At 32.1% G+C, this 121,598-nt stretch overlaps 7 protein-coding genes across 10 annotated transcripts; 4 read left to right on the top strand and 3 right to left on the bottom strand.

Moving 5' to 3' along the window:
• Positions 1 to 740: 740 nt before the first annotated feature.
• Positions 741 to 28,498, top strand: LOC143068907 (interferon-induced protein 44-like). 2 transcript variants are annotated; one of them, XM_076243271.1, is made up of 9 exons: positions 741 to 1,603; positions 3,470 to 3,614; positions 11,679 to 11,753; positions 13,649 to 13,951; positions 15,815 to 15,882; positions 16,104 to 16,316; positions 16,540 to 16,680; positions 21,295 to 21,472; positions 25,108 to 28,498. In XM_076243271.1, the coding sequence occupies exons 1-9, from the start codon at positions 932 to 934 to the stop codon at positions 25,413 to 25,415; spliced, it is 2,103 nt and encodes a 700-aa protein (XP_076099386.1). In that variant the 5' UTR covers positions 741 to 931; the 3' UTR covers positions 25,416 to 28,498. The 2 variants fall into 2 exon arrangements, with proteins under 2 accessions (XP_076099386.1, XP_076099387.1); XM_076243272.1 differs by lacking the exons at positions 741 to 1,603; positions 3,470 to 3,614; positions 11,679 to 11,753; positions 13,649 to 13,951 and having other exon boundaries at positions 15,421 to 15,882.
• A 7,406-nt stretch (positions 28,499 to 35,904) lies between these two features.
• LOC143068908 (interferon-induced protein 44-like) lies at positions 35,905 to 40,808 on the bottom strand. Its single transcript, XM_076243273.1, has 7 exons — positions 40,743 to 40,808; positions 39,983 to 40,514; positions 39,377 to 39,444; positions 38,732 to 38,944; positions 38,236 to 38,376; positions 37,738 to 37,915; positions 35,905 to 36,434 (listed from the first exon to the last, which is right to left on the bottom strand). Exons 2-7 carry the CDS (start codon positions 40,512 to 40,514, stop codon positions 36,127 to 36,129), a joined length of 1,440 nt encoding a protein of 479 aa, XP_076099388.1. The 5' UTR covers positions 40,743 to 40,808; the 3' UTR covers positions 35,905 to 36,126.
• A 176-nt stretch (positions 40,809 to 40,984) lies between these two features.
• On the top strand, positions 40,985 to 51,377 carry LOC143068909 (uncharacterized). The gene is made up of 5 exons (XM_076243274.1): positions 40,985 to 41,142; positions 41,687 to 43,067; positions 43,831 to 43,905; positions 46,236 to 46,442; positions 51,157 to 51,377. Exons 1-5 carry the CDS (start codon positions 41,041 to 41,043, stop codon positions 51,351 to 51,353), a joined length of 1,962 nt encoding a protein of 653 aa, XP_076099389.1. The 5' UTR covers positions 40,985 to 41,040; the 3' UTR covers positions 51,354 to 51,377.
• Positions 51,378 to 58,297: 6,920 nt separating this feature from the next.
• On the top strand, positions 58,298 to 70,177 carry LOC143068911 (protein STPG4-like). Of its 2 annotated transcripts, XM_076243277.1 has the most exons (9): positions 58,298 to 58,497; positions 58,656 to 58,730; positions 60,030 to 60,199; positions 60,848 to 60,932; positions 61,367 to 61,440; positions 63,725 to 63,779; positions 64,519 to 64,626; positions 65,583 to 65,597; positions 67,675 to 70,177. In XM_076243277.1, exons 1-9 carry the CDS (start codon positions 58,369 to 58,371, stop codon positions 67,786 to 67,788), a joined length of 825 nt encoding a protein of 274 aa, XP_076099392.1. In that variant the 5' UTR covers positions 58,298 to 58,368; the 3' UTR covers positions 67,789 to 70,177. The 2 variants fall into 2 exon arrangements, with proteins under 2 accessions (XP_076099392.1, XP_076099393.1); XM_076243278.1 differs by lacking the exon at positions 65,583 to 65,597 and having other exon boundaries at positions 58,300 to 58,497.
• A 506-nt stretch (positions 70,178 to 70,683) lies between these two features.
• LOC143068910 (tetratricopeptide repeat protein 7B-like) lies at positions 70,684 to 96,666 on the bottom strand. Its single transcript, XM_076243276.1, has 20 exons — positions 96,532 to 96,666; positions 94,506 to 94,654; positions 91,543 to 91,708; positions 91,005 to 91,212; positions 87,035 to 87,113; positions 85,781 to 85,905; positions 85,221 to 85,284; positions 84,580 to 84,717; positions 84,037 to 84,120; positions 82,790 to 82,894; positions 81,804 to 81,976; positions 81,159 to 81,231; positions 80,178 to 80,338; positions 79,298 to 79,414; positions 78,399 to 78,508; positions 77,536 to 77,679; positions 73,598 to 73,695; positions 72,562 to 72,666; positions 71,966 to 72,057; positions 70,684 to 71,162 (listed from the first exon to the last, which is right to left on the bottom strand). Exons 1-20 carry the CDS (start codon positions 96,650 to 96,652, stop codon positions 71,030 to 71,032), a joined length of 2,445 nt encoding a protein of 814 aa, XP_076099391.1. The 5' UTR covers positions 96,653 to 96,666; the 3' UTR covers positions 70,684 to 71,029.
• Positions 96,667 to 100,821: 4,155 nt separating this feature from the next.
• Positions 100,822 to 105,467, bottom strand: LOC143068912 (uncharacterized). 2 transcript variants are annotated; one of them, XR_012976270.1, is made up of 5 exons: positions 105,305 to 105,467; positions 104,127 to 104,291; positions 103,567 to 103,626; positions 103,256 to 103,327; positions 100,822 to 102,664 (listed from the first exon to the last, which is right to left on the bottom strand). XR_012976270.1 is itself a non-coding variant. In XM_076243279.1 (5 exons), the coding sequence occupies exons 1-5, from the start codon at positions 104,977 to 104,979 to the stop codon at positions 101,684 to 101,686; spliced, it is 1,332 nt and encodes a 443-aa protein (XP_076099394.1). In that variant the 5' UTR covers positions 104,980 to 105,059; the 3' UTR covers positions 100,822 to 101,683. The 2 variants fall into 2 exon arrangements, 1 of the variants encoding a protein (XP_076099394.1); XM_076243279.1 differs by lacking the exon at positions 105,305 to 105,467 and adding an exon at positions 104,926 to 105,059.
• A 3,637-nt stretch (positions 105,468 to 109,104) lies between these two features.
• On the top strand, positions 109,105 to 119,822 carry LOC143068913 (ubiquitin-ribosomal protein eS31 fusion protein). Its single transcript, XM_076243280.1, has 5 exons — positions 109,105 to 109,187; positions 110,668 to 110,732; positions 112,891 to 112,945; positions 113,580 to 113,797; positions 119,639 to 119,822. The coding sequence occupies exons 2-5, from the start codon at positions 110,685 to 110,687 to the stop codon at positions 119,792 to 119,794; spliced, it is 477 nt and encodes a 158-aa protein (XP_076099395.1). The 5' UTR covers positions 109,105 to 109,187; positions 110,668 to 110,684; the 3' UTR covers positions 119,795 to 119,822.
• The last annotated feature ends 1,776 nt before the right edge of the window (positions 119,823 to 121,598 follow it).

Here is a 121,598-nt window from a genome sequence, read left to right on the forward strand (position 1 = left end):
AAAGCGAAGTTTTCCCTTGCATTTTATTCCTTCCTATAGCATGTATAGTGTATCTACATATAAGCAAACGTTTGACATTTATTTACTAGAAAATGTTTGAAATATGTTATACATAGCTTATATACCACAAGTTCTTATTAAAAGAACACTAATGTAATCACTACTCACAGATACACACAAACTATAACAATTTATAAAAGAAAATGATTAACATTTAGAAAGTTCTAATTTTTAGAAACATCTGAGGGTCAGACCCTACATCGTCAATTCGAGAGCAATTTTGATGGCCTTTTATCAAACTTGAACGTCAGCGTTAATCAGAAACATCATACAACTTATATACCTTATGTAAAACTACGTTATGAATTACTAGACGTTAATTTAGTCCTGAACATGGATGACATATTTGCCGAGGGACTTTAAGCAAACATCAATTAATCAATAAATCTAAAATAAAATTTACATTTCTTTTTAGTTCTTATGAGCCAAAGCTTTTCTAATCACTGATCGTCCGTCGTCCTCTTTAACCTTTACAAACATCTTCTCCTCTGAAACTACAGGGCAAAGGTTAACCAAACTTAGTAAAAATCATCATTATGGTATCTTATTCAAACATTGGGTCAAATAATCCCGACTGCCAACCGACATGGCCGACATGGCTAAAAATAGGACAAAGGGGTAAAATGCAAGATTCTACTATTTTGAAAACTATTATAAAGAGAGCAAATCTGACAGAACAAATATGTTTAAAATCTTGAACTCTATCCATTGTCCACGGTCTGACGACGTATTTTATGAGTTTTTGTCCTAACATGACAGTTCTGCCTACTATGTTGAAAACTATGAGGTGTCCTACTATAATATAATCTTTCACTTCAAGTAGCAGGCACCGGAGAAGCTTTTACATAAGATATTTATCCAAATAACAACAATGAGTACCAGCACTCGAGAAGCACAGGAAGTTTTACGCTTATTCAAATGTGTCGTTGACACAGGCACCGATGTTTTGTCTGCCTTTGCTGAAGATAAACTTTTATCAACATACAATAGAAATTTTAAACAGTTTCTTGATGACAGGAAACATGAAGTATTTCACCTCTGGCAATCTCAGAAGTTATTGTGTTGTGCATGTCCAGCAGTAGGTTGCAACCTTAAACGAACAGGTCACATGGAAAACTGGATATTCAGAAAGATTTATGATGATACTGGTACTGAAGATAGGGGACATATTATCCGTGATCAGCGGGGAATAAAACAAATGTGTTTACACAAATACGTTTCACTAAAAATTTCGATTAGAGAACTTGATATAAGTGCAATATCTTTCCTGCTAAGAAATCTGGCGACTTTGTCACCAAATGAAACCACTTCACTTGAAACAATAGCAACTCACAGAAGTCAAATTTGTCATGCTTGTTCAACGAACTGCTATTCCATGGTCATATTGAATACTGCATGGACTGACTTAGAGAATGCACTAATAAATATCACAAATCCTTTATATAAAAGTTTCGTCCAAAAATCAATCAAGCATATGCGCACAGTTAATTTAGAGGAGAAAGAAATAACAGAATTGTTGAAAACCGTACAAGAGGTCAATACTGTAAGTATATACACGATATTTTGCTTGATCCATAACTAGAATATTGCAAGATTATATCATATATATATCAGAAAAGTCCCTAATCAAATAGCAAAATCAAAGTTAAAACACATCAAACGAATAGACAACAACTGTCATATTTCTGGCATGGTACAGACATTTTCTTATGTAGAAAAAAGTGGATTAAACCTGGTTTTAAAGTTAGCTAAACCTCTTACTTATATGACAGTCAAAAATAATTCAATTATATTGACAACGATTGGTGAACAATACAAACCGACATAATAGATGAAAATGCCAAAAACAGGGGTACAGCAGTCAACATTGTGTTATAATCTGAATCACTATAAAAACAAACAAATATGTAAACAAACATTGACCATGGCACAATAACATAATGACGAAAAGTACATATGTAAAAAAGAAACACAAAAAGGCTCATAGACAAAGCATACTAGCAAAAATGAAAGATGAGTATACAAATACTATCATAAAACAATAACATCATGACTGAATGTATAAGTACGGAGTCACTTCAAATGGATACCACGAAAAACAGTTCAAACAGTGAAAGTAGTACACTAAAAACACAAAAGACACGAAGTACATATCTAAAGGTACTAACAGTTACTGACAGCTAGTTCAAAGACAATAGCAACTAATAAAAGTAATGAGTCTAATACTAAAATATCAATCAATACACACCCAACGTCTAACTGATTTAGTGTCGTTAACAGTAAGAGAAAGACCTGACCAAGCCAGAATTAGGTATCGACAGGTTGTAGAACCCTGAATATACATATCTGTTTAACAATGATATTTATTTTTGTTTTAGTCTATCGATAACAAAATTAATATTCATAACGATGAAAACAATATTCAAAGAGCTAGTTACAGTTATATTTGGTCTGAGTTGAAGGGATTACGTTTATGCTTAGCAAACGGTAGGGCACTCCGTGGGTCGGGACTTTAAACAAACTAATTTTAACGTGCGATTTATCTTCGACTTTCGCGAGAAGAAAAAATAACGCGAATATAAATCTTTTCAATCATTTAAAAATTCACACTCCCTTGTCTAATAGGCTATTTGCCAATTCCCGTAACTGCCCCTGTTATTAGAGATCTGTAAAAAAAGATTGTCTTCCTTATGAGGGACATTAATTTTTATTTACAATGGAGAGCTAGCTGAAAGAGCAAATCTATTTAGGTGTAATTTGAGTAATTTATAAGGTTTTTAAATCTTTTAATAACATTAATTTGTGGTTTAACTTAAAACTATTGACTTCAGAAATTATTTTTCGTGAAAAATTAGTTAAACCGCCGATACATCACTTTGCATTGGCTAAAGTCAATTTTGTCCGGTATGGAACCAGTCTACGATTGACAAAGGGAAGTAATTTGCTGAAAAAGTGTGTAATAACAGAACCAAATCGGTAATTGGCAAATGGATTATTACATCAAGTAAATGTTCAAATTGCGAAATTAAATCAACGCGAATTGGGCGAGTAAAAGCTATAAAGGCGAAATTAAGTATTCGCAAAGAGCCTGATACATGAATAAATAAACGCTACAAAAATCTTTATACAAACTTGTACATCCACGGAAATTTAATCCGTAAAACAATGTAAATAAAAATAAAATTTCATTGCTAAAAGAACACGATAATGATAATTCACCAAAGAGTAAATCAAGAACGTTTAAATGTCTGATTTATTGTGCTATAAAAGTTGAACCAAAATAGAAGAACGGAATCCTCCCTCATTCTACTTGATACCAAATTATACAGTTGTACTTGCATCAACGTTAAATTAATGATTCTACCAAGAATAAAATCTTTTTTCCTTCTATTCTACCCAAATGAAACAGACACAGAATATTGTCCTCCAAGAAGTAGTGTCATATAATGCCGAGGCAAAGGAAAGGGATGAACAAATTTTGGAACAAATTGGTCAACTAAACAACAATCAAGCATCAAGTAACAAGGAATTAAATGATAAACTGGAAGTGATAGGTATAACATTTTCTTTTAAGTCAATGATAAATTTGATGTAGCCAACAAACAAACATTTGTTCAACTGTATCACGGTAGGTATAGTGTCCGGCTAGGATCGGGGTTTTTCGAGTGATTTGATAGGGCTTTTTCGAGATTGACCCATTTTTTTCGAGCACATATGATCAAAAATGTAAATAAACAGACTTCCTTTCTGACAAGACGTGATATAGAAGCTTGAGTTTGATAAACAATGTTATACAAGTTATGTTAGTATTTGAGATTAAGAGATATTATCATTCTGACATTGTTTTTTGTTGAAAAAAAAGTTAAAATTTAGCCTTCCAATGCTTTAAATTTATTCCAAAAAAGCCATTTTCAAACACATTCCAATGTAAATGTCGAGGGAACGCATAAAGGGAATCTATATATCCTTAGATATATAGACACTTTACAAAAAATATTGTTATTGCATTGAAAACGACATTTCGGGACTATATTCATTTCTTCGTGTCCGGTATTTTTCGATAGCAGTCAGGGCTTTTTCGAGTGCGTCCTTGTTTTATCGAGTGCTTATACACATTTTTATAGCTAAAAACGGTAAGTGTTGGTGTATTTGGGTTTAAAAACTATAAAAACTATAAAAAAGCAAATTTTATAAACAATTGTCGTTCATTTGTATATTATCTTTTTCTCACATCTTATAAATTGCATGTACAGTATATATTCGTGACATCAACAATCTAATGTGAGCATAAAAAATTCGGATTGAAACGTACATATATATATATTGTGTAAGGCGAGATATATGTTTGTGTTTAAAAGAGTATACATCCGAAATATTTCATTATCTATTTATCTTGTATCTTGTATTAGTTATTTTTATTATTAGCTCACCTGGCCCAAAGGGCAAAGTGAGCTTTTCTCATCACTTGGCGTCCGTCGTCCGTCGTTAACTTTTACAAAAATCGTCTCCTCTGAAACTACTGGGCCAAATTAAACCAAACTGGGCCACAATCATCATTGGGGTATCTAGTTTGAAAAATGTGTGGCGTGACCCTGCCAACAAACCAAGATGGCCGCAACGGCTAAAAATAGAACATAGGGGTAAAATGCAGTTTTTGGCTTATAACTCAAAAACCAAAGCATTTAGAGCAAATCTGACGGGGTAAAATTGTTTATCAGGTCAAGATCTATCTGCCCTGAAATTTTGAGATGAATCGGACAACCCGTTGTTGGGTTGCTGTCCCTGAATTTGTAATTTTAAGGAAATTAAGCTGTTTTTGGTTATTATCTTGAATATTATTATAGATAAAGATAAACTGTAACCAGCAATAATGTTCACCAAAGTAAGATTTACAAATAAGTCAACATGACCGAAATGGTCATTTGACCCTTTAGGAGTTATTGCCCTTTATAGTTAATTTTTAACCATTTTTCGTAAATCTTAGTAATCATTTACAAAAATCTTCTCCTCTGAAACTTCTGGGCCAAATTAATCCAAACTTGGCCACAATCATCTTTGGGGTATGTAGTTTTAAAAATGTGTAGCGTGACCCTGTCAACTAACCAAGATGGCCGCCATGGCTAAAAATAGAACATAGGGGGAAAATGCAGTTTTTGGCTTATAACTCAAAAACCAAAGCATTTAGAGCAAATCTGTCGGGGTAAAATTGTTTATTAGGTCTAGATCTATCTGCCCTGAAATTTTGAGATGAATCGGACAATCTCTTGTTGGGTTGCTGCCCCTGAATTTGTAATTTTAAGGAAATTTTGCTGTTTTTGGTTATTATCTTGAATATTATTATAGATAGATATAAACTGTAAACAGCAATAATTTTCGGCAAAGTAAGATTTACAAATAAGTCAACATGACCGAAACGGTCAGTTGGCCCCTTGAGAAGTTATTGCCCTTTATAGTCAATTTTTAAAAAATTTTCGTAAACCTAAGTAATCTTTTACAAAAATCTTCTCCTGAAACTACTGGGCCAAATTAATCCAAACTTGGCCACAATCATCTTTGGGGTATCTAGTTTGAAAAATGTGTGGCGTGACCCTGCCAACCAACCAAGATGGCCGCCATGGCTAAAAATAGAACATAGGGGTAAAATGCAGTTTTGGGCTTATAACTCAAAAACCAAAGCATTAAGAGCAAATCTGACAGGGGTAAAATTGTTTATCAGGACAAGATCTATCTGCCCTGAAATTTTGAGATGAATCGGACATACCGTTGTTGGGTTGCTGCCCCTGAATTTGTAATTTTAAGGAAATTAAGCTGTTTTTGGTTATTATCTTGAATATTATTATAGATAAAGATAAACTGTAACCAGCAATAATGTTCACCAAAGTAAGATTTACAAATAAGTCAAAAATTACCGAAATGGTCAGTTGACCCCTTTAGGAGTTATTGCCCTTTATAGTCAATTTTCAACCATTTTTCGTAAATCTTAGTAATCATTTACAAAAATCTTCTCCTCTGAAACTTCTGGGCCAAATTAATCCAAACTTGGCCACAATCATCTTTGGGGTATGTAGTTTTAAAAATGTGTAGCGTGACCCTGCCAACTAACCAAGATGGCCGCCATGGCTAAAAATAGAACATAGGGGGAAAATGGAGCTTTTGGCTTATAACTCAAAAACCAAAGCATTTAGAGCAAATCTGTCGGGGAAAATTGTTTATCAGGTCTAGATCTATCTGCCCTGAAATGAATCGGACAACCTGTTGTTGGGTTGCTGCCCCTGAATTTGTAATTTTAAGGAAATTTTGCTGATTTTGGTTATTATCTTGAATATTATTATAGATAGATATAAACTGTAAACAGCAATAATTTTCAGCAAAGTAAGATTTACAAATAAGTCAACATGACCGAAACGGTCAGTTGGCCCCTTTAGGAGCTATTGTCCTTTATAGTCAATTTTTAAATTTTTTTCGTAAATCTAAGTGATCTTTTACAAAAATCTTCTCCTGAAACTACTAGGCCAAATTAATCCAAACTTGGCCACAATCATCTTTGGGGTATCTAGTTTGAAAAATGTGTGGCGTGACCCTGCCAACCAACCAAGATGGCCGCCATGGCTAAAAATAGAACATAGGGGTAAAATGCAGTTTTGGGCTTATAACTCAAAAATCAAAGCATTTAGAGCAAATCTGACATGGTAAAATTGTTTATCATGATAAGATCTATCTGCCCTGAAATTTTCAGATGGATCGGACAACCCGTTGTTAGGTTGCTGCCCCTGAATTGGTAATTTTAAGAAAATTTAGCCGTTTTTTGTTATTGTTTTGAATATTATTATGGATAGAGATAAACTGAAAACAGCAATAATGTACCGCAAAGTAAGACCTTAAAATAAGTCAACATGACCCAATTGGTCAATTGACCCCCTAAGGAGTTATTGTCCTTTATAGTCAATGTTTAACAATTTTCATAAAATTTGTAAATTTTTACTAACATTTTCCACTGAAACTACTGGGCCAAGTTCATTATAGATAGAGATAATTGTAAGCAGCAAGAATGTTCAGTAAAGTAAGATGTACAAACACATCACCATCACAAAAACACCATTTTGTCATGAATCCATCTGTGTCATTTGTTTAATATTCACATAGACCAAGGTGAGCGACACAGGCTCTTTAGAGCCTCTAGTTTGAAATGCTACTACTGTGAGGAGGAGTCTCCTTATGCATATGCATTAATTGGTTTAACAGCAACTTAACGCCATGAGACCTTCCTTTAAATAAAAGAAAAGCGCCTAAAAATTGAAATATACGGATATCTATCAAGACATTACAATGTTGTTCCTGATGTCGTTCGAAGCACTGACCAATCTAGCTGGTGATAGCATATAACATACACAATTTGTATTTTCCTATCATTTCTGAAAGATCATATTTAGGCTAATTAACTATTCAATTAATAAATTTTTAATTAAATATGAAATTTTATGTTCAATGGTAACAAAATTGAAGTTGATTAAATGCGTGTGTGTTTTTTTTAATTCTTATCAATGGATTTTTAATTCGGGCGGAGTCATGCCTCTTTTAGTAAAATATATTTTATAACATAGGCTTCACTGCTGTCTGGTTGGTTTCTTACTCCTTTTTAATCTCTGGGGTTCACCACAAGAAATATCATTATCTGTTAAATCAGTTTGCCTGAAATAAAGTTTAAATGAATATGAGTTCCCTGCACTATGTTCTAAACACCGTTTTGTAAAGGATCAAGTAATTTCTAAATGAACACTGGAAAGAAGTTGTAGAACGCTTTTCGAACAAAAAAGTAACATTGAATAGAAAAAAAAGCTTTATTTTGATCAACGTAATGTTTTTGATAACTTTTTAGGAATATATGATATTGTCCTTCACTTGTTTACAGTTATAAACTAGAACAAGTCATTTTTTCAAGTCTAGAAAAACCTTTTTTCTTATTCAAAACTCTGTAAAAAAAACCTGGACCATTTGACCAGTTGCTCACGAAAGACCCGGACAATAACAAAAACTGAATTATTTTGTTAAATACAAGGAAATTGTGTTTCTTTGCTGATCAAAACATGTATATATTCAATATAAGATGGGTAGTAATGTAAAAAAAACTGTTATAATTACGGAACTGCAGTTAATTGAATTCATTGCATGTTTAATCACTCGAAAAAAAGGACTACACTCGGAAAAAAGGACCAAATCACTCGAAAAACAACGATCCTAGCTGGACACAAGACCTACCGTGTGTATATGGAGTATTGAATTATTTTTAAGCGTACTTTTCATTTGACAGGAAATACCTTATTTTGATTTCAATTCTATAATTGATGGTACATATGATTTCTTTTTGACAATTGACAATTATGGTCAACTGAAATTACAATTAATTTCTTTGTAGCAACACGTCCGCCACGGCTATATATCTATGAGTTTATATATCCAAGTTGCTCCAATATAATGTCATATTATGAATTCGTTGATAAAGAGTTGCTGATTACAAATAAGGTATTGACTTAAGGGTTTTTTTCTGATAATGTAGATGAAGTCGTCCTTCATGATTAAGTTGTTCGCTGTGAAATATACTTACCACAGATGGTAGATGATGTGTTCCCTGTTGCTAGCCATATCCGGTCTCTTTCAATCGATTGGCAACACCACATGTGACTAATTACTGAATATTTAATTACCATGAGCAAAGCAATGGATGCTAGTACTGCTTAAACGGGTCACCTGAGTTCACTACAGGGTTATGAAAACGCCATTTGATGCTGCAGATGGTATGTTACTGCTTTGAAAATGGAAAGTTGACAATTGGAAAGTTGAAATCATCAATATTGACAAAGATTGTAGTTTATAGTCTGTGCCAATTACGAGAAAAAGATGAATATATGACTATATAAAGCTGATCTTCTCGTTTCGTCAGTTTTTTATATCTCAAGTTAACTTAGACCTATAAGTATCATGCACTTACATAAATGTGTTTATGCTTCACACAGTAATATTATGAAGTCAAAAACATCCTTATCACTAAATGAAATACGTTACTTGGTTTTATTGTGAGTAACAACTAATACACAGACAGAAATATTTGATGGCTTGCATGTTTATCATTTTCATTGGAATATCTGCATGCTCTGGAAAACAGCGTTTTTTCTTAAGAATGTGACATATATACCGTATATTTTTTTTATTATTAGGTTATTTTGGTTCTAGTTTTATTTTGGTTACTTTGGTGCCTCATATGAAAGTGCCAAAATTAAACACACGAAAATAAAGCAAACACTAAATATTGAAACGCCAAAATCGAGGATTTGTACGTCGATATGACAATGTTAATTGTTCGGGGAAATATCTTATGTTATCATGTTTTCCGTATATTTCCTTTAAGTATATGCATAGTCAAATCTCCAAATAAATATAGGGTATAATTTGACAACACTATATATTTTTTATTTAATTGTCAATTTTCTAAAATTGTTAAGAAATCCCAATATGAATTTCTATTCACATATGTCATAAATATGCCCGGCAATTACTGATTAGACACCGGCCGTTATTGGTGATTGAATATACAAACTCCCTCGAATCAATTATCTTCTGTTAATTAAAATATACTGACAAAGGCATACGGATTAAAATTTAAATTATTGATAGTTATCATTTAAAACATGTAGTTGCAATAGAGATAATTATTAAAATTTATTTCATATGATTTTAAAAAAAAATAATAATCTACAGTGTATTGAAAATCACTGTTCTTTTAGCCTTCAACCCCCGAGATACCGAATAATTTGCATTTGCATTCGTATCTGATTCCTTCATTTAGTTAACTTTGTCGTGTTTCTAGTTTGTGTATGACATTGATATTTAGTCAATATACATAATCGGGTAAATAAGGGCAAATACGGATGAGCTCGCACACTTCTATTGTTCCAAAATAAAACATGTCAATTGGTCGAAGCACCAAAATTACACACACCAAAATAAACGCATGCCTTTTGAGTGAAAACCGCCAAAATGTCCCAGCGCCTGTTAAATTGGAAATTATCGGTCCTGGACCTTTCATCGTGATTTGATGGAAACTGCACCATACGAATATTTGACGACCAGGCAAAAAAAGAAAGTACAGATGGTGTGCTTTCGAATAGTATAAGATTAAGCATTTTGTTTGGTGGGTGCATTAAAAATTAAATTCTAAGGTTAATGTCACTCGTCTAATGCTATGATTTTAATTATAACTCGTCAAGCGTTACGATTTGACCGAAAATCAGTACTCGGCTAGAAGGTTATTAGTCTTAGAACATCTGAAAATTGCTAGTTTGTCCTTCAAAAAACTATTGAATCAGATTTTTTTAAAGTCCATCTGACATCCGATAAGCCAATATTTTAAGCTGACAAAAAGTATTAAAAATCATTTCTGATGATTAATAGCTTTGGTCATCAACTAGAGCTGGAGACAGTTCAATTCAGTTCAATATTTTATTTACGTCTCACCTCCTGTATGAAATTACACAAACCATTTGTAAAAGATACATGTTATATACATTAGTAATTTTATATAAGTCAGACATTCTATTGAAGCGGTCATGGATTGTAATCTCAATATTACAAAGGGTAGAAATAAGAAGTTCTTTATACTATATTGTATCAACTTTTCACAAAATCATATTAGAAAGCAAATAGGGTTAAGAAAAATAAATTTAAAGGTTGACTCGAATATATCTTTTTTGCCTGGGTTTAATTCATCTCTTTAAATTCCCATTGTATTTTTTTATTAAAAGTTTTATGAAAAAAAAGAAAAGAAAATACACCTAATTGGCTTGTTGACGATCTCGTTGGTCTTTAAATGTCTGTATACTTATTTGTCTAACAGTATGTTTTGCGTCAAACCAGCCAAGTGTCAGATATAAAGAAAAGGAAAATAAATTCTTCACTGTTCAGTCAGTGGATGATAGACGTCATGTGAGGGCCAAATGATCACATTGGACCATAGGATGAGATAAAATTAGTAGATTCTTTATATCTTTATAACGTACAGTGTACACTCGATACCTTACGTTCGAGACATTCAAACAAAACTGAAAACCTCTAATAAGATTTGCTAAGACCAGTGAAAAGCAAATGTGTAACTTTAGTTCTTGAAGATTTAATAATGTCATCAATCTAACATTCTTACATTGCGTCATATAAAAATTTCCCAACATAAGTATGTTTCTATTGTTAGAAATAACAAGCGAGATATTTCATACCATTATACTTCACGTCAAAATGCCATATTTTGGTTAACTAATACGAGGGTGTTAATTTACTCTATCACATGGCTGAGCGTGTGACAATTGTTATCCTCTTGTCCAGACCAAAAAAAAATCTATAATTTAAAGGACAATGAATTGAATAATTTACATCAATTAATGATAAAGTTCTACGTTTTGGCTAAGATTTCACCCGTACGTGGTTATGTACGTGAGGTCATAGAAAATCCTTCGCCACGCTTGACAATGTTTTCTCGGGGTACCAATCTGCTCTATCACACTCTCAGCTATGTGTTATTAATACATTGGCTTTCATTTGATTTTAAAATTAGTATTTCAATAATATTTTAGTGGGAATGTTACAACATCGTATCAAGTGTACATCTTTTTCGGTAAAGTGTGATCAGCCTATAAACATACCAGAAGGTGCGTAGTTGCTTCTTACTAAAATACATAATCACAATTTGTAAATCTTTTATGCTTCTTAACCATCACATTGTGCTACCTCTTGTAAAATATAACTTCTTAGAGGACTCCATTGATGAATTTAAAGATGGCTACACTTTTTATTAATTTAAAAAATTCAACATATAAATGTATACTTAGTTATCAAAGGTACCAGGATTATAATTTAGTACGCCAGACGCGCGTTTCGTCTACATAAGACTCATCAGTGATACTCAGATCAAAATAGTTATAAAGCCAAACAAGTACAAATATGAAGAGCATTGAGGACCCAAAACTCCAAAACGTTATACCAAATACGTCTAAGGTAATCTATTCCTGGGATAGGAAATCCTTAGTTATTCGAAAAATTCAAAGTTTTGTAACAAGAAATTTATTAAATAAAGACCATATAATTGATACCGAAGTGCTGACTACTGAGCTGGTGATACCCTCGGGGACCGAAACGTCCACCAGCAGTGACATCAACCCATTGGTGTAGATAGTTATCAAAGGCACCAGGATTATAATTTAGTACGCCATACGCGCGTTTCGTCTACATAAGACACGTCAGTGACGCTCAGATCGATCGAAATAGTTGAGAAACCAAACAAGTACAAAGTTGAAGAGCATTGAGGACCTAAAATTCCAAAACTTTGTGCAACTTTGTGCCAAATACGGCAATGGTAATCTATTCCTTGGATAAGAAAATCCTTAAAATTGGAATTCATAAGATAAAATATTTCTGGTAGATCAATTAACACATAGCCTTTCTTTTTTTAGTTTTCTTCGTATTAAAGCGGTTTTTTTTTTCAAATAATTCAATGTAATCCTTTATCAGTTAAATGAGGTTTAACAATATCTAGAGGCTATATGTCAAGATAATAAGGAATATACCGTAATTTAACTCAAAATTGTCAATATATAGCAGACAATATAAACCATACTTTACGATAAAAATTGGGTTATTTTCATGTAAAATACTGAATATTATAAATAAATTCACAAAATCGCACACTTTTAAATATATTTGTTCCAGATCGTATGAGTATTTTGACCGTGTACTACGCGTACGGTCTGGACCGTATGCGTACTTTTTCAAAATTCTCATACGGTCTGGCTAAGATTAAGAAATTTGTCAAGTTTATCAGAAACAACTGAATATAAAAGATCAACATAACTTAACTTTCAAATTCATATAAAAAAAAAGTTCGATTGTAATTGAAATAAAAACTTTATATTTTAACTATTTAAAAAGTTCACGCTAATTAAATATATTAATCTCTTGAATTTAGAATGTCGATCAGTACTACATTACTTGAATTTTGATTACTGAAACTGAAGATATCGGAGGTAAACATACATTTGTTATGGTGGGGGACAATTGTTTTAGGTGTTTAGTAACTTTTAAAAAAATGCAAATGCAAGGGAATATGCATGAACTGCAAACATAATACGTTACTTGTAGTAGTAAGTGTCACCTAGGGCGAGAGTACCAGAATAGGTTTCAGATAATACAATAAACAAATATTTAATTTCAATTGTTCGTTTGTTTATTTCATCCATCTAATTATAATAATAACAATTTGTTAAACTAAAAATAAAGATTTTGATAAAGTTTTGTTTCAATTTAACCCAGATGATCCAATAACATGTATCGTCAGCTCGTATTGGACCATACGCGTATACTTATACTGTCCGACTGTATGCGTATAGTCGGACCGTACGACTATACGTATACGGTCCGGACCGTACGCGTACGGTCCAAATACTCTTGTACATTTATAAGAAATAAAGTTTGCTTACACTTTAAACCAATTACTTGCTTTATTATTATGTATACATGTTGCACTAATACTTATATTAATATTATGAAGAAGGCGAAGAATGCTTTGTGTTATGGGAACTTAAAACTCCTGAAAATTGGAACGCGGCAGAAGTTGAAGAAGTGTTGACTAAGTATGAGGACAATTGTAAAGATATGCCAGTGAAGATAAAATTCGTAAGAAAAGGATCTTTATTAATAATGACCACAGTCTCTACAAAGGTTTTAAAAGATTCAACAGCTTTTCAAAATGCAGTGAAAGATTTTTTGTCAATGCTTGTTGAGGTTTGCAAAATTGATGTAAACGTTTCCTGTGATGTCGACGTCACGCTACGTATACTGAATAAGGATGAATGTCAGTATATCAATAAACTTCATATTTACCAGGATTAACATTGCGTACGCCAAATGCGGCTTCCTTTTACAAATGAATCATCAATGAAGTTATAAACAAAATATTAAGAAGGCTAAAAAAGGACAAATGCACTAAGTTGAAACAGAAATCATTTTTTTAACGGAAAAGGTAAAACGATGATTTTTTGACAAGTTTGTTATGGTTTTATCTTTCTGTCAATTATGTTTTCATCATGATTGAAACTACGGTAAATGCTGCAAATTGTGTTGCTGTGTGAACATTTCATCAAAATAAATTACGAAGCCGCGGTGGCCAAGTGGTCTAAGTAGTTCCTTCTGCAATTACTAGCCAGTCAACACTGATGTTGTGGGTCCGACTTCCGCTCGTGCGGGTTCATTCGACTCCAAACTTAATTGACTAGGATTGTAATTTTTATCCTCAAAAGTCGGTGGTTTTCTCTGTTGATTCCGGCTCCTTCCACCTATGAAAACTGGCCGACACGAAATAGCTTATAATAGACGGAAAACACAACAAAGAAAATCAATACGGATTGCCAAATACCAACTGACCGTTTCTTGAATTAATCAATGTTCACTATCATAAATTATCCATCGCATAAGCAGACCACCTGTATGCAAAGACTATGACACGTGTTGTAACTGCTGATAAGCTGATAGTGATAAACATAAGTTATCAAGATGTCAAGTTGAATTGTCGACCTCACATATTATTTCGCATAGCTCTAATGTGGTTGTTTTGTGCATTGAATATATCCATGTATACAAGGAACAAAGAGCGTCATCAGGCGCGTGCGTAACATGTTTATTGACGTATGTAAAGTTCATACGATTGATGCAGAGTGTATGTAGTTACTAAGAAATAGAAAGCTGATAGTTATAAATGTGAAATCATTATGTTTGTAGTAAGTAGTTTGACTTCTTCAATATTAAGGAAAAGGCCAATATTTGTTTTCAATGTTGACTGCCATTACATGTGATGAGTACAATAAAGGTATTAACACATCATATGGTATAAGATTTTCTACTTGTTGTCAAGATATCGGATATGTTCCTTACGTCGTAACTATAATCCCCTTCCCTTTCCTGAATGTGACCTACCGAATTAGACTTTTTACCGGATTTGTTATCACATAAGCAACACGACGGGTGCCGCATGTGGAGCAGGATCTGCTTACCCTTCCGGAGCACCTGAGATCACCCCTAGGTTTTTGGTGGTTTTCGTGTTGTTTATTCTTTAGTTTTCTATGTTGTGTCGTGTGTGCTGTTGTTTGTTTGTCTTTTTAATTTTTAGCCATGGCGTTGTCAGTTTGTTTTAGATTTATGAGTTTGACTGTCCCTTTGGTATCTTTCGTCCCTCTCTTATAGAACTTAATAAACATATGTTTAATTATAACAAAATCTTTATATATGTGTGCATTTAAGAATTGCATGCTTCTTTTTGTAACTAGTGTGTAAAAGCGTTGACCGAAGTACACTTTGTATGAAGCGCGAAAACGCTTAATTCTAAAAATGTGCGCACGGTCAACGCTTTTACAAGCCCATGAAGTTACAAAAAGAAGCATTCAATACTTGTAACTGCATTTTAGCTACGATCATGAAATAAGATTTTTATCAAGTTTTTATTGAATTTAACTGATCACCTTATTGTGGGACCTCGTGTCATCATGAATGGTAATTTGTATTGTGTAATGAGAAGTTGATTAAGGAATAATGCGAGTTTGCAATAAATAGCCAATCAGATTCATGTATTATAATGAAATATACATCTAATGTAACTATCATGAGTTAAATTCTCATAATTGTTTACTACAAATATCGTTCTCTCCTTACCTCTCTATCTTAGATGCCGCAGCTGAAATGTCTTTAGGAACTCCATGGAGAGAAATGGACATACCCACATGGGATTATGAGGTAACGTGTTTTGATATTATATGAAAAATATATATAATTGAAACTTCTGAACTCACTGTACAAGAATAAAATTGATACTTATGATATTTTATATTTATATATGCTAAAAAATCTAGCCGGATACGTTTACATTTGAAATTTCCTAATAGCATGTCGAGGTTTAAGGGAAAGAGACATATCAATAAATTTTGTAAAAAGATTGATTTATGATTATTTTACAGTCTCTGAATATATTGAAAAAAGAAATAGAAGAATACGTACCACTTCGAGAGATGTCCGTTTCTGAAGATGCCCTTCCACATATCAATATACTGTTACTTGGTCAAGTAGAGGCTGGAAAATCAAGCTTCTTTAACACTTTGAATTCAATTTTTCACGACAGACTATCAATTCAAGCCAGAGCAGGAAGATCTGATAGGAGTCTAACAAAATCAGTAAGTATTGATTATCTGAAGAAAAAAATATTGTGAGGATTAAGCAAAGCAAAAGAAAAAAGATTTATGTGAGTTCTGGTTGTGAATTGCATGCTCAAATAAAACTATTAAATTTACTTTCTCCAATCGGTAAGTTAAAATAAAATATGAATTTCTATTTGAACATTAATATCTGCTATATATATTATTTTTTTTAAAGAGATACTAACTATGAATATTTCAGTTTAATGTTTATTCCATCATTTCAAATAAACGAATTTTGCGGTTCCGGATTTGTGACAGTCGTGGTTTTGAAGATACTCAGGGAGATGATCTGTTTGATATAAAAGACATTGTAGATGGAAACATAAAGAATAAATACAAGGTAATTTTAAAATTGAGGTTTTCTATTTTACTATATTGAAGAGATGCGAAAGATACCAAACTGATATTTAAACTCATAAGTTGAAAATAAACTGACAACGTCATAGCAACAAAGAAAATTACAAAAAAAAACATCAGGAAAGAAAACACAACATAGAAAACTAACGACTAAGCAATAAGAACCAGACCAAAATCAGATGTTGATGTCAGGTAACTCAGAAGGGTATGCAGAGCCCGTCGTGTTCTTCATGTTAGAACAATACAAGAATAAGACCATGTTGGTAGGTCGCATACGGGGAAAAGGGGTCGAAATTGTGGTAACGACAATTGTAACAGTCAACCAACTCGTGATGGCGTACATAAAATTTTTGAAATGATGATTTCAACTTCACCACTTTGAACTCTTGAATTCACAATTAACGTCTTATAATGCAGATATTGTCTTAAACCATTGTGGTGACGTCAGCCTATTCATTTACCGTGGATTCTTTGTCTCGGTTATTGTATAGAAAGGTACAATATCCAATTTAGCACATATTTACAACTTGAGTAATCCTGTAATTAGTCTACTGATATGTTTTGGCTGACTGGATGTAGCTCATTTACGTAGTTTTGTAAATCTACTCACTATAATATCATTGTAAAAATGGGATTGCAAAGGCCCTTGACTTTAGAATGTAAAGAAGGTAGCTGCTGGTGTAAGTATGTTTATTGATATGAACGAAGCGTTGTTTTACTATACATGTACTCATTTACATGTAAAGATGACAAAATGAATTGACCAAGAGCAGACAATTCTTAAATTGCAGTGAAAGCTTTACATTCTTGAAAACATTTTTTTAATTTCACATAAAACCTAAAACTATCTTAATACAAACAGTTGGATCCCCCTCCCACATCTTTGGTTGAAACACCTTTTAAAAATGGCTGGATCTGCACCTGGTATGTACCCATAGGTAGTCTAGTGAATAGTTTATATGCACGAAATATTTGTCACTGGACATTAGGCAATCAATTATCGACCAATTTATGACTAAATATATCAAATTGCTTTAATATTAATTTCCCTTCAAAAGATTCATGGTTGACTCTTTTTGTGTACAAAGTAATTGCATGAAGGATTACAAATTTAGATTGAGTTGTACTTGTTAATCAAGGTATAAAGCACCATTATTATAACTCTTTATTTAAATGAAAGAAACTTTTTTAATTGTCAAAACAAAATTTAGATCAAAAGATTGATTAGTAGGATGTTAAAAATCTTTTTGAAAACTAATTACAAACTATTTAGTTAAATTTGGAACACATCATTTATTTCAAAATAGCCAGTAGCAATTATTGTTCTAATATCTTGATTACAATACAATGAAATCTTACCCTTATGGTCATTCATGCGTAGTTACTTAGTACACGGAAAAAGTATGTACTATGAAAATTAGAAGGCAAATTCAAGCAATTTGATTGGACGAGAAGTTGTAAGTATGTGCTAATTCTGGAATCAACGCTTCCTAAATCTGTCGCTGAAATGGACTCACGATATTATATTCTTTTGTTTCCTTTGTGTGACTAATTTCATTAAGTTTGAATAGACTAATTTACTGATTTCTGTTCACCAACAGAATTGATTTAAAAACTTACCTTTTATTTTTTGTAATTTCTATATACCTTCACTGGGAGTCGAACCCGTTATTATGTTACGTGTTACTGACATCAACATATCGACGAAACCTCTGGGCTACCAATCGGTTACGATTTAAAAGTCTATTTTATATATATAAATGAATATATGACATACATCGGTACAACATACATACAGGGCTTTACCTTTATATTAACAAAATAGGGATATGTTTAGTATGAATTGGTAGCCACGAGGTTTCATGGTTAAGATAAATGAGATTAAGGTACGTACTTGTCTGTTTAGGTTCGAACCCCTGAATTCTCTTTGTTGTCCCTATTATCTAGTTTTCCAGTTTTTGTTTTATTGTGGATATTTTGTGTAATAACAGCGAGTTTGCTCGTTTATTATCGGATTATTGTTGGCTCTTCCACATGTTTAAAACAAAAATGAATACATTCTATTTGTCCATTTTTTATATGAAGTGATATAATATGATTTCATCTGTTTTACTACATAATTTTACAACTGTTAATTCGCAAATTCCTATGTTTGAAAATCGTAATGTGTCTAGAATAAGACTTTTTGTAAAAAATAAAAAAAACTTTTGAAATGCACTATATGTATGTTCTATGTCGGGTTGTTTTCCCTTTGACACTTACATTCTTCATTTCCATTTTCAATTCTGATAGAAATAAGTTCGAATATATCTTATTTTGTAAAATCATACAATATTCAGATGCCTGATAGTATGAAGATCTTTATGGGCAGACGTGTTGTGTTATAATATACTAGTATTTGTATTTTATAAGCATTTAATTGTGATATTTTATTAATTGTAATGGATCGTTTGACACGATTACATGGTTATTTAAACTCACTTACAATACCTTCTAATTAAGAATAGACTTTAATTTTTAAATAGCATTAACACAATAGTTTAAGTTATAGATACAATGGATAAGCGTTAATTCATGAAAAACAAACCATTCGCCCTCCGGGCTCATGGTTTCTTTTTCAAGAATCAACGCTTATCCATTGTATCTATATCACTTAAACCATTGTTGTGACGTCAGCCTATTCATTTGCCGTGGATTCTTTTTCTAGAATCAACGCTTCCTTAATCTGTCCCTGAAATGGACTCACACTTTATATTCTTCTGTTTAATTTATGTGCCTAATTACATTAAGTTTGAATTGACTAATTTACTGATTTCTGTTCACTTATGGAATTGTTTTAAAAACTTACCTTTCTATATGCCTTCGCTGGGAATCGAACCCGTCCATGAATTCTGTAATGTGCTACTGACATCATCATGTCGACGAAACCTCTGGGATATACCAATCGGGTACAAAATAAATGTCTATTTTATACATATAAATGAATATATGATATACATTGGTACAACAGACACACAGGGCTTGTGCCTTTATATATACATAATAGGCAAACGTATAGTATGGATTGGTAGCCCCGAGATTTCCTGGACTTATCTGTTTAGGTTCGAATCCCTGAATTCTCTATGCTGTCCCTTTTCTCTAGTTCTCCAGTTTTTGTTCTTGTTTTGTATGTGATTGTGGATATTTTGTGTAATAAAAGAGAGTTTAGTCGTTTATGATATGATCGAATTATTGTTGGCTATTCCACACATTTGAAACAAAATGAATACATTCTATTTGTCCATTTTTGTTTTATAAATAAATATAATATGATTTCATCTGTTTGACTACAGAATTTTATAACTGTTAATTCGCAAATATGTATGCTAGAAAATCGTAATGTTCCTAGAATTAGGCTTTTGTTAGAATTTGGACAAATACTTATGATATGCACTATATATATGTTCTTTGTCGGTTTATTTCCCTTTGACACATTCTCCATTTCCATTTTCAATTTTAATAGAAATAAGCTCGAATTCAATAAATCTTATATTGTAATAACAGATAATATAACATTCAGATGCCTTAAAATTTGAAGATCTTTAATGGTTGACGTGTTGTGTTATGAATTAATATATTTGTATTTTTTAACCATTTGATTGTGATATTTATTTATTGTAATGGTTCGTTTAACACGATTACATGGTTATTCAAACTAACTTACAATACCTTCTAATTAAAAATAGGCGTTAATTTTCAAAAGGCATTAACACAAAAGTTTAAGTTATAGATACAATGGATAAGCGTTAATTCTTGAAAAAGAAACCATGAGCCCGGAGGGCGAATGGTTTGTTTTTCATGAATCATCGCTTATCCATTGTATCTATATCACTTAATGTACGTTTTTTGATTGAGTTTAGACTTCCAGATGATATCTTATCGTGTGTTTTTCTATGTTGTGATGTTATACTATTTTTTCAGAAAAGGGAGAAAGTGTGGTGCCATTAAAACATTTAATTCCGCTGCAAATGTTTGCACCTGTCCTAAGTGAGGAATCTGATTTACAGTAGTTGTCGTTTGTTTATGTTATTTATACGTGTTTAGCGTTTCTCGTTTTTTTAAATAGATTAGATCGTTGGTTTTCCCGTTTGAATGGTTTTACACTAGTAATTTTTGGGGGCCTTTGTAGCTTGTTGTTCGGAGTGAGCCAAGGCTCCTTGTTGAAGGCCGTACCTTGACCTCAACTGGTTTACTTTTATAAATTGTTATTTGGATGGAGAGTTGTTTCATTGGCACTCATACCACATCTTCCTTTATCTATAACTGAACATTTAAAAAAAAGATTCATTGATAATTTAAAAAATTCTCGCCAATTGTTTGTCAAAAAAAAGAATCATGAATGCTAACTTTGACCGTGTTTGAAGCATTTTTCGGTAATGCAGATATACAAAATTGGATAGCAAAAATAAAAAATAATTAACAAAACATATTTGAAAGATATGTAGACCTTCTTTGTCTAACTAATCAACATTATTAGAACAGTTTTTATAAGTTTAATATTTGTCATGCTGTATTGAAATGTGATATTGTCAAACACATACCTATATCATAATTATAGTTTGTAGAAAAACTGGATATTGAAAAGGAAAGTCCCTTCTACAGACGAGACCCTAAAATCAACGACAGAATACACTGTGTTGCAATTGTTGTCGACGCCACTAAGGACCCGGATCATCCTATTGCTGAGCATGTGCAGGAACAAATTAGAAAAACCCAAGAACTCATGAATTTAAAAGGTATGTTCTACATTTTCCTGTACACAGTCAGGAATATGACAGTTGTTGTCCTTTCGTTTGATGTGTTTTGTCATTTTATTTTGCCTTTTGATAAGGGACTTTCCAATTAAATTTTCCTCGGAGTTCAGTACTTTCCACTATAAAAATGTGAAAAAAATAAAGGCTTTCATTTTTTTAGGATAATGTATCTGACTGAAATTATTCGACACATGTTGCTAAGAAAGAGATTTTTTAGCTTAATCAGTAATCCTTGTTTATAAGCATGAATTAAATCTTATACAGGTCACATCTATTAAAAGGATACATCTTGACCTAAGCAATCCTTATTTTGAAATTGTCACAGAATTTTATTTTAAGACTTTATGATTTGGATATCCTTGTTAGACAAGCGTTAATTCTACGATAAAAAAATTCTTGCAAAACAGTAATAATATCTAAATAAGAACATGTGTTATTTATATCAACAAGACAACTGTACACTATACACAATATGACATTTTAGTTAGCAACTATAGTGGTCACTGTACAGTCTTCAACAATGTGTAAACCATACTGCTTAGCATGATATAAAAAGGCCCCCAATTGATAAATAAAAAAAAAATCACACGAGAAAATAGTTGTTTAAATTCTGAACAAAACAATAAACGAATAACAAATATTATATGCAACAAAAAACGACAAACACCTATTAACAGACTCTTGACTAGGGACAGTCACACATAAAGAAAGTGGTTGGGTTAAACACGTTTTCGAGTGCCTAACCCTCCCCTACCCTGAGTTGGTCTAATAGTACAATATAAAAAAAACGGTAAAAACAAAAAGAAAAGGGTTTATTTCATCATATCGACACAAAGCACAAAATAAGTAACAAAATCACTCAAAATATAAAGTACAGATGCACTCGCAGTTACTGAAAGCTAGTTCATAACCACTAACAAGTTATGAAAATACTATGTATCTAAGACTCGACTTTATTTTTGACGGGAAAATATATTGATCAAGTTTCATTGTGCAACCTATTTACATATTCAAAAATGAAATGGGAGGATTTATTTTTTTGTTTTTATCTCTGTAGAATCCATACAAGGTTTACCAGGAATCACCAAAAATAATTACAGTTGTTAAGGCTCTAGATGTCTTTGTATGCCAATGGGTTTTATCTTATTAACACATATCAAAACTTCTTAAACTCATATATTTCTGATTTTCAACTGAATTTATTATAAAGTCTTGGCACTTACACCACATCTTCCTATATCTAATTAAAAACAGTGTATGTCCTTTTCAAAATAACTTACAAGAAAAGCTTCAAATGATGTTATCTTTGTATGTACATCACACTACTACGATTGTCTTGTAAAAGAATTATCAATAAATGAGCACTCAGATAATCTCACATACAAAATCATATCATTTGATAAAGCTGAAATTTTAGCGAATCATAATTTCTGCTTGTCTTTAATGCAAATTGCACTGAACAGCAAATTTGAGGACATACATTGTTTGTATTGGATACATAGGCTTCACAGAATTCCGTTCAAACAAAGGAATATTTCTAGCTCATCTAAATGCTCCACCAAGGAATCATCTAAAAGTATGTCCGCAGTGAAAGCGGGTCTTCAGAAATCATGTGAAACTGTTTACTCGCGCAGTGGTATTTACCATTTGTGAATTCTATAAATCTCTAAAGAACTTCTGAGTAACTTTAAATCTTGATCCGTCTTTGAAATTTGTTCTATCAAACTTTTAATTTTTCAACCCTGTATCCTACCATTCCCCGTGTGAACTAGAAAAATCGTCTTAAAAAAAAATCCGCAATGCTTTTCAACATAATGTTCGTATAAGCTATAAATTTATTTCTTTGAGATACCATACGGCATCTTTTGTTAATAGTAACAAAAGGTTAAACATGCTTCACAAAGGCACAAGTCATCAGTATGATGGGTTTTCTTTTTGACAATATAATTGTTGAATTTGGAAGTAGACTTTTTCAACTAGTTGTCGACATTCCCATAAAAAAGAAATTTGCACCTCTCCTTGCCGACTTCGTCTTATTTTCAGATGAGTCGGAGTTCCTTCAGACAATTGTCAAATTTAAGTAGATCAAAGAAGCCAGATCAAATAATTTTACCTTCAGATGTATTGGTCATGCTCTTTCCATTAACAATCAGTCTTTTTTATAGGGTTCCATTGATATATCCTCCAGTACTAAAAATTATAGAAACAACAGAAATGGCTTTCTCTGTTTCATTTTTAGATTTATGACTCGAGTTTGACATAAGAAGTAATCTCAGTACCAAACAAACGAGACGATATAAATTTGAAATTATCAAATCCCCCCACCTGAGTAACTCGAATCATTCAATCACTTTCCGTGTCCGATTTTCTTCCACTCACCTGCATATGGGATATTCATTTCTCAACTCTTTCAGTATTCATGAGCTTGCAGCTGCTACTCAGACTTTATGTTTAACATCACAAGTGTCTGAGCAGAAGGTAGATAAACATCGATATCAAAGAATGTCTCGTCCTTTTTCTTGAAAATAAGTTAATCGGAAAATACCAAGACCTTGTTTTTAAATATTTTGTATCAACTTTACAAATAAAACACGATAGTTTTGATTCTAGGTACTGACATTGTTTATCATCTTAATTGCGTGTCATAGTGTTCGTTATTTGTCTTTGTGAATTATAACTTTTAAGTCTATTGGTAATATCCGTTTGACGTGGCTCATTACTTAAAAATCACATCGTTGTATTATTGTGGTATAGTAAACTTATATTTTTTTGTGTTTCGATTTTGCTAATTTGCTTTGTCAATATGTCTTTCTGATTTTACTTTGTTGAAATAATTGTTTGTTTTTAAAGTGATTAAAATTATAACACAATGTTGACTGTTGTACCCCTAATTTTGACATAAATGTCTGTTTGTTTTGTTCACACATAGCTGTCAATATTATGGAATTTGTATGCGACTGTCACACAAGCGAGAGTTTTAGCTAGTTTTTAAACCAGGTTTAGTCCGCAATTTTTACAAAAGAAAATTCCTTTACCAAGTCAGGAATCGGAGTTCAGAATTTTTCTTTTCTTTTTATTTTTGGAAAATGGAATACTTTACAAAAAAATAAACGCAGTTTACTACCTAGTTAATGAGTGCAATATTATATGCCTACATTCTTTAGTTCTGTGTTATTTCTTTTTCATAGATACGGCCATTATCTGTAAACCTACTGTTTATAAAATTTATATACAATAGGAACACTAAGGGGTTTTTAACCCGCAGGGTACAAATGGCTTCTTTATGAGGAACTTTTGCTTTTCAATGCACTTCGATATCAATATTGGTTAGACATTCCAGCTGTTTCGATTCGTTGGTGGTTCTTGTGAAGACGAAAAGCAAGTCTGTTTCACTTAATCATAAAGCTTGTTGCTTTGATGTCCTTTTATTTACCAGTAAATATTTTCACACAACATTCCGCCTGTAATTATATGGAATTTTTTATTATCCCTTGTTTATAGTCGGTACGTGAGATAATTTTGATTGAGAAATGCATCATATGTCATTTAAAAATACCAATATACACGAAATTATTAAACTTGAACATGATTGTACAATAAAGCATTTTGTTTTTCAGGTGTTCCACAGTTGATTTTGATGAATAAAATTGATGGTCTGTCTGAGTCAATTAAGGGAGGGTTTTCCAGCATTTTCCATAGTCAAGAAGTCAAACGGCGAGTGGAAAAACTAGCAAATTATTTTAGATTACCACCTAACACAGTTCTACCAATGAAGAACTTCGACATAAAACATCATATTAACATAAATTTCCAAATTCTGGCCTTGTACAATCTACGTCAGATGTTACGAGCAGCAGACGATTATCTCCTTAACAACTTGGAAGAAATCGACGAATTTGGACCCTCGAACGAAAAAATCAAGTGATACATTATGAACTATTAAGGATATTTGGTGGAGATAATGTTTGTCAATCTTTTGCAATTTTTTTCTCCAAAAAAAACATCAGATCATTTTCCACTATAAACGATTTATACATACCAATCCTTCCGCATTTTTTACTTATCCCAAGTCAGAAGCTTCTGTGCATTGTTAGTCTTGTATGTTTTCTTTTAGTTAATTTATATGTTTTGGTGTTTAGTGGGACGCCTTCTTTTACTGAACTAGTACACATTTTTTAGTGGCCAGCTGAAGCACTTCCTCCGGTCAGGGATTTTTCCTATGTGCTGAAATTCCATTGGTGACATTTTTACAGTTTTTGATTTGAGCGTCACTGATGAGTCTTTTGTAGACGAAAAGCGCGTCTGGCGTAAATACAAAATTGTAATCCTGGTATCTATGATGAGTTTATTGTCTGCTTTATAGTCATTAGGTTGTCTCTTTGACACATTCCCCATTTTTTTTTCTCAATTTTATTTCATATTCTCATTAAACACAGCATTGAAATCTTAAATATATCTTTCTTTCTATATACATATATCATAATAGTTATCAAAGGCATCATAATGCCAGGACACATTCATGCTGAATGTCATATTGAAAATGTCTGGTGTATATCTTTTCGTTAAACATGTAATACTATATAGCCATGTTGCTGAGAAAAAATGTTTGGCGGATAAGTTGCATTATGCAAAAAAAAATCCACGACGACATTTACAGGAACTACATGAATAAATAGTGTGACGCATATATTGATTTGAATAAAGAAACTAACTGTAAAGGTCGGTTGATAACAAAAATTCATGATAAAGTGATGATTGCAAATTTCAATTTCCCAGTTTAAATGTAGCAAAATCATAGTAAAGAAATAATCATATTTATTTTACTTTACTAGACATTCATCTTATCAATAAAGCATAGGGTTATTAAAACTATGTAAAGTAAGAGTTGTTAAAAATGTATCTCTATTTATTTTTAAACATTTAGTTAAGACATTCCAATTGATATTCTATAGTGTATATTTCTATCTTGTGAATTTATATTATGTTTTACTCAGGTAAAGGTGAAGGTTGGTACGTTTAAACCTACTTCATTTGCTATCACCTGTCTTAAATCAGAAACCTGATGTCCAATAGTTGTTTGTTTATGTTGTTTATAATTGATTCTCGTTTTATATAGATAAGACCGTTGGGTTTTACCGTTTGAATGGTTTAACACTTGTCATTTTTGCTACCTTCAATATTTTGCTGTTCGATCTGAGCCAATGCTCTTTGTTGAAGACGGTGCTTTGACCTATAATGGTTTACTTTTACTAATTGTGACTTGGAAGGAGAGTTGTCTCATTGGCACTCATACTACAACTAATGTTGATTATGTGATAATGTATTTTGTTTTTATCTATTTTTTGTTTACTTTTCAGGCCCACCATTGCTTTGTATTGATTGTTTATATGTAAATAGTGTATTCCTCTTATTCAACATTTTAGAAAACTGTTATAAACTTTTATTTTTACATTGATGCTAATATTTACAGATATATAGTGCAATGGTGCTATTTTGAACAAGGATTTAATTAAGAATATTGAAAATGTATGTTTCGAAAAATTTAAAGAAGAATGGTTTGACAAGATTATGTCAGATTATAAAAATAAATTACGTACGCATAGAATGTTCAAAAATGTATATGGCGTAGAAAATTATTTAAATTTTAATATACCAGGTAGATACAGGAGTGCTTTAGCAAAATTTAGATGTGGTGTAGCACCCATCAGAATTGAAACTGGTCGTTATGAGAATATTGATATTGAAAATAGATTATGTTTTAACTGTACTGATGACGTTGAAGATGAAAAACATAGTATAGGGGCTGTATGGCATGGATCTCTAGAAATTAATGAATCTAAAATATCTGACGAAAAAAAGAATTTTGTAAATTGCAAAAGCAATAAAAAAAAATACTAGATATATAGAAATAAAAGTACTAGTTATCATACACGATATTTCATCAATTGGCGTCTCATTAGTATACTATGTTTTGATCATGTCTGGGACTTGTTGTTAATATAAAAAAAAGATGTGGGATAATTGACATTCAGACAACTATCCACAAAAGACCAAATGAAACAGACATTAACAACTATAGGTCACCGTACGGGCTTCAACAATGAGCAAAGCCCATACCGCATAGTAAGCTATAAAAGATATGACAATGTACAACAATTCAAACGAGAAAACTAACGGCCTTATATGTATAAAAAAATTGAACGAAAAACAAATATGTAACACATAAACAAACGACAACTACTGAATTACAGGCTCCTGACTTGGGACAGGCACATACATAAATAATGTGGCGGGGTTAAACATGTTGCGCGATCCCAACCCTCCCCTAACCTGGGACAGTGGTATAACAGTACAACATAAGAACAAACTATACAAATCAGTCGAAAAAGGCTAAACTCATCAGATGAACAAAAAATTCAAGTGGACGTGGCCGGGTACTTGTACATCCCGACAACAAAAAGACACTAGGAACAGATCTGAGAGTACTCGCAGTATCTGAAAGCTAGTTCTAAGCCACTAACAACTAATAAAAAAATCATGAATCTGAGACTAAACGATCAATCGGTACACACCCAACATCCAATGGATTTAATTAGTGTAAAGACATTATAAACAGTCAAAGAAAAACATGACATTGTGCAATGCCAAGTTACAGGTAATGACAGATTGTAGATCCATGAATGTGTATATGTATATAACATACTAGTAATATTTAGTTTGCTTTTAATTTACTGTTTACCAAATCAATATTTATGCCAATAAAAACAATATTCAATGATATTATTACAGTGTTAAGTTGGTAACCTTTTAGAATAAGTTTATTTAAAGGAGCGATCAGTTTACATGGATCATTTCTATTGTACTCTACCCCTTTTGTACGTTAGTCATGGCGTTGTCATTTTATTTCAGATTTTCTAGTATCTTTCGCTCATCTTTAAGCAAAGTATTTAATTCATATTGACAAATTTGATTTTGCGGTCGTATATTGGTCATGTTAGTACCACATCGTCGTCGAAGACATATGGTTTCCGGACAATAACTTTAGTATAAATAAATAGAAATCTATGAAATTTAAACACAAGGTATATAACCACAAAAGGAAGGTTGGGATTGATTTTGGGGGTTATGGTTCCAATAGTTTGAGAATTAAGGGCCACAAAAGAGGCCCAAAAAAAGCATTTATCTAGTTCCAGACATTAACTTGTAGAACGATGTATGGATCTCTGTAAAATTGTACTACAATGTTAAATACTACAAAAGAAAGCCTTGGATTGAGTTTGTTGGTAATGCTCCAAAGGGGGATTCAAAAATTTCGAAAGGGGGATCCAATTTTGTTAAAGGGGTTCATATACTTTTTTTCAAATTTTTTAAGAGTTTCAAGAAAAAAATCATTAATTGCACAGTATTGGGCGTTAGATTGGTAAAATCTTTGACCACATTTATTTTGTGTCAGAAACCTTTACTATGTCAAAAGTTTTATCACAATCTAAATTAAGATGCGTTTAGTATCAAGCTTGAATACTTTGTCGAAATTTGCCCCAACTGTTCAGTGTTAGACCACTGAGGTCGTATCAGGCTGCGCTCATGATGCATTTCATTTTTAGTTGATATGCAATCTTCTTAATTTTAAGTCAATCATGGTCCACCATGATCAGAAGTTATAAGTGTAAATCTACATTGTATGTTATTTGTGGTACAATAAATGGTGTAGAATGTTATGGAACATCTGTTTAGATAAATATGCCTGTTAAAAAGCAGGGCAAACGTGCAATAGTCAATGTCACCCAAATTTAGTTTGTTATAATAAATGTTTGTTTTTGAAATATTGTTCTTAACATAATTTAATATATTGTGCTGAATTTTTAAGATTATTGTTCCTAACCTTTTAATATGTTGTTTCTAAAATGTTAATTTGTTGTTCCTAAAATGTTAATATGTTGTGCATCTTAATATGTTTAATGCATTGAGGTTATCAATTTAATATATTGTGCTTAACATTTTACAATTTATTTTAATAATGACGTTTTAGTATGATTAGTTTAGAATTAATTGTATAACTTTTATTCATTTTCTATAAAATAAAACTTATTTATCATTTCAATTATTATGTATAATCCCTGACATTTTTTCTAGTGATTATACATAATCCCTGAAAATTATAGTGATTGTTTATAAACTCTAAACTAACCAGTGATTCTACATAATCCCTAAAAATTTTAGGGATTCTTCATAATCAGTGATTATACAAATTCACTGTAACATATACATGTTTATATGTGTTACTCTACAATATTTTGATACCTTTACTTTACATCGCACAAGGTCATGTTTGTCTCTGACTGTTAACGACGTCTTTACACTAAATCTATTGGATATTTCGTATGAACTGATTGATATTTAAGTATCAAGTTATTTTTTAATAACTTTTTTTGAAAGGAAAAGGGTGCCAATGTTAAATGTACGAAAAGTCTAGAGATAATTATTTTTAGTGGCTTATATCTCGACAACAAGCACAAGAACCTTTCACTTTTTTCTGCTTTTTTAGTTCCTTTATTCATATACTATCAATTTTTTATTTTGGAAATCCTTAAAACAAACATTCTTATCGTGCGTACAACGCATGTTGTTTATGCGTTTAACGTTGGATTTATACGATGAGTATTACGACCAAATCTTTCGTAATACAGATGTATTTTAACACTCGTTTTACGTTGTTCTCAGTTGACTAGAAGACTTTGTTCATATGAGTGTAGCGTAATACAAGCGGATTCTAATTTAGTTGTAAATGTTGCTCCCAAGCATGAGTTTTGCGTACACGAACAACACTAATGTAAACACTAACGTGCTAATTTTTCTTGATTTTAATCCGTGGATGAAAAAAGTTAAATAAATCAGTCACGAGTAAATGTTCTTGTTCCTACGGATACAAGTAAGAAGCTTGGCTAGCTGTAAAAACAGGTTTAGTCCACCTTTTTTTACAGGAGAAAATGCCTGTACCAAGTCAGAAATATGACAGATGATATCCATTCGTTTGATGTGTCTGAGCTTTTCATTTTGCCATTTGATGAGGAATTTTCGTTTTGAATTTTCCTCTAAGTTCTGTATTTTTTAATTTTACTTTCTGTCATCTGGTCATGTTGAATTAAAGATAGAACTTTTTTGTCTTGTTTATCAACATATAAATGTTATATATTGTACAGATATTGGTTTTTGGTGTAGTGATTGACAAACAAAACATCATATCTTGTTGATTTCAGATGCAAATTGCATTACGATCGAGGGAATATTCTATTCTTGTAGAATAGAGAACAGAAACTGTGAATGAGTAAAAAAATACTAGACAAATTAGCAGAAAACAAGCCAAGATCACCAATGGGTCTTCAACGTAGCGAGACAATTCTATATTTAAAGGCAGGCTTCAGCTGGCCCCTAAACAATAATGTATACTATTACAGCGAAATGGACACCACACTAAAGTCCAAAACATACAAATGAACCAAACAAAATTTAGGTTTGAGTATAAAAAAGAATAAATCTGAATTTGTATGCCCCACCTACGATAGTAGAAAAGTATTATGTTTTCTGTTCATTGGGTCCGTTAGTCTGGTCGTTCGTTCGTTCGTCCATTTATCCCGCTTCAGTTTAAAGCTTTTGGTCAAGGTAGTTTTTGATGAAGTTGAAGTCCAATCAACTTGAAACATAGTACACATGTTCCCTATACTATGATCCTTCTACTTTTAGGCGAATTTCACGGTCCACTGAACATAGAAAATGATAATGCGAGTGGGCATCCTTGTACTATGGACTTCTTGTTTTCAATTTTTAAAGGGGCTTACTTGTTATATTTGTTATTCTCATCGGATTTTGTCTAACGCTTAGTCCGTTTCTATGTGTGTTACATTTTAATGTTGTGTCGTTGTTCTCCTCTTATATTTAATGCATTTCCCTCAGTTTTAGTTTGTTACCCCGATTTTGTTTTTTGTCCATCGATTTACAAGTTTTGAACAGCGGTATACTACTGTTGCCTTTATATACCTCTAGAACAGTAAAAATGACAGCATCAAACTCGATCCGTGTTTTGTGGATATAAGCATCGTGCATAAATTTCATAACATTAAGTTAAGGAACAAAAACCAATTTTAGGACGGACGGACATACAGACGGAAAAGGGTAAATCTTATTGGAACCTCAGTAACGGCCTGGGGCAAAGAAAAACATATACTAAAATAGACTAGAGGTCTTAAATTTTGAAAGGCACAAAATGCGGCAATATTTTGAGAGATCTCAACCGTGCGTCCATATCTCTTGTCAATGTGGAATAGATAAAAACACAGCAATACGCACAGAAAAATCGCAGATTAAAAGAATTGGTATCAGAAGAAACTAAGCAAAATGACAATTAACAGCATGAATTGATAAAGGACAATTATCAGTTACCAACATGCATTCTCCAGACCTCAACTAAACTGATCGAAAGATTATGTCTTCATCATATGAAAATCACCATACCCCATTTTCCTCATCACGTTTTTTTGTTGGGGATCCTTTTTCCTATTTATTCAATTGAATCGATGTATTCAAATGTTCCGCTTTAATGTCGTTTCCTGAAACAATCGTAATTTGAGAATTGGTGTCGTGATTGACAAACAAAACATCATATCTTGTTTATTTCAGATGCATATTGCCTTACGATCGATGGATTGATCTATTCTGATAGAAGAGAGAATAGAAACTCGGAATGAGTAAAAAAAAGACTCGATTAATGAGCAGTAAACCAGCCAAGATCACCAATGGGTCTTCAACGTAGCGAGAAAATTTCACATTTAAAGGCTTACTTCAGCTGGACCCCACTTTTACAGTGAAACGGACACCACACTAAACTCCGAAACATATAAATGAACCGAAAACGTTTTTAGATAAATAATATATTTAAATGCAGAATATGTTAATGGGACACAGATGATGTCCCCGCTTGCATATAACGTTATAAAGGGACATTACTCAAGAACGGTATAAGTGACGCTACCAAAATTTATACTTGATCCGAGTATTGTTCATTAAGTCTCAATCTGAGTTTTGTGGCTATAAGTTTTGTGCATAAGTTTCATAACATTTGGTTAAGGACACACACAAAACCGGGAATGTTTTGGATCTCAACCGTCCGTCCATATCTCTAGTCAATGTTGAAAAGATAAAAACACAGCAATACGCACAGAAAATCTCAGTTTAAAAGAATTGGTAACAGAAGAAACTAAGCAAAATGACAATTATCAGCATGAATTAACAAAGGCTAATTAGCAGTTACCAACATGCATTCTCCAGACCTCAACTAAACTGATCGAAAGATTATGTCTTCATCATATGAAAATCACTATACATCATTTTCCTCGTCATGTTTTTTTTATTTCATTTTCTTTTTTTCATTCAAATGAATTGATTTATTTAAAATGTGCCGCTAAAATTTCGTTTCATGAAACAATCGTACTTTGCGATTGTCGTACATTGCAGGATGTACAGGTGAATTGATAACGCTACGCTATTTTTGAGGCACAACCTTGAGACGATTAGGGGTTTTCAAGGATAGTGTTTATATCAAAGACAATTGAAATGACATATAAATTATATCTCTATTTCAACATACTCATGTTTGAGTTTACAGATAATACATCACCAACCCTTGAAAGGGCAGCTTTGAGAACTTTTCCAAAACCTCCTTCCTGGCACGAAAGACCACCTTATGCATTATGCAAAGAGGTCTCCGTGTCTGAGATGTGAGATATTCATGGGAAAAGCTAGTCATCGGTCAGTCGTTTAATATCCTCCATAATAGAGTTGATTTGCATCCCCCCTCCTGACCAAAACAAATTTCTTCAATAACCAAATGCAAGCAGCATTGACGGAAATAAAGATTTTTACAGTATGTACTTGATGGTGAATTAATTGCCTTTGATGAGTTTTAACAACAATTGGGTCGATGCTATTGTAAATTGACGTTTCGTTTTAATGGTATCAACTGACTGTAGCTAACTCCAAATGTCATTGATATGTTCAAATATAAAAGAGGGACGAAAGATACAAAAGGGACAGTCAAAAAATTGTTCATATATTCAAAACACTAAGGTATTTTCGTAATCGTTTTTGTCACAACTTTTCGGAATTTTCGCTTACGAATGCTCTTCAACTTTATGTTATTAGGCTTTCCGAATATTTTGGTTCGAGTGCAAAAGACGGAAGAAAGATACCAGAGGGTCAGTCAAACTCATAAATCGAAAATGAAAAAGACAAACAGACAAACTATAGTACACATGCCACAACATAGAAAACTAAAGAATAGGCAACACGAACCCCACTAAAAAATAGGGGTGATATCAGGTGCTCCTGAAGGGTAAGCAGATCCTGCTCAAAATGTGGCACCCGTCTTGTTGCTCATGTTATAACAAATCCGGTAAATAGTCTAATTCGGTCGGTCACATTCATGAAAGGAAAGGAGAATGTAGTTACGACATAAGGAACATATCCGATATCATTTGTTAAACGGTTATACCTTAACGGTCAACCAACTCGGGATGGCGTCCGTAAAATTTACAAACTGATTAGACTGATAAGAAATAATACGCGTGATTAAAAGCATCAATTCGTTCGCCAATCCAGAGTATCGTTCAAAGGTTCATATGAATTTGTATTCCCTGTGACTCATGTATCAAATTTTGTGTTACGATCATGTTTCGTGACTTTTTTACGTTATTTTTTGGGGTATCTTTTGATGATTATTTTCATAAAATAATTAAGAACACAATAATAGATTATTAAAGGTTCAAATATAAATTATGGTTTTAACCAAAGGACGATATAGAGGACAGTAACAAGAAACATTTAATAAATGTTTTAATCATACTGATCGAGCGTCACTGGTGAGTCTTGTGTAGACGAAACGCGAGTCTGGTATATCAAATTATGAGCCTGATACCTTTGATAACTATTTACACCACTGGGTTGATGCAATTGCTGGTGGACGTTTCCCCATTGTCCCCGTTGTAGCAGGAGAAACTAATTTCTCCTCCACCTTTTGTAATATTACGTCGGCGACGTTAGTTGGACATTTTTTTATCCAAAATAATAATAATGTCTTTTGATAGTTTAACGGTACCAAACTTTCATCGTACTAGTATACATTTGATTTCAGATGATTCAAATATATATACATTTTGATGTGGTGATCTCATCCATTTTCATTAATGAACCCTTGGTAAATTCGGACAATCAGACAAAATAACACAAAAAAAATCAACTAAAGACGGGTAAACATGTTGACAGACTGGCGAACATGTAGAAACACTGATGGACATGTAGATATCGTTTGGTTGACATATTGACCGACTGGTAGACCTGTAGACAAACTGGTGGACACATACACAGACTAGTGGACGCGTAAACACACTGGTAAACATGTGAAAGACTACTGAACAGAAAGAAAGTCTAGTGGACACATAGACAGACTAGTTAAAACAAAATTGGTGGGGAAAAATAGACTGGGGTCAAGTAGACAGACTTGTTTAATGTAAATGTACAATAAAATGGCAGCATAAAAAAAATTCACCACTTGTGTATAATTTTCAGACTTATATACATAGTGAAATCTGTACAATGGGGGCAAGATTGGCATGGAGGGGAATGTGACTATACGTAAAATATCTGCGGGGGTAGAATGGCAATGATCCAACATTTCCCCGGGAGAACAATTGGATCATGTCAGTTTTTCCCCCGCTGGCATGGGGACGAATGGCTATATAACACTGGCATTTTCTGATGTAGAAAATGAAACTGGTTTTATAGCTAGCGAAACCTCTTCAAATCTATGTCTATATATAAAGCTTCTCACAAGAAAGATGCGAATGTTACCAAACAGATATTTAAAAGCATTTGTCGAAAACAAACTGATAACATCAAGGCAAAATAAAAAAGAAAGGATTAGACTAGAGTGCAAAAAGTAAAACAACAAAAATACCGAACTGCAAGAAAAAAAACATAACGGAAAGTACCTTATCAAAGGGAAAATCAAAAGCGCAAACACGTCAAATAAAATTTAGCAATGTTCTATACAGTTTCATCAAGTTCGATAACGTTTTACAAAATTAAGAATTTTTTTATGTCTTTTTTCTAAAAGATAGTGTATCAAATCTAGGACCATTTCTATATGCTATTTTTGTAACTTAAAGAAAGGTAAGGGCGTCTTCCCGAAACCATAGTTCAAAAGTTTACACTTGTATTAAAACACTGATCGAAAATTATCATGTATAATAATTATATTTTTAAAGAGATATCATGGTTTGAAAAAAGAATTTTATTCATTGGTCAAAGATTTAAGTATTATGCATAAAGTGAAGTTGCTTCCTCATTTGTAGTAGGTTAAAATATGCATTTGTATTTTTATTTCTATAACATTATGTAGTTTCACATCATATTATTCATTTATGCTTCTTTATAAAGGGTAGTTATAAAAGCCTGCCCTCACTATCCTAGTCAATTTTCCTCACAGTTCACACGGATTGCAAATGATTAAAGTTTCCCCTAAATAAATGATCATAACGAGTACAAAACAGTCCATTACAATCATAAAAGAATTACATGGTATCACTTTATTTTTCGTAATTGGGTTCAAATTTATCACCACAGAATTCGTCCAAGTAGTTAAGGAGATAGTCGTCTGCTGCTCGCAACATCTGACGCAGGTTGTACAAGGCCAGAATGTTGACGTTTGTGTTTATACGTTGTTCAGTGTCAATGTTTTTCATTGGTAGAACTGTGTACGGTGGTAATCTCAAAGAATGTGCCAGTTTTTCCACTCTTTCCTTGACTTCTTGACTATGAAAAATCCTTGACAAATCTCCCCTTACTGACTCAGACAGACCGTCAATCTTATTCATTAAAATCAACTGTGGAACACCTGAAAACAATGCGATTGTATAATTATACATTGAAATTTTGTTGTTTAATAATCTATTAAACATTCCTCGACCTTTAAATGTATCTCAATTACGGACGACAAAAAAATATTTATAAAATGTTATCATGTACTTGTGGGCGGAAGATAACCTACTTTGTTTTGCCTCTACTATACATTAACAGGAAGGATCACTTTTCAAAAAGTTTATTTATTGAAAAAAGAATTAGTATGGGATATATGTAAATCGTGTAACAACATATATCGATAAAGAAAAAGCATAAAGTACATTGTTTCCCTCTACTATGTTTTACCAGGAAGGATCTCTTTTCAGGTAGTTTACTTATAGAAAATCAGATTTGATATGAGATGTATGAAAGAGGTATGAAAATCAAATGACAACATATATTGAAAAAAGTAAAAGCATCCAAACATTATCAAGATTTAAGTACAATGTCTTCGAACGAAAGTATAATCATCCCATTGTAGGTTACAAGAGCGCAATTATTTGTTTACATTTTACCGGCAAGGTACTCAGAATAGAATCCTTTACGGCTTCTGATTGTTTGATACAAGATTGGAATTACATTTAATCGAAAGCTTATCCAAGTAGGTTTAAAAATTGCCGAAAATCATATTCACATTTTACGAAGTATAGAAAATATCTTCCAATCTGCACGTCGGAGCCATTAAAAATATGCCTTTTTCATTAAGCGAAAAAAAGAAGACGATCTTTTTCAACTGCATTTTAAGTCAATTTGAGCCGCATGACCCTATATATTTTTTTGGTTGTAATGCAACACTGGCATTTTTTGTAACAGGAACTGCTACCCGTTTTTCCCTAGTTTGTGTGGTCTTCGAGAAACAAAATACGGAACATTAGTGGTACCCTATGGAAAATGCATTACGAATAATTGCGCTCTTGTAACATATAATTATTTTTTAAATAGTATACGGTTTGCACTTTAAAATTCAATGATCTGATTGTTTTTGAAAATAAAAAGCTTGCCTTGCGACAATTGTCAATAAAAAAATTCTAGTTAAAATAATTAACAGAAATTTTTTGACAGTTTCAAAATATAAATTGATCATGTCAAAAAGTACATATGCAAGTGTTAGGATTGGTGAAAATCACTGTCATAAACCAGGCAAATATCTTTCACAAGTTAGAAACTGCCCAATTGCTCCCTGATTGTACTGGTATAATCTCTTGCTTAGCATTTGTCGATGCCTATCAGTCATTTCAAAGTTTAAAATAAATTGTTTAAAATGAAATCTAAGTTTTATCATTAAGTATTGTGCATACCTTTTTGATTCATGAGTTCCTGTGTTTTCTTAATCTGTTCTTGCACATGCTCAGTCATGGGATAATCCGGGTCATTATTGGCGTCCACAACGATGGCAACGCAGTGTATTCTGTCGTGCATTTTAGGATCTCGTCTGTAGAATGGGCTTTCCTTTGTTATGTGTGATTTATCTACAAACTATTATACTGATCTATGTAAACGTTAGACAAAACATCATATCAATACAGCATAAAAAGAATTAGACTTGCTCGAGTTCTTAGCAAAGTAGAATAGTTCAGCAAAGGAAAGTGTTTGTGGTATCTGAATTCAATTGCAGTAAGGCTCTTACAAAACGTTAAAATTCGGTCTATTTGATTTTAATTCTTGACAAACAATTTATGAGAAAATGTCTTTACGTCCACGATCCTTATATCACACAATTATGTATGTACTAGACGTTAACTTTTAAATCAACTATCAGGTAAAATTAAACCGTAAGCTTCAATCTTAAAAATTACCGTGTATTTGTTCTTTATGTTTCCATCTAATATGGCTTCTACATCAAACAGGTCAACTCCGTGAGCATCTTCAAAACCACGGCAGTCACATATCCGGAACCGCAAAGGTCGTCGATTTGAAATGATAGAATAGACATTGAACTGAAAATATAAATTTACGAAAATAAACTCGTCATAGAGAAGGTTTTTTTTCATTTTTTAAAAGTTTGAAGATTTTTAAATTTAAAAGGCAGTTCAAATTGTTGATTCGTTAGATTAAGGCAACAATAGTTTTTTCGCTGTTCAAATTTGGTTAAACGATTATGGAGAGACAGCTTAAGGTGAAACAATACTAACGGAATCACATGAACTCTAAAACCAGTTCTTGGACAAGGAGTTAAAAAGCTTAATTTTCAATGCATGATTCATGAAAAGAATTTATGAAAAACTATTTTCTGTTTCATTTAATATTTTCTATCTCATCATAAGGTATCTCGTCCAGATTATCAATACTTACAGATTTTGTAAGACTTGTGTCAGAACTTCCTGCTCTGGCCTGAATAGATAGTCTTTCCCGGAAGAGTGAATTTAAAGTGTTAAAGAAGCTTGATTTTCCAGCCCCTACTGGACCAAGTAACAGTATATTGATGTACGGAATGACATCTTCAGAAACGCCCATCTCTTTAAGCGGCCAGTATTCTTCTATATCTTTTTTCAATAAATTTAGCAACTGTAAAACACGAAAAGTGATACAATTTCATCGAATGGCAAATACTTTTACACTTATCAGTTGTTGTTAATTTCTGTGTCATTTAGGTCTCATTGGCAATCATATGACATCTACTTTTTTATGTTTTCTAAACTGAATTGTTTTTTTTATTTTTTTATGTCGGTTCCTTTTGTAGCCGTCTATACGGTATTTGCTTGTTGTAATTGTTGAAGGCTATAAGGCTGTCTTTGTTTGGTTCCATACACTTTATTTCAACTTTGGTAGTTGTCTCACTGGCATTCATATCCCATCTCCTGTTTATATAAATGTGTTTCTATAAAAATACTCGATAAATTTTTTCTATGCAATGAAATAAGACTGACTTCACTTTTTACTATCGAACTTCTTTTTCAATGAAGTGTTATGAGTAAATTTTTAAAAACAAACACTTACATCTGAATTCCATGAAGGCAAGTCCATTTCTCTCCATGGAGTTGCTAAATATGTTTCTTGTGCAACATCTATTAAGATATGAATAAAAATATATGATGAGTTTACATTACTGAAACCTCTTCTCAACTATTTAAGTAAAAGACAACAAAAAAAACTCATGCGTAAGACGTCTAAAATAAGAACCTATGACTGATCTTTTGCATGTTTGTGGTTATCAAACCGACAAAAAACATGATGGAAGGTCTGGTATCATAAAAAAATGGGAATATCAAAGATATAATGCAAATTCTTAAAGATAAAAAAAAACGAAAATCGACGAAATGAAAACCACAGTGTTCTATTAGATCTAGTTATACAGTACTGTAACAAAGGAAACTATCTAAAAGCGAGCAACACGAAACATACATAATATTTACTTGTTTTTACAATAGTTGCTTTAAAAGTTTCGGTTTCTGTTAGAATAACTTTAAAAAATGTAATTCAAAGGTCATTTTTTAACTGGGAAATGTATGTGTGTGTAGGGTTGGGCGTCGTGCCAAATATCACCAACATGAGACGAGAAGACCTTTTTTAAGAATAGAATAGGTGTGTTATTCCTATACTGACCTTCAACAGCATACACAACTACATCTTCGGCGTCAAATTTTCCGCCCGTAATTTCTGTTACCGTATCTGCACTGATCTGATACGTTCCAGGTGACATCACACTGTTCAAGGGGAAGGAATCTGTCCCCTTTGTAACGGCATCCTTAAAAGTTAGCAAATCTGGTCCTTTTCCAAATGTTGGTCCGCAGTCTTTATTCATTGTCAAAGCATACTCCGGTGCTTTGACCGTGAACTTATTCGGCTTTTGCCCCGATTTCCCTTTCAAGAAAAACAGAAAAGCGTCAACATCATACACGGATTCACCAGTTCCTGACATCCAACTGACTCGAGCATATCCACCGTATACGTTCCCATTGACATTGTACACGAGAGTGACTGTTGGTCCTTTGTTGTCACAGTTTGTATGAAATGTAGTTGGATCACATCCATTATCAGCAGCAGAAAATAGAAGTGTATATCTCTTCTTTCCTCCTCCTATCCATTTGTTAATAGTTTCTCTGTCTTGTTCACACAACTGCTTAATTGACGCCATCTGTAATAGTTAAAAAAAAACTATAAATAAAAGGTAATAATGGGACAAATTTATTTTCTTTTTCTTTTCTTGTTTCGTTTTGTTTTTATATTATAAGTAAAGGATATGTGTCACTATTATTTTCCATAACTGATGCTTGTGTATAAATATGATTTCAAATGGTTATCAAAATTGGTAAACAAAAGATGAAAGTATACCAAGTTATTGTATAAGTAAACGTATATATACTTGCACGTCCTTTGCTAGTCTTAATCTTTATAGTTATAAATGCCAGGTCATGATATACAACAAATTAATGGAAATTTGTATTCTACTTTCTTTTTCTATTTATAGATCTAGATTTTCAAAAACAACTAATTGAATTCTCCGAAAATTCACAGACATTTAAACATATCATTAAATATTGTGGGTCACAATGAACAAAAACTTCCAGGTATTTAATCTATTTTTAGTTACGGGAATCCAGAATGAAGTTTTTTAAAAATGTTATTCAAATCGAAAGTAAAGTTTTGAAATCGATCGACGAATGTCGTTTTTTCGTCGCTCCTCTAGGACCATGGGACAGTCTAACAACAAAATGGTGGCCACTACAGAAGCTCGTTTTGACAAGGCAGTGAACAGCCTTGAGGCAAGTATAAAATATGTTTTAAAATGCATGAGATATGATCGATAAATGCTGATGGGTGTAGTCTTTTGATCAGGTTGTGGATTTTTTGTATATATATATTAAATAAACAGCTTTATAACTTGAGATATGCCTATGTGTTATTCAGCTATCAAAATAACACAAGCTCTCTGTCATGTCGACGTAGATGTCTAACATGTAGTTACGTCAACATGTCAGATATATAAGTTGACATGTCAGATATCATTAAAGCCAGTACCTCAATGGTGCATGCAATATTTTTCATGTTTTTTTCTCGTAAATAAAGTGCGTATTTATGCTGTTGTAATTTATCAGCGTATATATGATGAAGTTTCATCGAACATTTAAACAGATGTGTTACAAAACAAACCATGTACTATAGCATGTATATGTGAGCAGTTTAAACGAATTAAAAATAAGGAGTATTTCGTGCAACTTTAACTTTAGTAAAATAAGATGAAAGCAGACCTGAATTGAATAGAAGGACAATAATTTATTGTATACTAAATTTGATTTGATATTATAGCTGTTAAACAAGTCTGGGAAACAGGCGGTTAATGGCATGATGGATATTTTCCGCCATATGGACAATCATATTAATACTTTAAAGAGTGAAAAAGAATTTCTTGCCAGACAGCTTCAAAGAATAGAAACAAAGACTTACAGTCATCAAGGTTCAAAAGATAGGATGGTTGTATTTTGTGAAGCAGATACTCAAACGGAAACAGACGAAGGTTTATCATTATCAATTTTAAATGATTCATTAAGTAGTAGAAATAGAGAACTCGAGGAAGAAAATATAAATTTGAAAGAGCGGATGAAGACCGAAGTAACCCAGGCTGGAGGCAACATCCTTACAAATGTTGCTTGTAAAGTACTGCTTCCACAAACAAAAAGCGACAAGTATGTTCCATCCGGCACAGAAGAACAGAATATCCAAGTTTTGCAAGCCGAGTATGAAAAGCTTGTCAATGATAATGATATACTCACTGAGGAGGTTAGAAAATTAGGCAGTCAGTTGAATCTGGAGAAAAAGGAACATATCTTAACCAAAGAACATGCAAAACAAAGAATCGACGACTTAGAGAACCAAACAAAAACCTTACAGGGTCAATTTATAAAGTCTGCGACGGATACAAATAAAAAGGCACAATATATTGAAGAATTTCATGAAAAGACTAAAAAGGACGAGGAAACAATCAAATTGTTTAAAAAGGATATGGGTGAGAAAATCAATAAAATACAAGAACAAGAAACACGAATCCAAGACCTCAGTAATGAAATAGAACAGAGCAAAACAATCATCAACGATATATTAACCGAGACTTCATCTAAAGATCAAAAGAAAAAAGCATTAAATCTACTTATCATTGAGCTTAAAGGAAAGGTTGGTGCAAATGAAAAGCAGTTGCAGGATATGAGAAGAGTCAACACAAAACAAGAAGATTGCAATCATGAACTCCGTAATAAATTTAGAAGTACAGAACAAAAATTACTTGATCTTGAAAATCGTTGGACAGAAAGGGACGCAAAAGTGAAAGATTTGGAAAAGGAATTGTCTCATTTGGAAGAACAATATAAAATAAGAGGTCAGACAATAGAACAAAAGAAGGCAGATATGGCAGACCTGAGGAATCAAATACAAAAAAAGGAATCAGAACTAACCCTAAATAAACTACAAATGGAAAAAGAATCTAAACAGTTAAAAAATGAACTTTCACTAGAGGCAGTCAACTTTAAAAATGAAAAAGTAAAATCTAAGGATTTGGAGAACAAAGTTTCACAGTTGGAAGAGAAAATATCAGATCTCAAACTCACAAATAATAAAATAGAAACTGATTTAGAAATCAAAGAGACCATTGTAGCACAAGAAAAAGTCAAGTTGCAAGAACTGTCAAATGATTACGGTAAGGTGTACTATTCAGGCATAATATTTTATACTCCTCGCTTAAAATTATGGATTTATTGAGTGATTGATTGATTGACTGATTGGTGTTATGCCCACTTTCAGCATAACTATTCGCTTTGGTGATTTTTTCTGTTGGTGGAATCAGCCGCAACAGAACCTCCGACGTTCGGTAGGAAAACTGACTATTCTTTGGTGTTTAAAAATGGAGAAAACTAGAGAACGAGTTACACAATCCCGACCTAAATTGTGTCGTGTAAAACTCATGAATACTCTTTTAGGGTTCGCATGTCTTATTCTAATAGTGCCATACGTAGTTGTATGTACGAATGACAAGTCAATAAAACGCTCTTAATGTCGCATTTGGAAATGTTACAAACGAGGAAAGAAGGACGGGTCACAGTGCATTTGTCAATATATACCTATACTTATCTGAAATGATGGCCTTTATTAAAACTTTCAAGGGGGACATTATTAGATATAGGCAGATGTGGTATGAGCACCAATGAGACAACTCTCCATCCATATAACAATTTATAAAAGTAAACCATTATAGCTCAATGTACGGCCTTCAACAAGGCTCACATCGAACAGCAAGCTATGAAGGGCTCCAAAACATTGTCCAGTGTACTAACTTTTCCTTATTTACGTTTGAATTAAATATGAAAATCGTCTTGTATATCAACATTTATGTCATTTTTTAGCTACTTTAGAATTCTTTAAATTCAAAACTAACCATCATAGTTCTCTTATCACGATTTCAGATTCATTGTTGGAAAAGTATGAGTTTTTGAAACAAGAAAAAGAGAAACTTGCAGTGAAACCCAGAATGAAAAAACGTAAGCTCGTATGTTCATATTATTTTCCTCATGATACATATCATACATTGATTTTCAGTTTTTTAATAAGTGTATCATAAACAAACCTAAAAAGAAACGTATCCAATTGAATGTAGTTTGCTTCAACGTGCACTAGTTAATCTTCTTATTGTCCTTGTCAAATTGGCAATTGGGTTAACATGTTATATCTATTATATAGTATGTTTCATAAAGGAGTATGTTCGATAATGTCCTAAAATGGCCCCCTTTTTAAGCGTAAATTTCAAATTCGGATTTGTCGACCAATATCATGATAAAGTATAGCTAATACATTGACTAGCTAGGATATAAACCATTATGTTGAAAATTTTACGTTTCTGTGTTTCATTATGACGTCAAAAGCTGTACTCATATTGATTTTTCACGAAAAAATCAATGAAAATGGGTAAATTTCCATAGATTTTTGGGCAGGAAGCATAGAGCGCATACGTGGACAACAAAGATCTTTTAAAATAGTGTTTGTGAAGACATTTCACATGTCTTGTTTGAAAATTAAAACTGTCGACGCCTGCGCTCTATGTTTCCTGGTCCTTTATTTGGTTGAAATCTAGCTGATTTTGTCAAATTTCACCAAATCCCTTTTCTTGACCTTTTTTGGATGTAAAAATCAACGTGTTAGAATTAAACTTTGACAAAAACAGTTCTGTTTAACTTTCTAACATGTCTTTAAGGCAACTTTAAATAATTATTATCTTTTAACTATGAACTTTATAATTGGGGCCAAATATGGCCCTTATCGAACTTACTGTCAGCAAAAGTATGAATTATTCTGAATACTAAGGATTTTCTTATCCAAGGCAGATAACCTTAGTCGTAATTGGCACAATTTGTTTTTGTTTTGGCTTTCGATTTTTTTTTTTATCTGGGCGTCACTGATGAGTCTTATGTAGACTAAACGCGCGTCTGACGTATTAAATTATAAGCCTGGTAACTTTCGAAAGCTATTATTTGTGTGTTTCTCTGCCCTGTATGTGTTCCCATTTATTTGTATTGTAGTCCTGTCATGTAAAAAGTAAAATCACAAAAATAGTGAACTCAGAGGAAAATCAATTCGGAAAGTCCATAATCACATGGCAAAATCAAAAAACAAAACGCATCAAAAACGAATGGACAAGAACTGTCATATTCCTGACTTGGTACAGGCATTTTCAAATGTAGAAAATGGTGGATTAAATAATGGACTTTAATAACAGTCTCATCAAATTCCGCTACATTTACATGATGCGTTAAATAAACAGTCACAATTAATAAAATAGTCAAAATATGGGTACATCAGTCATCATCATCATCATCATAATGTTGTCCTTTTAATGTTATATTTAACATTACCATAAAAGTGGGAGGTTTGGCTAGCCATAATATCAGGTTCAACACACCATTTTTTTCTTAAATGTCCTGTACCAAGTCAGGAAAATGTCCTCTGGTATATTATAGTTCGTTTCTGTGGATGTTGCATTTTAGTGTTGTGTCGTTGTTCTTCTCTTTTATTTGATGTGTTTCCCTCGGTGTTAGTTTGTAACCCGGATTTGGTTTTTTTCTGAATCGATCTACGAATTTCGAACAGCGGTATACTACTGTTTCCTTTATTAAGTGTTATAAAAAGATCATTGTTGAGAAAACTCAGTAAGTAAATAAATAAATCAACTTGAAAGCACGATTTAATTTGAAATGAGAATAAAAGATAAGTTTACTAGTCCGCATAAACAATGAATCAATTTTGCATCACTGGGAACAAAACTATATTGAGATGATCATACATGAAATTTAAAAACATGCCCACCAAAAATATGGTGACAAAAGCAGTATATGTTCCAAAAACGGCACCCGTATCTCATATTTCAGCATTGATTAAGAGCTCACCAGAACACGCACCTTCGCTAGCCAAGGGTTACGATCCACTCCCGCTCGTGGGAGTGGATCGTAACCCTTGGCTAGCTAAGATGCAGAATACGGCGGGTTTTTTTCTAGATAAGCGGAACATATATTTTGGAATCATGATATCAACACCAAATTCCAAAACAGTGCTAACAATGTATCTACTAGACTCTGCTGACTTGTCAAAAGTTTGGCAATCTAAGCAACATCATCGCTGTTTCGGAGTTTTTCTTTTTTGCAATATATATCAGCTTAACAATATTTCATTTGGATTAATATCTTAGTCACCGACTCACCGATATTATAGTGAGTATAACAACCCTATGAGAAAGACCTTGAAAATCACACACAAGTGAGATATAATCACCAAACACCTCGATATGTTACCATTAAGATATACCTTTGTCTTTTATCAGAACTAAGCTTCCATAGCGTGTTAAAGCAACCACAATCAGATCAAGCTGTCGGTGGTATCGTGTCACTTCTTCAAACTGAATCCAATGACCTTGAACTAGAAATCATACAGGAATCTAAAAGAAGCAAGAACGTTCCTTTATTGGTTGTATTATATAACCTTTCTAGACTGACTGATGATGTAAATGGAGCTCTGAATGGAGTTGAAGGTTTGAATACTTCGATTTTAGATTAAAAAAAAAATCTTCTAAAAGTTATGTTAACATTTCACAAAACACTATTTACTAGACATGTTACGAAATGGTATATTCACGACGCTGAGGTTGACAACTTACACTTTAAATGTGGGGACTGTGTCAAAACACGAAAGAGATTACCTATGTTTACATTCAATATTATTTAAAAACTGCATTGATCCTTTTGGAGGCAATTCCGTATGGAACGAATATTCAATAACATTTGTACCATAAGAAATATAAGTAATAGATATTAATAAATTCCATGAAATTTTCATGAAACTCTAATGCAAACAAATGGGGGGGGGGGGGGGGGGGGGGGCAGTCATGTACATGCAGTAGATGAGCGGGCAACGGAGACACGGGGTACATATGTGTGTGAATTCTTCGGCGATCCATTCATAGACCTTGCAAATAATCTAAGGTATTCTGTTTTATGTACCTAATCGTGAATATAAATATAACGGTAATTTTTATATAGTTATGAAAAGCAAACTAAGCAGTGCATGTATATTGATCCAGTTGTTTGCCACCTACATTTTTATCGAACGGGGTCTGTTTTAAAACACATAAATCACGATTTTTATAGAATTGCAACTTGAAACATGATGCATTATAGTTTTACAAAATTTACTCCCGGTAATATAGCTTCGAAGGCATGTATTTTCTTCCTTTATTTCCTTCCAACTTTGTCTTAACTTAAAAAGTTTCTTTATAAGGGGTTTGTGATTGATTGATGGTTGATAACGTCCAGTGGCAAATATTCATATATGTTCAGAACGATAAGAGGTTTTTGTAAAATATGACTCACTACTGACCGGTTGAACATCCCTGAAGAGTTTCAAAAGCATTGCATAATGACTTTGCATTTACACCTTAACACCATCTTATGCATGTATTTTCTATTTTATTAATTCCTTAGACGTTTTGTGGAAATTGGATTAAATTTGAAGAAGGCAGGACAGGAGTTTTGAGTTAAAAAAAAAAGGCAGAATGAGAAACTTTGCCAAAAAAAGGCAGGGTGACAGCTTGGTCTTTTGTGGATAGCTGTCTCATTGGCAATCATACCACATCTTATTTTTTATATGTAAAAAAAAGCAGGATACATTAATAAAAGAAAAAGGCTGGACAGAATAGAGCGATAAAAAATGCAGGAAATATATTTCACACATGGTTAAGCCTGCAGTACTTGTCATTAGCCTGTCCTAAGTCAAGGGTCTGTAGTTCAGTGTTTGTCGTTGGCTACTGTCTGTCATATTAGTTCTTCGTAAATGGTTTTATTATAAATAACTTCACTTTTTCTGGATCTTTTATAGCTGACTACTAGTATACGGTATAGGTTTTTCTCATTGTCAAAGTAAAGACCTTATGATTGCTAATAAATAGATGGATAGATGTTTCATTGTCACTGATACCACATCTCATTATTTTTGTAAAGTTACGCGGGAAAAATTTGAAACCGCGCTTTTCTATCAGAAGAGCCCAGAGTCACTCCAAGGACTTTCGGCATAGTTTTTCTAATAAACTTGTAATACAGCAGTTGATTTTCTCTAGCAAGATCAAGAGTTGTGCGTTTTGCGCGTTTCCTCTTTTTATAAATAAATGTCTTGATTCCAATTCTTTGCAATATTTCTTACCAACCGTAGAAAATTGGCGCCAACTACGCGGTGGGTTGGAGGCATACATTACCCACAGCGTTAGCTGTAATCGACGGAACCTCTCAGACCACATACTGAGCCTCAAGAACATTTTATACCGGATACAGACATTGCATTCATACACAAGTGATTGTGGACAATAAAATCATATAAGATTTATTCGAAGTAGTTTCCTAGGACATCAAAATGATGTCCATCAATATTTGGACCAGGTTTGGAGTTAGATTTCCCCCAGCATTTTGTCATCTTAGCAGATAAAACTTATCCATGTCGATCATCCCTTGTTACCCCCTGCAGTCGCCATCATCTAAGAGCTAAACCACGAACAGAAAGAAGAAAATGTTAAAAAAAAAAATTGCGTATATCAGAGTATCGGGTATATGTCGATCACGCTATAAGGCGCCTAAAATCTTTCAGTTATTGGAAGCTTACGGAGACACCCGAGAGAAAAAATGAACCAGACAGTAGAGCTTTGTGTGGGATTAGTGGAGCGACAGATTGAACTTTTTCAGGAACTATAAATTAATACAACAATAAAACTAAAATCTAGCTGGCTTACTATGTATATATTATCAATATAAATTTTAGAATCGAATGAACTTGTATATCTCTCAGCCCACCCACTCCTGTACGCGTACACCTTTCATGTCTTATGATAGCCAGCAATGATATCACAATTGCAATTGTCATATAGGATGTTAAACCAAGGCCGTGTTCACACCAAACGCCGTGTAGAGTAAACATGTTTACAATTAGTTTAGTGTAGTGTACACTGGTTTCACATTACATTTGTTCACATCTATACACCTTGTTTAGCTACCTGTACATTAGATTTGTCCCCACATGTAAACCATGTAAACTATATGTCATTTACATGTTCATTACGTAGAATTGAATTCAAAATTTTGGGAAAATTTTTCTAGCGGTAAGGGAACAACCATTTGACTTCAAAAGGGGGGTGGGGGATGGGAAAGGAAATTTCCGATCCCCAATTTGATAAAAAAAAAATGGTCATACAGATGATAATTTTTTTTATTCTGAATCAAGAGTTTCCCCATACATTATAGCGTTAATATTGAAAAAAAAAGTATTTGATCACCAGCATCGAAAAAAAGGAATAAAAACGTACGCGCGAAAAAAAGTCTGACTCAGACAAAAAACCCTCCCCCCCTTTTTTTTTTTTTTTTTTTTTTTTTTTTTTTTTTTAAAGTTTTCTACTTTATAAAAGCCATTTCTATAATTTGCAGTAGTTTAAATATACTAGAGATGTCTTGATAACGCATTAGAAAACGTTAGCTGCAACAGCGTGCTTACAGCCGAAAAAAAAGGATTGAGATATTAGGGATCACTACATTTTTATCTTTTCTGTTCGTTTCAAATGGTATTTCTTCTCCAAGGAGTAAAGGAATAGGGTAACGTTTGTTTTATTTATTTTGCATGTTATTTAACGGATCTGAGATACTAGACAAACATAGCATTTACCTCACACTTTTTTTAGTCATGCATTTATGCGTGAATCGTTTTTGAGTATAGACCAGTGGCGAATATTTCTGTGTACGTCAAGTCGATTCGGGAAGACCTTTTCAAATGAATTAGGCAGCAACTATTTACTCCATTTTTTGTGGAGGGGGAGGGGGCGTGAGCTATTGATGTTTTTCAGGACAAATTTTGGTGACAAGTCGAAATCAATTTTAGCATTATATATAGTGGCAGCTGAGGGTGAAACAAACAAATTTTTTTCAGGGCCAAAAACTGGAAACATTTTTTGTTTCCAAAACAAAATCCATAGCTCACCAGATCCACCCCTTGCCTTTATGTTTTATACTCAACTATAATAGCCCCCCACCACCCGAAAATCAATTGGTTGCTGCCTTATGGGTTCTGCAATGATGCTGCTTTGAGTTTTGATTAGGGGTTAATAAAGTACGTTAATTTTTTTTAACAAAAAACAATCTGTAAAATTTAGACAACTAATAAATATCAAAAATATCAATTTTACTCAAAAATAGTTTCCTCCTTAAATATATACACGATAAAACTAGTGTCCTAAATGCCGAGTTTTGTGTACACTACACGTACACAAGGCCTACATTGACTATCGACTGTGTGTAGGTAAAACATGATTTAAACTACATGTAAACATTGAGTTTTATCAATGGGAACGCAATTGTGTTTAGTTTACGTGTGAGTTACATTAACACAACACCGAATTTAGGTCAATGTGAACACGGCCCAAGACGCACAGGATTTAATTTTAACCTGTTTAAATCTATAATCAATGTTTTGACACCGTCCCCAATTTTAAAGTGTAATTTGTCAACCTCAGCGTCGAGTATATACCTTTTCGTAACATGTCTATTACTAAATATTGAGAAGAAACATGAAATAGTCGAAAAAAGTTAAAGTCGGTTTAACGTCCAGTAGCAGGGGCAATTATTACATGAATATTCAGGACGACTACAAAACATAGACACAACTTCGTACATAAAAAAATTACACTATTAGTCTATGAATCTCTTAGATTTGTAAGATGTTCAACGAATAGTAATAATCATTATCCGTAACTCGTACGTTATTTTTTGTTCATTTCTTGAGAAAACACGTGAAATAGGTGTTAAAGATCCAAACTGAATAAAACATCAACGACGGAAAAAAAGGTGAATGTATGTTTATCATCCAGTGGCAACTTTAACATAAATATTCAGGACGAGTACAAATAAAAATAAAAAAACTACATGGACAAAAACATTATTTTTTCTCCGCACCGTTATAAATTTTAAGATCAAGGAATAGTAAGAAGCATTTCCCATAATCCGTATGACATTTTTGGTTCATTAAATTTAAAAGGATGACATATGCATTACATATTAACATTAACATTTGATGGACTTTTTCCCCGTCTGAAATTGATCTCAATAATTTTTCACGTTTTATACAACGATTTGTTTCAATAATCAACTAAGTATTTAGTATTTTATTGAGTATTTTTGAATATATTTAGCTTAAAACTTATCATTTATTCTTTACAGCTGCCTCAGACGTTGCTTTGGTTGTTCTCCATTCGAAAGAAATCAAGAAACCAAGCGAAAAGATTCTGACGGAACCAGACTTTAAAAAGTTGGGCATTATAGTAGACATTAGTTTTTTATCAGCCAAAGGAATAATTTCGAATGATACAACTGATAATGCTATCAAACAACTTTCTGCATTTATCAACAAGTTTTAACCGAACTAAAAACTTCAAACTTAACTCTTGAGTTTTCCTTAAATCAATGGATGGATATGCTAAGGCGGATCCAATGACTTAATGTGGTTAAGTTCCCCAAAAAGCCCAAAATCTGTGTTGTGGCACATTTTTCTTTTCTTTGACAAACGTTTTTGCTGAGCCCCTCCACCTTTTAGACCAAAAATATATCACTGAAACCTATATTTAAACATCTATGCTGGGTATATCACGGTGCTTTGCTATTAGATTCATATATTATATTTGTTTAGGAGCCAGCTGAAGGACGCCTCCGGGTGCGCGGGAATTTCTCGTTACATTGATGACCTGTTGGTGACCTTCTGCTGTTGTTTTTTCTATGGTCGGGTTGTTGTCTCTTTGATACATTCCCCATTTCCATTCTCAATTTTATTATAACCTGTATGAGGTGCAATATTTCAATTATAGATTTATAATGTCATATTTTATTGAAAACAGATGATTAAATATGACCGAGAAGTATTTCTAAAATCTTATATAGTAACATAACTACAGAAAGTATGAATACATGGACAGTAAATGTTAATGATACAGCAACCAAACAGCACAATGTTAACGCAGTTGACATTCTAAAACGGTTAACAATAAGTGCAAATGTCATCTTCTACCCTGTAAATCATTCCAATTCCGATCAAATTATTGATCTTTGTACTGCATTGATAAAGGGTCATTAAACAAACAATTTCTTAATCATGTTTGAAACCTTTCAAGTATAAAGCAGGCGTGGTTTCTGTTTAGAAGAAAGTATAGATTACTCTACTGGAAAATATGTCAGAAAACTACAAGGAATAACTAGACAAACGAAGATCAGAAAAAACACATATAATCAACTTAAAAGAAAAATGAACAGCACATACAAATAATGAATCACACGAAACTAGAATATATACAGTAGCGTGGGAACTTGCATCAACTTAAACGGATGATTTATGGTGTCGTAGTGAACACTTTGTACAAGAGGAAACAATTGTAAAATATTGGTGGATGAAACAGACATCGTAAAGCCGGAAGGTGATAACATTTGATGTATATGTTGTGTACAATTATAATTTGTACAGATTTTGTATACAAGTTATCAGTGTTTTTGAATTGCCTAACACTGAAAAAGGGATGATGCAAGCACACAGTCTTTTGTTTTCTTATATTTCTGTCTTTTTTTTCAAAACTACATAATCCAGTTTAATACTGTGCATTGGTACAAAAACATTATAAGACCATTAAAAAGACTTTTTACGGATATGAATATGGTATAAGGCGAAAAATAATTTTAGAATTGAAACCATTCAGGTATCTCATTTCCAGTTTGATGACAAGGGGAATAGCACTTAATGTTAGGTTGAAGTATATAAATTTGAAATTAAAACAATAAAATAGTACATTTTAGAAGATAAAGCTGTATCGCCTGGTGCAATAAGTTGCGTGTCAAAACCTTACAATTTGTACAAAAAACCTGTACAAATTATAATTTATGCAAACTTACATCATGTACACAACATATATACGGTGAAGACATGCACTTTATACCTGTGATTTGATTTTTGCTTTTGTTATTATCTAAATATGCAATTTGTTGGTTTTTTTTACATTCTGTCTACATGAAAAGCGTTTCACCATCAATTCAAGTTCTAGTAATGAAAATGTTTCAAATGTCCTGGACAAATGTATATAATTCTGATATGAAGAAACTCTAAAATTGACATTTAAGGGGGCTCGCGGGTCTAAATGATTTTTTTTATTTAATATAGGATTTCGCTATATTTTTCTATAAATGAACTTTATCTTATCCTTAATAGAAAAATGAAATAAAAAAATGGGGTCACCGTTCATTTACGCTCACAATCTGCCTTAGTAAGAAGCATACATTTTTGATGATGTCCTTTTTTTCTGTTGAACTAATAGGAGAAATAGCGGTAGTATCGAAATAAAAAAAGAACTAAATTACAGAAATCGCTCAGAAATTCAGAAAACAACAATAAAAAATATAGGTCACCGATGAGTTAAAAAAGATATAATTTCAATGCCAAAAAATGGCATTTTTGCACCAAAGGGAGATAATTTAGAGCCTTTTCAATGATATCGTCATTTTAAAAGTCACCTGGGGTCAACACGATTTGATTTTTTGGAATGATTTTTGTACCATTTGATAAAGTAACAACTACTTAAGGCAATTAATAAGATTTGTAATGTAAACTAAAAGTTTATTTTTTTTCTAAAAATCTTAAACCCGCGAGCCTCCTTAACACAAATGGGTCGATTTTTTATAAGCATATAACACTGATAATGCGAAAGAGAGTGCAACCATGTAAGTCATTCCATTACCGCGGCGGATTCTGGTGGTGTAAAAAGCATACACTCCAACCTTTGATTGGCAACGTTTAAGTATTGGTAACATTCAATCAAACTTTTTGGAAATTTGGATCCTCAATGCTCTTCAACTTTGAACTTGTTTGACTTTATAAATATTTTGATATGAGCGTCACTGGTGACCTTTGATAACTATTCAACAAATGTATAAAAAGAAAAAAATCACAAAAATACTGAACTCCGAGGAAAACTCAATCGAAAAGTCCCTAATTAAATGGCAAAATCAAACGACAAAAGTCATGCAGAAAAAAAAGATGTGTACATGTGAAGTGAACGGCCGGTTCGTTATTGGTTATTCGATATTCAATTTACCCATTTTACAGATGATATTTCAAGAAACAAAAAGAATAGTTAGTTACCATACTGTTTGCTCAACAATCATGACATGGGTGACAGGTGCTCTAAATAAAATTCATACACCGAGTGGCACAAAGTTATTAAAACCGGCATAACCACTAATTTGTCATTTGGCGCTTACATGAAATTTTGTTTCCCATTAGCTGTAAAAAAAAAAAAAAGTACTCAAATTACATGTCATGTTTTCACCCTGGTTTTTTTATTAGAAATATTCAAAAAAAAGTTATCATTATACAAAAGACATGTTACTGATAAATAAAAAGAATTAATCTTTAGAAATCCTTTTTATCTTACTAACTTACCAAATCCACTTAGTCCAATGTGGAATAAAGGACGACCACAGATGCTTTCCATTTTTTCCTGTCCCTGGCATGTTTCTTTACTTCTCGTGTTTTCCCAATTTCCTGTAGATCAGTTTTTAGATCTCTGCGCTAGGTGGGTTTTGGTGGCCCTCTTTTACGATGGCACTGCGGAGTCTAATCTAAAGTCTGTCTAGTTACATTTGTGTTGTTTTTACATAATGTGTGTCCAATACATTTCCATCTACGTTGTAATCGTTCGTTTTATTGGTTCTTTGTTGCTAATTGTTTTTGGCCACTTTTAAATACCAATAATGTTTCTGGGACACCTGTTCATCAAAACTTGTAATGTTTTGGTAGATGCAGCTGTTAATATCCTAGTTACTGACCCATAGAGTGGTATAATAGATTTTACATTTGAGTTGACGATCCTGATTTTGGTTGTTTGACAAATTGTTCTTAGTGGTTTGCTCCTCCAGACTGGTTTTAGAATAGCGAAGGCTTGTGTTTTTCGTTTTCTAGATTAGATGTCCATCCTGATGTATTGATGACACTTCCAAGGTATGTAAATTCTCGAACATCTTCAATTTCAGTATCTCTCACTTTGGTTTTGTTTACCCTCATAGATTATTTTTTTTGTTTTGCAGTTGTTTCAATGTTGGTTGCTTGGTTTTGTGAGTCTTCATGGCGATGGGAAAGCTGTCAGAATTGTATTTAAAATGGTGGAAAGTTATTTGGTCTGTTAAATTAAAATTTGTCAATTCTTGATTTTACTTTAACATATGCAATTTCAAAAGAAGTGTGCTCTGATGTTGTTCTTGTGAGATATGATTAAATTTTTTAGGGCAGAAAATGAAATAATGCCATGAAAACATAAAAAACAAGAATGTGTCCACAGTACACGGATGCCCCACTCGCACTATCATTTTTAACCGGATTTTTGTGACAAAAATGTCGGTTATTGATTTGGGATGCTCGGCGGGCGGGCGGGCGGGCGGGCGGGCGGCAATCAAATGTTGTCCGTGCATTAACTCAGGAACCGTTCAACCAAAGCTTTTAAAATTTTAATATGTTGTTACTGACAACTAAATAAAGGTCAAGTTCAATAATGGCGATTTTGACTTTTACCGTTCAGAAGTTATGGTTCTTGAAAGATTGAAAAATGGCGTTTCCAGTCGTGTCCGTGCATTTACGCATGAACTGTTCTACCAAAGCTTCCCAAATTTTAATATGTTGTTACTGGTGACAAAATGGAGGTCAAGTTGAATAATGACGATTTTGACTTTTACCGTTCAGGAGTTATGGTTCTTGAAAGATTGAAAAATGGTGTTTCCAGTCGTGTCCGTGCATTTTCTCATGAACCATTCAACCAAAGCTTTTCAAATTTTAATATGTTGTTACTGATGACAAAATAGAGGTCAAGTTCAATAATGATGATTTTGACTTTTACCGTTCAGTAGTTATGGTTCTTGAAAGATCGTAAAATGGCGTTTCCAGTCGTGTCCGTGCATTTACGCATGAACTGTTCCACCAAAGCTTCCCAAATTTTTTAAAATATGTTGTTACTGATGACTAAATGGAGGTCAAGTTCAATAATGACGATTTTGACTTTTACCGTTCAGGAGTTATGGTTCTTGAAAGATTGAAAAATGGTGTTTCCAGTCGTGTCCGTGCATTTTCTCATGAACCATTCAACCAATGCATTTCAAATTTTAATATGTTGTTACTGATGACAAAATAGAGGTCAAGTTCAATAATGACGATTTTGACTTTTACCGTTCAGGAGTTATGGTTCTTGAAAGATCGTAAAATGGAGTTTCCATTCACGTTGTTGCATTTACTCACGAACCATTCAATCTAAGCTTTTCAAATTTTAATATGTTGATACTGATGACAAAATAGAGGTCAAATTTGATATTGACGATTTTCACTTTCACCAATCATCAGTAATGGTTCTTGTGATATTGCCAGGACACAAATAAATGCTAATAAATCCGGTTTGCTGTCGTTGTGACAGCCTCTTGTCTATGTTAAGTGGACTGTGAAATTGGAATAAATTCTCTAATTTGTCATAAAAATTAGAATGATCTTATCAAAGGGAACATGAATACTAAGCTTCAAGTTGATTGAACTTCTACTTTATCAAAAACTACCTTGACAAAAAACTTTAACCTGAAATTTGCACTATCATTTTCTATGTTCAGTGAACCGTAAAATTGGTGTCAAAACTCTAGTTTGGCATTGAAATTAGAAAGATCATATGAAAGGGCATATGTATACTAAGTTTCAAGTTGATTGGACTTCAACTTGATCAAAAACTACCTTGACCAAAAACTTTAACCTGAAGCGGGACAGACGGACGGACGGACGGACGGACGAACAGACGCACAGACCAGAAAACATAATGCCCCTTTACTATCGTAGGTGGGGCATACAAAAAACGTTAACCTAAAACGGGACAGACGGACGGACGGACGAACAGACGAACGGACGCACAGACCAGAAATCATAATGCCCCTCTACTATCGTAGGTGGGGCATAAAAATAACATAAATTGTCCTAGCATATAGAATGATGTCTGATGTTTCCCTTTAATATTTGTGAATATAACTCTTGTTGCATGTAAGTGTTAATTGTCGGGCAAGTTTCATCCTTATTTCTTCGATCCTGTCTGTGTTTTTTTCAAAATCCATCACTCATTATAACCATCCTTTATTATACTAGCTAGAGTGTATGATTAGTATTGTTTGTCAGTCAGTTTGTTCGTTTCTTCATTCGTCTCGGTCTGTCCAGTGTTTTTTTTTCGTTTTACTACACCATCGACTGGATTTCTTATAGATTTCTTATATCTCCGGGATATAATGACACAGGCTACCTCAATCCCGTTTTATCTTTTTACTTGGTTGATATAGAATTTTTCATTTTCCAATGAACCGCCATTGTAAACCTATTTCATTTATTTGTTTGTCTTATTAATTTTCCCATACCTCTCATTAATCCTATCTCTAAACTGTAAAAGGGAAATAGGCGTTTATTCATCCGTAATCACTACCAGACACTATTAACCCGATGGCTGGATTTTCGGAAACGACCTATGAGGTTGAAGCTCTAATACACTTTTTCTAGGTATTAATCTATATTACTTCTATTTTTCGTAGGTTGACATCTCATGCTGTTTAAAACACGTCAATAATAAAGTTGCCCAAATATACTTTATTATCATATAGATTTACCGACTAGTACCACTACGGGCAAATAAAGTGTTTTCGGAAAATTTGGGATATATGCATCTATATAAAAAAGAAGATGTGGTATGATTGCCAATGAGACAACTATCCACAAAAGACCAAAATGACACAAACATCTAGTTTTTATTGGACTTGATAGGTGTTTTTTTTTTTACTTCCGTATAAGTTAACACGAAACATGTTTGTCCTCTATTTCTAACATACTTTTTTTAATTGGGGCATATGCCCATTAAAAAGTACGAAATACAAAGAACACAATGTGACAAGAATAAAATCAGAACAATAGCATGTGGTATAAACATTATGAAATATAACAGCTTATGACAACTATATAATCAAATGTAATACTTGTTAATTAAGCCATTGAAGAAATTGTTTTATGAATTTGAAAGGCCTCCACTGATTGTATTAACTTGTTAATTGCTGAAATTGAAATCAAGATGCAAAGTGCGTCCGATGTTTCGCTTAGATTAATGAATAATCAACGTATCCAGAAAATCAATTGAGAAGATAAACGTTAATTTTACACATCAACACTTGCATATAAAATGAATGAAATACATTTAAAGGGACCGTTTGTCTTTTGACATTAGTTAATATCCTCATGTTAATTGGCATTTAAATCACGTGACCGTCTCTAAGGACGCAAAAAGGTAAAAATCAATAATCTAAAGGTGATCTCTTTTCCGTTTGTCAACAGACTTCTACAGCATGACTTTGACCCCAGTCCCGGAGAAAAGCCGGGAGAGGTCTATGCTCTCGACTGAAGATACTACAACCTCAAGGACAGATCAACATAAAAATGAACCTAGACCGATCAGCACGAAACATCAATGGGAGGTAAGAATTCGTCTTGAAAAAGGAAAGGCATGCCAATTGTAAACAGATTAACTTTTATGTCAACGTCACTAGTTTGTTTAATTAATACGGGTTTCGTCGGAAAGCATTGGGCGAGGAATCTGTTTAATAGAAGTTTTATTTTTTAATTATATTTGTAGGGTCGGAAAGCATTGGGCGAGGGTTACGACCCACCTATAACAGAACGAGAGACGTGGTGGAGAACGTATATTAGGGTAAGTACATGCGTTAGCTGTGCCAAATTTGTAGATTATATCAGAGACATATAATATATTGTATTATATGTCTCTGATTATATCATGATTTTAGTACATGTACTTTAAAAGATTAAAGGAACCAGCCGTTTAATGTTTATAAATAATGATTTTCAATAAAAGTATATTGTTAAATAATTTACACAGTTTTTTTTAAATAATTTAATTCACTATAAATATATAGTGTACACATCAATAGCCATAGACGATTTAAGCTTGATAAATTCAGACATATACACAGGCACTCGTCTCAGAATATTTTTTTTATATAAAGGTATATAGGAAAAAACAAATTCTGAGATAAGTGATTGTGGATAACGTGACGGTACCCAAATTGCACCTATTTTTTTTTCACCTACGTTTTTTTATGATCAGGAAAAAAAATTCCATACTGTGTTTATTTTGTAGCCCTATCCTTCTTTGTCATATAGGTACACCAATTTAATTTTTAGTCCATATTGAGTCATTAAAAAATGGGTTTGAATCAACCTCCAAACTATCCATGATTCTGTAATGAGGAGTACCCAAATTGCATCCATGCTTAAATTTACATCATCAAAAGTCTAATAACCGAGCTTTTGTTTAATTTCTTCAAATATTTTGAACAATTGGATATTTGTCCATGCTTACTATTCATATTTTACGAAATGGATACTTATAATATATTGTATTTGCCAATTTTAAAAAGATGACGTTTTGATGACGTCGCATGGTGACGTTTTCGTACATTTTGTTTTTTTCAGTAAACAGTCCATCTGTTGATAAATACTGTGAACGTTTTGTGTATAACTAAATATGTTTACCTATGTTGAAAGACGGGCATAGTATCAAATCATAAAAATACAACTTGTTTAGTCTCTAGGAAATCTTGTAAGATTTTTATTGCTATTTTTTTCTAAATAGGTGCAATTTGGGTACTCGGTGCAATTTGGGTACCCTTACGTTATATATATGTATATCTATCTGATATTATATTATATAATCTGCTAAGTACCTATTGTTTTAAACTTATACATATCATTAATTTTCATGTCTTTTTTACCATTTTGTATTTGGGCTGCTGTTTCATTATCGTTTACAAAACATCTCTTCTTATTCATATATAAATGCATAAGTGTGTCTCTTCATCATAAACAATAATTGCTTTTGAAATTGTATTTATAATTCTTTTCCTCAATAAATTTTGTGTTTGTGTTATAATCTTGTGTTGCCCCTCATAGGTCCGTTTTGAAATAAAGCATATATTATTGTGTTCTACAGGAAACACCATTACCAGGTGCCTATGAAACAGATTCCTTTTTAGACAATCTGAGAAAGAAACAAAATACATACAGGTTCAAATCTGATGGAAGAGCGATTGATCCACATCCACATGGAAAGGGTGCACAACTCTTACCAGGGGCATACAACTTCCCTAGTTTTCTAGAAAGGTACTATTTTTTTCAAGTTTTATGCCTTCATTTGCAATAATACACTAACCAGTTTTTTTTTGTGAGGGCATGTTTTTTTCTTAGAACACTATTATTTATTTTCAAAAACAAACTTTTTTTTTCAATTACATATACAGACATTATACATTTATGTTATGTAAAATGAATATCAATTCATGCAAATACCAATAATTGTTTAAAGGATGAGTATATTTAAAATTATATCCAAGTATAAATCTTCACATAAACTTGCAAAAGATTAGATGTCATTGGCCGCTAATGCATGATGAAGGCTTACAAAAGTTGTTTAGCATGAAATATTTGTCACTGGATGTTCAAAACCCATTAACCATAAACAAAAATGTTACTAAATGTGAAATGATTTCCAAGGAGACTGAAGACAAAAATAATACCACTACATGTTTTTAAAAATTTACACAGAATGGAATGATTGAAAGAAAATTGTATATTCAATTTCCCAAAGATTAAAAACATATTGACTACTTACCATAATGGCAAAAAAAATAAGATTTTAGATCATGAAAAACTTTGCTTCTGTTTAATTCTTATTATGCATCAGGATCATGAATTTTATTTTGATTTAAAACATTTCTAATTTTTTTTAATGTTAGTTTTCAATTTTTTCAGGTTCAACACATTACCAGCCACCTATAACTTCAAAGCAGAAAGAAGAGACAAGTTTGATACACTTAATATGGGCACGAAAGACAGGGTAAGTGATGGTCACATATTATTTCATATGACTCTGATAAAAAAAAAATGAATTTGATATTTGTAAATGTATTGATTTAATTAGTTAAATAAAATAAAAACAACACTTTATTACTGCTATGTGTCAGAATTCAAGGTACTTTTCTTGATTAACCTTCAAATATATCTGTAAGACAAGGACTTATAAGAACCAAAACAGTTTTATAGCTATGTAACCAAAGACTAAATAATACATGCCAAACCCATCTATAAAGGGTGAATTTAAAGTTTCTACATGATTTATAAATTTGTAAACAGACAATTTTAGAAAGGCTTGTCATCAATCAAGTCAACTGTATTTGTATGCCCTTGAATTATGTACGAGAATACAAAATCGTATAATCCATAGAAATCACATCTTAAAATAAATTATTTAGTTTCTGTTTGTATTTGCAGGATATCAACGTGAGCCCTAATGCATATGCTTTGGAAAAATATTTGTCATTGTCAGTAGAAAAACAACAGTCTAAGTATGTTTATATAGTATAATTAACAGTTAAATAACTCAGAAACTGATAATGAAATGGCAAAAACAAAATCTGACCCAAAGACAAAGAACTATATACAAAACACAATGTAGAAAAGTGTAAACTGAGAGAGAAACACAAACCCCACCAACAATCTCAGGTGCTCCACAAGGGACCAAATACCAGATGCCGCAAGTGCACACATGATAATGTAAAATGGAAAAATTCTTGTTAAGGTTTTATTTTTCATGAATTTTATGGTTGAAATAATATCCTGAAAATATCCCCTCTTAAATCTGATCAGAAAAAGTAAAAAAATAAAACATTAAAATAAATTGATTGATTGGAGTTGAATGCAACTTTCAGCATTTTTAAAAGATTGGATTCTAGCTCACCTGCCACGTGCAAAACTTGAATTGACAACCTTATAGTGTTGACAGGATAGTGATACAGAAGTTCAACTACTTAGACCACACAGCCACAGAGGCCCCACAAATTATAATTTTGTCATAGAAATTGCTAGTCCAAATAATTATGACGTCTGGCAAGACTATTTTAATTTTTTTCTAGGACGCCTTCTTATGACAAATTATTATGACGTCTGGCAAGGCTATTTTAATTTTTTTCTAGGACGCCTTCTTATGACAAATGATTATGACGTCTGGCAAGGCTATTTTAATTTTTTTCTAGGACGCCTTCTTATGACAAATGATTATGACGTCTGGCAAGGCTATTTTAATTTTTTTCTAGGACGCCTTCTTATGACAAATGATTATGACGTCTGGCAAGGCTATTTTAATTTTTTTCTAGGACGCCTTCTTATGACAAATGATTATGACGTCTGGCAAGGCTATTTTAAATTTTTTCTAGGACGCCTTCTTATGACAAATGATTATGACGTCTGGCAAGGCTATTTTAATTTTTTTCTAGGACGCCTTCTTATGACAAATGATTATGATGTCTGGCAAGGCTATTTTAATTTTTTTCTAGGACGCCTTCTTATGACAAATGATTATGACGTCTGGCAAGGCTATTTTAATTTTTTTCTAGGACGCCTTCTTATGACAAATGATTATGACGTCTGGCAAGGCTATTTTAATTTTTTTCTAGGACGCCTTCTTATGACAAATGATTATGACGTCTGGCAAGGCTATTTTAAATTTTTTCTAGGACGCCTTCTTATGACAAATGATTATGACGTCTGGCAAGGCTATTTTAATTTTTTTCTAGGACGCCTTCTTATGACAAATGATTATGACGTCTGGCAAGGCTATTTTAATTTTTTTCTAGGACGCCTTCTTATGACAAATGATTATGACGTCTGGCAAGGCTATTTTAATTTTTTTCTAGGACGCCTTCTTATGACAAATGATTATGACGTCTGGCAAGGCTATTTTAATTTTTTTCTAGGACGCCTTCTTATGACAAATGATTATGACGTCTGGCAAGGCTATTTTAAATTTTTTCTAGGACGCCTTCTTATGACAAATGATTATGACGTCTGGCAAGGCTATTTTAATTTTTTTCTAGGACGCCTTCTTATGACAAATGATTATGACGTCTGGCAAGGCTATTTTAATTTTTTTCTAGGACGCCTTCTTATGACAAATGATTATGACGTCTGGCAAGGCTATTTTAATTTTTTTCTAGGACGCCTTCTTATGACAAATGATTATGACGTCTGGCAAGGCTATTTTAAATTTTTTCTAGGACGCCTTCTTATGACAAATGATTATGACGTCTGGCAAGGCTATTTTAATTTTTTTCTAGGACGCCTTCTTATGACAAATGATTATGACGTCTGGCAAGGCTATTTTAATTTTTTTCTAGGACGCCTTCTTATGACAAATGATTATGACGTCTGGCAAGGCTATTTTAAATTTTTTCTAGGAGGCCTTCTTATGACAAATGATTATGACGTCTGGCAAGGCTATTTTAATTTTTTTCTAGGACGCCTTCTTATGACAAATGATTATGACGTCTGGCAAGGCTATTTTAATTTTTTTCTAGGACGCCTTCTTATGACAAATGATTATGACGTCTGGCAAGGCTATTTTAAATTTTTTCTAGGAGTCATAGGAAGGTGTCCCGGAAAAAAAAAATAGCCTTGCCATACGTCATAATTATTTGGACTAAGAATTGCATGAACAATAACCTTGAAAAATTCTCATCTGAAGGAAATCTTCAAATCTAACATATAGAACACAAGAATACATATTTGTAGAGGATTTAACAATTTGCTATATACTTATATGAGTAAATCTAACAACATATTTTTTATTTGTAGACATTATATGTTTCGCTCTCAACATAAAAGATTCCCGACAGCTCCTTTCAAACCTGTAAGTTTATTGATGACATTGATCTCATACTTTATCTTGTTTTGGGCTTTTTTCAAATCTTCCTGAATATGCATGAAATATTTGCCACTAGACATTGAGAAAACATCAATCTATCAAATCTTCTTACAACTTTAATGAATGCTGTAGAATGAATAATTCACTAAATTCTGCTGGTTTTGATGTGAGTGTAAGATTCACTTATCAGTATCTTTGCTAAAAAAGTAAAAAATCTCAAATTTATTCCAACTTGCATAGTCTAGTCTTGTCGGGTATAAATGCTTGTTTTTGTTGTTAACGGTATGTTTATCTCTATAAATGTCTTATGTGTTTGTTTGGGTTTTTTTGTTTTGTTTGATTGCTGTGCAAGTGGTACACTACAATCATTTCCTTCGATTCATATTAAATGAAAGAAATTAAAAATATTATACTGGGAAGTTTGCAAAATGGTATACTCATATTCTACATTTATGGCTAAGATTTTCTGATTTCTATTAAATCACAAGGTTTTGACATGTTAGGAGCAACAAAAAATCTTTCAATCCTCAGTCACACTGAAATATTGTTAAAAGACTTTCAAGTATTTCTTGTAAATGAGTTGCAGTTGCCACTGTGCATTTTTTTATGTGGATGATTTTGCCTTTTTCATCTTATTTCTTTTGGACATTATGTTTATATTCAAACAAATAGTAATTTTATTCAATTGCATATCTTAGTCCTTTTTTTCTTTATATTTTTGCAGAAAAAAGGGCCAGGCCCAGGAGAATATGAACAACAGAGTATCTACCCTAAAATAAGTGTTTCATCAAGCTTCAAGTCAAAAACACCAAGATTTTCTAGTTCACATACAGTAAGTGTACTATATGTAATGGTTTTATCTTATGCAATATGATTATATCGATAATATCACAGCATTTATAAGTATTATTGAATATTCATTCTCTGATGACAGTTAACTGATCAGGATTGTCTGACATGGGAAAAAGGAACCAATTTTATTTTTTGTAGATTAAAAAAAAAATGTTCAAGAGTTTTTTTTACAATCATGATCGTGCAATGAGGCCAATGAGACAAATGTTTTAGAGCTTTTTTAAGATCACTATCATGCAATACGGACTAGTTGTCAAAATTTTGTAGTTCATGCCTAAATGGTGAAAGTTGGCAGGTATTGATCCGATTTTTAATCTAGGCTAAATATGACTAATCAATGGATAAGTGACAGATTGAACAGTTCACTGCATTTTTTTTTAAATATTGATAACTGACACATGATTTAATAATGTAAGCAATCAATCAAATTAGTTAATTTAAAGGTACACTGCTATTTTTGTATAGGTACAATTTCTGTACTAAAAATCTGTAATACATGTACTAGAAATTTACTTTTAATATTTAGTATTATTTCTTTACCTTTAAATTATTGTAATATTTAGGTACCTGTATTTTACAGTACTTGATTTGTACTAAAAAATTTGGTACAAAAATAATACCAACAATTATCACAATATTCCATCTTTGAAAATCATAAAGTTAAGAAATTTGAAATAGACAAACTTTCAAAATGCTGAAAATGTTACATTGTAACCAAAAATCTGTATTACCTAAATTTCAAGTACAAATAAAGTACTTTAAAATACAGGTACCTAAATATTACAATAGTTCTAAAGTAACAATATAGTACTGACTATTAAAAGTAGATTTCCACGACTTTAGATTTCTGGTACAGAAATAGTACCTACACAAAAGTAGCTGTGTATGAGGCGTTTGTTCAGGAGCCCTTACTTGAAATACATACATAAATTTTAGGGTGGTGGCAATACGGTAAGTATAAAATATGTATACAAATATATCTGGAAAGAATCTTCACTATAGACAGTCCTGATTGAAAAGACCAACTACTGGGGTATATAAATAAATTAAAATGTATTTACTATCTTTAATTGGGGATTAAAATGCAAAATAAATTTGTTTGGATTTGGGTTTTAAATTTTATGGCATGAAGTCTTTTCAAAATGGATATATATTAGTAGAGACTTATAGATCATTTAAAAAGATAAACATAATATTACTTTAGTTGATATAAAATTTTAACAGGAAACAGTAAATTACCTGTAGTCAATATATATGACTTTGGAAAGGGAATAATTTATTTTTCAGATGATTTGAATTTTTACTCCCGATTTTTAGTTCTGTCTATTGTAATTCAGAAATTAATGTGTGAATTTATTATTGTGAATCACTGATTACGGGTAAAGATATGGGATTGGATTTTATATGTGGTTGCAAAACTTTTTTGAAGAGCAGTACTTTAACTATAAATAAGAGCTTTTATTATTGGGAAGCTGATACGGTTGCAATTTTTGTATTACTAGTAATAAGAACATCACCAATATTCCTGAATTTGCAGTAATTTACAGTAACATTGTATATTCATTTAAATAAGATTGAAAAAAAGATAGAAAATTCTTGTCAGTACGACTGGGATTTAATAATCTAATACTATTTTATATATTTCTGCTTATGCAAAGATTAATCAATATTGTTATTGAATCAGGGGGAGGCAATCCCTTCTTTAAATTCTATAACTGTGCTATGTAGATACTAAACAGTCAGCCCTTGCCAGTTGACTACTTCTCAATCAATTATTTGACATTAAGATTTGCTTTTAATTTCAGGAATTTTTTTTCTACTTAATATATCTACGCTACCTATTGTAACACTTATACTGTTCCCTTTTTGTTGATTTCTCAGTTTATTATAGGATTAAAGACATTTTTTTTCTAATGGTTATTGATATGGAAACCTGAATGGACCAATCACATTCAAGTATTTGTAGATATGCAAATCATATAAGAATTATTTAGAAATATCATTTGCATGATTAATCTAATACTTGTAGACTGCATGTCATAGATCATAATATGTGTAACACCACTAATTCGGGCCCGGCCAGAAAGCACATACTAGAAAGTAGTACATATTTAACACAAAATAGTTCCTACGCATGGACATAACTTTCAAAATATTTAGAGTATTTTATTAATTTTGGTATCAAATGAAAGCTGCATGACTGGTGATCATTGTAGAACAATTTTTGACTGATAAATTTGATTAATAAAAAAATAGCATGAAATTTAAAAAGGAGGGTACATTTTGCCTTTTGTCAGATCTGAAGTACCTGATTTGGTACATCCGAAGTTCCGGGAACCAGTTCTTTCTTATATGCAATGTAAGGTATGATTTTTTCAGTACAGGACACCAGAAGGTGTTGCTTTGACATGCAATGATTGTCACTTTATTTGAACTTAAGATAAAATAGCTGTGACCACTCGAAATTGAGGAATTTAACATAGAAAGCAATGGGGCCATTAATTAGTGGTGTACTTCCAATACACAAAAAAAAAGATTGTTTGAATTACCTCCCTTTAGTGGTTCACCTTAATTTTATAGAGTAAAGATGTAAAATTACACATTACATACATGTAATACTTTAACATACCTTTTTTCATGTAGAACTTTTTAATCCTCATGTTTAACCACTTGATATGAATAATGCTGTTATGAGTTATTATCATAATCTCTAGCAACTTGCATGAGGATTTTTTGGTTTAAAAGTAAACAATTATTATAATTTTCAAGAAGTTCAATAAAAGATCCTCGTCGATTCAAACGAAATAGAACTGAGAGGAAAACTAAGAATCTGATTAAATGTTTCAATTAATATATATTTTAAATAGTATTTGTTGTTTAAAATGAATTAAAAGTTGATACATCATAACTACATGTACAACTGTAGCAGATGATTGGTTGGATCTCGTGAAAACAAAATTTTTACAGTTTCAAATATTTTTTTCTTATGACACAATCATTGATGGTTTTGTTTCCCTTTTCATTGCAGCGTGTTCCAGGACCTGGTACCTACGAGAAGACCTATCAGTACCCACAACCAGATACAGTCACAACCATGGGTAGACAACATGGCCTATTCTTCTCAAGTGCATTTCAGACATAAGCTCTAGTCAATCTGTAGGATTTGAGTAGACTGTGCATGCTTGCTTCAGACATTATTTTTCTAATTTATACTTTACAGCAGTAATTTGTCTGCTAAGAATCCTATATTCCACAAATCTACGGAATATGTAACCAATTTAAGTCAGAGCTTTTTGTGAAGAAATTTTTCCAAAGAAATTTAAAATAATGTTGAATATATTTAAAGATGTTTCTTTATATGGGTTGTGCTTGTTTTTATGCCCCACCTACGATAGTAGAGGGGCATTATGTTTTCTGGTCTGTGCGTCCGTTCGTTCGTTCGTTCGTCCGTCCGTCTGTTCGTTCGTTCGTTCGTCCGTTCGTTCGTCCGTCTGTCCCGCTTCAGGTTAAAGTTTTTGGTCAAGGTAGTTTTTGATGAAGTTGAAGTCCAATCAACTTGAAACTTAGTACACATGTTCCTTATGATATGATCTTTCTAATTTTAAAGCCAAATTAAACTTTTGACCCCAATTTCACGGTCCACTGAACATAGAAAATGAAAGTGCATGTTTCAGGTTAAAGTTTTTGGTCAAGGTAGTTTTTGATGAAGTTGAAGTCCAATCAACTTGAAACTTAGTACAAATGTTCCCTATGATATTATCTTTCTAATTTTAATGCCTAATTATATTTTTTATCCAATTTCACGGTCCATTGAACATGGAAAATGATAGTGGGAGTGGGGCATCCGTGTACTTTGGACACATTCTTGTTTTAAATTGTAATGTGGAAATTTCTAATATATAATTTAAGATGTTTCTTATTCAGTTATAGTTCTGACATTGTAGAAAGAATGTTCAGCTTAATATATAACCTTTCACAATCTAAAAGAATATTCAAAATAAATTTTGAAATTTTTGCTTATTCATCATAAATTTTTCTGATTACTATTTCCAATTGAAAATGCAAGCAAGGCTTGGAAATGAGCTGTGTAATGGACTTAGTGCAACATTTATAAATCTAGTGATATTACAGTATACCATATCATGTTTAATGAAAGTTGAAATTAGAGCTAAGGTGTTTCATAATGCATTTAGTCAACATGTTTTGTTAATTGCATATACTGTGGATTCATTTATTTTCGAAGGTACAGATTTTGGTGGATTGAAGAAAACTTGTATTTTCATGGATATTTGATTTTGTTGTTATTCAGAAATCTGCATATAATCATACAGATCTGTAATTTGTTGTTCATTTAAATTTGTGGTTTCACTGTACCTACGAACTCAACTAAAAATAGGTATCCAACTAATAAAACTGAATCTACAGTAAAACATTTATCATCTTTTTATTCAGTAGTACCTTAATGATTATAATGATATAAGCGATTGTGAAAAATTGTAAAAAGTGAAAATATGTGTGTGTTCGACCTTGTTTGTTAAATCAAAGTCTTAACTTACAGCTAAATCCATGACTTAAAATTAAAGAGTAGACTTGTTGAAGTCTGCAATACACAGAGGTAAATATAAGGGTATGTCTAATGTCAATATTTGTTTTTAAATTTGAATTCTTTATTAATTATTTCAATTGCATTGTATTTGTATGTTATCAGTATTATGTTTATAGATATATCAAAAAAGGGTATCATGATTGTGATTGAAAAAGATATATTAAAACCTGAATATTTTTGGTACATGTTTTGACCTAACAAGTCCATATGAAGTTCAGAGAATAGGGGATTTTATTTCACGGAAGAAAAAAATTGCTCTTTATGAAACGTGTGTCTAAAAAATCTAATTTCATTTATCTCAACATTATCAAAAAAAGTAATGGCAGAAGAGATAATTATTGGACTGTCAGTGTAATTTTTATATATGAACAGTTTTAATTCAGAAAAATAACTTTGTTATCCTTATTTAGAGCAGACTGGGTTTACCTAATAATAAGAAATGATAGATTTTGGCTTATGGATACCAGATTTTTTACAAAATGAAAATAGAATTCTAATTTGTTTGTAGAATGGCATTCAAGTCAAAAGAAGGTAGCAATTGCTGTAAAGTGCAAAATGTTCACTATTTTTTATTATTAAGATAAAATCTAGAAACTATACCTTCCCAAACCTCTGATATTTTAATTCAAAATTAAAGTGAAAAAAAATTGAAAATAAAATCTAGCAAAATTTTAACTCAGATGAAATAAACACATTTACAATATCAAGTTTTGTATAGTGGGAAAAAGGTGGTCTCTTATTCCAACGAGGGTAATAGTTTTAAAGGTGAACATTTAATCAATATGCGAGACATGTTCATGTGTGTTTTCCAGCTGTCTTCAAAACAATAATATATTGTCATCAGTATTATTACATTTTTATGTTATATTTTTTTATATGTGTGATATTTTTGTTACAATGTTTACAATAAATTATTATAATATTTTGTTATTTAATTTCTTTATTTATGACAATGAAGTATTGGCATAAAGCAGGTTTTGTATTTTTATGTATTTCAAAACCAACCTTGTTACTGAAATAATGTTGAAAACCAGGGTTGATCATTATAAAACTCTGTGGTACAAATATAAAATCATAAAAAAACAACATTTAAACACAGTTAGAACAAGGAAAATTACATTTAGATAGCAACCTCTATGTGAACATTGTTTTTTTATGAAGATGTTAATTATATAATTTTAATTATTTCTTTGGACATTTTCACACACAAACATAAAAAATCCCTTCAGTCACAGACTCACTATGAATATTCCATCACTTGCCATGCTCACTCATAACAAGAAACAAAACATTTTAAGGTCATCCTGAAATATGTAGGGTATATATCATTTTAAATAGATCATACTGAAATACCTTTTGATGTACATAAGCCATGTACAGGTAAATTTCAAATTTCAAAACCTTCACAGAAATGTAAAGAAGGGTTAAAACTTATCTGATTTCTATTTTTATTACAATAAATAAATAAATAATGTACTATAAAAACAATTTTATACAATGAGAGTAATCTTTCAAGTCCTTTCATGACTTTATCAATGTTTTAGACATAATCAACATCTATATAATGATAAATGTGTAACAATGCCACTAATCTGACCATTATTAATTTCATTATTTAAATTTCCAGTGAAATTTCCAGTCGGACAAATAATAATAAATCCACAGTAACCTGGGATTAGTGTAATAATCTTGGAATAACAGTATATGGTACGATAGGACTGGTAGCCTCTAGTTGTAAAGCTTTCAAATGACAGTCTTAATCCACAGTAACCTGCGGTTAGTGTAATAATCTTGGAATGACAGTAAATGGTACAATAGGACTGGTGGCCTCTAGTTCTAAAGCTTTCAAATGACAATCACTTGCTGGCTCTGCATGTCCTAAACTTTCTAATACAAGTCCTAAGTTAAACCTGTAAAAGATATATATAACAATTATTAGGATTTGTACATATGTAATGATAGCCTATTAATAATATTTATCTAAAAGGGAAATTATCACTTGAATTACAGTCAAATTTAATGTAGTTGAAATAAGAATATGTCCATAGTACAAAGATGCCCAACTGCCACTATCATTTTCTATGTTCAGTGGACTGTAAAATTGGTGTAAAAACTCTTATTTGGTATTAAAAAAATGGTAACCAAAAACTTAACCTGAATATAGAAGCAGGACCAACGGACAGATAAGCCAATAAACAGACAGACGAACGTACAGACCAAAAAACATCATGCCCCTAGGTGGGGCATAAAAATTTTTGTAATTCAGAATATAAAATCAACTGACGAATAAATTGGTAAAACATAATACATATGAAAAATTGAAAATAGTTATTTATTTCATCATTTTGCACTTTTCCTAAAATGCAATTAACCTTGACCTTCCAAAAAAGAATCAAGAGTGTTAGCTTTTACAACCTGTTTACAACACATCGTTTAAAAGTCTCAAAAGGTGGATGAAGTTTTGCTTGCTTTCACTTCTTTTCTTCAGCCTAAAGTAAAATTACTACATATAAAATAATAAGACTTTCTACATTTGATTGCTTTATCATTACAACCCTGCATACCTGCGATATCCACTTCAGAGCCCCTACCATACTACAGATTCACCAGTCGTTGGTTCACTTTTCGTTTGTAATTTATAAATATAAAATCGGTTTGGTTTAAACATTATTATTAGTCAATTGATATCATAAAAGTTAAGCCAGTGACATACCATGATGGATGAGCAATGGGATCTATATTAACAGCATCTCTTAAAACTTTCTCTGCCATTCTATCATTTCCTAATGTGTGCAATACCATTCCCTGAAATATAGATGCCATATCAACACTTTTAATAGCTTTCTTTTTTAGGAAAAATCTTAGATCTAAAATTTACTTTTGCTATTTTTAATAAGGTAAATTAATGTTTGAATTCCACAAACTTATTTCAGAAAACTAAAGTTGTCAAGCAAAATTTCACATTATATCGATTTTTTATCGTTAATGTAAATTTCAATTTACAGTATGAACCAAATATTTTTTCTTACCAAGTGCTGCAGACTCTTCCTATGACCAGGATTTATAGATAAGGCATTCTCATAACATACTCTAGCTTACCAAGTGCTGCAGACTCTTCCTATGACCAGGATTTATAGATAAGGCACTCTCATAACATACTCTAACTTACCAAGTGCTGCAGACTCTTCCTATGACCAGGATTTATAGATAAGGCATTCTCATAACATACTCTAGCTTACCAAGTGCTGCAGACTCTTCCTATGACCAGGATTTATAGATAAGGCATTCTCATAACATACTCTAGCTTACCAAGTGCTGTAGACTCTTCCTATGACCAGGATTTATAGATAAGGCATTCTCATAACATACTCTGGCTTCCTCATATTTCTGTTTGTGTTCATTTAGTCTTCCTTTCTACAATTAAAACAAAAACATAACGACACCTTGGAAAACAGTTTTCATTGGTGTGTCGAAGTTGAGCCTGACAACAGTTGAGTTCAAAGCACTCATGCTTCTCCCAACTCTCCTTTTAACTATTTATTTCTATGAAGTCATTTATTCCAGAAAATGCAGTATTTAAATTAGGTCATAAAATAAGAAAAAAAAGATAGTATTATTTTTCTCATCACAGTATAAACTATCTACTGTAGATACATTTATATTTCATGGAATGCAGAAAACTTGCTTTTTTGTGGATATGTGATTATTTGGTTTTGACAAAGTCTGCATACAACCTAATAAATATTTGTATTTCATTGAACATTTCAATTGGTGGTTCATCTGTGTAACCACAAAACCATGAACATTGTTATTTAACGTATAAATATGAATCCATAATGAAACATAACCAACAGTAGCAAATTTTATATGCATACAGAAGTCACTTTAATTCTATTCATTTACAGTTGTTTTTATCTACATCATTTAAACTGGTGAAAACTTGTCACATTGGATATCCTACCACATCTCCTTATTGTTATATTTATCAAAATTGTTCTGGTGAAATAGTTTTTTATATTTGTTTAGGGGCCAGCTGAAGGACGCCTCCAGGTGCAGGAATTTCTTCTTGCATTGAAGACCTGTTGGTGACCTTCTGCTGTTGTCTGCTCTATGGTCGGGTTGTTGTCTCTTTGGCTCATTCCCCATTTCCATTCTCAATTTTATTGTTCATACAAATTTACAAGTTATCACTTGCAATGAGTTTGGATGTAAAAAGAATAATTTATTCAACTGAATATTTCTTTAAATATTATAAATGCTACATGTTATGGCAAAGAGAAGATAACTGACGTTTCTGTTTCTGACAGTTTGTTTAAAGCATTTAATTGTCGGAGTAATTACTTACTATATATGCTACATGATAAGACAAAGGGAAGATAACTGAAGTTTCTGTTACACATCCCTCTGCTTCTGACAGTTTGTTAACAGATAAATACAGTTCAGCTGAAATATACAATAAAATTCAATTAACACAAATTAGTAAAACATTTCCAAGCCTCTTCAAAAAAGCCTTAGATACCAAATGTTTTGTGTATTGTTTTATTTTTTCCAAAGGTAAGAACACTGATATTTAGAATATTTCCTAAATTAATTCTTATGTGACTGTCACTTGAGGATATTCCAATAAAATAATTTATGTAGGAGAGAAGGCAGGAACTAAATTATTAAGATATAAAAAGTCATTCACACTTTTACAAATCTTAACAAGAGGCTGTCACAACGACAGCAAACCGGATTTATTAACATTTATTTGTGTCCTGGCAATATCACAAGAACCATTACTGATGAATTGTGAAAGTGAAAATCGTCAATATAAAATTTGACCTCCATTTTGTCATCAGTATCAACATATTAAAATTTGAAAAGCTTAGATTGAATGGTTCATGAGTAAATGCAACAACGTGAATGGAAACGCCATTTAACGATCTTTCAAGAACCATAACTCCTGAACGGTAAAAGTAAAAATCGTCATTATTGAACTTGACCTCTATTTTGTCATCAGTAACAACATATTAAAATTTCAAAAGCTTTGGTTGAATGGTTCATGAGAAAATGCACGGACACGACGGGAAACACCATTTTTCAATCTTTCAAGAACCATAACTCCTGAACGGTAAAAGTCAAAATCGTCATTATTGAACTTGACCTCTATTTTGTCATCAGTAACAGCATATCAAAATTTCGGAAGCTTTGGTAGAACAGTTCATGCATAAATGCACCGACATGACTGGAAACTCCATTTTTCAATCTTTCAAGAACCATAACTCCTGAACGGTAAAAGTCAAAATCGTCATTATTGAACTTGACCTCCATTCTGTCATCAGTAACAACATATTAAAATTTGGGAAGCTTTGGTAGAACAGTTCATGCGTAAATGCACGGACACGACTGGAAACTCCATTTTTCAATCTTTCAAGAACCATAACTCCTGAACGGTAAAAGTCAAAATCGTCATTATTGAACTTGACCTCCATTTTGTCATCAGTAACAGCATATCAAAATTTCGGAAGCTTTGGTAGAACAGTTCATGCATAAATGCACCGACATGACTGGAAACTCCATTTTTCAATCTTTCAAGAACCATAACTCCTGAACGGTAAAAGTCAAAATCGTCATTATTGAACTTGACCTCCATTTTGTCATCAGTAACAACATATTAAAATTTGGGAAGCTTTGGTAGAACAGTTCATGCGTAAATGCACAGACACGACTGGAAACTCCATTTTTCAATCTTTCAAGAACCATAACTCCTGAACAGTAAAAGTCAAAATCGCCATTATTGAACTTGACCTTCGTTTAGTTGTCAGTAATAACATATTAAAATTTTAAAAGCTTTGGTTGAACGGTTCATGAGTTAATGCACGGACAACATTTGATTGCCGACCGCCCGCCCGCCTGCCCGCCTGCCCGCCCGCCCGCCGTACATCCCCAAATCAATAACCGACATTTTTGTCACAAAAATCTGGTTAAAAAAAACATATTTGTCAGGGCCGTAACTACATTGAGGCAAATGAGGCAAATGCCTCATCTTTTAAATTTCAAAAAAAAAAACTAAAACAAAAGATTGTCTTTATATGATTGTCTTCATATCAAATTGTTTTCACTGAAAATGTCTTGCAAGAAACAAGTTCTCTTCACTCTCTGGTGTCGCCCCTGCATATTTTTCGTAATCCATGTTTCTATTTTACTTTTGGTTTTCAGAGTTGATGGTCTATTGTTTGTACTTTTGTGTCCCGGGTTTGTGTTTCGTTCATTTATTATCCTACTTAATGACTAGTCTGAGTGTTGATTTTCATTTGTAAACCTGTCATACTGTGTAGTGTTGCATGTACACCGATGTCCAGGCATTATGCGAGAAAATATTTTAAGAATATACGATGCTACTGGATACAGAAAAAAGTTGTCGTTTCTGCATGGAGAATTGAACTTGATATCAAAGAATACGAAACTGCCTTTCTTGTATATAAACCATACCCAATTTTTCTTAGTATGGATTGCAAAATTATGTATTTTCTGTAGGTGAGATATGCACAGAAGTGATAGATATGTATTATAAATATAGAAAATTGAATATCTTAATCAACAACAAAATTAAAAAAAAAAATAACTGTATCATATATCCGAGCGCCTGTGGATAAAACTAGATAGCTGACATGGTTTAAATTAAAGTAAGACCCCCAATTTTCTGGTATCAAATCATTTGTTGAAAAAAACATCAATGTATTGCCATATGACCTTTTACATTCAAGGGTTAAATTTGCATTAAGTCGTGTTCAGACCATTTAACAGAAAATAAAGGAATATGAAGTACACGTGCACGGGAGCTAATTGCACACAATGTCAATGTATAGAAAACAAGAATGTGTCCATAGTACACGGATGCCCCACTCGCACTATCATTTTACATGTTCACTGGATCGTGAAATTGGGGTCAATACTTTAATTTGGCATTAAAATTAGAAAGATCATATCATAGTTAACATGTGTACTAAGTTTCAAGTTGATTGGACTTCAACTTCATCAAAAACTACCTTGACCAAAAACTTTAACCTGAGCTTCACACTATCTTCTTCTTTGTTCAGTGGACCATGAAATTGGGGTCAATACTTTAATTTGACATTAAACTTAGAAAGATCATATCATAGGGAACATGTGTACTAAGTTTCAAATTGATTGGATTTCAATTTCATAAAAAACTACCTCGACCAAAAACTTTAACCTGAAGCGGGAAGAACGAACAGACGAACAGAGGCACAGACCAGAAAACATAATGCCCCTCTACTATCGTAGGTGGGACATAAAAATACAAATGATCAATGGTCAAAGTTTTTATTCCTGTTCTCCATCTTGATAGTTGCTGGAGGGTCTTCAATAATGGAAGAATCATAAATACCGTAAAACAAGGGTCAATATGGTCCCTAGTGTCGACTTGAGCAGTACTAGTATTTAACGTATATTACTGCACTAATGACTGTCACTATATTTAAAATGTAGTCATAAAAAATCTCAAGTCAGCACAATACAAGACAAGAACAGACAGACAGATCCGGTATTAATGATTATGAGAATAACGATTTTTGCTTTATCCTACATTTCGGTCTTTTAATGTTTTGAATTTCCCTAAAACTTTAAGTCTTAAATAACAATGAATCTATGTTTTTCCTTTGAGACCAGAATATTGTCGAAAAAAAAGCTAAAAATGATTTGCGTTTCTATGTAAGAAAGAGTCCGGGAAACGCTCAGAATGCACGATTTTGCGTTATTTTTCTCAGAGCTTCTGGGGGCCTTAAGCGGCCCCAGCCCCTCGCCAAATTTTTTTCGCATCGCTACGCTCGGCAAATATATTTTGCCTCAGTATTAAAAGGGACTAGTTACGGCCCTGTTTGTTCCTGTATAACAACATTTGTTATGAACCAAGTCGGGGCTGGACATTAATAAACAACCTACATATATAAACTTGAATGATCCCCATACTTGTTTGATGAAGGTAAGTTAATTGTGAACCAGGTCTAGGGTCAGATGTTCCTGTTACATGTACAGATGTAAATAAAACGCCATTGTTTTAAATGTAACTTTTTAGGTCGTTAATTTTCTGGTCTGAATTGTTTTACATTTGTCATTTCCTGGCTTTTTATAGCTGACTATGTGGTATGGCTTTGTTCATTGTTGAAAGATGTACAGTGACCTATAGTTGTTAGTTTCTGTGTCATTTGGTCTCTTGTGAATAGTTGTCTCATTGGCAATCATACCACATCTTCATTTTTATATTAAATATGCACACACCTAAATGAAGCCATATTTGTGCCTGTATTTGCAATGTTTGTTGTGAACCTGGTCTGGGTTGGAAGTTACTGTTATATGAAGAAGCTACCTCAGATAATGTTCTTTCCATACGAGAGGCAGCTACTGACTCTGCTTTCATTGAACCTTAGATAAAGAAAAATAACATGACAAATTATGTATTCAGTGATACAGTTTGATGTTCAATTCAACCACAAATTTGTTCAATTATTTTTTTTTATTAAATTCTCATATGAAAAAATCACATGTACTAGGGTTCATACTCATAATCATACCACCAAAATATGCAATATCTTTAAAAAAATAAACACTCATTCTAAACCATTTCTGAGATATACCTTTACATACAAAACTATAAAAAATGTAATGTGGTTCACCCTATTCATGGAAGAAATGAAATGCATATAAGTACTTAGTAAATAACTCTTTCAAAAAGGTAAAATTCTATCTGTCATCTTCAAAGATGTATTTTAAGCTTTTTAAGTTACAGTATCTGTTTTGCCTTCCAGATCACCCCCAGTATTTTGTGGGGTTTGTGTAGCTTAATCTTTGATTTTCTTTGTTGTAGTTTTTTGTCATTATTTATTTTTTTACCATTGCATTGTTAGTTTGTTATCATCTTATGAGTCTGAATTCCCATTTTGTATCTTTTGATATATTTTGCTTTTCTTTTTAACACTTTATTTTAATTACCAGTATGTTTCTCAAGAATGCTTAAAAAGCAGTGATGACATAGACTATAACAAATGTATAAAGTTCTATCCTATTATATATATATATATAGGATATCAAAAATAACAGTTGTTTTTTTGGGTCACAATTCTTTTAGATATCTCAATCCTAACCTGTATCTCTGTCATTCAATTCTGTTAGCTGTAACTGTGCGAAACTCTTCTTATCAAAAACTGATCTGTCGGTAGCTGTCAAGTTACGACTCCGAGATTCTGTTGTAGAGCTGCAATGACAGAATAGATCTTCAGCTAATGTAATTTCATACTTAGAAACATAAATATAAACTATCGCAACTTAAAATGTGTTTCTTTCAATGTATTTCATTTTCTTGAGTATCAATTTTTTTTTGATTGAAGAAAACTTCAGATATTAGAATTCGTGGTTTTGCCAATCTCTGCATACATAGCATGCAAACATTTTTTATTCAGTGAACAGTTGAATTTGTGGTTCACCTGTACCCACCAAACCTGGTATCCAATGAAAAATAATGAATCCACAGTACCTGTTCTTGCAAAAAATATCCTAAAAGTTGAACATCACCACAATACAATAATTTAATTTTGGATGTAACACGTCTTCTGATTGGCTGACGTTATTTTGTTATCAGCCCATAGACATAATTTAGTCAAGTGACCATGATGTCATCAACGTTTTTTAATGGTTTTCTACCATTTAAAATGGAATTTAGAATTCAATTATAAGAAATGACTGTAATATTTTTTCTGTCTATTCAAAATAACATAAAAAATGTAGTGCACACACGTTATTCAGTGTGCACCAAATTTTTTATGGTATTTCTTCATAGACAGAAAAAATATTACAGTCATTCCTTAGATAAAATTATAATACAACTGAAACACTTCATGTTTTCTTTATTTCCTAAACATGATAACAAAGTGAAGTCTCATAAAATGTCGATTTTATATCACACTACTAAATTCTAGCATTTCTCTCAAACCTGTCTCAAAAAAATACGTAAAATCTGTAACTATCCCTGATAAAATTGACTTACTCAGTGGTATCTGTCTCATACAAATCTTTCCATAATTTTAACATGTGTTTACATGTATCTAATGCCTGATTAGGTCCATGTACTATCTCTTCCAGTTTGGACTTGGTTAACATTAAACTGTGAAAATATAACATATTTATGACTGTAAAATCATTTTCCAAGATTTTTAAAGAAAGAAAAATGAATTTTAAAAAAAATACTCATAGATTAATTAATATGCAACTTAACCATTAATAAACTTTCTCAAGACTATTTCCGAGAAAGAAAGAAAACATGCCAGCCTTGAAGCCACTTTTTTTCATACTCACCATTAGAGCAAAATTAATAAGAAATTCATAGCACTTTGTTTTTGCTTTTCAAATATATTTGAAACATAAACTAACTTATTGTTTATTCTCTTGTACACTTTACATTTTCATCCTTTTATTACCAATGCAAGGAACAAAAACATTTCTCAAGACTCAGTTGATGTTTCCCTGGCTATTTATATTTTTGCAAAGGGACCTGTTTGTTTTGTTTTTTTTAAAGTAGCTTGGTGTTGATGTCTTAAGTTGTCTGCTGTTTATTGTACTGACAGTTTTTTGGCAAATCCTGTTATCTTTTTATCTTGGTTTTTCATAAAAGAGTCTTAGAAACTGTGTCAAAGAGTTCTACTGTGTTAATTTGTACATATCATTGCAGACTCTAAATAAAATATACTAAGGTATTATAGCTGAGGACCATCTCCAGGTGATGTATTTTTTAGCTTTGTTGAAGACCCATTGGTGGCCTTCGCCTGTTGTCTGTTCTTTGGTTGGGTTGTTGTCTCTTTGACATATTTCCCATTTCCATTCTCAATTCTATTAGTAATACTTACTTACTGACTGACTGAATGACTAACCTGAGATTATTAGGATATTCATCCAATGCAGCTCTCATCAGACAGATAGCTTCCTCATACTGTTTCTGTGCACTCAGTAACAATACCATCAGGTGCAAGGAATGTATGTGGTCACTATGATATCTCAAAGCCAGACGTACATACTTCATAGCATCATTTATCTAAATTAAAATAGCTCATTCAATCTTAAATAAAACACAAAAAATGATTCTACATACAACATTTTGAAATAATTCCTCTTTAAAAAAGTAAGTTCTAAAACTTCTAACAAAAAAATGTCTTTATTGATTACTCAAGACATTTAAGTTGAAACAACAGAACAAAAATCTGGTATCTCGTGGTTTTTTTTAACTGTTTCAAAACTTGGTCAAGGTGGCAGATCTTTGGAATTCTCTGTTAAAATTAAATTAATTTAAAAATGTCTTAAATGCAGGTAATTTAGAGCTCCACGTAAGGTATAGGCACTTGCCAATTGTTGATAATTATAGGCTAACATTTTATAACATGGAATTCTTTTAATCTGGAATAATTTTGAATTCTGATATATATTATGACAACTAATTCAATTTAGTTCAAACTGAAATATAAGTGAAAGTAAACTTCACATTAGTCATGCGTGCATGTCTAACCCTGTTTAGTTGGGTTAATTTTCATAATACAATTCCAATCAATTTTCCAGAATTCAAAATTATTCCCGATTCAAATAATTCCATGTATTATTTTCTCTCTGGTTTATTGTTGTGAGTTGCCTTCTCATGGACTTGTTCGCCACATTTCTTTTGTCTACACTATACACTTCGAAATCCAGTAATATTTTATACAAATCGTTACACAACGTTGTAATCTGACTTTCATTTCAAATCAAATTCTATGCAACTCATTATTTTAAGCTGCTAAAGTGATTCTTTTTTAGGCAGAATAGGGGAAATGTAACTTTTGGTTTATAAATACAACAAAATAACACCTATATATATTTCATACCTGTCTATGTATAGCCAGCTGTAACGCCAGATGAAACAATGCTAAATAATCATTGGGATCTAGTGTATGTGCTCTGTAAGATAAAACAAGTATATACTGTAAATTCAGAAACTTTTGTTTACATTTATGATTGTGATTTATAAAGGATGGACAAACTGTGAGATTAATTATTGAAAATTCAGGAAAATTCATGAAATTTCATGAAATTCTACATACAGATGCATCTATCAAATCTATCAAATATCAGAATTTGAATTCTAATTATTGCGATACTAACTCAGTTGCACTTAGCATTAACAAAAACCTGGCAATAATTTTTGAATTTTCAGTAGTCTAAATAACAAATAATTTCAAAGGCAATTAAATCCAGCTCTGAATTTGGATTGTGTTAAATATTTGACACAGCATATGTTTCTGACACTAAATGAATGTGGTCAAAGAACTGAAAAATTTGAAATTGGACTTTAACCTATTATGGTCCAATATCCAAAATAAAATTTTATTGCTAACATTCACCAGAGGTATTTGGGAACAGAACGATATTGGGTTCTGAATCATAAGAAAAAAACAACAATCTGCTTAATTTTGGTAATGACCTTTTATGAGCTATTGAAGTTTCCTTAAACGTTATAACACTAAATTTACCTCACAAATGCCTCTAGCGCTTTCTTTTGAAGTGTCTGTCTCTCTGCCTGCAGTTTCATTTCTAAAGCCTTTAAACTGTATCCCACACCTAAAGCGACATACATTCTAGCTGTGAGGGAATGATCTGTATTTTCTTCTACAGCTTTCTCCATCAATTCTATACCTGTATCATACTACAACAGATAATGTTTTACAGTTAGAATAAAACACTCCTTTGCTCTTAATATATTCTGACTGTCAGAAATTGAAGAGTATTTTATAATATTCACAGATTTTACATTATACATGTATTTGCAATTTCAGGGATCAATGTCACAATCCAGCAAACTTTGGCAACAAACTGGAATTTAAATGAGCTAGTGATCAACAATCACTGAATGTGTAAATTCAGTATGGTAAGCATTCAAATAATGACTGTAAAGTTATCATGTTATTTTTCAACTAGTAAAAATATCATCCAAATGCTAGAGTTAGCTTGTTGTTAGAATAAAGGAGATGTAGGGTAATAGACCACTTTCGAGTTTGTCCATCACCGGATAAAACTCGTAAATTATATGGGCCTTTATGACGTCATTTACTAGATAGAGGGGATCGCCTGTATCCCTGCACTATTAGCATTCATCAAGTGTCTGAGTGATTTTCATTGTGCAGGATAAACTAGTAATAATATTTATTCTGTAGGTACTTAATCACTTTTCCCTAATGACAGCAGTGCTGAAATCCAATTATGAGAATTGAGAATTCAATTTGCAGAATAATTTGTGCCATATAGCTTTGTAGTTCGCTCAACATTGGAACGAATTGACGACGCCCCTAAACCCATGAATGATGTTCACTAAAACCAAAGTTTTTGACGAATATGCATCGAACTGGAAAGTTGTTTATTGATTTATTTTGATCATCCAATTACAATGATATAGGTTCTATTTAATCAGTTTGAGGAAGCATATCAAACTTCTTAGTATAAAACACACTAGTAAAATTACCTGATATAAATATTCATAACAAAGTTTGGCAACTTGTAGAAGGACCACACAATTATTTGGTTGTAATCTCAGACATTCTTTTAACACCAGTAATGCTCTGTTGTACTGCAAATAAATAAATAATAATGAAATAATAGTAGTACAGTCACATGATTCTTGCAGTAAATACTGTATTAACAATGTGTGCATATATGTTTCCATCAGTTTAAATGAGGTCTGGAGCTGGCATGTAAGTAACTGCTAGTTGTCCCTTGTTAATAATGTATCATTGTCTTTTTGCTTAGTTTCTTTTGTTAACTATTCTTACATCAGAAATCAAGCATCTTTTAAACTGAGTTTTACTGTGCATAATGCTGTGTGTTTGTTTATTCTTCATTGGCTAGATGTCTTAGGGGGGTTGAGACCTCATAAAACATGTTTCACCCCGCAGAATTTTGTGTCTTTTGGGTTTTTTTTTAATGTTTTTTAATCATAGTTCATTTATATGTTTTGGAGTTTGGTATGACGTTAATTTCATTGAAATACAACACATATTGCTGAGGGATTTTTTCGCTGTGTTGAAGACCCATTTGTGGCCTTGTGCTGTTTTCTGCTCTTTGGTCGAGTTTTTGTCTCTTTGACACATTCCTTATTTTCATTCTCAATTTTACAGTACATTTAAAGCAAAAACTAATGAATACAAGGAAGTGTAAGAGGGACAATTCCTTTTCACAGAACTTATTTTATCCATGAAAAAAAATTAACTGAATATCTCCTCAATCCTTTTCCAGGTAACTGTCCTTGAACCACCAATCATTTAAAAAAAAAATTGGATATGCACCAAAATTAGCAGTCCACTGTAAGATTGATATGCTAATTAATAATATACAAATGACCTAATCAATTATGAAACAACTTTTTATCGAATGATAATTACTTTTTTATCAATGTAATTTTGCATTACCAGTATATTTTGTGATGATTTTTTAACTAATATCACTTAAACACAGTTTTGATGCTTTTATTAAACATGTACCATAACATAACTTATTTAAAATGATAATCTGAAACTAATTCCTAAAAAAATATTATTATTCAATGGATCATGAATCATAATATATCATGTGCACTACAGTTGCTTTCTTGACTTATTGTATTTGGTTGGTTGCTATATCATGTCTCATGAACTACTCTGCTTTTTCAAAATTCTGAATTGCAATAGCAATACGTTACGAAGTTGGTAAAAATACAAATTATCAATGTATTACCTTTCTGGCACATAGCAAGGAATTTGCAAACTGATGCCATATATGGAATTCTTCAAATGAAAATCTCATTGCTCTCTCAAATGACTGAAATAGAAAATATATAGAAAAAATTGAAATGTTTTTAATGTACAGATTAATTACAAAATATGATTATCTTGTGCACATTTTTAAACATGTATATACATTGTAGTAGAATAGTCTTTGATTTGATGGTTTTCCTTCTGTTGATACCATATAAGGCTTCATAATTTTACATTGGAAAAGTCACAAAAAGACAATTTGAAAAAGCTTAAATGATGAGTAATGATAGATTTTGTGATAGTCTTGTGGAAATGCCCACTAAACTTCAAATGGAAGACTAGCAATCTTTTGATCAATCAAAAGATTGAAGTTCAAAACTTCTAACCAATAAGATAATTTTTTAAACTCGTTTTAAGGTGACATCAAAATTAAATAGGATTTTATTCTAATCTACCACTTTTGCCATATAAAAAACATGTGTCATATACTTATATCAACCAACATTTTCAAATTTTTACTTACATCAGAAAGTTTGTTAAATTGTGCTCTCTTTACTAAAGCTATTGCCAGAAGATCATACACCGCCGTGGCATTCTGTAAGCTGTGAAGTCTGGCGTCATGGTATTCTTCTGTTCTGTTTAAAACTGCCTCTCTTGTGGCCTGTTATAATTCATATTGTAAATGTATAAAAAAAAAAACTAATCAAATTCTAAAGGCTGTTCCAGAAAATACAATGTCAAGGAAAGAACTTTTTTTCAACCCTTATATCAAAATAAAATCAATTAGAAGGCTCCCTTTGAATTTTATTTTTTTTCAAATACAACCACACATAAAATTTGTAAGACACTGCCTTACATAGTATTTTCTGGTCTAATCATGTAATGATATTAGTGTCATTAATTCAAAGCATTGGCAGCAGGAGGAAGTTACTCAACAGATCTGAAAAGCACAATTACATATGAAGATATTCTGATCAGTTGTTCCAGAGAAAAGTGTGACGGAAATATTTGTGGACAAAAGGTAATAGCAATATACAGTGGGCGTATATTTTTATTATCTGTTTCTCATTTTAATGATCTCTCTTATTTTGAATTCAACATAAATCTAAAACGTAAAATGGTACAATCAATAGTGCCTATTTGTCTAACATTATCGGTACTTACTATAGCTTCTGCTATCAATAGTAATAGCAAAGATTCTTCATTCTCATTTTCTGGCACAAATAATCTGAAATCATCAAAATCACATTTATGTCCTCACAATAATTACTCCTTGCATTTTGATATACACTTTATATTATATTAATTAGATATTAAAAATTTATCATTAAATAAGATTCTGTGACACTTCACCAAAGATCTAATATTTTGCTACCCTTGATATATTAACGTCAATAAAAAAATACTCACACACATCGAGACTTTTAAACTGTTTCGTCAAAATGTTTTGTGCATCATCAATTTTTTTAACATAAATACATGTGCCCTTATGAAAGAGTGGAGAAATAGCAATATGGTGTATAATGGCTTAAAGTAGAGTTCTTTAACGGTTTGGTTTGACCAGCTTTCCCCTCATCTTGTTTTCATTAAAAAAAATCAAATGATTTTCTAAAATTTCAGCTGTTATCAATATAAGGTCACATCTGAGAGGTGATCACTACATCAGTTTACATCCTTGGGTTTTTAAATATAAAAGAAGTCCATCATAGGGATTCAAAAATTACTTTTCTCCTGAGTATTTTCTGTATTTCTGATGTTTTGTCTTTGCAATTTCCTCAATGCCCATTGGAACATATTTCTTCTCATTAATTCCTCTCAGTAAAACCTCTGCCAGTTGTCTTGCCAAAGTCTGGAAGTTACAAAATTGTACATCATTATGATGAAACTACTCAAAAAAAATTATTTAGAGAAAAAAACTAATGAAATATAACAAACTGGTCTCCATCATGGAAGTTATTTGATAAAACATTTAAACATCCAGAGTTTGTTTCACAAAAAAACTTATGACTAAGATTGATCTTAGGTAGCAATACACAGTTAGAGGTTTAGTTTCGCATTTTGGCCCCTGTGGATTTTTCAAATAGGAAAGTTATTGCGTAATAAAATTCATTTTTAGACAGCTGAGTGCTAATTTAGCCTTCAAAGATGGTTTATAAGAGCATCAAGATTATTTTTTACATCTTTTATGGGCTATTTTCTGTTTGACAATCCGTATTTTCATAGCTAGACCGGATATCGGTCCAGAAATTAATGTAATGTTCACAAACACTTTTTTTCTACACGAAGTTTTTGACGCAATTTTACAAAAAAATGAGACGAAAGACATATGATTTTCATTGGATTTGCTGAATGATATATGTACACAGTTTCAGAAAAGGTATTACTTCAAGCGATTGAAATTCTACTTTTAGCCAAATTTTGGGGAAATATGTGACATATAAGAAATTATATTTTACCATTCTAATACTAGACATAAAATCTATAAAAGATTCTGATACATATGCACATATATGACACAAACAGTACCGGTAAGCTTGATATTGCAAGAAAGCAATGAAAAGGGGATGGTAAAATCTATAAGGGCAAATTTTAATATTTTTTCCTAACTGTTTATTGCTACCTTAAGTGTTTTTGTGAAACCGACACCTGACCCAAAGAGACCATCTCTATTATTAGGCTAATTCGATTGTATAGTTTGAACAGCACTTTTGTAGTAATTCAACCAAATGGTTTAAAGTTGTAGAGTTTTTCTTAGATTGTAGGATACACATTTTGTATGTATTTACTGATATACTATGATAGATTTTGTAATTGTTCCATGGTATTATATGTAGATATTATCAGTGTTGAATACCGTACCTTGACCTATAATGGTTTACTTTTATGAATTGTGACATGGATGGAGAGTTGTCTTATTGGCACTCATACCACATCTTCCTATATCTATGAAAACCTGCCCTTAAAAAAAGATTACTTACCAATCTTAGTCCCTGAGTAAATCTGGATTCAATTGTCCTTAACAGATCTCTCAATCTGGCAACACCTTTACTAATATCCCTAAAAAAAAACATAAACTTTAATGCTATTTTATAAGCAATGGTCAGTGATTGTATTTCTTTAAAATTACACTTTATAAAAAAAACACTACATTGCAGGAAAGTTTGACTAAAATGCAAAAAAAAAAATACACTCCATAGACTACCGGTAATGGCCCTAGGCCTGATTTCCTGGAGTAATAGCCTTATTTATTCATTATTCTCATGCAAGTATTAGGATACCACCACATGCTTAGTTAAAGGGAAACTTCGCAAAAAAATCAAAAATTGATATTATGTTCATTCTGTATAAAAATGCTCAAATTCATAGATATTAAAGTTTTATTCCGCTAGATAAGCGATCACCATCGATTTAAAATTTAGAGTATCAATTCTCTGCGATCCGCCATTTTGTCTTCTTTCCCGATTAATAAAAACGATATGTCTATAAACCACAAAGAAACAAAACTACAGTAACCGATGTAGTCGTAATTGCGTGTCGATATCTTGTCAATCGTACGGTTGTTTTATCCGACTAACTAACTTGATACGAAAAATATTCTTACTTTTTTTAAATTACCATGGTCTGTTGTTTTTAAACTGTTGATATTGGAATTAGGTGAAAAGTCAAAGTTGAAATCATAAATAAGTGTTCCGTGAACATTGTTTTCGAAAATCTAATTTGTTCATAATTCTTTAAAGTAATAAACAAATATATTTTGATCTTCCCTCATCTGATCACCAGCATGGCTAAAGGTATTACTTCCAAAGGTATTGTGAGGGGTGTGAGGTGACACGTCCAGGTATTCAAGCGATTTACTGTCGGGCTTGCAAGTTCATGCATCGTTTCACTTCTGCAGGTATTGATCAGTGTACACGGCTGATAACTTATAACTTATAACTTTCCATTTTGAACTATCAGATGAATAATATACAACTCTGTCTTACTTGTCATTACTAAACTCATACGCTTGTTTATAAATAACATTTCTGGTGTAAAGAATATAATTCATAAACATATAAATAATACCCAAAAAATAAGATTTGATGAAATTAAAATCTATTTAAATATTTTTTCCAAGGGTGAATTTGGGAAAATGTAATATATAGTCATTGTCAATAGTGAAGGACAGATTGGAACAGACCAGAAATATTAATTTAAAAAAATGTACGCACTTGCCGACGATTCGTTTATACGACTGGATAGAAAGTTACGGAACTATAGCGCAATTTAAAATATATACATGTATACATTGAACATAAGAAAAAACATATATTTTGAATAAATAGGGGTAAAAGTGTTGTAAATAGACTAGTCCACGTATGCCAACAGTATGTAATCATCGAATGTCGATAGACTATTGTATACCAGAAGAAGAAGAGAACCAATTTGATTTAAATACAGGTCGATGTATAACTTTTGCTTTGGTTCATTGAAGCTGTGGACCTAGTAAAATCACAGATTTATATTTCAATAAGATTGTTCTCGAACAAAGGAAGTAATTCGTCATCACAATTGTTATATATGCCACTGGACGAACACTAATTATCCCCAGGGAATGTGAATATTTTGCTGGGAAACTTTTGAGTATCAAAGTTTCAAATTAATTTCGGGATTTATTTTCTTTCTTGGTATTCAATAACAGAAAAAAGAATAAATTACTTGTTCGATAAATAGGGGTATTCTTGTCAGATAAAAGACTTTTAGTTATATTTAAAAAATAGGGAAATATGACATTAAATTGGTTCTGTCTTTTTTTTAAACATCGTTAAAAAGATGTGTGTCTAAGGTGAACGCCACAAGAACCCTGTAATACTAGTACGAGAGTATAGCATGTAAACATTCCTTCTCAATAATATGGTTGTATTGGAAATCTTTTCATACAGATTGACAACTCATTGTCCGATATGCATGTAATATTTGCCACATGACGCCCATAGTTCTTTCTACCATCATCATCTTATTCTGTGATATTGCTGTAAACATCGATGGTTCACACCCAAACAAAATGGGAGTAATGGACCTTCAGAGCTTCTCCGTGTTATACACTTGTGAAATATATAGACGAAATTTCTGTATTGAAATGAATCTACATCTCACAAACAGGATTTTCAAATAACGATTGTGAGTAATCACCTTACAAACCAATATAAACGTATGGCAAGATATAACCATGAAGGAATTTAGTTTTTGTCAGACGCAAGAACTCATCACTATATATATCATAAACGTATACGTATATATATGCATACAGTTTCAAATATTAAGAACAAGCGGTCGATGTCGATAGTCTGTTTTCTAACTGTTCAGAGTTAGACATGTCACTTGTTCATTCTTGGAAGCCTTCATATTCCCCGTCTAACGATGGGAACTCTTTCTGATTGTGTTGACTATAAATGCTTGTATGGTAATTCTGTCGTTTATCTGAACAAGCGGTTGCATTTCCTCTCCTTTCCCAACAAACAAACGAACGAAACGCCACTAGTCCTCTGGAGCTCATCCTCAATGGCTCTTATACGTCAGGAAACTTACATGTATACTAATAATGATTGTTTCAAGAACAACGATGTATGGACGAACTATTATAAATTCGTCAATATCAGTTATGCATGACTAAAATATAACTTTTATTACAACTACTGTATTACTTATTTGGATTAATGACGGCTATCATGTTCAACATTTCACAAATATTATCATAGAATTTTAAAAAAAATCCTCAAAAATCCTCAAAAGAAATAATGCCTTAGCTTAGATAATTGATATTCTTTTCACAAAAAGTTCGTGTAAATGATTGTCAAATGAATTTAATTATGTAAGAATAAAATGTTAAAAAGAAACTAAAAAAAAATCATGCATGTTGTATGTTGTATTTTTTTGTCAATTAAAAACTTTAAAATTGCAATAGTTTTATTAGCATTTAAACACAGCCAGATTTGAATACAAGTTAAGAAATTCCGGTAAAGTCAATGATATCAAACAGATGTACAATGGTATATCAAATTGGGTAATATTGCATTTAGTTTTTATAAAAGATTAAAACTACTATTTTCTGCTTCATATTTGAATCTTTAAGCCAATTGCCGCTAAGAAAGTAATCAAAAATGGTTTCCTTTTATTTTTATACACTTTCGGAATTACGAATCTGAATTTTATTTTCAATTAATTTACACAATTTAATTATTGTATCTTTATTCTCATCGTGTATTAAATCTTAGTGTATTAACATCGTGACAGCATACTCTTTCTAATCCTTTCTGTTTATCCTTTCCAAATAACAACATTTATACCTGTGTACGCTTGAACTCACACCTGCGGCTAAATAGCTACAAGGTAAACGAATTGACCTCAAGCCGAGAAATATACAGTGACCTTTACAAAATAATATACACACTCTGCTCACACATTAGTTGCATTGAAATGATTATCAAAACAATAACGGTAAATAGAACTGAAATATTTTCAGTTCAATATCAGTAAAAATGTTCAATAAATATTTTATGAAAAAAATCTCAACAATAATTAATTAAATTCATTCAAAAACATTTACTAGAGATAATTTTATAGGAGTTTAATTCAATCAATACAAAACGGTATATGCATATTCATTTTCGTTCATTCTTATATTGTGGTTAATAACTTCGACCATTCGTCAGCTGTGCGCTTTTAATTACGTATATTGTCGATAAGCTATAAGAGTTAAACAGATTTTATTTTTTCCCAGAATTCAATAAATCGGGCTAATACGTCACGACCCACTCGAGAATTCAACCAAAAAAGTTACAAATACTTGATTTTCTCCGTTATTAGAAGGAATATAAATTTAAAACTTTGCAAATGTGTTTTTTATGTTAAGATGAACATAATTAGATGATAAGTAAAAAATCGCGGAATTTCCCTTTAATAACATACCCTCTCTTCATATGTAATAATGGTGATTGTTGAATAGCTGTTTCCAGTATAACTCCTAACTCTATGTCAGTAGCGGAATTATCCACATCTTGTAAATATGACAGGGCTAAGTCTCCAGCTTTCTCAAAACATTCAATTATTCTGTCTTCCAGATCAACCTGTTTAAATTTGCTTGTTGTACTTGGACCAATCTTTTCTAAGCATAAACCTGAAGTTTAAAATTTTAAATTGGATTTTTTATTCCAATAAAATCTGGTTTTCCATTCTTAGATATTCAAAATAAGTCAATTTTTTTTATGGTTGATGTAAAGCTGTAGCACATTTGTCAATCCATTCTGATCATGTGATGATCCAAATTGTTAAAAAATCTGTTATTTGGCAAAAGTGGAATGGGGACAGCAATAATGACACAAGACAACAGAAGTTATTACTTTAGAGTCTGCCCATTTTAACAAAATTACTAAAAAAATTTAGTTGATACATCAATATAACATGTAATACAGTGAGAAAAAATAATAACCTATTAAAAGAGACTTACCTTTTATAGCATGTGACTCTGCCAGAATACATAATAATCTACTAGAGGTTACTTGTGATTCCTTTATTTCATCTAATTTGACTCTGTTGTAGACATCTATGGCTGACTGATAGAGTCCTTTACAGTAATGGATCTTAGCTTGAAGTAAACTGGCCTCCACATAATGCTGTAATAAATCCAACCTTCATTAAGAGGAACAATCAATTGTTAAGCAATTACAGTCTGCACCAAAAACTTTTTCATCTACTAGTCCCCCATATGACTATAGAAAATTTTGAAAATTTTCACCAGTCCGAATTAATATTTACAAGTCTGTCGCATCAGACTAGTGGCTAACGGTGTAGACTGCAATTATATTTATTTTTCTGTGCTATTTTTATTTAAGATGCATTATATAAACCCTCAAAACCATATTCACAACCTAAAGTAATCTGAACATACATTTTTTGTTTGTTAAATATAGCAATTCTATTTAACAATATGATGATATGGATGCTTAGTCAAGTCTTTACCAAAATTTGTGATAATAATAAAACAAACACAGATAAAAAAAAATAAAAAAATGCCAGAATGTTTAGGCTATAATCATTTCTTTATTTTAGTAGGCTGATGCAAGCATAAGATTTTTATTGTTTCTAAGGAAGTTAGAGGCAAATCATAATTAAAAGAATAAATCAAAGTAATGTGTAAACACATAAGTTATAAACTAGGAACATCAAGTAGTTTGTGCATTTTTCTGAGTGAGGTTTGAACAAATTTTAAAACATATATACTTCACTGAGGGTTGGCATTTGTTAGCAATCACTGTTTAAAAGATAAAGACTGTTGTTTATATTCGTGCAAGAGTAACTTTCATTTGTTCAAAATCAAACAAATCCTCCAAATTAATGAGCTAATTGCCTCCCTTAAATAGATTCATTATTTTACTTTTACATATAGTTATTTGGTTGCAGTTTGAATCTTTACAAAATCAATATGATTAATTTGATTTTAGAATTTATAATCTGTTTATAAGACATTTGTTTTTTATTAACTAATTCATTTGTTTTGAAATGTTAAAAAATATTTGTTAAGTTGTTGTCTTCATGCCGGAACCTCCGGCAGCACTGCTCTCCCTTCTTTTAAAGGCATACATTTATATTTACTAAGAATCATTGTGTATATCACAATGTCAGAATTCAAATGAAACAGACAGTTTATGTCTTGATTTATTTGTTTGTCTTGATTCAATAAAGAAATGTGCATGTATGCTTTAAAACACACACTTACACAGACACACATAACCACCGTGATATACTAAATACCAAAACCACAACTATCTTCCAGATTATAAATCAAGAACCTTAAAATTAATGTTAAATGCTTAAGAGAAAAGTTATGAATGAAAACTACAAAAGACTACAAATTTCATTATCTCCCCAGAGTTATCTTACATTATTCACAGAAAGGGTCAAGGACAGAATTTCAATTTGGAATAAACTTAACTTTAAAACAATTTTCTACTGAAAATACATTTTTTTAAATAATTTTCGACTGAAAATACATTTTTTTTTTTAAATTTTACAGAAAATACATTTTTTTACAATTTTCTACTGAAAATACATTTTTTGTATATTTAACTTTAATCATTTATATGGATTTAGTTTGCCAATTCTACTTTAAAAGTTATTGGATATTGTGTATTTTTTTGTTGAAAATAGATTAAATGCTATCAAATTATTTTAAAGGAAAAGAAGCTATTGTTATTGTGATCTTGAACTGTGTCCTTCCACAAAGGAATAAATAAACATACTTACATAACCCTGTCAGCCAAAAAACAACTCTTTTAGAGTATTACAAAAATTTAACTTAAACAAAATATTTCCACAAACAGGTCCGAGACCACAATTATTTCGTAGTGCATTTCTTTTAGAACATAAAAGAAAATTAAAAAAATCCCACCTGCGCTTTCTCAATGAAATTTTTACAGTGTGTTGTACTACTTTTGGGACAAATTTGTCAAAATTATAGAAAACTTCATTGGCTCTCACTCAAAATATGGACAATTTTATGTTTAGGGCGTCTTGAAATCTTTTGACAGCTTCCGAAGTGCTAATTTTTAACCTTTTTCAGCTGGACCAAATCACCACTTTCCTTTAAAATTCTGGACCCAAATTTTTTTACAGTGTAATTTCACCCCCCCCCCCCCCCCCTTTCTTGCAATTTGAGGCATTAAACATGTAGAAAAAAATTTGGAAGGGGTATAAAAATTAATGGCAAGTAACCCACTGTCAACACTAGGGACTATATTCATGAACAACGAAAATCAAGGGACGTCAATTGTGGTCTCGGACCAACAGTAACATCCATTTAATCTAATTATCTTCCTTAAATTATCAAATAATAATATACATAAAACTAAAAGTATAAAACCCCATAAAAATAAGCTCAGCTCCAATACTAAAGAATTAAAATAACAAAAAACAAATCTTCTTAAGTAAAATTCATTTGTAGACTTTGCATACAGATTACAGTACCGTCAAAAAATCAAGTATTGTGACTCTATCCTTTAATATTACCTACATGTACGGTATGCCTGGGGTAGAGTATTTAAAATGTACCAACATCTTAATTTTTTCCCCGGTTTCTACAAACTTTGTTGTACATTTTTTTTAATTATTTTTTTAAATACTGAAACATTATGTTTTTTTTTATCCTTAGGCTGAGATGGTTTTAGCAACATGGCACATTTTGTTTTGGTAATTTCTAGCTTTCAATGCTCTTTATCTTTGTAATTACCCGGTAAATTGAACTTCAAACTTTTGTCAAGCTATTAAAATGAGAAAGTTACAATCATAAGTTATTTATATCTCTAAGTTCAAAAACAAGAATTTTCCCTAAAATAAAAAGAATCACTTTCCTACAATTCATCAGTATACATATGAACATTGAATAAAAGAAACAATACTTCTGTGTTACAGTACCTTATTATCCTGTTGTGTAACAAACTGTAAATATGTCTCTCCTTCTCCTAATTGTGTTTTGGCTTTTGTTATATTACATTCTATTGGTTCATTTTCCAGTAAATATTCTTCAAGTTTACTTTCTCCAAGAATAAGATTAACAAATAATGCTGAAAGTAAAATGATATAAAATTATTTGTTGATTTGTGCTATTGGTCTTGACCAATGTTAACTTCTTTAAGGATGCCACTGAAATTACAATCTCACCATCTGGATATTTATAAAAAAAAAAAAAAAAAGCAATCAAGCAATCCACAATATTTTTAATTCCCAAGATTCTTTTCTTCAACGGATATTTTATTGTTTGCAGTTTGCTTTTCCAATGTCCCAAAATTTCCTTTATATATCACAGCTTTTAATGAGTATTTCTTGTGATTGTATTGCAATTTAATTGTTAATGGTTCTAAAGTTTAGATGCTATAGCATAATGCATTTCAGATTGTTTACTGTTGTTGTGATATATGTTGCAACTCTTCTTTGCACTTGTTTCATTCTGTTTACAGGTATATTTTTTTTTAAATGTGTGGATCCCATACTTTACAACAATTTGTTATTTTTGGTCTGACTCTTGTTTGGTAAGCTTTTTCCTTACTAGTTTTGAGTTAATATGTAGGTTTCACATGATAAATGATGAAGATTAATTTGATTTTGTTGCTGGTTGTTGTATGTATTGTATGTATTTTATCTTAGATATGTAGAAAGGGTTATGTCTAGATATTTTATTGATTGGACTTGATTAAGAGTTTTACCATTGGTGTTGTAGTAGAAATATATTTGCTTTTTCTTAGTTGACACATTGGAAATGTCGCATTTTTCAAGGTGGAAAGTCATGACTGAGCTAGCCTTTCCCTTATTTTATAGCAGCTGCAAATGCCTTCTTGAAACTAAATGCAATCGTTTTAGCAGGTGATATACAGGTACATGTAAACATGGTAAAAGATGATGTTGTCTTTCAAGACTAAATTGACTCAGTTTTAGGTATTGAGGTAAGCTGTTAGTGTAAATGAGGGCATATTGGTGCTAGTAAAGTGCCCTGAAGAACATCTAATTGATTGGTGTATATAATTCCATATAATTTATATGGATTTTCAAAATATTGATTAAAGTTGCTTAACTCAAGACTTTTATACTAATATCAATATATTATGGTCCAGCTTAACTTTGTATATCTTTTGATGAGAAACACTGAATTTCATACACAAGAGAAGGTAGTTTTTTAATTAAATTTTAATTGATATTTTTTAATTTCTTTGCCTTTTTGACATACAAAAAAATCTTTTTAGTACTAGATATTTAGTTGGTAGTTTCTCACAAGAACTTTACTTAAACGTCTTTCAATTTGAACTGTTACTTTTATTGCATACTCAGATCAGTATAAAAAGAACATTATTTACAGATGACCCTTTATACTATGTAGTAAAATCCGAACATTGTAGTGCAGCGCGCAAAGGAGCACTTCTCTTTCAAATCTCACCACTTCTCCTATTAGTTTAAGAAAGAGAAGTCCCTACTCCCTATCATTCTGAAGTAGTGTGAGCCCTGCATAACTGGGACGACAATCCTTGCTTTGGACTTGTCTGGGACATTTTATTATGGGTTGTTTGTTACAAACACACCTGCATACATGTACGTTTTAGTTAAAGCCTAACGATCTTGAAGCGTATACAATATGCCCTAAACGTGTCTCAAACTTGTCTGTAGCGTTTTCAATGCACTTGTAGCATATGTATTACGTGCTTGTTGCGTACGCGTATACGCTAGAGAAACGCTTTAGCTGGATGAAAATTTATAAATTCCATGATGATGTTTTCTCCTTTTTTAAATACTGGAGCACAAGTCTGATGCAGTGTTTGTACTTTGCTTGTTTCTCATTTTGACAACATGTTTACAGTTATCTTGCAGCCTTGTTTGTGGATATGTTTGTTTTTTGTGACCCATGTTTTCTTTTGAATGTTTAGACTGAGACTATTTATAATGTAAATTATACCAAGGCCTTGATTCTTAGTCGCTAATAACTGTGCTGTTTCGACAGCTTTTGCCCAATTAGCTTCTGAACGATGTCGTTCTATTTCTGATTCTAATCGTGTGTATTTCTGCTTGGAAGCCATACCGGATGTGCAGACGAAATTCTAACTTCCGGCAGCATAAGGAATAAAGGATAGATTTAAGGGCAAACTATACAATTACAGGGGAGGTAATGACGTTGCTAACGTTAGAATATAAAGTACTAAATGGTGGCCCAATTGCCGGCAATGCTATTTTTAGCAATTATCTCCTTAAAAGGCGTTTTTAATAAACTAATTATGGAAAAACTGCTGTTGTGTAATTGAAGCTCGATATTTGTGATTTTACCGCACTCAAATGTGTATGGTCCCATGGCTTTTCTTGATGAATTTTGGTTTTTTTTACGATACCTTCCGATTTCGCAGAAAATTTTCCCTAATTTTGATCAACAAAAAAAAATATTTCCGGCCCTTCATCATATACATTTAAGGACAAATTTGTGCTTGCATGAAACTTCATTCATAATGCTTTCCAGAAGAAAAATATATAGATGATATAACAACCAATCACAGAGAGCCATCTAAAAGACTATGTGCCATCATTTCAACATCTTGATGCATTTAATAAACTAAAACACATTCTAAACCCCATCCCTGGACTTGTTTGTCATATTGAAGTCTTCATTAAGCAGTCTTTAGAACTGAGGGCCGGGGTCAGACCCGTGTGAGACAAGCTCATGATTGTGTTTTATACATAAATTCATAATTGAACATTTATAAAATATGTTCTATTATTGTATTGTATTTCATTGTATTCCATTGTATTTAAAATGTATAATTGTTTGTTTGTATTGTTTGACCCTTATGGATGTAATTTTGCAATAAAGATTATAAAACCTTAAAAATTGTAAGAATTATTTAGTAGTTCATGACTGATATTGCAGATAATTGATTTTTTTTTTTATTATTATTATCAATTTTCTGCTTTCAAACCGCCTGTCATGAAACTAACACAGACCCCATCAAAGACTGGGGATCCAGATCTCCAAAATAATAAGTAAATCCTCCCGTCCGGATGTACATTTCAATGATGAGTCAAACTCGGTGATGTCACAATCAAGATAGGACAGGGTTTTAGTTACGCCCATTGAAACATATATCTGCCTTCGCCGATAGCCGGTTGGTTTGTCATTTGTTTTTCTCTTTTGAATTGTTTTACATTTGTCATTTCGGGGCCTATAGTTGTAAACTTCTGTGTCATCGTTTGGTCTTTGGTGGAGAGTTGTCTCGTTGATAATCATACCTGTGACATCTACTTATTTCAAGTTATGAAATTTCAAAAGGGATGAATTCATCTGTACCCCTTTAGAATATAAAAACAAGAAGAGGTGGTATCTTTTATGTAAGTAAAATCCCACTGTCGAGGAAATCACGCCAAAGCGTGCTCTCCAATGACATTGAAATATCGTATTAACTTCGGGGATCATACTCCATATGCAAGCGAGTCTGAAATTAGGCAAATAAAAATGGAAAGTTCACAAGTGGAAAGATGACATTATCTTTTCATTGTCGTTACGCATGTTCTCGTTCGAAACCTTATTGTCAATTTAAAGATGTATTTCAAAATATGAGACATACTTAACTATGTATGCCAATGTGAGAGACAACACCAAAGACCAAATGACGTAGAAAAAGAAGTAACCAATAATGGATCCCCTACCACTTCAACAATGACTGCGGCAAAACCCATACGACATAGGAGTATACAAAAAGTCTCAAACGACCCTCGAAATGACAAATGTAAAACAATTAAAACAAGAAAACGAACGACCTGGTATAAAACAATAATCGTTAACAAATATGATATACAAATTCAATTGAGAAATGTGATGAGACCGAAAATTAAAGTTTGAAACGGAATAAATGTTGGAAAATTATGCCTCGTTCACACGTACATTTAATTCGAATCGAATTCGGTAATCGTGTTCACACACTCTTTTTTTTTAATTCGAATTGATTTGAATTGGCTTATTCGAATTAACTAATTCGCATTAGAAATACGTTTTTTTTTTAATCCGAATTAAAAGTTAACGTCGTTAGGACAGTAAAGCAAATTTGACGCGCATTCCGATTCGAATTAGAATTGACGTTACCTCTAGGACGTTAAACGTTTCGAATACGAATTAAAATAATTCGAATTAGTTAATGCGAATCGAATTCGAATTACGTGTGAACTCAGCATTAAGTTTTAAATAAAATATCGCAAATTATTCTTAAAACGTTTTATTCTTTAATTAAAGGAAGAAAATCATGGACCTCAATAGCAACGCAACGTAGAGTCTCCTCTGCAGTGTATCTGCGCTATGCCAATGAGCTCTGCCTATAGACGCAGAAATTCAAAAACGTTCTTAAATTATCTCTCCTATACAAAACAACTCCCACTCATACTTTGATAATTCGAAATTCAAATCGAAGTTTTACTAGAATTACAATTACACTCAAACTAGAATATACCTCAGATATGGGATTTGATTTACTTTTTAAAAATTTTTGATAACTATATTCAAATTCAATTATAAACTAGACAACTTGACTCCCCGCCTTCCACTCTAAAGTAACTGCATTATAACAAATTCAATGCAAGACTTTCTTTGAGATATTATTGTGTCTGGAGACACGATTGATACCCCTGCAGATGTAGTGTTCTTTTAAATACACAAAGTTTAGCATGGAAACGCTCCTGTTATGCAAGTAAATACTCCAAAAAATGACAAAGTTCAACTATATCTACCAAACGATCAAATATTTATAAAAATCAAAACCCTGACCACATGCAGCACACCTTCAATATATGTACAAACATACAGTAAAGTGAAAACTTCCTAGTATTTAAACTGTAGGAGGAGTTATGCGGAATAGCTATATACCTATCATGCATGGGACGGATGGACGGACGGACGAACGGACGTACAAGGGTAAAATAATACGCCTTTTAGTTGCGGGGCATAACACTCTGTTTTGTATTTAGTCGTGTAGTAAGGACAAAAAAGTCTGAGAGGAAGAAACCAAAAGGGGCAGTCAAATTCAATTCGAAAACAAATTGAACCTGCTTAACATGTGGCACTCATCGTGCTGCTCGTGTAAGTAAAAACCCTGTTATATAGTCTTCGTAACATTCGAAGAAAACTGTGAAACAGATGTTCCATAACGGTCAACTAATTCGTGATGCGTCAATATTGTAAAATGTTATTCGATCTTTTTGTTCCAACATCTTACTATATTGCAGTTTTTTTTACAAACTCACCATCGGAGAGAAAATTCGAGGATTTTTTTTTTTTTTTTTTTTGGTTTCTTACCATTATTAGATATTCATGAATATACTTCGGTTCACTAGGATTTAAAATTGACTTCAAAGCATTGGTTTCTTCAGAATGATTAACAAACATATGGTTTCAATATATATACTATGGTTAAAATAAGGGAGATAGCTTGATGCTGCCGGTAAAAATGTCACTATCAATCTCATATGCTAGCTTTATTTGTCCTGATTCGGAAAAAAAACATGTTTTTTATATACTTTTGGAGTCATCTGAAACAAGTTTGACCCCTCGACTATCTGTATGTGCCTTGCCCAAGTCAGGAGACTACCCCTCGACTATCTGTATGTGCCTGTCCCAAGTCAGGTCATCTGAAACAAGTTTTACCCCTCGACTATCTGTATGTGCCTGTCCCAAGTCAGGAGACTACCCCTCGACTATCTGTATGTGCCTGTCCCAAGTCAAGAGACTACCCCTCGACTATCTGTATGTGCCTGTCCCAAGTCAGGAGACTACCCCTCGACTATCTGTATGTGCCTGTCCCAAGTCAGGAGACTACCCCTCGACTATCTGTATGTGCCTGTCCCAAGTCAGGAGACTACATCTCGACTATCTGTATGTGCCTGTCCTAAGTCAGGAGACAGTAATTTAGTGGTTGAATTTTCGTTTATTGGTGTGTATCAAATTTTTTTCGTTCATCATGTTGTTAATAGGTCGTTAGTTTTCTCGTTTGAATTATTTTACATATGTCATTTCGGGTACTTTTATAGTAGTCTATGCGTTATGGGTTTGCTCATTGTTGGAGGTCGTACAGTGACCTATAGTTGTTGAATACTGCTTTATTTGGTCTCTTGTGGAGTTGTCTCATTGACAATCATACCACATCTTCTTGTTTGTATATAAAACTTATTATTATATTGTTATTCATGTAAGGCAAAATGACAACAACATCGAGAATTTCGAAAAAAATATTTTTATACAATCCCATTTATACAACATACAATTTCAAATATACAATGCTTACACAAGGGTCTGGTGGGGTTGATAGAATGGAGATTGATTAGCAAAAAAGTACAGAAGTATAAGTCCATAAAGGAAAGAGAAAAAATGTCAAAAAAAAGAAAATAACGGTGTGCTGAATTTAACAGAATAGATAAAAGATTGGGCCAAAAAAGAAAGATGGTATTAAAAAAAAAACAGAAATAAGTATCCCATCCAGACCCTCAGGGTCAAACAAAAATTCATACAAACAAGATTCATATTTACAATTATTCATGAATTATTCAAGTGCATATGCACGCAAACACACAAACACTCACACAAACATGCATCAACCATATACAGCTCCATAGCCGACAATCACGCAACCGCTTACACAAAGACATCCCACACACACACACACACACAATAACAAACAAACAAAACATACTTACTCACACCATGCATTCATACAAGCATACATACATCGTACAATCATACACACATGCATTTACACAAATAATAAAGTATAATGTATGAAGTTTACAGCCAAATTAAAATTAAACATAGGCTTCAAAATGAATTTGCATCATGATCAACGCATATATTTTTTTATATACTTACCTTCTATCTAAAAACATTTTGAATCATCATAAAGCCTTTGTAAATGTTATAAAAATAGAAGAAAAAAAATACAAAACAGATTTTTATAAAACTACCCGTATTGTCATATTAATTTATCACAGATGAGATTAGAATTGTCATATTAATTTATCACAGTTGAGATTAGAATTGTCATATTAATTTATCACAGTTGAGCTTAGAATTGTCATATTTGTCCTCATTGATGTCTGTATGTTGCTGACGATTTCTTTGTAGATGAAAAACAAGCAGTCTGGTCAAGCTTGGATGGAATAAATAGTGGTGTAGCAAAAAGGTCATTACATGATGATGATGTAGCCTGCTTCAGTCGAGATGCCACTTGAGATTTTTTATTATAACTATGTTGACGTTTTGCAGCTGGTTGATTAGTGCATGTTGTTGAAGCCTTTCTTTTGCGGTTTTCGGGGACTACTGCTGTTTGTACAGATACCAATGATGCAGAGATATAAACTGGTACTTCCATTGTTGGCCTTCTATTTTCGTATGCAGAGCAAACGACAAAACGCTGATGCATACAGTCCCAGATGTTGCTGAAGTTCACCTCACAGTCTGATTTTGATCGAAAAAGTGGGATGGATGGGTCTACTCTCTGCTTTGTAGACAAGAAGTTTAGTTTGACGTTTGACCTTTGAAGGAGTGAGTCTGTAGAAATCGGAATCTGATTAAAAGCGTTTTGTCGATGAACTGGTAAAAATGGCGTATGACATGGAGTCTTGGTGTTGGAAATCGGTTTCTTATGAAGCATCGGATGGGTCTTCTCAATTAGGTTAACGACAACCTCAGAGCAGTCGTTTAATTTCAAGGTTCTTGTTTTGGATGGCTGACTTTGAAAATCAGTTTTACTGAAACTTATCTTGCTTTTCCAGTCGTCTTTGGCAGCCATTTTGTCTACGACATCAAGAACAGAATCTCCTTTCATCAGCTGAGCAGCAATATCTGCTATATCGATATCTATTCCGGAAGTGATATTTAGCTTCGATATATCGGAGTTCCTGTTATGTTCTCTGATTTCCTGTGCAGACCGGTAATATGATTCTTGTTTCCAGTAAAGGTCCTCTTGATTTGATTGGTTGTCCTCGAGGGAGACGTCTTTGCAGTGAGAATCAAGATGGTCTGAATAATCGGTGTATGAAGTGCAGAAACCAGTATATGTTGGTATCTGAAATCAAAGATGTCACTCGTTATTCGATTTTATTTGAAATAATCTTCAGAACATTTAAACATTAATTCATACCGGTCATTATGTTATTACATGTCATTGTGGCATTTTTCTTTTAATTGATGACTTTGATATTATATTGGTACCCTCCCCTTACTTAGTTTCAAGTGATATATGTTTAAAGCATAAAGAAAGGAGAAAAATTGGCCAAAAAAAATTAAGAATAGAGAATAATGGGGTGCCAAATTATAAAAAGGATAGAAAATAATTGGATAAAACAAATCAAGAGTAGGACAAAATGGGCTTTGCTCATTGTTGAAGGCCGTACGGTGATCTATAGTTGTTAATGTCTGTGTCATTTTGGTCTTTTGTGGATAGTTGTCTCATTGGCAATCATACCACATCTTCTTTTTTATATAAAACAACAACAGAAGAAGAAGAAATGAAAGTACGCAAAGCTAGACCTTTATAGTGCCCAACCAAGTAAAAAAAACTTAATTTGAGGCTCAAAATTATAAATCAAATTGTGACAGATTTATGCAGTCTGTGTTTTACGGTAGTTTTTAATTTAAAGTTTGTATCAATAAATACCTGCATTTTCCTTTCAAAAGTCTCTCTCCAATTTTGTATATTGAAGAATCCTGGTGCAACATTGTCAGTATTCTGAAACAAAATGTATTTTTTTTTTGTAATACTCTATGTAGACAGTAAAAAGATAGATTTTGTAAATTGATATTCTGCATAGTTGACAAAAAGTACCTGATTTTAACCTTGTATAGATCCCGAAAGTTCTGTCACCTTTTTGGTGGTATATCAAAAGGGGGGAAACAACTTGTTAAAAGTTTACTTGTTTAGTCACAAATTTATCTCCATATAATATTAATAAGCCTAAGTTTACTTACCTCGTTAGTATTTGATTGTTGAACATTAGAAGTATTGGGAAGTTTCTTGAAATCAGCATCCTGCAAAAATAAAAAAAATATCATTCAATCAAAATCTTAATAAAATGACAGCTTTAATGTCAATCTGATTTGAATATTTTGAAGCAATCATAGTTACATTTTGAAAAAAATCAGGTTTATGCTAATCTTTGATGGTACTATCACTTTTGTCCATTTTGAAAAGCTTTCTTTTTATGACCATACATAGATATTTAAACCTTCGACTTTTTTGTCTCTAGTTGGTGTGTTGTCTTATTGACAATCATACCACTTTTTGTATATTCGTAAGCGTGAATTTGCATTACAAACACGAAGTACCGATTTGAAGTGAGGTAAGAATTTGGAGTTGTACTCCGTGGTAAAAGCATCGATTTGTCTTAAGGGTGAAGAACTGCAGTAAAAGTGGTACTCAATCGCTTTGGATTTTATCAAGTGGGTGTAGAGATTTTTTTTATCATAATTACACCCTTATGCATATGCGATGCACTATCTTAGTATCTATTTTAAACAAAGATCCTCACCAAAACTTTGTTGGTGTTATTCACAGGCTCTCCCGACCCACCGGCGAATCTAACTGAATCTTGATGTTTTATAGTCCCACTCAGCCATTCTACCGGTGTTGGTTTATCAGAAGAGGAATCTTGGACTTTTCGCAACGGACCGAATCGTGGTCTCTTTTCTTTCGTCTGCAAAAGAAATACCGAAATATAATATAGAAATAAAGTAACCCAGACGCAGATTAAATGGATGCACAACCTAAATGCATAAAAAAGGGTTAATGCATAGATTTAGAAAATACATGTAAATCATCTGTCTTCTGAAGATAGTATGGCTTACAAAACTTTTTAAAAATTGAGGATTAGCATTAAGGACAAGTGGTCTATTGTGTATAAGCGCTGATTTTCAAGACAAGTCATTTATTATAGTATAAGTGTTAAAAATAAGACGACACGTTCTACAAATCAAAGAAAAGAGTATATTTATTCCATGCATTGTCAACATTCATATTAGATTAAAACTTGCATTTAATTTGCCGCTGGACGTAAAGCAGACATTTATCCATGGCCAACAGCCCCCTTTTACACCGCGCTGCTTTGCATTGAAAACGTAAAACATGAAAAACTGTTTTGATTCATTTATATATGGAAACCATAAATTATTTTGGCTAACAAACTATAATAAAGGTAAAAATAGCGTGATTTTATGATTTAAGCTGTGGAAGAAGAAGGTGGCCGAGGCGTACATCCCTCAGAAAGCAAATTTTATTAATTAGTGAATAAAACGGGAAATTTTATTTCTAATTTCAAGAAATAAACTTACTTGCAAAACTTCCCAATCTTTATAAGTCCAGAAATCTGCAAGTTTTTGCAACATTTTCAAGGTTTAGAAGAAATATTAAGCAGTGAAATTTGGAGCGACTTTATGCACGATCTTTTGGCGTAACTATGTAGAAACAGTGGAACAATATAGTTGTGACGTGATTCGACGTTATTTTAACGATACCAACGTACACACGGGAGTACGGTTATTTTTTTCTTCTTTTCTTTATTTCTTTTATGTATTCCATTTTTCAAACTTTTTAATTTATAAAATTACAAATAAAACAGTTCTTATTAATAAAATTAAAAAGTTATGAAGTTTCTCATCAGATCACATAAAACAGTGACACCATAAGTAAATAAAATTCACTAAAATTTACCTTTTCCAGTCTGTCCGTAGTTTCGTTGAGCAGGAACAAATCCTGAACATTTTATTCGTAGCACTCCTTTTGTCCATCTTTTACAATTTCCGTAAGCGATCGCGATGCCGGAGAATTCGCATGCATAAACTTTTTGAGATTCAGTATGTACGTCACAGTTGTGATTCTATTTCGTCTACATGTACTTCCTGTTACAAACTTTCCCGCAAAGTTTGAAGTAAAAGAGGCGCGGAAGATACCAGAGGGACAGTCAAACACATAGATTGAAAATAAACATTCAACGCAATGGGTATAAATAAAAAGACAAACAGACAAATATTGGAAAAGTTGGATAAATCTTGAACACTTTACACAGTTTTAAATTCTGATAAAAAAAAATTTAAATATACATTTTTCTAGTTTGCAATTTATAATTTATGAGAGAACATCATCTGTATAGATAAATGTGAAGTAAAGGAAAAAGCTATGTTCTTTTCATTGCCGATGAACAGCTCACGTTGAGTACTTTCTAAAAAAAAATAAGGATCTAGTTGACGTGAAGGGAAGCGCATTTGGAGCCACTGGGAATGCCAATTGTCTTTTAATAAACACGTTCCGTGAAAAAAAAACATGTCAGGGGTTGATGTTTGTAGAAATTGCAACAGTTATAAATTTTAATATTGTGGTTTTAAAAAAGTTATATCATTGTATCTTGCTATCAGTATTCGATTTCAATTGATACATGGCAAAACAGAGACATATCATACAATTTGTATTATATCCGACAGAAATTGTGATAACATTCATAAAGTTTGTGCCAGTATCCATTATTTTTTTCAATTTCCATATTTTCAAGTTTTTTTATGGTGACAGAAAATTTAAAATAAGAAAAAAAAACGATTCTACGGTTATCAAAAATTTGTGTTGGGACAAAATAATGAGTAAAAAAGAAAATATGAGCATTGTTAAAGTCGGTACGGTGACTTATAGTTGTTAGTTTCAGTGCCACGTCTTCTTTTTTATATATCATGTGGCAAGCCAACATCTTTTTTTGTAAACTGACTATCAAATGAACTTGAGTTTTAGATTAAACAAGGTAAATCATCTCATCATTGGAAACCAATACACTTAATTTCACTTCCTCTCCTCTAGCGAAACATATAGCTTCATGTAAGAATATTATGATACACAATATGTGTGCCACCAGTATTTTAATATATTTTGGGAGACATTGTCCTTTGACCCTAGACCTAAATATATTTAGAAGGTTCAGGTCATTTCTTCTTATGGTTTCATGTTGTTTAATAAAATTAACGGTACCAATTTTGTTGCACCAGATGCGCATTTCGACAATACATGTCTCTTCAGTGATGCTCGTGGCCAAAATATTTGAAATCCAAAGCTTATATATAAGATGAAGAGCTTTAATCCAAAAGGTTCAAAAAGTATAGCCAAATCCGTGAAAGGTGATAACAGGTTTCAATATTACTAGAGTTTTACCATATTTGTTACTGTAACAGATCTTCTTTATTCCATCAAAACTCACGGTAATTAACTATTTAGCTAAATTGGTCCATTAATATAATTTTTATTAATGAATGGGCAACATCAGCAATTAATCTTTTCAGAGATTGTTCGTTTCAACAATACTTAGCAAGCACACAAGTGATATAAAGAAGAAAATAAAAGAGGCTCACACGAGCCTTTACATGTATCGCTCACCTACCGTGGCTTTTTTGCCAACAATTAGTTTATATTATACAATCAATCTGCAATCCTCGTGTGACTCCGCTTCTCTCCTTCTTAGGTACGGAATCGACCGATTTCACGGTGACGATTGATTATACAATGCAACAAGATCATATGGAAACAATATATGGATCAAAAATCTGTCTTGTTGATCATTTTAGCTGGACCGAGTTTCTGTGTATCAATGGGCCCACTACGTTTGCGCGCATTTGGGGATACTGAAATATTTTACGTTTGCGCGCATTAATTGTACAGTAAAACTCAGGTAAAAATATAATTGAAAGTAAATTAAATCATAATTGACTATATTTTTTTTAATTTATAATAAATATGACTATCAGTTATTAATCTTGAAAATATTTGTATATGTTCATGAATTGAATAAAGTGATCATGATCATGATAAGGGCGCAGGACATTTTAGCGAAAAATTTTGAACCACTAGGGGACATTTGAGCGCCAACATTAGAGCTCAGTTTAGCGCCGGATTTATCCGTACACTTGTATTTTCGATAGCACGTTTTAGCGAAAACTTACCTGGTTGAATAAAACTCACTAAGCTTTGACCAGAAGTTTAGTGTAAATCAAATGGAACGAAATAATGATCCAGAGTCGTTCCATGACCATTATAATGAGCATCTTTTATTTCCCACTTTCCTTGTGATTTCAATTTTTTTAGTCCCTTTTATAAGATTTTGTCATTCTTTGAAGTTCATACTATCCGGCGTGTTCCATTGTCAAATTCCGAAAACTGCAAGATATATCCCAAATATTGATATCGCCGTTTTCAGTCATGATATTGATATTGAAAATCAGTGATCGGATTACACGCGCTTCCTTGGTGCTACTGAAGTTAATATTACATGCACTTCCGAATTCACACTATATGACATACGCATTGCAATGGACGGACAAATAGCCACTCCGTTATTCAAACCAAGGTGGCTTATTGGTAGATATTTTTGTGCTAAACATTTTTTTGTTTTCTTTCTTTACTAAAAAAAAGCCCAACATAATATAAAAAAAAAAACACCATTTAATTCAAGGAAAATAACTTTTATTAGGTGTCAATTTCACCCAGGACTACTCTTTAGACCGTATTGTGCGGGGAAAAAATCAACCACAGTTTCTCTCGGAAATTTGTAGTATCTAATTAGGGAGTCAATGCACAATTTCTGGCATGTTCTAGAGGTCATGATGATTAATTTGAAGATCATATGCATATTGCGCAGAAATTTTTTGTTTGGTTGCCGGACAGTTCCTTTCAATCATAGTTTCTGCAAAAAAGCAAACATTGATAAAACAGTCTTTCCAGGACATATTTCGTATAAATCATGAATTTATAAATGTTACCATGTTAACAAATTTGTCACTGAGTTATTATTGATACGAACATGTTTCCTCTTCACAGTTTCTTCATCTCTTATACTTTTTACAAAAATGAAAACTGAAAAAAAAGAAAACATTGTCTTTCAAGAGCAATAAATTCTATAAGCAGTCAAATGATGAGTTCCGCTTATTTGTAGTTCATATTGTGCTGAACATTTTTGCTGTTTATAGTTTCTCAATCGTCAGTTTCTAGATAAATGAGGGAAAGAAGACAAAACTCCTATAAGGGGTCAATTCAGTTACAATTTCGGTCATGACTTCTCTATAGATCTGTTTGTGCTAATTTGTTTATATCTATCAAAGTTTTTGCAAAAAAGGAAGGGTTTTTTAAAGGGCAATTACTCCTAGGATGGCTATCATGTGGTCGCATTGACAAGTCGTCCATCTTGACTGAACTTAATGTTATGACGGTATAATAAATAACAGTAAGTTTGAATGTATATATAAAAAAGTAGGTTGTCTCTTATTAAAGTTATTGAATGATTAATAGGCCCATGTGCGAGATATCTCCCAAACGCAAATTCCATCACTAAATTAAAGTTTCAAGATGAAATCTTGCCTTTACATTAAAACTCTCTAATAAACAAAATATACAGATATAAAATAATTGAACGTGATTTTCTTCCATCTTCATATTACAATTTTAATATTAATGAAACGTGGAATCGTGTCTTTATTATTATTTATTATTTCAATAACAAAAGTGGTTTTGAGATTAATATCGCCGAGCACTTCCTTTTCCCAACGACCGCCATCGAGTGAACCTGGTAGCCGTTTTTAATAGCACCTTTTCTTGAATTTACCTTTCTAAATAAACATTTTTATTATGTCCTCAGACAATAATATTAATCATTTAACTTAACACACGAGATAAAGTCAATTGATTGTTGCTTTAAAGGAAATTTTACAGGTCCGACATGCCTCGTGTGGAAACCACGTGGGTTTACTGTTACTCTTGTAACAATAATTTACATTAATCTTTGGATTAATCAACTTGTTAGGCTGTTCTCAATTATTCCCATCACATACACCCTTGTCATAAACGGTTTCCTAAGTAACTTTATTTCCAAAACCTTGGGTTGCATCTATAAAATTAGCGGATTGACTATCTGGTCAGCTATCAAACAAATTATACCGCCGAATTGTCAGTAATTCTTGAATCAAAGTGAATTCCATGATTCTTTAAAACCATGAGTTTATTCACTTGAAATAAGGGCTTTTTTTTTACTCATCGGGTTGGGAACTAGTGGAGGTTAGTTGTTTTGACCACTCCAACATGGATGCGTAACTTAGTTACTTCTAGAGTCCGTGATCTACCGACACCGTTTCTGTTACTTTAACTTATATTTTCAAATGTGATAAGTTTTGAGAGACTTTCAGTCTGCATGGTAAGCCACTAGTCTGATGCCCCAGGCTAGTGAAATTTTATATGGACTAGTAAGTTATTGCAAAACTTTGTTTGGACCAATAAGAATAAATGTTGGAATATAGGTCTTCGGAATAATAGTTGAAAAAGTTTTTGGTGCGGACTGGACTTTGCAGCCTTGAGACAGATGTTTGCTAATTTTTATGCTTATTTCACCATTTAACGTTTAGTAGTCAACCAATCGGAACACACTCAGACATTCTGTTTTTTTGCATCTTAAAGGAATGAGGTGTTAGATTATGTATTCATATTGACCCATATGTCGACTCTCGATGCGGGATGAGATCTGAAGTCACACTGCCCTAGCTTGTCTGGCAAAACACACGTAGAGTAATCTCAACTAGTTCAGTAGTTGAGAACAACCTCACATACAAGGGATACCCCTTAAAAGAGACTGTCCCCTTTAAGAAGGGGTTTTGCTGTTGTAGAAGAGGAAAACCAGCCTTTTTACATAAGGGGAAACTTCATAATATTTGGAACAACTTTTCTTTTAAAAAAAAGATGTCTTTCTTTCAATATTAAAGAATATTGAAGTAAAAGAAATTATATTCCAATATTTGAATTGTTCTATGGGAAAAGTGACTGCAGATAATGTATAAATGTGCCCTTTTGAATTTTGTACTTAAAAGTTGTTTCTAAAATATAATGTTATTTCACTTGGAATTTAATCCTCATTAAATGGATAGTCATTACTTTATTCCAAATTTGAGGGTTTTTCCAACCTGATGAAATTGAAGAAATCCAAAAAATGATCACGTCTATTACATCGAAGTAATTCCATGGTCAAACTAAAATGTATTTCTTTATTTGTTTCATTGTAGGTCTCTGGTGGTACATTATGCAGATTTTTGTAAAGACCCTCACGGGCAAGACCATCACACTTGAGGTAAATATAACAAAGCATATAGACTTCTGCATATTTTGGATAAGAAAATACCAATATATGTACAATTAACTTGAAAATTCATGATAACCTCTTCTGAAAAAAATGGCTGTCAACACAACAAAATGTAGGTACATGTGTGTTTAACCCATATGAGGGTATGTTGTATCCAGAATTAGTTATATATTTGACGAGCTGAAACACATGCTGATGTTTTCCAACATTCCTGAAACATATTTCATTGGTTGGTTAAACTTAGATTGCTTGAGCAATGATGACAACACTTAGGACACCTAACGAAGCTGATGATTATAAACTAAGCGTTACCATGTCTGAGCTTGAGTATAACAAAGATCTTTCTGAAATTAGTATTTTCTTTAAAATTACCACTGGTCTGTGAGTATATGAGGAACACTTTAGAGCCAAGGAAGTAGGCTTTTACTATAATCTAGAGTGAAGATGAAATTGAATTTGAAATAATTGCCTTTAGTTGCCCTTTATCTTTGTTTTTATTAAACAGTCCTTTGTGTAAACTTCAATATCTCAACCATTTCTTCATAATTACTTGGGTGTCTGAAATTCTGCCATAAATTAAAGGGATGTTAGAACCTGTTCTGTTTCGCTTGCTTACCCTGATAGGGAAATGATTTTACACCCAGTTTGAAACAGTTAAAACTACACTTTTAACTGATTTACTAACTTAAATAAGATTGGAAAATGATTAGGGTAAACATTAGTAAGACAGCAGATAATCCCCAGATGGATTTTTATTAGAATAGAACTTGAGGTCACCATGTTACAAGTTATCATGCTTATATGTAATAAATTTACAAGATTCATGGATCTTAATGTAGAAGTAGAATGGTTCTGAAAAGTTGATGCAATGATGACAAAACTTAGGACACCTAACGAAGCTGATGATTAAAAATCTAAGCGTTACCATGACTGAGCATCAGAACAGTATCATTTTATATTTTGGCTGTATTTGGACAAAATCCGCCATGAAAAAGAACTAGCTAAGATAATACACAAAACATGTAGTTGCTAAGCTAAATAATAGATTTTGATCTGAATATTTAAACATGTAGAACAAATCTTAAGCTGTGCACCTGAATGAAAATTAAACTCGTACAAGAACAACTTGCAAGCTTTTGTTGATTATTATAAATCTCTATCACTGATGACCACAGCTTATGAATAAGGTTCAATTTTTTTATGGCAACAAATATTTTCTTGCCTGTATTATGCTGTGCATTATTAGTATAACCCCTGAAAAATGTATCTACATGTGTGCTTTGACTGTATATCATGAGAAAAGTCATTCAGTTTTATGACAGAATAATAACAGAAACTTTATTTTAGAAATTTACTTATAAACTGAATAGCTAGTAATGGTCACACTGTAAAAAAAAAGTTTTATTCCTGGAATTAAAAAAATTGTAGGAAGACTGCCTGGTTTCATTCGTCGGCAAAATTTTAAGCATCTTGGTTTTTCTCCCTTCTATTTGATAAGCTGTAAATGATATGCAATGATGACAAAACTTAGGACACCTAACGAAGCTAAGCTGATGATTATAAATCTAAGCGTTACCATGTCTGAGCATTGATACAGTTGTTGAGCACACAAGAAAAAGACAACTTCAAAACTGGAGTCACTTTGTTGCCAAAAAAAACTTGAACTGCATGTATCATTGTTTGCATGCACTGTAAATGGGATATTTGGCAAAGACATTGATTAATATTGAAAAATGTATTAAAAAATCTGTGGAGGAGTACAAAATGTATTATGCAGATTGGTTTAGTAAGAAATTTAATGCCAAAGAAAAGAATTTTGGATCCTTAAGCTTATTGCTAGAATTTCACATTGACGAAATAAAAATATACTTGGGTTAGTTATTTACTCAGTTATCAGGTTATAAATATATGTAAATGCTATGATGACAAAACTTAGGACACCTAACGAAGCTGATGATTAAAATCTAAGCGTTACCATGTCTGAGCAGTAAAGCTATACATGTATATATACAACTGACATGATTGTGAATAAAAAATATTTACAAATTCCTTAAAAACCTGCTCTTACAAAATGTATAAAGCTGTTACCAGACAAATGATTTCCAAATTCTAATAAAGTTTTAAAATTATTGTATGAATTTTACAGGTCGAACCCAGTGATACTATAGAGAATGTCAAGGCTAAAATTCAAGACAAAGAAGGTAATATTTTTGAAATGGAAAAAAAAAGTGTTGTTACTTTACTTAATATTCAATTTTAAAATGTTACCTACTGTATGTATTTTTAGAAAACAAATCAGAACTACATGAACCAAGTTAAATGACTTTAAAATTAGCTGCGAATTTATATTTTGTTGACACTTGGTAATTAATAATTTATCTGTCTTGATACATCCAAGTTTGTTCGGGTTTTATATGTATATGCTATGATGACAACACTTAGGACACCTAACGAAGCTGATGATTAAAATCTAAGCGTTACCATGTCTGAGCATCGATATACAACTGATGGGCATCTGAAAAAGAAAAGTATGTAAAGGTAATTTGATAAAAACTCTTACAAAACAGATACCAACCAAGAAGCATTGTAATAATTTCCAATTTATAGGACCTTGCAAAAACATCCTGCTGTGTAAAAGAATCAATGAAACCTGACCAAACATTTATTTGAAGTAGCGGTGAACAATGACTACATGTTGTATCGCGATGGAATTTGATATTAATTCAATATGTGCCAGTAGGTGCTTATTCTAAAGTGCTTTAAATTTCTATCTGATACTTGTCTAATAAAAATTATATTGTTCAATGTCTTTAAGTATAAACGGTGTAATTACAGGTATCCCCCCAGATCAGCAGAGATTGATCTTTGCCGGTAAGCAGTTGGAGGATGGAAGAACCCTCTCTGATTACAACATTCAGAAGGAATCTACCCTCCATCTTGTATTACGTCTGAGGGGTGGGGCCAAGAAACGTAAGAAGAAGAATTACACCACACCAAAAAAAAACAAGCACAAGAAGAAGAAGGTTAAATTGGCTGTCCTTAAATACTACAAGGTAGGTTTTCTCAACATCATGAACTCCTGAGAAAAAATCAATTTATTAGAGTAGATTTGGTCTTCTGTGTTATCCCACATTGCTTGAATAGATGGGTTTGCGCAAGTGTATCTTTCATCTTTCTGTATGTTTACAAGCTTAAACTATTCACATCAACACAACGAAACTGGTACTAGATAATTTATGGAAGAATGCCATGATGACATTTTATATAACATGAAGGCAGTGATTATAAACAGCTTACCAAAAGTCTGAGCATTTATCTTTCACTACCAAAAATCCACCTCCTGGAATGGGTGAAATATCAGTGGCATGCATAGAATTGAAAAGGTACATACAAAATGTGTAGATAGCATATGCCTCTTTATCTTTGCCAGCAATAACTAGACTAGGCAGCAAACAGGCTTACAACTACCTTTCATGCCTAATAGAAACTCAGTTTTCTCCAGCAAGAAGTTATAACAAAACATTCTAGCAAGATTGACACTTATAATCCTATGAAATTACTAAAAAAAATAGCATTCAATTCTTATTACATTTATAGGTGAAACAGAGCAGGGCATCTATGAAATAATAAGTTATATCAAGCTTTTTGTTTGTTTTCTTATTCATTGTTATGACATTTCAGTTGTAATGGGAAGGACATGTAGTCCTAAATGTTGCACTTTATTATGAAAATTTTTTAATTTTGGTATGCGCTGCTATTGTCAGCTTATCAAAAGAAAGGATTCTTGTGTAGCATGCATGTAAAGTAATCAATACTATATTGATGCAACAAAAATGCTTATCATTACACAATTAATATATTCGAATTAAACTTATAGAAAGAAGAATGCCATGATGACATTTTATTATAGATGAAGGCAGTGATTATAAACAGCTTACCAAAAGTCTGAGCATTTATCCTCTTGTTTAAAGTTTCAAAAAGCAACCATATGAGAGTCTGAATCAGGGTCCTTCATTTTTGTGTTCTTAAACTTTTATGTCATTTTGCTCTATTCTTTATATTTTAGCACCCCATTAATCTCTTCTGTAAACCCCATCCAGAGCCTTGCATGTTCATGCGACATACAAAAATCTTGTAATAAGAAAAATGAAGAAACTCATTTACTGTTTCAAATTTGATATAGACACTCATAAAATCACAATCTCCTATCCATTTTCAATCCTGTGAAAACATGAAAAATTAAATTTAATACTTGGCTTGATGCCTGAAAACTTGAAAAATTTACTTTTATAGATCTACAGGAAACAGTTTGAATTCTCTGTTCTGTGTGATGCTAGGATGACAAAACTTAGGACACCTAACGAAGCTGATGATTAAATTCTAAGCGTTACAATGACTGAGCATCAGAATCTGAATGTTATTATCCATTTAAAATGCTTGAAATGTTGTGAATTGACAATAAGTATTCTGGGAAAATGAGTAGCAATATGAATTTCCATCTACTACCTATGGGAATATTAAATCTGTTCTCTCTCTCGCCAGAACCACCCTCTAATTTTCAAATAGCATTGATGTACATGTATGCATAAAGATCAGATTACTTGAATTTATAAATTATTTGAAATAAAAAAATTGACCATGTAGCAGTATCTAATTAAATCATTGGGATTAACACCGAATACTAAAAAATTACTGTTCTTCCGCAAATTAAATAGAAGCAATTGAATTGTTAAAATATAAATTGTCATTTATCTGTGATATGAAATAATTTATGTTTGTAATCTAACAAATGGAATGATATAAGTGAACTTTATAGAGATGATCATCAAGTTTTTTCAATCGACCTTTTTATACTATTAATTTAATTTACAACAAGAACTTAACTGAATGATACAGGCACGAGGTCATTGATGAATAATGCCATGATGACTTATTATAAAAAATGAAGGCAGTGATTATAAACCGCTTACCAAAAGTCTGAGCATTTATCTTGATGTTGAAGAACATTTCATAAAGCAACCATATATTCATAAGATGTAGAACAACTTACTGTTTAACTCCCAAATAAATCATTTCCATAATAACCAGTCCGTCTCAAATATTATATTGCCAATCATTAAAATCTTCTTTCTTTATTAAAACCCTCCTTCACTTGCTGTAAACCAACTTATTTTTACGAGGGATTCGATTCTTATTCAACTACTGTGGAAACACGTTCAAAAAGATATATTTTAAATGGAATCTTAAGATTTCAATTAGATTTTATATATATATGTACATGTAACTCAGATTCATCTAAAAAAGTAATAATAATAATTGGCCAATTAATTTATTTATGTACTATGTGTTATTAGCCTGTGCCGTTTAACATTAATTAGACTGCAAACAACTACCATACAGTGTTCTCCCCAGGCGGTTTTAGCGTCGCGGTACCGCGACGCTATATTTTTTCACCGTGATGCTATAATAATTCCCGCGACGCTATAATTATTTTGAAGATGCTATTTTACTTGTCCTCAATTTTGAACTTTCATCTATTATCGATTATGATCATAAAAATTATAACACCTTTAATTGTAATCCCTTTAAGTCGGACACTAAAGGCAATTAAGAGATTAAATAGCTAGGTGTTAATTGCCCTCAGGGTGATAACTGTTTGGATGCGAATATCCCAAGCCAGAGACATATATACACATATGTGTATATATGTCTATGTCTCTGCCCAAGCTGACACTTGTGACATGACTAATACCACGTGTCTGCAATCACCAATATCGACATGGAAAAATGCAATCACAAAACAATTCGAAATCTACGTTTTGTATCACGAAATTTCAAAGATTGAAACGATTTTTATTTTTTTTTAAAAGATCGTTTATTTGTGCAACTCTCCAAAAATTACTTTCTTTCTCTTCCGGTAATACGAGAGCGAGAATTTTGGTTTAGAGCTAAAATAAGTTTAATACTTCTTTAAAAAGTTATCATAATTGGCTTAAGTTTATGTTTAATCCATTTAATGCATTAAAAGCGTCTTATTCATTCACAATCTCTTGTCAAACAATGTTTATTCTCGGACTCATTTTCGTAAATTTTACTACGGCCGCCATTGCACATTTTTGTGTAAACTACGGATCTAAACCGGACCAGATATGACAAAAATCCGCATTTTCACTATAATTACAACAGATGGACAGTAGACAGAAAATTAAACCAAGAGAGAAAACTACGCATTAACAGACTATTTGTTAGATAACTTTGTTAAAAATACATATGATTTTGATGTAAAGATAAGAAACAACTGGGACTTATTCATTGAGTGGCATGAAACAATGAATTTCATAAACATGATAAAAAAAAGTTTTTAAATTGATTTTTTTTTTGCTTCTTTTGCTACTTTATCTTTACTTAATATAATATAAAAAGTAGTTAATTTTGTGTACTAGATAATTTAGTTTTGTATATATACAGGTTGCACTATAATGAACCATTCATTCATTTGACTTATTGTTGGGTAACTGAAACCACATATTTATTTTTATTTGGCACAAGAGGAAAAAAAATAATGCTGTAACTATAAATGAATAAAGAAGACATAAACTGAAACAACTGTTTTTGTGGTTATAGTTTAATTGTATTCTCAGTTATGAATTGAACAATATAAACTAAAACATATAAAGGAAATAGAGCATCAACGCGACGCGACAAACAACATTAAAAAAAATACAGTTATTTTTTTGTACGCAAAATGTGATGCTATCCAAAATTTCTGGGGAGAACACTGCCATATAGAAACCTAAATCAGTTATCTTCCCATAAAAATTTCAAATAGCATCCTAGAAAAAGGAAATCAAAATTTATAAATTCTTTAAGGAAATCATTGTTAATAGGATAGGGGTTATTTTAATACAGTATTGGATTCCTTCCAATGAAAGTACATTGTTATCTATAGATCAAACTGAATAAAAATTATAAAAAAATAATTCCAACAAAACTTCATTGGATCAACAGATTATAGTCCATATATCTGCTCTCGTTGATGCAATGATGACAAAACTTAGGACACCTAACGAAGCTGATGATTAAAAATCTAAGCGTTACCATGACTGAGCATCAACAAAGTATAAAATGAATAAAATGTGATGTATAGACAGAACTTTTTTTTAAAATTGAGCCGTATGAAGGTCCAATCAACACTTTCCATGAATCAGAATTCGAAAGTTGTGTAATGAAGATAGCACTTGCTTCTTATCTTTGCATGTACTGCCCTGGAAATATCTGTAAGACAGTAAACGAAAAAAGCAACTCATTACTAAATAGAAATTTGATTTGATAAATTTCTCCCTCAAAAATTAGAAAAAACATCATGGAAAACTTTCAGGTTAATTCAAATAACAAAAGGTTTCATTTGGTATGTAATTGGTAAGGTCATTGGTATCCTAATGAAATAAATTGTGTTCCTATTAAAGCATGACTAAATACATGTGTATTAGGAACAATCAAACATTAATTTGAATGATTTACTCTGTTTGCTTGAGCAATGATGACAACACTTAGGACACCTAACGAAGCTGATGATTAAAATCTAAGCGTTACCATGACTGAGCTTGAGCAAAGTATAAAAATACTAAACAGCTTGGAAATTTGTTATACATGTATTATAAATTGACTGTATATGGACTGAATTTTTCAAGAAAAAAGAGTTGCAATATATATGATATACGTTGTCAGTTAACACTTCCCATGGCCATGTATTAGAATTCAAAAATTATATATGAACGTGCTTGCTTCTTATTTTTGCATGTACTGCCCTGTAAACAAAAAGCAACTCATTATTGAATAGAAATTTGATCAATTTTCTCCCTCATAAATTTGAAAAAGCATATCAAATTAAAAGCTTGAGGTTCATTCAGATAAGCAAAAAAATATATATATACATATGATTGGTGATTAATAATGACATTGGTATTCTAATATGAAAAATTGTGTTCCTCAAGCATTAATGAATATAGTATGAACAATTAAACAGTAATTTGAATGATTTACTCCGTTTGATGCAATGATGACAACACTTAGGACACCTAACGAAGCTGATGATTAAAATCTAAGCGTTACCATGTCTGAGCATCTCCTGCTTCGCATCAAACAATCATTCTTTTAGCATATCTCGGCTTTATACAATCGTGAAAGGAAAAACTAAATTCTAAAAAATTAATACTAGTACTAAGTACATGTATTATATTCCAAACTAGGTCAACAGGAACAACTATAACAAAAAGAAAACTTTTATTTCTTAGTCCTTCAAATCTATGGCAGACTCCGCCTTCACACTTAACTTTTGAGTCCAGAAGCTATTTTTTATGAAAATTTTAGTTGGATTCTGTTGGCTTGTAGAGAAGAATTTTACAAGCCAATGCTGTAGGACTTGTAGTTAACGGTGAAGACTGCAGAATTTCAAGTACTGTAAATTCAGAAATTAGTGCTTGCATTTGTTATTGCGATTTTGTCGTATTAGAATTAAATGGGATTATAATTTTTACAATTTTGAGAAAAATCCTGTTTAATTCATATACAATATTTCAAAATGTGAGTTTAAATTATTGCGCTTTCAACTCTGTCGCAGCAATAATAAAAACCTCACAATAATTTCTGAATTTACAGTATTAGATTTTAAGAATAACAAAGTATCTGCAAGCTATTGTTGTAACATATATGTTGAACAGGTTGTGATTATGGAAAGATAATGCTTTGATGACCATTATTACGATGAAGCTAATGATTAAAAAAGCTTACCAAAAGTCTGAGCATTTGATTTCAATATATATTTAGTGTTTTTTAGCATTGTAGGAATCACACATATGTATTGTATTATCATGGTTCTATCATTATTTTTTCAGGTTGATGAGAACGGTAAAATCACCCGACTGAGACGTGAATGTCCCAATGAAGAGTGTGGTGCCGGTGTATTCATGGCTAACCATTTTGACAGACAATACTGTGGAAAATGTTGTCTCACATATGTTTTCAACAAACCAGAGGCAACAAAAAAATAAACCCACAATAAATTATTGAAGAGGAAAATTGAAGTGTTTTTTTATTCCAGTAAAAACTGCTCTCTTTTCCGATGACTCAAATAAGTAGTTGTTTATAATGCCCTGGGGTTACATCTAACAATAAGAAATCTTCTTGTTTGTATGTATACAAATATCAGAAAAACAATATGATAATTAGATATAGGAAGGTGTGGCATGAGTGCCAATGAGACAACTCTCCATCCAACTTGGAAAGAAACAATTTATAAAAGTAAACCATTATAGGTCAAGATATGGCCTTCAACACGGAGCCTTGGCTCTCACTGAACAGCAAGCTATAAAGGGCCCCAAAAACTACTAGTGTAAAACCATTCAAATGGGAAAATTAACGGTCTTATCTATATAAAAACGAGAAACACGTATGAACCACATAAACGGACAACAACTACTGTACATAAGATTCCTGACTTAGGACAGGTACAAACATTTGCAGTGGTTATTCTCCTACAAGAAGAAAAATGATATAAAAAAACATACATTAAAAGTCCTGGTCAGAACCAGGGCCATAAGTACAAAAATTACTTCTGAAACAGGTTGGACAGAGATGTGTGATTATCCATCAGAGACATTGATTAGGATGCTAAAAAGTTGCTCTACTTTTCTGTTAGGAGGGTATACAGATATAACTTGTAAATGATGTGTATAGTTTTCTGTAGACTTCCCAATTTCCTTACTAACAAAGGTTACAAAGCTGATAGTATTAAATTGATTATAAGCTGTTCCGATAAACCATGTATTGTACACATTTTGAAAATAGGATAAACACCTTAAAAAGCAAGTTTATATAGACCTGCATACAATAACCAAATATATTTCACCCAGCCATATTGACTAATTTAAATCCTGTATATTAGGTCGCATGATTTTATGGAATATCAGAGAACCAGTAACACAATACATGTCATGTCTTACTTTAAAGCAGTGAAATTCTAACGATGGAATGCAAGTCTGGAAATGTGATTATTTCACTAGTATAAATAAATTGCGTTTGGAAATGTGGAGATTACATTAATGAGACATAACTGAAAAACTAAAATATCAAAAAAAAAAACATTTTCCAACAACACAGAAAAGTGTCGAGCTCTGAATTGTCCAGCAACTTGTAAAACAATAGGTCTCGCTTTCTTTACTAACCAATGATATTACTGTAAATTAATAAATTATTGTGTGCATTTATTAATGCAATATTGAATTCAATATAAAAGATTTCTATATGCGAGTTTAAATTATTGCAATTATTACCCTGTCGCATTTTTCACAATAATTTCTGAATTTACAGTATGTAAATCGTCCTAAATTAAAAGCTTTACTACAACTATCACATAAACTTAATTTGATCGAAGAAAATGAAGTCGAGGTCATATAAACCTAAAGAGAAATACATGTACAACTTACAATCATTCAATACACTAAATTTAGTTCACTTATTGCTTATCATGCTTATAGTTTCTACGAAAGACTTAACCAAAAAAAATAACCTTGACCAATGAACAAAGAAAAATTAGGTCAAGGTCGTATGAACCATGCCAGGCAGTTATGTGCAGCTTACAATCCTTCCATACAACAAATATAGTTTAAGAAAAACGGACCAAAACGCAAATCTTAACACTGATTAATGAACTGAAAATCAGGTCAAGGTCAAAAGCTGCGTCACCAACAAGTACATCATATGATAAAATATTTCCATACCCCAAATAAAATGACCTATTGCATACAGTATTAAAACAAATAGACCAAAACAAAAACTTTACTATACCTCTGAACC

The sequence above is a fragment of the Mytilus galloprovincialis genome, chromosome 3 (genome assembly GCF_965363235.1).
Source record: "Mytilus galloprovincialis chromosome 3, xbMytGall1.hap1.1, whole genome shotgun sequence".
Classification (NCBI taxonomy): domain Eukaryota; kingdom Metazoa; phylum Mollusca; class Bivalvia; order Mytilida; family Mytilidae; genus Mytilus; species Mytilus galloprovincialis.

What these genes read in the sequence shown, in the direction of transcription:
- LOC143068910 (XM_076243276.1), bottom strand. Translation starts at nt 96,652, where the DNA reads ATGGCTTCCAAGCAGAAATACACACGATTAGAATCAGAAATAGAACGA. An exon ending in TTATTACATATGAAGAGAGG is followed by an intron (nt 87,114 to 91,004) that starts GTATGTTATTAA and finishes GTTTTTTTTTAG; the next exon opens with GGATATTAGTAAAGGTGTTG. An exon ending in CCCATTGCTCATCCATCATG is followed by an intron (nt 71,163 to 71,965) that starts GTATGTCACTGG and finishes TATCTTTTACAG; the next exon opens with GTTTAACTTAGGACTTGTAT.
- LOC143068908 (XM_076243273.1), bottom strand. Translation starts at nt 40,514, where the DNA reads ATGGCGTCAATTAAGCAGTTGTGTGAACAAGACAGAGAAACTATTAAC. An exon ending in ACATAAAGAACAAATACACG is followed by an intron (nt 37,916 to 38,235) that starts GTAATTTTTAAG and finishes TCAGTATAATAG; the next exon opens with TTTGTAGATAAATCACACAT. An exon ending in GGAACTCATGAATCAAAAAG is followed by an intron (nt 36,435 to 37,737) that starts GTATGCACAATA and finishes CATTGTTTTCAG; the next exon opens with GTGTTCCACAGTTGATTTTA.
- LOC143068909 (XM_076243274.1), top strand. Translation starts at nt 41,041, where the DNA reads ATGTCGTTTTTTCGTCGCTCCTCTAGGACCATGGGACAGTCTAACAAC. An exon ending in GAAACCCAGAATGAAAAAAC is followed by an intron (nt 43,906 to 46,235) that starts GTAAGCTCGTAT and finishes GTCTTTTATCAG; the next exon opens with AACTAAGCTTCCATAGCGTG. An exon ending in AGCTCTGAATGGAGTTGAAG is followed by an intron (nt 46,443 to 51,156) that starts GTTTGAATACTT and finishes TATTCTTTACAG; the next exon opens with CTGCCTCAGACGTTGCTTTG.
- LOC143068911 (XM_076243277.1), top strand. Translation starts at nt 58,369, where the DNA reads ATGACTTTGACCCCAGTCCCGGAGAAAAGCCGGGAGAGGTCTATGCTC. An exon ending in TTCCCTAGTTTTCTAGAAAG is followed by an intron (nt 60,200 to 60,847) that starts GTACTATTTTTT and finishes CAATTTTTTCAG; the next exon opens with GTTCAACACATTACCAGCCA. An exon ending in CGACAGCTCCTTTCAAACCT is followed by an intron (nt 63,780 to 64,518) that starts GTAAGTTTATTG and finishes ATATTTTTGCAG; the next exon opens with AAAAAAGGGCCAGGCCCAGG.
- LOC143068912 (XM_076243279.1), bottom strand. Translation starts at nt 104,979, where the DNA reads ATGTTGCAAAAACTTGCAGATTTCTGGACTTATAAAGATTGGGAAGTT. An exon ending in AACAATCAAATACTAACGAG is followed by an intron (nt 103,328 to 103,566) that starts GTAAGTAAACTT and finishes ATTTTGTTTCAG; the next exon opens with AATACTGACAATGTTGCACC. An exon ending in CTTTTGAAAGGAAAATGCAG is followed by an intron (nt 102,665 to 103,255) that starts GTATTTATTGAT and finishes CTTTGATTTCAG; the next exon opens with ATACCAACATATACTGGTTT.
- LOC143068907 (XM_076243271.1), top strand. Translation starts at nt 932, where the DNA reads ATGAGTACCAGCACTCGAGAAGCACAGGAAGTTTTACGCTTATTCAAA. An exon ending in TGATAAACTGGAAGTGATAG is followed by an intron (nt 3,615 to 11,678) that starts GTATAACATTTT and finishes ATAATATTTTAG; the next exon opens with TGGGAATGTTACAACATCGT. An exon ending in AGAACTCATGAATTTAAAAG is followed by an intron (nt 21,473 to 25,107) that starts GTATGTTCTACA and finishes TTTGTTTTTCAG; the next exon opens with GTGTTCCACAGTTGATTTTG.
- LOC143068913 (XM_076243280.1), top strand. Translation starts at nt 110,685, where the DNA reads ATGCAGATTTTTGTAAAGACCCTCACGGGCAAGACCATCACACTTGAG. An exon ending in GCAAGACCATCACACTTGAG is followed by an intron (nt 110,733 to 112,890) that starts GTAAATATAACA and finishes TGAATTTTACAG; the next exon opens with GTCGAACCCAGTGATACTAT. An exon ending in TAAAATTCAAGACAAAGAAG is followed by an intron (nt 112,946 to 113,579) that starts GTAATATTTTTG and finishes GTGTAATTACAG; the next exon opens with GTATCCCCCCAGATCAGCAG.